At 40.7% G+C, this 144,179-nt stretch overlaps 1 protein-coding gene across 2 annotated transcripts; it reads left to right on the top strand.

The window, feature by feature from the left end:
• Positions 1-38,294: 38,294 nt before the first annotated feature.
• epha4b (eph receptor A4b) lies at positions 38,295-117,758 on the top strand. Of its 2 annotated transcripts, none has more exons than XM_063462900.1 (19): positions 38,295-38,463; positions 52,345-52,409; positions 57,736-57,936; positions 59,103-59,210; positions 59,326-59,677; positions 77,784-77,939; positions 80,498-80,833; positions 81,625-81,737; positions 82,935-83,097; positions 85,533-85,641; positions 98,337-98,404; positions 99,127-99,252; positions 99,393-99,578; positions 107,373-107,434; positions 110,047-110,256; positions 111,705-111,854; positions 112,046-112,239; positions 113,157-113,294; positions 113,475-117,758. In XM_063462900.1, the coding sequence occupies exons 1-19, from the start codon at positions 38,349-38,351 to the stop codon at positions 113,572-113,574; spliced, it is 2,952 nt and encodes a 983-aa protein (XP_063318970.1). In that variant the 5' UTR covers positions 38,295-38,348; the 3' UTR covers positions 113,575-117,758. The 2 variants fall into 2 exon arrangements, with proteins under 2 accessions (XP_063318970.1, XP_063318969.1); XM_063462899.1 differs by having other exon boundaries at positions 113,154-113,294.
• Positions 117,759-144,179: the final 26,421 nt, after the last annotated feature.

The raw sequence follows: 144,179 nt of genomic DNA, 5'->3' as shown, positions 1-144,179 counted from the left end.
GGCCCATCTGACTAATATGACACAAAGTACTAACCACTGCACCACTGTGTGGCCTGAACATATTAAACATATAACCATATCACTAACAAGAATATTGTGAGGTATTTTTAATGAAATGAATAAATGCAATGGTCTCAGTCTTAAGATAAGATAAGATAAGATAAGATAAGATAAGATAAGATAAGATAAGATAACCTTTATTAGTCCCACACGTGGGAAATTTGTTTTGTCACAGCAGGAAGTGGACAGTGCAAAAGTTATGAAGAAAAATTAGAATAAAATAAGAATAAATACAGTACACAACTGTACAGAATAGAATAAAATAAAATACTATATACAGTAGAATAAAATAGAATAAAATATACAATAAGATAAAAATAGAATACAAATGCTATATACAACTGAGTAAAAATACAGCGATGCCAGAAAAGATTATTGCACATTAGTCTTATTGCACATGTGTGGATGTGTGTGTTTGATCAGTCTTGAGTTATCCTCTACAGACATAGCTGTATAAATGGTTTAAAATGCTAAAAGATATTTCCCCATTTAACTTTAACATTTAAAGTGAAATATTATGAGATCTCAAACAGCACAAAATGCGCAGCTTGTCGTCCCTCTTTTACCAACATCTATGAACGGGTAAGGAAGCGCTCTCTTCATTTACTGAGATTAGTAGCAGACTTTTGAGATTAAGAGTTACTAAATATGTGAAAGGTTTTTGGCTCTGTAACATGCTTTACAGCACAATGACATCAATTCACAGTAATGTCAGCTGATGGGGTACTGCTGGATCTGGTCATTTTTAATAATGATAAAAATACTTGTCAAAGGAAAGCAGAAATGATAACTCATAATGAGGAAGGAAGCATGACCATAAGAAACTGCACACTTTCTTTGTGATTTGAAAAAGAGAGAATTTATCCAACACCACAGTTCCCAATCTAACAATGAAATCCACTATTTCATTATAGGTGTCATTGCATGTGATAAATCAGGAATCCAGCCAGACTGCTATGTGCTGTACCATATCTTTACAGGCTCCAACTTTTGTTGGAGCTTAAAACTTTTGTTTTAGGTTAATCATAAGGAAGCAGCCCTTGAGTGGAGTTGAGTCACCACTGACATTTCCAGAGATTTAAAAGAAACAGGAAGGACCACGGTGCACTGGCAACTTCACAACCACACAGTCCTTGAGATGCACTTGCCACAGCTGCTGAAAAATGCACAGAGAACCCTGACTTCCAGAGATTACTGTGTGGACAATGTTACAAAGACACTGTAAGGCAGCACTCCGCAACTTTTTTTGCGCCACGGACCGGTGTATGTCTGACAATATTTTCATGGAGCGGCCTTTAAGGTGTCGCGGATAAATACAACATGTGCCTTACAGCAGCGATTGGGGACCGCTGCTGTAAGGCACATAAAATTGGGGGCAGCTACACAATTATTCAAAATCTGCTTTATCAGTCCCGAAACTAACAGCACCACGTGGCACCTCATCCCACATGTGTTTCACAAGTATCTGTCGGTGAATTTACCAGCAGCATTGTAGACGGGTGGCATGACTCCCCACTCCTTGCATAGAGTGGACTGATATTATGGCAGGAAATGTCACAAATGTGTGTTTAGCCAAAAAACAAAAAGTACTTCGATAATAATTCTCATGTAAGATCAAATACACTGTGTTCAACTTCGGGGATTTCAGTTTGTCCTAAATAATAAACCACATTCTGGAATGGTGGCCACAGACCATTACTCTCTCCTTATCCCTCCTGAGTGACGTTGTGCTTGATGCTAGTGTCCCTCTCACTACTGGTAGTATGAGATGGCATCGGCAACAGCACAAGCAAACCAGCTCCTTCAGGATGGCCTGTCCATATGTGCCATTTACAGAGGTGGCAAAAGTACAATCTTTCTTTACTTAAGTACAAGGTCAGACACCTGTGTTTAGAAAAGCTCCAGTAAAAGTTGAAGTACTGAAGCAATTCTTTACTCAAGTAAAAGTGAAAAAGTACAGGCTCTGAAATGTACTCAAAGTAAGAAAGTAAAAATGAGCTCCTTGAAGGACAATTCTACTAATCATTTTTGCAAAAAGGTAACTGAACCTTGTGCTATATAATATACAACATAACATTTATAACATAATATAAAACAATATTAGTACAGGAGAATGCAAATATTATTCAAATCTAAATTTGAATTCTCGCGAAAGCTTCAATCTGTTATGTAGGTTAGTGTAGGTGCTGTAATCAGCTAACCTGCTGCTATATGTGGATATACACAGCTGATTTCAACAAGATCTCAGCAGATTCACAGCTATTATGGCCGATGTCCATTCCCTACACTGCCACTATACTGTTTATACTATCTTTATACTAGACAGTATACACTTGGTATAAAGTTGGAATTCAGTGACTGAACCTTAGCATCATCAGCTTAAATGCAAATTCATCCCTGCTTGATGCTTGATGTAACCTAAATCTGACCACAGTTTATTCTGGACAAAACTACTCCGTATTTTCATGTAACATTTGAATAACACAAAGTTAGTATTAGTGTTAGCTTAGTTTTGATTTGCAGGACCTTTCACAAAATGAAAATACATAACTTAAAACCCATCGTATATAAATACAATATGTGATTATAATTATGACATCACATGTAACCTTTAAATCTGCAGTTTATCACTGAGTAGCCCTTACCTTTAAATCTAATCTCTCTTCTTCCTCTCCTGTCCTGCCTGTCTTCCTACATCTTCCTCCACCTCTGAGTGACGTTATCTCAGTCTTTTCTCTCCCTGTGAAATATAGCCAGCAACACACTGTACGACAAACTGCACGCAAACAGTTTGTGTGTTTGCTGATTTGAAAATACCTGCCACCTAAAAATAAAAAAAAACCTCACTTCCTTAATGCTTCCTCCTCTTCTGTAGCGCTAGCTGGAGTCTGAAGTACCACAAACACAGCATACGGACACACCTGCTGTACTTCCGGTTTAAATCCCCCCCCACCCGTATAAATGCTTTGGAAGATCCTGAAGTAGCGAGTCTGTTTTGAAAATGCAAGGAGGAGAAAAGATATTACAGACATTGGTTTAAAAATGTTGGGAGTAAAAGTAACACTATTTGTATTTGGTTACGTCCCATCTCTGGCTACTTAGTCAGCAATGCACACAGGTGTCAGCTTCAGAAATCAAAGTTCATGTAAGCTTTGTTGCCCCATTTTGGTTATTTCTCTCTACTAGTGCATCTATAACATATATTTCAACAGCAGTCAAAATATAGCTAACAATGTGAAGAACATGAGTCACTGACATTCTATTTGTTTCCCCCAGCCATCTGTGTCTATTTTTATAGACATTAACAAATACTTGCGGTGGCAGAATGTAAGAGGTGAGAGTAATGTGTGCTAGCACAGCTGCAGTAATCTCACTGACACAGAATCAAACAGAAAGCAATTTGTCACTAAACGCACAACTACAATGATTCTAAAATGCACTTTAATGTAGGTTCTTCATGAGGGATCTCTTACATATTATTAAATGGTTGTTTGTTTTAATGTAATATATGCCATATATGCCATCACAAGAAGGTTTGCTCTGTCTTACAGCAGAGTCTCAAGTGTATGGAGCTGATCCCAGGATATGTGCCACTACACAGGGAGAACTGAACAGGACTAAAGGAGACCACCAACACAGCAGGCGTACCTGTATCTGCTCCTTTTTGCAAGACAGAACAGAAGCTGCCAAACTGTCCAAAACAAACTATATGAGCTTGGTGTGAAGTTCCAGTGATGTTTAGTGCCTACTTGCCATGCAGCTTGATTGGCAGAGAATGACATAAATGGCAGTTCTGCCAATGAGGCTATTCCCCCGACCCCAAGTGGTTGGACTATTTCAGTCATCCAACCCCAATTATAAATTAGGGTTATAATAATAATAATAGCTAGAACTTAAGGAGAAAACGTCTGATTGAAAATGTCAAGAAAAACATTGATTCCTTAAAACAAACCTAGTAAAGCAAGTGTTCTAAGATCCTTGAGGTGTGAATATTTTAACTACTACAACAGCAGAAAAATTACCTCCAGCCACCGGTGATGAGTAATGCAGGGATTGGATTTAGTTAATACTGTAAATTTCTCAGAGTGCTAGTGGGGAAAGTATGCAAGCAGTGTAGGTGTATGCTTTCAGTGTTGCTGGTTTTTAAAAGGCTTGTACTTAAGACTACAATTCTGATAGGCAATGCTAATTCTTGTCTTCGTCTCACTTGTGCTTCGTAGCCTTGAATGCAGTTCTCAAAGTAAGGTTAATCTGAATATTTGCATGCATGAGGAACTAGCTTGTTCGTGTTCATGTCGACTCTGTTGATTATAAGTTTGATTTCAGATTATAGTAATGATGAATACAACATTACAGTCTTGTGTCTCTACTTTAAGGTGTGTCAAGTTGTTGTGAAAAAACCTCAAATATCCAAATCCATCAAGTATCCATGGTTCTTTTTGTGTTATACCAATTAAACAAATACCTATGTGTTCTTTAAAGTATAATAAGTAAAACACACATGGCTAAATTATAAAAAAATATATATTATGAAACACATATGTACCACTAAATTGTTAGAAATGAAAAAAAATGTTTTTGCCTGTAACTCTTTAAAGCCTGACTCATGAAATAACTACCAGAAATCCAAAAATTTTGAAACAGGTGAGGGAGGGAACAGGTGTACAGAACTGTTTAATGAGGGAGACCTGTCTTATGTCTTTGGCAGTGAGAAGGAGCACTCACTGGGAGTGACGGAGTGGCTGCATCCGAGGCTGGTGCCGGAAACCGCAGGAGGAAAAGAGTGTATTTTTCAATAAAGCACAGTTACAAGCACAACCCAGACCTGTGTGTATGTCGGTCCTGTGTCACAGTATCAAATATGATACATGAGGCATTAAGGGGTTAAACATTATGAACAACTGTTAAATAATTGCTTTATGATCTGTCACTGCAATAGGTAATATTTAGGAGTGGGAATCAGAGAGTACATACAGTAGGAGATACATCATAATACAATGCTATCATGAGATGTACACAAATGATAAAGATCTCTACCATAATACACTGTTTTGGCAATGTACAATATACTGCAGGACAATAATCTAACACATCAGTGAGTTTATATATTCACACTATCCATTCACACACACATTCACACACTGGTGATGGCAAGCTACATTGTAGCCACAGCCGCCCTGACAGGGCGCACTGACAGAGGCGAGGCTGCCGGACACTGGTGCCACCGGGCCCTCTGACCACCAGCAGTAGGCAACGGGTGAAGTGTCTTGCCCAAGGACACAACGACCAAAACTGTTCAAGCCGGGGCTCAAACCGGCAACCTTCCGATTACAAGGCGAACTCCCAACTCTTGAGCCACGATCGCTTCCTAATATAAATTAGGAAGCAGCTGTTTCAAGCAGAGCCTTGCATATTTCTGGCCCTTTGTAATGCTTTTTAATACAACAGAATGAATGAAGTTAAAGTGAAAGTAGGGCGTGAACAGTTCCTCAGTATGCCAAAGCATTCCTGTTTCAACTTTTCTTTCACTTCTACACAGATTTGAGTTTGTGTGTGTGTGTGTCTTTAGTCAACAGTGTACACAAGTGTCTCAGATTCACAAATTAAAGTTCATGTAATCTACTTTGCCTCATTTTGGTTATTTCTCTATACTGTTGCATCTTCAACACATCATAACATCTGTCAAAATATTGCAAACCATCTTTGATGGTCTAAAGTTTAGACCATCTAAAATGGCTAGATTGTTGCTAAGCTTAGTCCAAAGTGTAACAACATACCATTTAGTTGCCATTTTGAAATTCTGCAGAAAATTAGTCACTGGCACCCTGTTTGTTGCCCTGAGCTGGCTGTATGTCAGTGGTTTCCTATCTACATTAATAAATCCCTGCGGTATTTCATGTGTGCTAGCACAGCTGCACTGACCTCACTGACACAGAATCAGACAGAAACCCTTTTCACCAAACTCAGACCCAAAAAGGCTCTAAAATGCTAATTAGTACATGTATTTAATGTAGTTTCTTCATGAGTGATGTATCCTGTGATGTGAGAACGAAAGCTTTGATTTCAATTTTCTTCAATAAAAATGTAACATTTTTGCTTTTTTATAAATGATTTGATTTTTGGAAGGTTTTCTTGTAGAGTAACGCCCTCTTAACATTGCACAGGTAATCGCCAACCAACACCGGACATTTGTTAAATGTTCTTTAGGTCGGCGGGCCCCAAACTTTTTTGCGCCACGGACCGGTTTATGTCCGACAATATTTTCACAGACCGGCCTTTAAGGTGTCGCGGATAAATACAGCGGTCGGGGACCGCTGCTTTAGGTTACAAAGAGGTGTACAAGTTCGAGTTCATATTACATTGCTTACATTGCCACACTAACAGCACCACCATCTTTCTGACCTAGGGTAGACTGAAGCATCAAATGGTCACTGGAGCATGTTAAGTAGGGACCAATGTGCCAGAAAAGCAAAAAAAAAAAAAAATTTGTGCAACTTTGTTTATCAGCAAAGAATACAAAATCCAGCTAAAATTCATTTTCCAGTTGCACATTAAATTATATATCTTTCTATTTCATTCTTATTTAACATAAACTATGTTTAAATTAGAAAACACAGCTATGGTTCAACAGGCCATCAGTGTGTAAGCTAACAGCAGCATAAAAAACATTTACAATTTATCTATTCAAATCACAACATTTTACATTTGGATGCAAACATTTAGATCTCTTTATATGTCGTAAATGTCAGTCAGACATTTTGGGTACCTTGCATCTTGACCTCTGCTGGTTTTCTTTCCTTCTCCTCACAGATATCTTCAAGTGCCAACGCCCTCCCGTGGATAGCTTGGAAAAATGCAACAATTCCTTATATTCCTTAACCACTCTGTATGATTGGTAGGTCTAACCCTTGTAAATATACAAGGGTCTCCATACATTCATGAGGATGTTAACTCTTTAGTTTAGTGTTAGTATCACCTTAATTAAAAAAGTCTTTCTCTTTTTGTGAAAGAATGACTGCTCTCATGTCTCCCTGATGCCAGGTGTGGGATTTTGTGACCTGCTGTAGTGATGTTACCACTTCATAACATTTATTCATATCTTCTCCAACCATGACTGCCGAACTGCACAACAGCCATGACACAACAGAGCTAAATATAACTCCTCCTATGCTCTTCCAGAAGAATAGATGACCTTAAACCATATAGGTTAAAGTGGGATGATGTAACATTTCCAGCATCACTGCATGAGTGTGGATTTAAGTATAACCTCACATATACTCTTAAATGCCATGACACCGACACAGGGAAATGTATTTCTGCAGTGTGGTTGCAGAAATGAGTACATCGGCACTGAGCGCACAGAGAGACGCTCACCTCAAAAACCTAACAGTAGAAAGCTTCCGTGCTAGAAAGCGAGAGGAATTCACCATAACATATGCAGTTACATTAAAGTCCTTATTTCCACATCATTTTCCAGATTCTTTTGCGTTTAACAAAGTACTTATATATTTCACCAGCTTCTTTGTCACTTGATGATGGAAATATAACTATGTGGAGGAGTCAACAAATCACTTTTTTAATTAAAAATGAAAGAAACAAAGAGGAATCGCATCATATCCACTTGCCATAGTTGTTAAGATGGTGTTCTAAGATCTTCATGTTGTAGCTACAGGTATTTTCCATATAATTTTCATTATGAGAATAAATTATAATGATCGTTACAGACCACATTCAACTGCAGTGGAAAATGCCTTAACACCCTCAGACCACCGTTGATGAGAGTGGAGAAACAAAGTGCAACACTGGTGAGCTGTTGTGGGAGGAAATTGTTCTACTACTTTCCAGCCGTGTGCGTATCTGTGGGTGCCTCACACCTTGCTGCAAGCGGAATAACTGAATGCTGAATGTGTCGGTGGTCTTTAAAAGGGCTTGCAGAGCAGTGCAAAAGTCAAATCTGTTTCAGCTACGGCCACACGATGAAGGGACTTACAATTATCTCGCTTTTGCTTGTAGCTATCATGGTATCTACAGCCGCTGCTCAAGGTAATGCATGGACCCTTCTATGGATGAATATTGAGTTTGTTTTTGCACGATTTCATGTTAGATTTGGATCATGCCGATGATAACACTGGAATCTTTTATCTTTATTTCAAGGTGGGATTTCAAGTTGTTGTCAGAGAACCTCAAACACCCAAATCCATCGAGACCTGCTGAAGAGATACTACATCCAGCAGCCGCCGTCGTGTTCTATACCTGCAGTGGTGTAAGTCAGAAAAATGATCCAATATTAAAGTATCCAAGTTTTTTTAAATGTTGAGCCCAAATTGTTCATGTATATTCTTCCCTTGCTGACTGTTAATTTTCTCTCTTTGTGATTTTTAACAGATTCACCACAATTAGTGGCAGGAGAATCTGCTCGGACAGTTCGAAAACATGGACGCAGACCAGCATGGCCTATCTTGATGGAAAGAACTGGCAAAAACAAAATATCACGGCAAAGAAATAGTGACACAAAATCTACGTTCACCCAAAATTGACATTACTATTTAAACTACAGATTTTGCCACGGACCTTGGATATTTGCTTATTTTTCTACCTTATCTAACTTTCGTGATGTTAATATGATATTGAATGTCTTCATTGGATTTCTGCATGTAAATATGTAAATATATTGTTATTGTATATTTCCATATATTGGACATGATATGGATTGAGATTGGGTAATAAAAGCTGTCAAACTGTAATGGCTATATTGTGTTGACTGTATTTTTTTTTTTAAGATTGCTATTGCGTCTAGGTGCGTCCAGCGAGAAAAGCTTATATCTTGAGCATTTCTTCACCTCTTTATCTGATGTTTCTAAATGTCTCATCTTCATGAGAATATGACAAAACCAAAACGTTCCTTTAGTAAGATGGCTAAGTTGATGAGGAATGTCACCCTCCGCACTGATGTTAGAAAGTTTTAAAACGGAGAAGCGATCCAAAAAAAAATCCCACATCTAAAAGATCTGCCAGGTCTAAAACATTTATAATTCAAGGCCTTTACTAAAATAGAGACAGAAACCAGGCTAGAAGGTTTCTAGCAAGTAAGCATGATGTCCAATGGCTTAGTAGGCTTTATTATACATTTACTAAATAGATTGTCAATGATGGAATAATGGATGATAAGCATTTTACTGTTAATATGGGTGGGGAAGTTTTAAATAAATTCTAACGGAAGGATGCTTTGCGAAGTTGAGTCTTTGCAAACCACAAGACTGAATCTTCAACACAAGACCAAAGTGAAGATGTTCGGCCACGATGTGCAACGGGATGTTTGGCAAAAACCAAACTCAGCGCATGAACACAAACACCTCATACCATCTGTCAAGTACAGGGGAGGAGGGGGGATGGTTTGGGCTTGCTTTGCAGCCACAGCACCTGGGCACCTTGCAGTCACTGAGTCAACCATGAACTCCTGTGTAAACCAAAGTATTCTCAAGTCAAATGTGAGACCATCTGTCCGACAGCTAAAGTTTGGCTGAAATTTGGTCAGGTATCAGTACAACGATCCCAAGCACAGGCGCAAATGTACAAGGAATGGCTAAAAAAAGAAAGGAATCAAAGTGTTGCAGTGGCCTAGTGAAGGTCCGGACCTCAACCTGACCAAAATACTGTGGTGGGATAACTGTGCATAACTAAATACCCACAAACCTCACTGAACTGTAAAGAAGAGTGGTCCAGAATTCCTCCATGATGATGTGACAGACTGGAAGTACAGAAAATGATCACTTAGTTATTGCTGTTAAGGGTGGCTCTGCAAGCCATAATAATGCAATGCACTTTGTGTTGTCCAAGTTTCTGTTAAACAAATAAGGACACAGTGTAAAATGTCATGTGTTGTTGTTTGTCTGAGGCTGTATTTACCTAAAGTTAAGGCCTGCTTAGGACTAGACCACTTTTTAAATGTTCTGATACAGAAAACTTTAGAACTGATCACTGCGGTGCTTTCTATTTTACGACGACTGTACACAGACTGAAACATAATTCACACAACCAAGCACGGACAGGCCCAAATACTCCTTGTCCATCCTCAAGTCTGCACTGTTTAGGGAGTGCAGACAGGAAGGATTCAGAGTAAAGACTTAGTAAATGTATTAAATGAGTGTCTCTTTTGGAAGAATTCAAATAAATAAAAATGAAGGTTTTCAGTGTGTTTCTCAATATGAAAGCAAGAGTGGGCATTGTCCAGCCAATGGTTTTCAGTTTAGACATATCGACCAACAAACTGACCAGATGACCTGCCAACTAGTGTAGTAGTGAGCTAATGTTTCCAATATTTTAACTATCCTATTACCTGCAGTCATAGATAACTGGTGTAATATGTAATTTTCAAAATGACGGGGATTTAAACACATAAAAATAGACATAAGTACATGTTGTCTCTAAAGCCACTTTCATAAATCCTAATTAAAACCGCAAACAAAACATCAAAACAGACATATTTTGCTTGATCAAAAGTCTGAATCTTCTCACGATCTAGGCTGAGTCATTTGCATTGACAGCTTAATCATTTTTACTTCTTTAGTGGTCACCTTGTTCCATGTCCCTTACTAAGACGTGGTGGGCTTCAGGCAGACCAGGTGGAAGTTTTAGGGGCTTTACTTTGCATGTTTCCTCCATTCCGGTGTTCTAACACAATGATGTGTGATAAAAAATAAAAAAAAAAGCTATTAAAAACCACGTTTACTATGTGTGGGTAGAAAGAGAAAGTACAGCTCTGTCTCAGTGTGCTAGAGCTGGGGGAGGTCTGAGGGGCTGAGAGTGGAGAGCGTTTGAGGTCGATGAGACATTTTACTCGCGCTAAAGAGTAATGGGTTTTTCCCAGCCCTGAACCCACCTTAGTGGTCCGCCATTGTTGCTATTTGCATGACTGAGCTGTTAAACATTTAAGCAAAAACCCTAAACTACAAATTAAGCCGTAGTTAAACAAAAGTGTGAAGTAAACATTGCAAGAAAAAACCACTGGCGCTAAGGCTTTTCTTTCAGTTGTCACATTCATGTGCCGTCAAGTCAAAAAGTACTGCGCACGGTTCAGTTTACAGTACGTTTCAGAAGAATCTCTGTGAAGTTTTATTTACTTTATACTGTATTGCATTATTTTTCACACTTTTTCATAAAAACTGTGAATGCTTGTGTGGGTGTATTCATGTGCAGTAGGAAGGTGACAATGAATAACTTCCTATGCCTCAGTGACTAAATTATACTCACGTTGCATGAACTACGTGAGGTCGCACTTTCCTCTTTGCGGGTCTACCACAAAATGCACATGTAGTGCAGAATGCTAGAGGATATGTAGCAATATGTACTTATGCAGGCAAAAAGACGAAAGATTATATGAAGAAAATAGTCCTACCTTTTACCTCGGTCTACTTATTTTATCAGTTTTAATAAAAAATGCAGGTCAAAAGTTAATTTTTGCATCGACATGGTTCCTGAGTCGCCTTTTGACCCCAACTCTATGAACAACTTCCTGAAATGCTTTTTAGCCTACATTAGGTGTTAAAGTCTTAGGCCAGATCAATGCTGCTTTAAATGTGAAATCAATTTAGGATTCATTCCCCCAAAGATTTCACCTTTTATCAATGGAATTGATTCAATCCTTTTTAATGTCTCATTACATGCTTTGTGGAGGTAGATGACAAATGCAGGAATGACTCAAAACCGCAGGCTGTAGGACCAAAACAGTGAGTTAAAAGATGCTGAAATCTCTCATTTATTTATATCCACATTCATCTCTCATCTGTCACCTAGCACACAGTATTTTCTTTCTATTGTTAATGCAAAAGTATGACAAAGTATTCAAGTATTCCTATAAATACACCTTGTACATATTTGTCTGTGTCAGCTATTTCATATTGCACGGACTACTGAAACGTGCCTAATGTTCTTAGAAGAGAGGAAATAGCCCCTATATTAGCCTTCTGCTAAATTAGACCCCGCAAGCGTAGACTCACACGGATCCCACCTGCTCAAGTGTACTCAGGATGTGGTGGTTAGCGTGGTATCACAGGCCCCCAGTTTCAGAGAAAACCAAACTCGACCCTGAAACATAAATGCAAAAATATTGCAGGAATATGACCTATATTTAAAAAAAAAATTGCCCCAGCACGATTAAACTTTTAAAATCTTTATGCTCATGCTGAAAGCAACAACACCTACTCTGAATTTTCTATCTCATTTTGCTCTTACTCATGGAAAAAACTAGTCTTCCATTAACAAACAGTCATTAGGGGAAAAAGTTACATGTCAACATATAATATACAACTAATACAATGCATATTTACATCTTATAATATGTACTTGTATTTTGGGTTTCTGTGCACCAATGCTTGTGATTTTTAAAGGTGTTTTTGTGGCATTTTATGTGCGTCACAAGTTCAGGCTGAAAAGAAAAAAACCCATACAGATTGTGAAATTGATAATTCTCAAATGAAATTACTAGCTATAACATTAGCTTATCTAGAATTTTCGGATGTACGTGAGTAGCAAATGTCACCAGTTATCATGGTGATCAGTCAGAGATGTGTCTGTTCTTCTGCACACCCATAACAAGTAGACTGTTTGCATGAACCTGACTTGTGCATTAAAATAGAAAGAAAAAACACTGCAGGTTTTACACCCTGATACTAACACGGTACGTGAGGCTCTCTGCTATTTTAGGCGTAAGTCAGCTTTATATCAGAACAAGCTGTTAAGCCAGACCATGTGATGTCCAATTTTCTTTAAAATTACTATGCAATCTCCATAATGGAAATATATAACGTCATTGCATATTAATTTTAGAACTACAGTGAAAGGATAGCAACAACTTCACCTACTTCCAAAGTGCATGGAGAGGATGAGAAATTAACAATGCACGAACTCCAGCAACACTTCAAGGTTGCTGAAGGAACAACTTTATTAACTGACCAGTGCGTTTTGGCTTGTGGCCTTCATCAGGGTATTCCTCACCATCCTGACCCATCATGACCCTGATGAAGGCCACAAGCTGAAACGCGTTGGTCAGTCAATAAAAATGTTCCTCTTTACCTATAACTACAGTAAAAGAAATGTCAGTTACAATTTTAGGTTTTACACTGCACTTTGGCAGTTATGCAGGTGAGGCAACTGAGTTAGCTTAAGTGATTAGGACAGTGATTAGCAGCATAGATTTGAGTGGTACTACTATAAGCATGTTGTTGTTTGATTGGTTGAGCAGCATGTTGGAGGGTACAGAGACGTACTAGCTGGTTTAACATCTGGTTAGTTGGTTGTTAATTGTTAGCACACTGCACTGTTAGGTGATGTTATTGTCTGGCAAAATTATAGCAACAAGTGAAAAGAAAAGTGAAGAGACTCCTTAGTAGAGCTGTGTTGAGGGTATTGGCGAAGGCAAAGTGATAAAGATCAAAACCACACATACCACCTTCCCTTAACCCCTAGACTGGCATTGAAACTATCACTCAACTTTTAGTACAGGTTATTGGTGCATGGTTTATTTGTCAGCTGGTGTAAGTCTGTTTACCATGCCCTAATGATGTAAATGATGCACATCTCCAGATTGTTATCAGTGTTTAGCTGTATTTCTATATTGGCTTCCGTCCTGCACATTGGTTATTTCCATTTTTGTACAAAAACAGTGAGACTTAGTAAGAACAAGAGTTCCCAGGAACATTCCTCACCCACTGGTGATGCAGATTACATTTTTCATATTTTACAACAAACACAACATTTGCTTAAAAGTAACTTTAATTGATTGTGGGAAAGCTTCAAATATTTTAAAACAAACATATTTATGACAATGAAACATGACAAACTGACATTTATATATATTTATATATTATATTATACTATGTAGCTATAGTATTCCTTTTTTTTTTTTACTTTAATGATGAAATATAGCAAGAGTGATAAAGCTAAGTAGAGTGGCATTTCCTGATTTTAGTAAGCTTTAATTTGGGGGGGATTTCTCGGACACATTTTCACTGCTCCTTGTTCCTCCATCCTGCGTGTCCTCTCCCAAAGTGCCATTCTTTTGAGGGATCTTTTCTGATGTTGGGGGTGCAGTGGATGTTGCTGGTGTGGATGTTGCTGGAGTGGATTCTGTTGTTATCATGCCACTTGTGAATCCATTTTGCGAATTCTCCCTGTCTACCTTCTCAATTGCTTTTCTTGTCCAGTCAGCGTCTGGTTTGGCACAGATTGTCTTTCCAAGCACGGTCCGTAACCTGCAATTGTTGGTTGGCTATTAATGGCATTGTAATACATTTCTAACATTATTTGTATATACTGGTAGGTGCAAACAGATTTAGAGGCCTCACAGCAAGCCTGCATGTTCTCACATATTGTAGGTCCTGGGTCTAGATAGGTGGTCTGCACCTATCTAGACCCAGGACACTCTTACAAAAGAGATTCTTGATTCTCAAATGCTTCACTTCTTGCTTTTAAAAGTTAATAAAAAAATATTTTCACCTCTATTACATCTAGTGGCATGCAGTTAGCTTGTATTGAACATCTACATTCTCAATACACAGTAAATTTGCTTATCAAATATTTTTCCCTGCAGCATCTCTTTACAGAGTGGTTTCTGAAACTCGAAGGCCTTCCTGTGAACATGTTTTCAAAGAATTTCCTCCAGTACAAAGAGGTTTTAGTGAGAACTGCTGACAGGTTTTTTAATTCTTAGGAATGACATGACTACTAAAGTCCCAAATGGCCAATTTAATTGGTATAGTGGTGAAAATCAAAGACAGACACTGTATTTGAATAGTCAAACATGTAGAACCAAACCTCTCTGAATGACTGGATATCACCACAGGAAAATGTGTTTTTATATTATAGGTCATTTATTTGTCATTTTATTGTTATTTTAAAATATTTGGATGGAGTGTTTAAACTTTATTAAATTATATCTATTCCTTTTTTTAAGCGGTGAAGACAGTGAGGTTAAAGTCTGTCCCAGCTGACTGAACAGAAAGCACAGTGTCAGATGTCAGCTGATCATCCCAGAGTTAACACAGAAAGAGACGGCCATCCATTCCCTCTCACATCTGCACTTACTGTAAGTTTATAGTCATTTTTAACTGAGCAAGTATGGTTTTGGAAGCAATGTGGAATATAAAAAAAAATCAACACAGTGCCAGCCAGCAGTTTACAACCAAAAACCTTGTTGTGCCCACCTCTGTGTCACTGTGCTGCCCGTTATCTATGTATTTTTAAATACAGTGTGAAGATAATAATGAAGCATCTCTTTGGAAAGGGGAAGCAAACACCTAGAAAGACCCCAGCTGGCCAACAGCTTTGAAGCCAGAACCTTCATGCTACATGTGTTTATATTCATAATATACAAGTTAAAATACAGTGTGAGGTTTTTTATTGAACACTTACTGTACTGCTTTGATGCGACAAGTATCTTCAGACTGAATGACGTAATTCACAATTCGGTCAAGTGGGACTCTGGTTTTGGACCACACGACACAACAACTGCGTATGCTTATAGGGGCTGAAAATGTCACACACAGAAAAAGTCACATTAATTTTATCCGTTAAAAACAGTCAGACCATAAAGTAAATGAAAAATTATTTCTTCCTTGCAGTACTCACTTGCACGGACTGAGCTCATCCAGGTAGTGAAACAGAGAAAAGCGGCTAAAACCAGGCTGGGCTGCATCTTTAGTATTCCGCTTTAGGTTTGTTCTTCAGAAGCTGAGCCCCAAATCTGTCTGCACAAACCTTCACAGCCTGTTAAATAATCTCTGTGCCTCCCTGAGCTTTTATCAGAGTATCGAATCAAATGAGTCTTGCTCACATGGCAGACGCAGTGCATGCGTTCATGGTATTTCCTAGTGTGGTCTTTCTGAGCAATCAGGTTTTGATGTTGATTCTAATAAAAAAAGACCCCCTTTCCGCTCGTTCTCATTTTACCAACACAATGGGGTAAAAAACCACTGAGTTCATCATTTATAATTAAACTGTTAACAATGCAACAACTACAACGGCATCAGAAATACAAACTCATAAATAATCGTAACTATGTGCATGCACAGAAACAGATTAATCCACTTCCTTTATATTCAATCTGAAAACCACAGGTGACCTGCATTTTAGGTGGCATGTGAAGTGGTAATTTAAACCGTGGAAAGTTTTCACAGTGAGAAAGTGAGTTAAGATCAGTGAGTGACTGAATTTGAAAAGCATCAGTCTGAGAAGTTTTAGCAGACTGATACTAATGATTACATCACTAGGCAAACTGATGATGTAATCGAGTCAGTTTTTAAAATGAGAGAGATTAGGTAACTTCAGTTTATCACAGTAAATAAAGAGTGAGTAGGTTCAGACTGAGGCAGAAAGCAGAGTTTCCTCATTTGACAAACATTAGAGGTTAGTGTGCAGTTAAAGGTACGAGCAACGACAGCGATCAGAGTTTGAATAATTCTAATTAAATCCTGTTTTAACTGATTATGACAAAAACACAATATTTGCTGGAAAGTGCTTTATTGGCAGTTAAAAGTGGCAGTTAAAAACTTTAAAATACATTTTTTGTACATTTTTTTATAAAAACAATATGAAAACAAAGAATGGGAATATATGGTAATATATAGAGAGATTAATGTTACTTTTATCAGGTACTGTTGATAGAATAAAGCAGGAAGAGTACAATAAAAGAGAGCAACATTTGCCGACTATGATAAGTTTGAAATGTTTTGTGATTACTCGGCACATTGTTTCTTGTTCCCTCTCCTGGCCCTTTTCCTCTGTCCTTTCCCTCTTCTGCACTTTGTCAGAGAGATATTTTTTGATTTCGTGGATGTTGTTGTTGTTGTGGATGTTGTTGTTGTTGTGGATGTTGTTGTTGTGGATGTTGTTGTTGTGGATGTTGTTGTTGTGGATGTTGTTGGTGCGGATGCTGTTGGTGTGGATGTTGTTGGTGTGGATGTTGTTGGTGTGGATGTTGTTGTTGTAGATGTTTTTGTTGTGGATGTTGTTGTTGTGGATGTTGTTTTCGTGGATGTTGTTTTTGTGGATGTTGTTGTTGTGGATGTTGTTGGTGCGGATGATGTTGGTGCGAATGCTATTGGTGTGGATGTTGTTGGTGCGGATGCTGTTGGTGTGGATGCTGTTGGTGTGGATGATGTTGGTGCGGATGATGTTGTTTTGGATGTTGTTGGTGCGGATGATGTTGGTGCGAATGCTGTTGGTGTGGATGTTGTTGGTGCGGATGCTGTTGGTGTGGATGATGTTGGTGTGGATGATGTTGTTTTGGATGTTGTTGTTGTGGATGTTGTTGTTGTGGATGTTGTTGTTGTGGATGTTGTTTTTGTGGATGTTCTTGTTGTGGATGTTGTTGGCGTGGATGTTGTTGTTGTGGATGTTGTTGTTGTGGATGTTGTTGATGTGGATGTTGTTGGTGCGGATGTTGTTGGTGTGGATGTTGATAGTGAGGATGCTTCTGGTGTGGATGCTGGTTTGGATGTTGCTGGTGTGGATGTTGTTGGTGTGGATGTTGCTGGTGTGGATGTTGTTGGTGTGGATGTTGTTGGTGTGGATGTTGCTGGTGCGGATGTTGTTGGTGTGGATGTTGTTGGTGTGGTTGTTGTTGGTGCGAATGTTGTTGGTGTGGATGTCGTTGTTGTGGATGTAGTTGGTGCAGATGTTGCTAGTGCTTTCTTTTCTTTCTTCTTGTCCACCCACTCCATTGCTTTTATTGTCCAGTCATCTTTGGGATTGGCGCAAATTGTCTTTCCAAGCACGGTCCGTAACCTGTAATTGTTAGTCAGTCATTAATTGCACTGAAATACAGTTTTGACATTATTTCTAAATATATTCTGGCATATTTGGAACATGTTAAGTTTAAAGAAAGAGAGGCTGGTTGGCTCTGTTGCCTCACTGTGTGATGGCCCTGGGTTCAAATCTGGGCACGGTCTGTGTAGAATTTGCATGTTCTCTCTGTGCTCTGGTTTCTCCTGACTTTCAATAATATTACCGGTAATAGTTGCTTTTCTAGGCCAATGACATTCCCACAAAGAGTTTTTTGTCTAAAAAGTTTCACTTCCCCTATAAAATAAAAGTTAATATTTATAGCAAAATTGTTCCCTCTCAGTTACACCTAGTGTTACGTTGTCGGAGTCCGTTCTCGGTCATCTAGGTCATGGTAGTCATAAGAACTTGAAAAGAGGGCGACTGTGCTGCAGTTAAATGAAGAAGTTTCGCTTCTCATCTAAAAGGATTTTTTTCTAACAGTTCAATATGCACTCAGTTTTTAAGAAACTTTTTCTGGACCATCTCTTTGCTTAGAGGGTTAAATTCTTTATTTGTTATTTAATTTATGAAGACAATTTAAAAACATTCAGGTTATTTGATTTTTATTATTTTATACCCATCCATACATTTCAGGTTTGGGAAAAGTGCTCTTGCCCAAAGTCAGACTAAGGCGAGAGGCAAAGTGGACTCTGGACAGGTCGTCGGTCCGTCACAGGACCACATACAGTCATTCACATGTACATTTACACCTGATGTCAATTTAGAATGACTAGTTACTCAGGCCTGTCTTTGGACTGGTGAAACAAACATCTAGAAAAGACCCCAGCTGGCCAACAGCTTTGAACCCAGAATCTTCATGCCGCAAGTGTTTTATTTTTACTAAAAATTTTTTACTAAAATACAAGTTAAAATACAGTGTGAGGTTTTATGAACACTTACCGTACTGCTTTGATGCGACAAGTATCTTCAGACTGAATGGCATAATTCACAATTCGGTCAAGTGGGACTCTGGTTTTGGACCACGAGACACAACAGCTTTCTGCAGGTCCTGAAAAAGTCACACAGACAAAGTCACATAAATTTTTACCCTGAAGAAAGACCACACAGTGAATGAAAGGCCTTTTTTTTTTTCTTTCCTTGCAATACTCACTGGCAAAGGCCAAGCTCATCCAGGTGGTGAAGCAGAGAAGAGTGGCTACAACCAGGCTGGACTTCATCTTCAGTATTGCGCTTTGGGTTTGCTCTTCAGAAGTTGAGTCTTGATTCTGTCAGTGCAAACCTTTACAGCCTGCTAAGTAATCTTACTCGTTTCTGATCAGATAACGGAGTTTCGCATCAAAGCAGTGTTGCTCACGCAGCAGGCGTGGGGTATATGACGTTTCCAGCTTGTGAAGTTCTCTAAGTCGTTCTGAGCATTAAATTTTTGATCTCGCCTCTTATAAAACATAAGCCCCTCCGCTTCTCCCCCACCCCACCCAGACCTTTCATCATGGGGCGATAGTCACTATGGCCACATAATGGGGAAAGGAAATATTGACTTCATCTGTTATAAGCTAAAAATGACAAACCGTCCTTTCACCACAGACCTGCCCACAATGCAACACAAACAGCAGCGTATAGAAATACAAACACACATAAACATGGTTACTTGTACACACACAGAGATACTCATCACTTCCCTTTGTGCTCACTCTGAAAGCCACAATTGCCTCCACTGTCACTACGAGTTTGAAAAGTTTGCTAGCTTAAAGAAACATTGAATTTGAGCGTGAATTAATACTGAATGTTAATTAGGACAGTGGGGATTTCACACAGTCAATCAGTGAATTGAATTCAATGAGTGTTTGAATTTGATTAATCCTTATCTAAAACATCTATGAGAGAATTAAGTCACCTCTTTCATCCTGCTGTCAACCACAGAATCATACATGAAAGGGTGGTTCTCAGCTAAGCCTTCGTCAGTAGCCCTTTACACCCATGCTATACCCACACAAGAGGTTACATTTATTTTTGGCCCTTTCTCGCAATTGCATGCGTGTGTAGTGACTAACATCGCAGGACTGTTAAACTTAATTTCCTTCTTTTAAATAAACAATTAAACCGTGAAATCAGCTGTTTTAGCATGTGGAATCCTGGGAAACTGACTTTAAACATCAACCACATCCTCACAGTCATGAGCAGAACAGGATTTGTAATTCAACACTGGAAATGCAGAGGATTTAAGGGGACGATGATATTGTCCCCTTTGTAAACTACTATGAACTATAATCATGTCAACATATTGTTAGAACATCTGAAGATGTGTCACAGCTTGGAGTTACATTAGAATAAATTCCAACAAATAAACAAAGCACAGTTTCTGGGTATATTTCTGGGTTTCTTTTATTTTCAGAATAAGTACAAACATGAGTGGCGTCCCTCACAGCTGCTCGTGAGAGAGACTGCAGGCAGTTTTATTTCATACCAAAGTAGAACAAACCAGAAGAAAGGGTAAAAGCTGTATTGGAGAGCAGGAAGGAAGGAAGTAGTATACAGGAAAGAGTAGGCATCAATAGTGTGTGCAGGAGGCAGCGCATGCCAGTCCCAGAGCATAAAAGCAGCATTTCACAACCAGTCATGGAGACCAATAATGTAGTTGTCTCATTTTAAGATTTAAAATGACAAAGAAATAGATGATGGGCAAATTTAAAAAAAGGAAATAAGTGAGTGACTACTGTGCTGTATATAGTAGAAGAGGTCCGGGCAAAGACCACAGAAAACAATGTTTACAAGACACAAAAGAGAAGCACGAATAAGAAGACAGCGTAGAATTAAAACCTGTATTTATACACATACCATGATGGGTTTAACTAAACAGAGCAACATTTGCTGATTTTGGCAACTTTGAAGTCTTTTCATGTCTTTGCCCTTTTTCCCTCTCTTGGTTTTTTCCCTGTGTTCTTTCCCCAATCTGCCAGTCTTTAAGTGTGTGTGTTTTTAACGCTGCTGGTGTAATGTCATTTACTGTTGCTGCTGCTTAGCTAGTTAGTGGGACACAACATGTTCTTATTCCATGGAACTACACAGCAGTGTATTTGACAAAACATAATCAGGCTCTGCCCTGTCTCCTTGTCCTTCTGCGGGATGTTTCCTGATGTTGGGGATGCAACGGATGTTGGTGGTGTCATTCCACATGCACATCCCTCGATTTTGACATTATTTCTAATCAAACACAGATATGTTCAGTTAAGTTTGAAGACACAGACATTGGTTACCTCTGTTGGGATGGGAATCAAGAACCAGTTCTTGTAGTTCTGCCTGCCTATTGATCCCGCTTATCCGCTCTTGCACTCTCCCTACAATTGGTGATTTGATCTTTATGCCTAAATTTTTTAACATTATTTGTATATACTGGTAGGTACAATCAGATTTAGATATGTCCTCGTTAGGACTTTAGGGATTTGATTTGGTGTGTTGGTTTATATCGCTGTTTGGTAATCATGAGACAGTGTTCTGTTCATTTTACAGAGCAACATGAAAGCAACATAATGACTAGTATAATGTATGTCTTTCGCTTGGGGCAATAATGTAACACACTGCATTACTTTAAAGAAAAGTGTTCTGTGTAATATGTACAATAATTACTTTTTTTGTTGAATTACCTCAAAACTGATCACAAAAAAGAGGTGAAATACCTCCAACATGCACAAACATTTGACCATGCAGCTTATTTTGGATGAATGGAATTTCTTTGATATGCTGCTTAGAGCGAACCAGAAACCCCTACAAATGATCTGCTGGAATTTCTGTGAACGGTTTTCATAGAATTTGCTTTATTAAAATGGTGGAATGAAATACAGAGGTTTAAACCTGTATTTTTGCTTGCACTGAAAATTTGGTAAAAATTATATAGTCGCTTATGACCCACATCTGTTTGGACAGTACCTCACATTTTGTGTTTGTCAGTTATTTGTGATTATAGGTACATCAAAAGTCATTTTGATTTTTGCAGGTTAGAATAACTGCTTTTTGAAATTTCACATGATATTATCATGGAAGGCACTAGTTTGTGCTTGAGTTTTGTATTGCTGTATTTGCTCTTTTTTTGAGGTCTGCATTGAGCAGGTGGCCTTACCTTTGAGTGGAGCATCTATCTTATGCTCCTCAGTCCTAAATCTGTTGCTTATTCATTCCCAGTTCCATTTTTGAGATATACAAGGAACTCATTCTGTACAATAAAACCTTGTGAGCTCTTTAATTTGTTTCTATTGGGTCTATTGGGTCATGCTATGAGTTTTCTTTTTACTAAATGGGTTTTTTTTAACATTGTGTAAAAGATCTGTAAATTCATAGCTTTCTGCAGAATTTGTTACTAGTGTTGGATATCAACAGGAAAATATTTTCACCAGTAAATGATGGGGAGGCATTATTATCAAGTAACATTAAAATGTGTGCAGTAGAGGGATACATTAATACCATCTGACGCGATATGAACACTTACAAGCATTCAGGTTCACATCTAACCCTGCTGTCAATTTAGAGTAATTAGTTAATCTATCAAGCATGTCTTCGGACTGGAGTAGGAAACTCTGCCCACAACAGCTGGCCAACACCTTTGAATGAAGAGCAAGTATATATTTTTCAATACAGTGTGAAGCTGTCTATAAACTTACTGTATTGCTTTGAGGCGACAAGTATCTTCAGACTGAATGGCGTAATTCACAATTCGGTCAAGTGGGACTCTGGTTTTGGACCACGAGACACAACAAGTGCGTATGGTAGGTCTATAGTTGCTATAGCTGAAAATGTCACACAAACAGAAAGTCAAATTAATTTTACCCTGAAAAACACTCAGACCATAAAGTAAATGAAATACTATTTTTCTTCCTTGCAGTACTCACCTGCATGGACTGGGCTCATCCAGGTGGTGAAACAGAGAAGAGCGGCTACAACCAAACTTGACAGCATCTTCAGTACTCCACTTTTGGCTTGTTCTTCAGAAGTCGAGCGTCGATTCTGTCAATGCAAATGGTCTGCACAGCCTAAAATTAAACAGAAAAGATAGGAACTGTTCTGTTCACCGCATGCCAACCCATAATACAACATATAGGGCTCAGAGGTAAAACCACATATGCATGATCATAACTACTTGTACATATCCTGCACATAGACACAGAGATACTTATCACTAAAGCTACAAGGTGATACAAGCCACAAACTTTAACAGATTTCATTAGGACTGTACACTTTTCTCACAGTCAGTTAGTGAATTAATATCAGTGACTGACTGAATTTGAATTGGTTATCAACAACACAACTACACTTTGGTTAATGGCCCTGCATTGGCAACCCCACAACAGAAGGTTGAATTTTTTTTTTGGCTATTGGAGTATTGGAAGCCACGTCAAAACATACAGTTACATCAGAATTATTTCCAGCATGAACACAACAACAAAGCATTTGAATCACTTTATGGGTGCCGTGCATGTTCCTGTCACTTTCACACTAAGTCAAAACACAAAGAGGGTTGCAGCTATTGATGAGAGATATTGTAGGCAGTTTTATTTTAAACTAGAATAACTAAGAAGAAAGGATAAATGCTGCATCGGGGAGAAGGAAGCAAGTGGTATGGAAAAGAGTAGGCATCTGAAATGTGTGCAGCAGGATATTTAGAGATTTAAAGCAGCATTTCATCCACAGAGACTTATAGTATAATCAACTCGGTTTAAAACTCAAACTAACAAAAAACAGGAAGAGGGATGAAATTTAAAAGGACAAAAAGGGAATGTGGTAGAAAAGGTTTGGACAGTGGATGTAGTCCACTAAAACAAATGCTATGTTTTTTAAAAGAGTTTCTCCTATTGAAACTAGTTTGAAAAGAAAAAAGACAACAAAAAAGTAAAACCTTCACTATACCTGGACCTTGATGCATCTCAGGAAGGACAACATTATTACTTAGCTCCACAATTATAGCAAAAATATACACCTGATTGGCCCTCCAGCTGCTGTCAGGGTAGAAATACCGGCTCCATGCCCTTGATGACTTCACTCAACAACAGCAAATCCCAAGACACACAAATGTCTGACATCCCAAACATCTCGCCATTAAAATCAGTGAAGACTTGGCTGGTGCAAGCATTCATGGAGCACAAACATCTTACAAATACACACACTGAAGAACACATCCATCTAACAAAAGTGCACAGGCACACATGCAAACAAATGCAACCTGGCTGCTGATGCACACTAATACACGTACACATTTCCCCACAGCCAATATCCCAGACTCATCATTATCGTCCCCGTAGCAACCTGTTTGTCAGAGGAGAAATGCCTCGCTGGATTATTCACTCCTCTCTTATTCATTAGCTGTTGTCCTGGGCAGCAGCCAAGGCTGTTGGTTGGCCGACAGCGTAGCTGATAGGAATTAGTCTCCTGATAAAGCAAGAGAGTGGAACGTAGCATTGCAGGAAATTGCAATCAATACCGACTCTCATATCCTCATCCAATATCGACTGCAAATGGGAATGAGAAGCACACTGTCATGCCCCTATACGTGGACATGAGGGCCTACTTAAGAACGTATTCACACGTGAAGCACAGTGAAGCTGCATTAATTGCAGTGGTTGTTTCAGAAGCCATACAAATAAAAGACGAAGGAAGCCAAAAACCCGTGCCTCAAACCGCTGCTTTCTCATCGTACTGTGTAGACCTAATTCACACCTCGTCATGAGTCATGTACAGTCGTGCCCTCTTTGTACTTTTCTGCGCCAGCTTCTTAAAGTGTGTGTGGGATCAGACCGGGGTGAAAAATAGCGTTTTCCCACATGACACAGATCAGTGGTTAGAGCACAGTTCAGAGCACCTACAGGCAAAGACACAGTTTGAGTGGCATAATGGAAATGACACCAGTAATTAAAGAAGTGTCTCATCAGATGCGTGTTTTTGGCTGTGTCTCCTCTCTTTGTTTGATGAAGAATCGACTCCAGATAGATCAAGGTTTAATTTTAATCTCCCCCACCCAACACTGAGGACTTATATTAATCAGTTTGGGAAAGATTTTAATTTTTGCGGAATTATTGTGATCAAACAGACATCTTTCCATTTATCTCAAGCACAAATAAGAAAATACTGCCGGGGAACTCCTATAAAGGCCACGAATGTGGTAACAAAGAACTATAGGTCTGGGTTTGGAGCCTAAAAGATGATGTTGCCTCAGCTTCACAAGCAGAATGGCTGTCTGGGGACGGACGGTTGTAAAGAGCAGTGCACTTCTAGTCAGTGTTAGGAAGAGCAAAGATGTTTTTGATATGTAACAGTGGAGCCATACGCACCGATCAATACGCCGACCTTTCTCAGACTGATTGCACGATGCTCTGCTTTGGCCCCAACGCCAGCGCCCACCAGAGGTCCATCAACCATCAACCATTGTTATTGTCTGGTCCAGATATATGTAAGACCAGTTCTCCTGTTGACTTTTACCTTGGGACTCGCAGTACTCTATATGTTCTTATGCTCTTTTCATTTTTCTCCCCCTCTGTCTTCTTCTTAAACACACACACATACACACGTACACAAAAACAGAAACTATTTGACAAAACTTATTAAAAAGGATATAAATGTCTGAATTAAAACTAGCGACAGATTGATCCTCAGCAAATGAGGGTCTCTGACCTCTTCCCCGGGGCCTTTATACATGGATATTGTATATTTCTGTTCAGTGCCAGGGGACGAACAGAAATCCCACTTGGAATTGAGAAATGTCATTTACTTTCCAATTAATACTCCAATTAACAAAGCAATTCGCAATTCATTTCCTGAAACCGGTGAGGTTGAAATGAAACTGACCCCATGCCCGGTATCAATCTCCTTGCTATTGACCCGTTCACATAAAGCTTCAATTGTGGATCAACCGTCCATTTAGAAAAAGCATCAATAATCGACTTAAACTGGGGGCTATATTACCATAGACATTAGCATAGACATTGCCCCTGTGGCTCTGGGGTGATTTGAATGTCTGTGAGAGTGACCGACCCGCCCCGTGCCTCTGGCTCACGGTCCAGGGGACGCAGGAGCGCAAAGTCTAATCAATAAGCGCTTTAATTATAGGAGCCCTCGGCTCGCAGTTCTTCACGGTTGGGAGACGCGCAATGCCACAGCTGATCCAGCATGATCATTTCAGATGGAGTGGGGTTTCATCGCCTGAGTAACCTGTCTCTTTTGGTCTGTGCTATTATAGACAGCAAATTGTCCACTCCTCTTCATAGATTTGGTAAAATGGGCCCATTAGTCCAGAGGGGGAGGTGCACTTTTTTTCCCAGAGTGTTTTGTGGTGTTAATCAGGAGTGGGTGAATACTGTTTTTCAAGTCTAAGAATATTTATTTCTTTGTTGATGTAATTGTAAAGTAATATATGAACATCCAGAGAGGACAATATCAGCATTTGCATTCATTCTTCATTTCATTTTGTGTATCTTCCAGGAGATCCCAGTGTGAAGTTGTGGAAAATAAAAATAATGTGGCATTTAAATCATCTTGGCTGTTCCCCAAGATGAGAAAAACCCAAGATTAGACCAGATAACACACATTTTTATTAAGTTTGAGGTACACCATTAAAATAGTGTGGGACTTTTGGAAGTTACAAAAGATTTAAAATATATTTGCACCCTAAATTCTTCACATCCTACCTTGTTGTCATCTCCAAAGGATAAATAATTGCCTTTGCAGTACTCCATCTAATTTTCAACTTTTCCCAAATATGAGTAAATAAAACGTGCTATGAGCCATCATCGACACAGCTTTTCTTCTCAGCTGCAACTGAACTTAAATGAGTCAGCACAGATCTTACTCTACAGTCATCTTTTTCTTACTCCAGTAAAGTGTCACTTCTTCTCCATAGATGACACACACTGATGTACTGCTCTAATGCGTGATCTGCTTTTCAACCTGTGAGCTTTCATACTGGTGCACTAGATGGCGTGCTTTCTCTTCAGTGAGTAAATGAAAGTGAGCACTTGACAGGCTCTGAGAGAGTCATCCAAATTTAGCCCAGTAGACTAGAGTGGCAAAAAATACAGCCACTGCAACCCCTAGGCTATAGCTGACATTATTCTCCTCTTCCGTATAGCGTGAGGCCAAAAAATGTCAGCGGGCCCAGAATAATTTAGACTTCCCATTCTAAACATCACAAATAAAGTCGAGCGGTTTGTTGTGCTTTAAAAAGTGATGCAGCGAGCAGACAGCTGATGAATCGACTGATTGATTTTTTTGTATCTGGTCGTCAGACATTTGTCTCCCTTTGCCAGTGGCATTTCAGATGAGGTTGTGTCTGAGAAACATTATTAGAGGCAGATCAAAGAGCACAAGTCGCTTTTAGACCACCAAAGCTCATTCATAACTCACTGCATCAAGGTCTCCCCCGTCTCTACATCCTCTCTTTATTTGTCTGCTTTGATCATACAGTCCATTCAGTCCATATCACCCTCTTGCTTCTTCTGAAGTCTGTTAGGGAACATGCGTTAGATATCTGTCTGTCGAGCACATGCCCCTTGATTGCCATAATCCCCTTCACCGCCATATTTTGTCTTTCTGCCCACGTAGACCCCCCACCCTTCAGAACTTTCTTCCCTCAGCCCCCCTCTTCCCCTGTGACACCCCGCCATTTGTTCCGCTGTTGGGTTAAGCAGGGTCGTATCAAAGCTTTAATCCCTAAATGTGTGTGTGTGTGTGTGTGTGTGTGTGTGTGTGTGTGTGTGTGTGTGTGTGTGTGTGTGTGTGTGTGTGTGTGTGTGTGTGTGTGTGCGCGTCTGTAAGTCTGCGCGTGCACAAGGGAAGCCTGGTCCCTCCTGCTTGAGCTAGATTATTTCAAGTTCCTGACCTCTGGGTGGTGAGAGGGGCTGATGTTTGGAAACACAGGCACTTGTCTTTGTCTCTTGAACCCAGCGGGAGAGCTCAGCTAGGGGCCTTTCTTGTCAGGCGAGTCCACGGATGCGCTCGGCCTGTTCTGGAGCTGCCGGTCTGTCCTCTGATCCTCGCCTCTGCCATCTTAATATTAATATGCCATGAATAAGCAGACAGCTGGTTGAGCAGGCAAACACTCCCTCGACACACGCTCCAGCACACACATGCACACACAAAACAACCGGACGAGTTTGGCTTCCGAGCAAAAACATTGATCCTGAGTCCCCTCACTGTGAGTCAATCTGGCCCCAATAGCCATTCAAGTGTATCAGCTTGATCTGATGTTTCCCGATAAAAGAAATTCCTCCCAGGGTATGAGTACGTGTGCGAGTGTGTGTGTGTAAGGGATATTGATTGTTGAGCGACATGGCAGTATAGATCCCAAGCAGCTGCTAAGAGTTTAAATGAGGCCTGCAGCATATCATTAAATCACTATGATAATGTCTAAGGAGACACCAGCAAAGCATTTCTCTTTTTTAGCCTCTAAACAAGAGCCAATTTGTGTGAGTATTGCACTTCTGGTTGCATTATCACCTTTGACTCGCACTTCAAATACGTCCATACAAGGGGTTAGACGTTGTTAGGCCAGAGCTGTGGAACCTCTGCTGATTAGGATACAATAGCTTTAACCTTATAGGTGCAGAGGTTCAGCATACTCTGACCTCCATGTCAGTTTCACTCCTGAATTTACCCAAAGATTAATGCACACAAACAAAAAAAACTACTTTCAGAATCTTTCCTCAGAGTCTTCACCGCTCTGTGGTGGTTCGGGGAATCTTTTTTCCTTCACAGGATCCATATAGATTCTTTGCTTTCTTTTGATGTTTTCCCTCTTAGCTGTTCTTCTTAAAGGGCTGCTTTTCCAGATATGTAAATGAAGCTCACTCTCTGCACCTTACAAGGACTGCTATTTAGCCGGTGAGAACTATTGAATGAAGCTAGAAAACTCTGAGAAAACAGCGCCGGTGAACGAGGATACCTTGAAGAATATTTTACAAAGATGTTGTGCTGTAATCATTACAGCTTTGCCATCGTTATCACAGTTTTCAACCTTGTCATTTTGTTGAAGCTGGGTTTGCTGTTAAACCTGCTTTATATTACGTAAATATATTATATGTACCAAGTTTTGTTGACAATTTACCCAGTAGTAGACCCATTTCTGGCAAATTTTTTGAAAGGACAAAATTATCCGATCAACATTCCCATCTCCGTGTCCAATAAATGCAGGTTATAAATATGTTTACTATGTGATACACTGCTCAGTATGTATTCCACCTCTTATACCATACGAAGGGAGTGTTTTAATGCCTTAATTAGAAATAGAAACAGTGAAAAGAGAGAGAGTGAGGATGACATGTGACAAATGTACTCAGTCAGATTCAATTTTCCGTGAGGTCTAGCTGATATCTCCATAGTGCTGCAGAACGTTAACACTGAAAAGCAATGACCTTCCACTTAATACAACTTTATATGTGACTGTAGTAATTCCAGTGAAAAGATTCAAGGCCACTACAGCACTTCCATCAATGAGAGCAAAGTCTTTGTGCTTCGCTTTCCATTAACTTTGACCATTCAGGGCACATTTTTACACAAGCTTGCATTGAGGAGTTTCCACACACGCATGCACACTTCCGGATGGCAGAGGTGCTGTGGTTATAAGCCGTGTTACCACAGGTAATGCGATCACGGCGCAGGCAGAATGATGTGTTTATATCATCAAGGGTGAAACAAGATGGAGGGAGGATGATGAAGAGTAGCAAAAAGGAGGGAGGAGGCGAGGACAGGCACGACACTGAAAAGCAGCGCGACGATTGAACGATTGAACGTGTAACGGGCAGGAAGAGGTGAGAACTTGTGAAAGGAACGGAGGAACGTATTCAGGAGGAAGGGTGGAAAAATGAGAAAATGGGCGATAAATGGTGAAAAAGACAGAAGACGGAGAAGGCGAGGGTGTCTCCCTGTCAATCAGATTAACAGAGAATTGCTTTGACCTGAAACCTGGAGGATCACGTTTGCTCACACATATACACATTCGCAAATGCACTCAGAATGGTTTCCACACAGCTGTATGGAGATAAATGTGTCTCACTCGCATCCAGTCTGGTGTTAAGTGCATGTATTAGGGCGTATCAGCATTCATGTATGTGGGTGTGTGTGGGGGTGTGTGCATGCGTGTGTGTGTGTATGTGCGCGCTTGTTTCTCAGTGTAAGTAAGTGAATGAGTAATGAGTGAGTGATGGATGGACGATAATGCACATTTGCCCTCTCTCACGAGGGCTCGAAGTGCTTAGATGTCTAGCCTGGCTCACACATACACTCGCACAAAATGGTGTTAGATAAGACTTCTTTCCCACTTATTCAGCGTATAGAATACATGAATCACTTCCCCACACTCCTTCCCTTTTATGCTTACCTTTCACTACATTTATTTCCTTGCATGTCCCTTATCTTAAACCTCTGTCTCTCTCTCTCCCCCTACGTGTCTGTCTCACCCTTCTCTGCTTCTTAGTAATGGAGCTAATTTGTTTAGCACACAAAGAGTGTCTGTCCATTAGTGTAGGCCTAGGGAGATGGTGACAAATCACACCAGCATGTGCCTCTGCTCTGTGTTCATTATTGTGAATGGGGAAAATGTGAAACACCTCATACTTCATTAGAAAACATGTATTTACCTTTAGTTACTTTGAAATAAATATCATTCTTTTTTGAAAGGGTGTCAGCCAGTTGGAGCTCTTTGTTTTGCCGTGCACGAGTCAAACAGAGAGACTTTCTGTACGTCTGCACTTCACGTTATCGAATTAAGTCAGCGCAGCAGGAAGGTTTCTGTGCTACCTGTAATACAATAATATTATGTACCCTGCTACTGTTGCTGCTTACTGCCATTAAATGGACAAAATGATTAATGTGGCTTTAACACCTGAGAGACACCAGGCTGCCGAGCATATTTACTCTTCACTTGTAGAAGTTTCTCCCTGCTTCATTTATTTGATTCAAGCACCATTCAGTTTGTCATGCAGTCCGAAATATTTAAATTGTATGAATGGATAAATGTAATAATATATAAAAAGGAACACTTTGAAAACACATCAGATCTCACTGGAAAAAGAAATCATGTTTGATATCTATACTGATATGTACTGGGTAATGTGTTAGGAACCAAAGGATGTCATATCATTTAATGGAAATGAAAATGATCAACCTACAGAGGGCTGAATTCAAAGACACTCTGAAAATGAGAGTGAAAAACTGAAGTAGCTGCCTCGTCTATTTTGCGGAAATTTCATTGCAACAACTCAAAATGGTACTCGGTATTTTGTATGATCCCCAAGTTGTTGTTTTGAGGAATGCTCCTGATGAGACGATGGATGGGGTCCTTGGGGCTCTCCCCCCAGACCTGGACCAGGGCATCACTGAGCTCCTGGATACTCTCTGGTGCAACGTGGCAGCGCCGTGTGGAGTGACACATAATGTCCAGAGGTGTTCTTTTGGATTTAGGTCAGACGAGCGTGGGGTGGGGTTAAGTCAGTGGTATCAGTTCATTCATCCTCCAGCCAATGCCTGCATGCTCTCACCACATGAGGCCGGGCATTGTGGTGCACAAAGAGGATCCTAGGATACACTGCACCAGCGTAGGGTCTGACAGTGTTCAAGGATTTTGTTCTAAACCTAACAGTAACGGTGCCTTTGCCTGTGTGTCCTACCATAGATATGCCTCCTCCAGACTATCACTGACCTACCACTAAACCGGTTATGGTGAACAATGTTACAGGCATAACACTCTCCATGGCTTCTCCAGACTCTTTTCACATTATGTCCTCTGGGTGAACCTGCTCTCATCAATGAAAAGCGCAGGGCACTAGTGGCAGACTTGCCAATTCTGGTAGTCTATGGCAAATACTAATCGGGCTTCATGGTACTGGGCAGTGAGCACAGGGTCCACTAGAGGATATTGGACCCTCGGGCCACCCTCATGAAGTCTGTTTCAGATTTTTGGAGTTAGACTACCTATGCAACCTCTGTAGGGTCCAGGTAATGCCTCATGCTACTATTCACTAGCTGGACCCACATCCTCATTTTAGGTTTGGTGGCGGTTTTTAGTAGATAAAGGTGAATGGCTTAACCAAGAATTGAGCTGCGGTTTGGGGAAGGCCTCGATGGGGACTGGCAGCAGCTCCCAGGCCTGGCAGATGTACTAATGAGAAGTAAAGAAAGAATTGAAAAAAGGGTAGGGAGAGAGGGGCATGAAAACGAGAATGAACAGATTGTAGAACGGGGGGGGGGTCCATATATAGATAAGACCCAGAAGGGGCGTGTTTGGAGGCGTGATCCCACTCCTGAAATTCAAATAATTTATCTCCAAGTAGCGACTCCAGCCAAATGCAACACTAGTGAAAAAAGCTGTCAGAGACGACGATGAGTGTAAAATGTCAGTGGTCTCCGCCTCTAAAACCATTCTTGTTTTGGAGGCTGTCTCACTGTTGCCCTTCGAATGCACGTGCTGGTAATTTCAGCAGAAACTGATCAACATCACTTCTCCTACTCAACTGATCAAATGAATATTGCAGAAGTTTAACTGACTTGACCTTATATTCTGATTAAAAAGTCCAGTGTATAATTGCCAATGCCAATCATGTGAAGCTACTTTCAAGAACAAAAATACGGAATGAGGAATAAGCACAATAAGTAAATTTAAACGCTTCAAAGACCAGTTACAACCTACAACAACACCTATAAACAAATGATTTCATAATTCATAATCAAAAGTGATGACACCTGCAAAAAGTCTTTGTCACAGCAGAAATTTTTCATGCCCTGTGTTCCTCCTCAAACATGGAGTGGAACAGACTCGGGTGGGTGAAATTAAATCATTTCAGTTCACTTGACGACAGCTTGGTATCTTATCACAAGTAAAAGCCTCCCCGTGTACGTCAAAGCTGACATAGTGAAAGTGAGGGGGCAAGAAGGGAAGATGGAAAACATAGTCAGTAATCAGTTGTTTTTAATCGTGTTACATTAATTTACCCTTTTCAGTTTGTTAGGTCCAAATAAATCACTATGTTTACTTGTATTTTACTTTATTTAGTTTTTGTGATAATGAAATAATAATGTTTGTTAACACACAAACTAACAAATTTCTCCAACATTCCTGTCACACATTGCTCTGCCAAGGACAGTTTCTGACTGTAGAACTTCTTAATATGATTACAAGCATAGAAATGCTAACAAACAAAACAATGACTCTTCATTTACATGTTTTGGTTTATTTGCAAAAAGACCATGGAAACTTGGGCACGAAGGTTCAAGTAATTCTACTTCATATGATGGTTAAAAACATAATCAAAAGAGCTTGTTGCAAAAACATGATAGTAAGTACACACAGTGTCTCCATACACACAAACAACTGTGTCATAACTGTCCAAGTGGTGGCCACAAAGAAAAATATCCCAACCCAAGAAAAGAAAAGTGTAGCAAAACATGAGAGTGAAATACATCTGCTGTTTATGACTCCAGAATCTTTATGGTCAAGGAAATAAAATCTTACCATCAGAGGCAGCTCTGCCCATGTCTTCACTGGTTTAAACAATAGTGTGTGAAATTGTAACTCATCGAGGGATCAGCCCCTATAAAAGTCACAGCATAGAAATCAATTGCCAGCTTTTATGACTGATATATAATGTCTGTATCACATTGAAGTCTAAATTTCTTCATATTCAGCTTGATATCAACCACTACACTGATATCTGGCACTAAGCAAGCAAGAGGAGCTCCGAATTGGGCATCTCTACCTCTTCTCTTGCCAAGACACTGTCACTGTTTGGGGACGCTCCAATGCATCATGCTGACTCCATTCTACCTTTTATCCATTCATTTCCCTTTCCATTAGCACTATTAAAATGATGTGACATTGGCTGAAGCCGGTAACATAAACACTCTGGCTCATTCCCTTTTGTTTTTTGTCGTATTCAAGATAATGTAGGCGACATGAAGACAGATTTTCCTTTATTCAGTGAGAAAATGTTTTGGAGGAAACATTATTTTGATCCCAAATGTTATTTCAATTTTTGCTCACGTCTGCTGGCAAATCTGCATGTTTTCTCATCGCTGGCTAATAGGTCAGCACCAGTGGGAATGTGATACAGGGAGGCAAGGTCAGTTTTCATTGATTGTTTAATCAGTCCTTTGTTTGAGAAGGACGCGATTAAGATGGGAAGACATGGACTGCTTTTCCCCAGCAGGCTTACAGTACATATACTTTCTAAGCTATATGCCAAACAGTATTCACTTTGCCTACGACTGAACACGACTCTATGTGTGTTCGTCGGTGTGTGTGTGTCTGTATCCCAAACAGTTTGGTTGCGAGCAACTCGAATAAATCAGGTACAAATAAAGCCCAGATGATGAGACATTTGGAAGAGTGTGAACAGTATCCTCCTCGCTCTGCCCTTCTATTTGTTTGTCTGTCTGCTTGTTTGCCTCTCTGTCTGCAAAGCTGGCGTCAGTCTCAAGGAGATCCTCCTTCTCTTTACTGCTCCCTTTTCCTGGGCAGAGCTGATGGACACAGCAGATTTTTCTCCCTGAATAGCTGTTTTTATCTCTTTCTCTCTCCCTCTGTCCCACTGTCTTCCCCTCCCTCAATCTCTCTCGCTGAATGGCTGTCTGGCCCGGGTTAAAGGATTTTTTTTTTCTAGATGTTGCTGAAACCTGATATTGAGATATTTTGGCACACTATCTATGAACATATATATTTAGGCTTAGTGGCCAGAATAGAAATCCCTCCTGGCTGTGTTAGTGTTAATGCCTCAACTAGGGGATACCACAGCAGAAGCAAGCTTGAGATATGGAAGTGTATATATCCTGGTTTAGGGAGATTGGATGTGTTTTTGCAGATAGGGGCCTCATGTGCTACAGGGTGGGGGATGCTGAAGGGGCTCTCAGCTTCGCGTATGCAACCGAGACAGGGCGACAGACAGGGGCAGGGAGGGCTTTGTGCACCAGCCCTTTCCCACACTCCCTTTCACCTTTTGTTGTATGGCAACACCAGGGCTCTCTGACATGACGAATCGCTTTGCCTTCTTCACTGAGTTGGTGGCAGTATCAGAAAGTAAGAATGTAGTGAGATGAATTGATGTGTGCGTGCAGATATATAGGTGTGTGTGTGTGTGTGCGTGTGGGTGGGTTGGAGGGGTGTCCTTTAATCTCAGTACCTGAAGCTGCCAAGATTTCCCATCCCTTGTCCCCCAAATCCCCCTCAGTTTGTCACCGGGGTGAGGCAGAAAACTCAATGCTTCAAGCTCTGCATGGGCAGATTCCTCAGTGCATGAGCCAGACGCAGCCACACATGCACATGCTCATATGCGCACACATGCCTCTGCCCAAATGCCAGCACCAAGCTGTTGCCCAAAAAGCGTTCAGGCTGTCACAATAGAGACATTACCACATGAGTGAGTGGCTTTGAATAGGGCTAAGGGTGTGTTTATACAGAGAGTGTGGAGGGTGAGCGGGGGAGTTCCTGGCAAGGCAGACGACCCTGCCATCACCTCTGCCCCCTTGTCAAACAAGCAATCGCCGCCAATGACACATGCATGCAGCACGCACTCCTGCTTCATTTCCTTTTGTGCTAGTCCGAGTCTGTAACTTCTCTCGGTTTTATTTTTTTTATTTTTATTTTTATTTTTATTTTTTTACTTGCTAGATACGGGACAGGGGAAAAGAAAAGGGTTTTATTAAAAAGGGAGCGCTCCAACAATGTGTTTATTTGTTTGTAAGGAAACGGCACAGAAATAAGTTGGCTGGTTAGTGGACCACTGCAGTGAATAGCTGACCCAGTCAGGCTAATCAGGGTGAAGGGTTAGAATCTAGAGGTCAAAAGAGAAAGGAAAATGAATGAAAGAAGAATCCCTCTGCAAATAAATTACAGATTGCGAAGAAATCCATACTTCCTTGTGGAAATGCATGTGAAGTTAGGAGGGTGAAAAGGTGTCAGAAGATGGAGACGGATGCAGATAGAGACATGAGCATAAAGGCATAAAGAAACACATGACAACATTTCAAACATTTGTTAGACTAGTGTCAGCTCTGTCAGTGGATTGTCACCGCATGTGTTAGCGTGTGTCTATGTGCGTGTGTGTGTGTCCTCGGCGTGTCGTTATGCAAAACCAGAGTCTTCCACAAAGCATGGAAAATGGGTGTGTGTTTGGGTGCATGCATGTGTGCATGTCTGTGGTGGAGGGGGGTGACACGGGTTTGAGGGGCTGTGTCACTCCATCGCTGCGGGAAGGCATGACAGCACTGTTTTGTCAGCGCATGGATGGCTGCAGCATCATGGCAGCAGAAGAAGCAGGAGAAGTGGAAGAAAAGCACAGGGATGGAGTGAGTAGAAGGAAGGGAAGATTTTTTTCTTCTTCTTCTTCTTCTTCCCACACTCAATAAGGAAATTAGGTCATCCAAGTAAAACCATTGCAAGGAACAAATCATCATCATAATTGAAGCCTTAACAAATGTGTGGAGGTGGTGGATTCACGCACACACACACACACGAACGAGAAAAAAACACAAAAAGCCAAAACACAATTGCAAAGCCGCACACATGGCTGGGAGGAGGTAAAACAGAATTTCAGCATAAATCAGGGTATGTTTGACAGTTTTATAGCTCTTTCAGGAGCCTCATTTGGGATAGAAGCGTGATAGAAGAACGTTACCCGTGGCAAATATAATTGTGGTCATGATCCTTCAATAAATCAGGGGATGGTTACATCACATTTGCCTGGAGGCTCCACAGGGGAGGAAAAAGTCCCAGCGCATCAGGTGACCTACAAGTCACCTGAGATTGCTTTAGTTTTTCTCACTGGGAATTCACAGAGGGAAACGTGCCAAGAATATGTACACAGATACGCTATTTAAGGAATAGTTAGTCTGTTTTGGGGGAAGTGTGGTAATCTGCTTTCTTCATAAAAGGGTTACATGAGAATACCGATGCCACTCTCCTTTCTGAAATGTAACCAACAGCACTAGTTCAGCACAAAGCCCAAATGTAAGGAAAAACTCTAGCCTTTCTCTGTCTGACTCGAATCCATAATTATTAGGAAGTTTTATATTCTGAAAGCTCACATAACAAAGTTAGGTTGATATAATTGAGAGTGCCATCATTCTTATACCTCTTAGCAATAAAGTAAATAAGCATTTTTCTTGGGATACTGCATTTAGTAGTTCCAATTAAGCCCTATTGCTAATAATATGAATTGAATGGCTCAGAATAATCACAGGTCTCATTTAACTGTTAGTAACTTTAGCTTTATATGTGCCATATTCTCGTGAAATGTCTGGTTTTCAGGGAAATAATTTAAAAACCATGATTCAAATTCTGTATATGAATACAAACATAAATGGACACTCTCAGGAGGTGAAGTGTCACAGAAAAATTGCCATTTTTTTTTTACCTCAGGGGCACGTCCCACCAGCTCTGACAGTGGGACGTGCTAAAAAGTGGAAGATAGAAAGGTCGACCTTGCACACTCTCAGCTCTTCCTCAGGTTTCATATGACAGGCCAAACACATTATTTATTCATGTTTAAGGACAGCTTGCTCAAGACTTACCAACACATATACCCAGCCCACACATACATGTAATATGGGCTGAATAAATCTCCATAAGGAGATCTGTTGTGCATGCCAATGCTGTCTACTGCTGGTTGCTTCCAAAGCAACAATACCAGGAACTGGGCAAAGACACATGGAGAGAAAGAGGCCGAGCTGATACCTGTACGGTAATCACTGTGAGACCACGACTCTTAACAAAATAGCTGACAGCATTTCCTACAGTGTTACCCAAACAGTAATGAGATGACTGGCTTTGTAATAGTTTGCTCTGCCAAGGACTATTGTTCTGGCATTTTCCATAAGAGAATGACTAACTCACCTGGATAATCTGGCATCATTTTTAATAGGCATAATTCACCCCTTAAACGAGGCCTCTTTGGGGTTTGCCAATTTGCTTCTATTTTTCAGTGCTTACAGTTCTCATTATCAACATAACCGGTGACAAATGTCAAATTATACATTGCTATTAATATAAATGAGCTAAACAGTGAGCTAGATAAAAGTGTCTTTGCTATAAATACATAATCTTTGAAATGTTCAAGATCTACGAAGTTGGATTTACAGAAATGAATGACGTTTGGTTTTGCTGTGACATTTCAGCCAATAATTATTCTTCAAGCGCAACTATGAAGGCTACTGCGCTCAGTTAGCTTTGAAATTTTACTCTGTCACTCGGCCGCTTGTAATGTTTTTTCATAAAAGTCAACATGAAGCCAAATCACATTATCATATGTTGATTTTTTGCAGTGTAATACAGAGTCTCCACGGGCCTTTTACATCACCCAAAAAGCCAGGCGGCTGATTGACAGAACTTGGCTGACTGTGGACCCTCCTTCCCAGCGTCTCCTCCTCTCTCTCTCTGCTCTCCCGTCCTCCCCTCTGCTCTCTCTCCCTGCCTCAATTGCGAGGCTGCGCTCACCGACTCGACACGGCGAACAGGGATGCAGCGAGGGCGCAGCGCAGCCTGAAAAATGGCATCACCACGCGTACTGTGGATCTATCCGTCCCTTTCCCTCCTGTCCTCTCTGCTTCTTTTCCACGCTTTTCCGCCATGCCGAGCATTACGGAATTACCCGGAGAATGAAGGTGGGTTTTTGCCCCCGACGTGTTTCGTGGAGCTTTAAAGTCGAGTGAGTTTAGATGACTTGGTCGTGCGCTGAGTTGTTGGATGGAGAGCCCCATCCCGCGGCGCTCCACTCGCCGGAGAAGGAGCGGAGCGCAGCGGCGGAGACTCCCGTTAAGTGCTGCTTATAAATCATGCATAAAGGAAAGCGGAGAGAGGGAGTAAGAGAGACAAAAATAGTGTTCGTCACGTTTTTTTCTTTTCCGAGCATGCTGACATGAAATTTTTATGACATATACGCGCAGGCAAACCTGCCGTGTATCATCCAGAGAATGCTGAGGTCGACTTGTCACTTTCTGACATTTTATTAATCAGTGGACTATTTTTCCCTGCGTCAAAGAATACTAACTTATAATGATTATGCCAAAGCAGCATTGGCATCTCTGTCAAAATTCCTCTTAATTATAGATATCTTCATTATTATTACAGACTGATAAATGTTTTCTTCTCTGCCGTGGACTGTTGCCACTGCCTCAGTCTGCAAATGAGGAGCAGCAATTACATTAAATTTGTCACACGCTGCTGCTGAGCCTCTCTCGGTTATTGTATTAACATCGATGCTCAGCCTGAAATTAGCCAATGTATTTACTTACTAACTACTCCTGACTGCTTGCTGGGTTGAAACATGGGGGCTGGCTTGTTTAAAGGGAAGTTGAACTTGCACTAAATGGAGAAAACAGAAGATCAATGTGCTAAAGTCATAGCCAGAAAAACAAAAAACAAAACAATTATTAGTTTATGAAGCAGGTTATTTGGATTAAATTGGAAGTCTGTGGTGTTGTTTTGCTTGTTGGCTGTCAGACAGTCTGGCTGGAGATGATACAGCTGTGACTTGTCATCCTGTGAATCATTTTTGTTCAGTGTTCCCCCAAAAGCTCCACTGAGTCTTGTTTTGAAGCTCAACAAAGCTTTTCTGTCACTATGATTTGCCTTTCATTGATATTATTTTTCTCTGTATTTTCTCAATCACTATCACACACATACACAGATACGGAGAGACCTCAACTCCAGGCTTACATAGATTAAACAGTGAGCTCTGGGACACTCATACAATGACAGGCCCCACTGAGGTTAAATGGGATCTCCTATCTCTGGCTGACTTAACAGTATAAGCTGCGTGTACATACATTGCTGCTAAATGTATGTCACAGCCCGGAGGAGTTCACGCAGAACAAAGGCTCTGAAGGACAGAAAGGCAGCGGACGAGAGGGAGAGTAGAGATGGAGTGGAGGAGCAGGAGGGTTTTTTAACTGCAGGAGACAATGCATGTGAGGGAGACACTAACACACTGCTGAAATATTCAGTGGAAAGAGCACGAATGATGAAACCATCTGGAAGCGAAAGGAAACTCCTGTTGATTTCAATAAATAAACACAGAAGCATGTGAGCCGCTGTGAATGTTTGCAGGCACATGTGGATCATGTTCATGTGGGGTGACTGATGGGTCAGAGGGTTTTCATTACTTATAAATGCACTTTTTAAATAATGTGCTACAAGTTAGTCATCCTCCAGCCAGTTCCTGCTGTTTCAGACTATTGGCCTAATTGGCACCTTTAAGCCCACTGCTCCATGTGCCGGTATCTGTGTGTGTGGTGTCTGGTCTGTGTGTGTGTATACGTTCACCAGTGGGACAGTAATCCAACGAAGCCACTTTTGTCAGCTACTCTGTGGCTCGCTTTTACCTTTTGGCCTGCCAGTTTTCCTGCTGTGACCGCACGTGCTTAGCTAAGGGATTGTGCTTCTTTGTGCCAGTGTGTGTGTCTATGTGTGTGTGCGTGCGTGCGTGTGTGTACCCTGTGTTTGCCTATAAGTGTGCATACTCTCCACCCACGCCTCTCGGTAGTCGTGTTATTCCAGGAAATCTTCCCTCTGAGTCTGTCTCGTACTAGAAGCGAGGCTGTCATAAAAGGAGAGATACAGCTCTCAGGGCTCAATTAAGAACACAATCCCTTTGATAGAGATGATAGCGTTAGCAGGAAAAATAGTGTTAAGCTGTCACAAGGCTTAGTTTACCACCAGAGCTATTGATCCGCTCCAAAATTGGTTGGCATTTACAAGAAACTCGGTTGTCGTAACAGAGGGCTTTGGTAAAATTGAAAGAACCGCTTGAAATTGTTGCTGTAATTGCATCTCCATGGGGCCCATAAGACTCTGCAGAAATGGGTTCATTCATAAATTGTGAGATAAAGAGTGAGAAAACTGGTCTGAAGGTCTTTGTTATCACCGGTGAACGGAGGCAAAGGACTTTGTGAGTTATTGCGCACCAGCAGAGGGAGCCCTCCATTCCCTCTGTCTGGACCCCGAGGGCATACTGATGTAACAGCAGGGTGGATGCTCACAGGTTTCCCCCCTTGGTTGCCGTACCATCTCCCACCCTTCTTTGCTCTCAGTCTGTATCCTCTCTTATGCAGAGGTACAACATGTCTTGTTTCTTTTCTCTGTTGCTTTGCACCTAGTTCTCCCTGCGATTTTTTTTCTCTCTCTCATCCTTCTTGTGCCGAATCGTGCTGGGGAAAGGAGCAGACTATCACACCTTTCTATTTTTGTGTCTTTCCTCTCTGCCTCTAAATTTACCTCCTCATTCCTAGAAAATAAGGAACCCCGTGCTTCTTTCCATTCCAACTCTGGATGTTGATTTAATTTCATATTAAAGCGTAAATCCCTGTGCAAGTGGACGTACAGATGAATTAACCGAGGGGTTTTTTTTTAGTCTTGAGGTTTACTGTAATCTGTAATTGCTCATGGGAACGCACTTGAATCTTTTTTTAAAAATTGAATTGACCTTAGGGTGCTGCGGGAGATTGCTGTATTGCTTCTTAAGGTTAACACGGGGGTGAGCAGTTAGTGCAGAGGCAAGCATATGTAAAGCATGCCCTCTGCTTCGACACACACACACATCCACATTATGATTCACACAAGATCCTGACTGTGGTATAATGTTGGGTCAAAGGTCTCATCTGGTTTAATTGCTTTAATCTATAATGGCTGCTTGTAGTTATCGGCAGAACCATACCTCACGATGTGCGGCCGCGCGCGTGTGTGTGTGCATGTGTGAGTCCATGAGATTGCTCTGCTCCCATGTAACAGCCATGACCTTGGACAGAAGAGGATATAGATCTCCTTTCTCATCAGAGAGCAGCAGAGGAAAGCAGCAAGTGCGAGCACCCTCCTGTTTTTCTTTTCTGCCTCCACTCCGAGCTCGCTCTAATCCCGGTCTTTTATATCTGCCCTTCTCTCTTTTCTATCAGCCTCCCTCGTGGCCTCCATCTCTTTGTCCCTGATTGTTTTTATCTTTTGTTTTCTTCTCCTCTTCCTTCTCTATTTCTCTGACCTCCAGTGTAACGGTAAGGTGGGAGCTCCCGTACGCTTTCTGTAATCAGGTGGAGCTCCTACAACTGCTTAACAAAGGCTCACACGCGAGCACGAATGGATGTGTGCGCACTTATGCACACACACGCGTGCACACACTCTCCCACACTTATCCTATCTTAATGCATGGCTGGGGGGCAGTTTGGTGGTCTCGGTCCAGAGAATAGTGGCACATATTCCGGGGGCTGGCTGATAGATGGGGTTATAAATACAACTCAGTGACAGAGAATGATTCTGCTGTGCGCGCTTCACCTCATGGACTCATTGTGTGTGAGGCTGTGTGTGTTTAACTGTGTGTGTTTAAGTGTGTACGTGAGAGAAAGGCTGAGAGACTGGGATTTTAAAAAAGTGTGAGACAAAGCAAAATGCATAAGGAGAACAAGAAGAAAGACAGACGAGGGAATGCAGTTAAAAAAAACAGCTGAAGAGCTCAACCATATTTCTGAGCTCTACTGAGCAGAGCATCCATAACAGCACCCACAAGAGCCTTTGTGTTGTGTTATACTTAGTCATATACTTAGTCATCGGTGGCTAAGAGGGTTTGTATTACACTTAACCTAGTAGTTTTTTTTTAAATATTATCGTGGTGTTTCAAAGGTGGAGGGGTTAAGCATTCTTATTTGCCTTTTTGATGAGAGTCTGACGAGAAGACTGAAATCAGTGTCATGTCTCTGTGCCAGACATGAAGCTCAAGCCAGAAGCTAGCCAGCTTAGCTTAACTCCACTCCGGTCTGACCCCCTAAACTCCCCAAATTAATGCATTATGTCTGTCTGTATTTATTTTGTTTATTTTGTCTGTGTGTAAAGTCTAAAAATGGCTGCATGGTACAGTAGTGTCGCTGATGGTCTCGGTCTCTTAGTTAGGTCACTGCCAACATGTAGTCCACCATCATTTTTATTTACTGGGATTTATGTGTGTTGTACAGATGTGAATGTGGCAGATGTTCTTCAATCTATTCCTTTAAAGATAGAAAAACAATATTAAGTATTCATTAAGTTTCCATTCATGTTACAATTCAGAACAATATCACTCCCCCAAAAACAGCCATACCTTCTTTTAGCACTAGGGTTAATTCATGTATGAGAAACAAGATATAGATCTTTCAAGCAGCTCTTAAAAAAAAAAAAAAAGACAAGATAAGGATCTAAATTATGAATGCCATATGCATATTTCCTGTGTATCCATATGTTTATTTTCACTTTTGGAAACGATATGGGCTGTTTTTGTATTTTATATTCAGAAGTGTTGTGAGACAGGAGTTTATTTTTATCTCAGTTCCCACCACGGGGATGAATATGTGCAAGTCTCAACCAGCTGAGGCTTGAACATGAACAGTTTTTAGGCTTGAATGATTCCCTTCGGATGTCGAGTTCATTAATGTCAAAGGAAACCTTCCTCGGCTTGCGATGTGTGATGGCTGTAGTGAAGTTTGGCTATGTGGCCCCTCCCCCATTTTCTGCCACCACATCTGCTGACCCCTTCCCCCTCTCTGATATGAACAAGCCCTTAACTGCTGGTCAAATTACTGATCTACCCACCACCCTCAAGCTCTCCTTCTTTTCCCTCTAACTGTCCTTCCTCACTCACACACACAGCGCACCCCTGGCGTCCTTCGTCCCGGATATGTTTGTTTTTGTTTATTTATTTATTTATTTATTTTTGGCTAAATTGAATTAGGTTGTTTCCGTGTCTCCTTACTCCTTTCTCTCTCTCATATTCTGTCTTTTTTGTGGTTGTTGCTGCGGCTGTGAAAGGCTACATTAACCAGCTTTGCAAGCAAACATCTTAGCATTTGGTTCAGTCGTTGATGTAACATCTTTACTGGCCAGTGCTTCAGACTTTTTTCCTTTTTTTTCTTTTTTGTGCAGAGGAGCGGCTGAGAGCAAAACACCTGGAATGCTTCCAGAAAATACTGACAGCTACCCTTGAATTTGAAATTGATCAAATGTAGTTACAGTGTCTTTCCCTGTTTTAAACGTCAAACGACATTTGCTGAAGCATTTTAACTTCAGTCGTTTTTTAGCTCCATCTGATTTTTCTGTTTGTCACATGAAGGTGCTGTAACAGATACGCAATCTGCTAGGCATCTACTGTGCGTGTGGTAAAGACAAACAGTGATGTGTGTGCATGTGTTGATAGTTGGCCGGGTGCAACATCAGTAGAAAACCTGGGTAAGCACACTTTAATCTGACATGTGATTTCCTCTGTCTCGACTGCTGAGGATCACCCCAGAGATTCTGGGCCAATTTGCCCTCCTGTGACCAACCACTGTGTGACAGCTGCCTGTCTCTGTGTGTGTGAATGTGTGTGTTTGTGCTCTTGTCTGATCAACAGGAATGTCTTTAAGAACTAACAGGGCACACGCACACACACACACACACACACACACACACACACACACACACACACACACAAAAACGATCAACAAGAAGCAGAAAAGCAAAAAAAAGGAGAGAAATAAGCATGTAAGTGTTTGCAGATGTTGTATTTTATCAACAACAAAACAGAAGAAAAAAAAGCATTTTTAAATCAGCGCCACAGTGTCAGTGTGTGTGAGACACATGTGGAGGCATACAGCATGTTTCTGTGGTTGTTTCTACTGCAGGTTATTTCTGAATTTTCAGGGTCTTTGGTTTACGTTTGTTTGTGTGTGCACATCACTGTGTGTGTGTCTGTGTGTTTGCCGTTCCTTGCCCTTGATGAGTTGTTGGCATACTGGTGGAAGAAGCTTATTAAAGAAAACAAGTGTCTGGATCTGACTCGGTGTCACACTTCAACCCCGTAAGCATTCGACGAGCATGCACAGACGAAGCCGTGCCCGCACGCACACACGTACTCCCTCACGCTCACACTCCAGAGCCTCTTCAAGCGACAAACTAGGGCAGTGCTCCTGTCATAGTCTGTCAGAATATCATTGTTTCTGTCCTGCTACTGTTTCCAGTTTGTGAAATAGCAGAGTAGGCTAATCTGCCCTCTGCTACAATGTAATTCCAAAAGTGCAAGCTGAACGAGCCGAAGTTTATCACATACTTGAATATTTTAATATTTTGGGGGGATTTTGCACGATATGCCTTTTAGGTTGCTGGAGCTTTTTTCCCATTCAAATCTCCCCTTTTTAAAAATAAATAAAAAAAACTTCACAAAAGTCATTGCATTGAATTAGGTTTTCTAAAACATTGTTTGACCTTATTCCTGACCTCATAAAATGTATCTCATGGCTGCCATCTCAACCTGCTGGCTCACTTATGTTTCCCAGAATTTTTCAAAAGTAGAACAGGAGCAGAGCCTTCAGGTTTCAGGCCCGTCGTGTGGAACCAGCTCCTAGTTTGGATTCAGGAGACAGACACCTTCTCTACTTTTAAGATTAGGCTTACAACTTTCCTTTTCATAAAGCGTATAGTTAGTGCTAAATCGGGTGACCCTGAACCCTCCTTTGGTTATGTTGCAATAGGCTTAGGCTGCTAGGGGCTTCCCATGATGCACTAAGTGTTTCTTCTTCACTCTTTTCTTTTCATTCCTTGTGTATTTATACACTACTACTATATTTATAATTAACAGTTAGTAAAATTTGGCTCTTCCTCCCATAGTTTGCTTTTTGTCCCGTCTCTCTGCTCTTTTCTCCCTCCCATTACTCCCAGCAGGTCGTGGCAGATGGTTGCCCCTTCCTGAGCCTGGTTCTGCTGGACGTTTCTTAGTGTTAAAAGAGAGTTTTGCCTTCTTACTGTCGCCAAGTGCTTGCTGATCGGAGGGTCATGTGATTGTTGGATTTTCTGTCTAATATTGTAGAGTCTTTACTTTGCAATATAAAGCACCTTGAGGCAACTGTTGTTGTGAATTGAAGCTATATAAATAAAATTACATTTAACTGAATACATTTTTACTTGGCAAAAGGTGATTCTGTGTTATGAAAAGTTCTCCCTACAAATGATGTAGGTTTTCTGTCCTTTGTCAGGTTTGTTTTTCTGCAGATGGCTTGATTTGAATGCACCAAGCCTCTTTGTTTGATTTTGCTGAATCACTTTAATAGAGAAATTGTTGCAGCTTCACGATAAAGACAGAGCGAATGAGCGCTTTTGACGAGATGGCTTTGATTAAAGCTGACTTAATTTTGCGCCTGTTGAAGTGTAGTAAACCAACATAAGTTATTTGAACAGATGCATAGTGGGAAAGCAGCAAGAAACAGAACTGACTTAATGAAGGATCGGGATTAGAATTTAAATCAAATCAGCTGAATTATTCATAGATCCATTCGGTTTGCAGACAGTTATCACATATAAAGAAAATATAACATTCTTCTTCTTAGGATTCTTTCATAAAAGAAATAATTAAACGCTACATCCATAAAGGGCACATAATATTGCCTGAAATGTAGTAAAAACTTTTCCATATGTGACATAATGATGTTCATGTGTCTGAGTTATAAAAGGAAAACTGCTTTTAGCTCATAAGGTTAAAACAGACCATCGAAGCTATGAGGTAATCCATTAAAAATTTATAGTGAACGTCGAGTGACTTAATGTCTTGTCATTGCTGATTATATAATAGAGATATTTTGAACGGCATCCACCACAACAGAGTGCTGCCTTCACAGCTGCAACTTTTATCTTAACATGCTCTGCATCCAGGGTGCTCATTACAAATAAAGCTATAAATACTTGACTCTATTCACCGTTGCCTCCGTGTGGCATTCAATGGAAACATAAAAACAGGGGAAAGGGATGTTGTGTATAACAAAATGCCGGGAAGTCACTGGAGATAAGGATACAAAGGACATACTGTATCACTCAGTTTTAATAAAATGGCATGAGCACAAGGATGAGAGAGCAGATGGAGAGAGAAAAGCACAGGGCTGATTGAGAACCTCTAGTGGTTTGTGAATGACTAGAGAGAGGGCTGATGAAAAGACAGCAAGGGTAGCAGTCTTGGTGTGACGCCAGTGTATTCCTAAAGTTCAGGGCTCAAGTCTTCCCACTCCTTCATCCTGCTCTCCATCAGCTCATTTGTTGCCCTGACAACGCTCTTACTCGTTGAACTGCACTCTCAGTGGAGTGGAGCGTGGATAAAGGTGTGTGTGTGTTTTGTGTGCATGCTCTTTTTTTTTGGGCTGTTTTATGTGTTGTGAAATTTGTCCTGCATTCTTAAAGCCTATTGACATTTTGTTGAACTCAAAGGAATGGTCCTACAATCTTGGCTAGCTGTTTCCACAATTTTTGTTGAGCTAAGGTAACAGTTATTACCCCTTTATAATATAGCTACACGACAACTGATTATGGAAGTTTTCTACCTGAGAAAACACTATCATTCAGTCATGTGGGAAATATCTAAGGCATACTATATATAAAAGATGGAATTAGTCAGTGTACTATTGGTGCTAGGACCATACTGTTTGTTTGATTGCTTGGTTTTTAAGCCTGTGATGATCATATTGGAACTGACTGATTTTATGCAAAATTCTAAAAACTTCATTCAAGTGCAGCCGCTGCTTGCTTAAGCTTCGCAGCATCTCATTTATCTCCCTTTCGATTTTTTCTGAATTTGCAATTGAATTTATCAGGTATGTTTGAATTTGCAAGTTGTGATTAACATTTTTATTATAACACAAAACAGAAGCATAACAGCCTGGGTTTTATATTTATAGGAGAAGACAGTGAGATATCAGCATATTTAATGTAGTGTCAGCAGGACTCTTCGGGATCCACTAAGCCTACTCGTTTCAGTTTAATATGATGTGTTCTGAGATGAAAAGGATCTTATAAACTCATTATGTAGTCACATATTGTCCTCTAGATTGAGTCTGTTTGGTGGTCTTATTGTGCAGTCTCTCTCTTTGTGGCACTGGCACAGTCTTAAGGTGTGTGTGTGTAAGCATCCTGGTCTCTTTGTGCACCAGTCTGGCTGTTGGCAGTGCTGTTTGATTCTTGGCAGGTGGATCACAGCTTCTTGCAGCCCAGCTGAAGCGGTGGATACCATCCAGTGAGCGAGCGGTCGAGAGACCTAAAAAGACAGCGAATAAGAAAGAGAGAGGAAGACAGAGAGAGACAGACACCACAGAGGGAGGAAGCGGGAGTGTGAAGGAAAAATAGACAGACACAGAAGGAGATGAAGAGACAAAGAAACTGAAAAAAAACGTTTTGCACATTCTCCGCATTGTTCTATAAGTAGTTGCAGTTTCAGTGTTTTACTGCTTTTGTACAGGAATTTCTAATTCACAAATTCACACCCTCCACCCCCACCCCCACCCCCACCTCCTCCTCATCTTTCACTCTCAGAATGTAAACCTCACAGTCTGGTGTTGAAAATCAATATGACAGCTTGTTTCTCTGTAACAAAACAACTCTCACAGTAATCGGGTCACATGTGCACGACTACGGATCTGTGCACTTGTGTCCTCTGACAAAGGCCTCAGGCAATTAAAGTAATGTTTGGGTGTCCGTGAGCGAAATTGTTGGGTCCCCTGGAAGGTGTATTGTTAGCCAGAAAGGTTGGGAAAAACCTTCTTAGTAGATGTTTCTTTGCTTTCACATGGTCTCTCCACACTTGGAAGATGTTCAGCTGTCATGCTTAGCTGCTCACGACCTGGAGATTGCCTGTGCATGTTTGTGTGTGTGTATGTGTGTGTGTGTGTGAGAGAGACCAGTCATTAGATCAAATATGAACCTGGTCTGAGTGACTGAGTGATGAGCTTTGAGTTTTTATTCTGGGCCAAGGCAGGTCTTGACCAGGCTTAGATTTCACACTCACACACAATTCAGGCAATTTCCCCTGAGAAGGGGAAGAAGAGATAAAATGAGACATGATGAAAGTGTTTAGATAGACTGAGGTGTGGCTTTGTGTTTGTTTGGGGAAGACTGGAATGTATTTACATAATTTCTCTGCATCTTTGTCTTTGACACACGTCACGTACAGATACACAGCCATGCATACAGTATAGTCTGTGCATGCTGGCTGTGTCAGCAGCCAGGAAACTATACCTAATACATTATTGATGTGTCCAGTCAATGATTACAAGTGATAAGAGGTATTGACAGGAGGTGTTGGGAGAAAAGAAAAAGTGTTGATCTGTAGGTTTATGTGGTTGTGTTTTCCCAGTGGGCTGCAAAATGACTTTAAAGTAGGTCTATGTATTGACCTAGTAATGCTTTAGCTGACTAGACAACAATAAGACATATTTTGCTATAATGAGAAAAAAAACAGCAACTACAAAAAACAAACAATATTTTTTTTTCACGTTAGCCGAAATCTAAATTGGACATAAAAAAGGGTTAGTTACTGCTGATATTTAGAAACACAGAACATTTCATGAAGTTGGATTTAATGATGTTTGCTACCTGCAATTTAATGCTAACTGCTAATACCAAAAAAGGCATATCATTTTTTGTGCTTGAAATAAACAGACTGTGTTTGGAAAATAGTGCAACTTTTGTAAGTTGCCTGTAAAATGAACCAACACTATGAGCACTGTTTGGATATTGTGCTTATATAAATCTGGCCCCTAAGACGTTAACTGGTCAGTTTTAGCCGTTAGCTGTTTGATAGGCTAGGCTAATTCCATACACTAGAATAATAAAAGTGTCTTAAACCTGCTGTCTTTTTCAAGGTCACCAGGTTATGGAAGTTTGCTTCAACCTTTAAAACTATTATTCAATGGTCATTATCTCACAATTTCAAACTACATATCTCAAAATCTTGACTTAATAATGCTAACTTTTAAGAAAAAAACTCAAAATTTGGATAATGACATGAACTTTAACTTGTCTGTGGCAGAATCAAGTTTTAGACTAGGGGGCTTTTACAGGAGAGTTTGGCTGTCAAATTCCACAAATTTCAGGTATATATTCCACAAAATATTATCAACGTTTTTTATTCAGACAGTTCCTTTGGTCGAAAGCAGTTGTGAAAGAAAATTAATACGAAGTGACCTGTATTTTATCCAGACAAAGTAACTTATTTATAGACAGACACGGTGATTCAGAATTTCAGCTGAGTTAATTTAAAGTTTTAATCTTCCAATCATCTGCACTGTGTTGTGGAGATGAATGGTCTTTTTTGTAATTTGGGTGAATTGACCCTTTATAACTGTCAAAGCAACTCAGTTATACTCTCTGTGAAATACATGAAACGGTACTAAAAGAAGTGAATCACAGAGAATATCACATAATTCATAATTGCCTGTATTTGAAACAGGCAATTTTGCTAAATTCCTTGTTGATAGGACGCTTTTATCTTCGCGCAGAGATATGAGAGTGTGGGGGAAAATAACGTGTGCGCCCGTGTGTGTGTGTGCGTGGATGTGTGCCTCTTTGTTGGATTCTGAAATCATATATTATTATACTATTATGTCCCATTTCTCTGTGCCACTCCAAAGCCCATGAACTGAGCAAAGCAGTCTAAATGGTCTTTAGTTCCTCTAAATACACCATGGGCTGGAGGCTCCGTCTGACCTTTCGCTGCGCAGCACCTCTCCACCACTGTTTCTGTCTCATCCCTCTCATTTAATCTATCTCTCTCTCACCCCGGCTCCGCTGTGCAGCGCCTCTCTCTGCTTCATTATACCATGCGCGCTGCTTTCTTTGTGGCTGTTTTCTCACTCGCATACCGCTTTGTGCAAGTGCAAGCAGACACACGCAGATATGTGTGCTATGACACGCGCACAGTGCACATATATATACACGCATTATTACAGCATGACACGCCTCCCTGCTGTCACACAGTGTGCTGAGCGGAGGGGAACGGCTGGGTTTCAGTTAGAGCTGATGAGCAGCATGAGCGCAAGAAGAAGAGAAGAGAAGGAAAAGAGGAGGCTGGACCAATTTTACAGTCCCTTTGTTATACCTACTAGCAGTATGGATACACAGAGGGCCTTGTAAACAGACACGTTCAGCCCTTTTCAATTGAGCGATTAGCCTCATTTGCATTCAGGAGAGCAAACTTTACAGTAGCGGTAAATAGTTTTTCCAGGTCACTGCTCCTACCTTATAAAAATTGGAGTGAATATGAAAGTGCGCTGCTTAAAAGGGATGCTGCTTGTTTAAATTGTGTCACATCAGCAACTCACACAGCTGATCTTGGATCTGTGGATTGAAAGCATACATTCAAACCTTTTCACAGAGGAAGGATAACCTGTGAAGCACACACAATATGAGAGAGAGAGAAGAAAGAGCAAAGCAGAAGTCTCTGCAGATGGATACTGATTAAATATTGATGGTCAGCAGTGTTGAAGGCTTGATTAGGACCTGAGTGAGCCAAGAATGAACAGTGCCACACATCTATAAATGCACTAGCAAGTACCACGAACATATATCTGTGGTATTAGCAATTTGGCGATACATTGGTATCAGCCAGTATCAGCATTTATAACAACTGATAAATGAAAATTAGAAACATAAAGAAGAGACACCCTTCAACCATGTTAAGAGCGTTGCTGTTGCATACTTTGCCTGCAAGAGGGCATGCTGCAGCTTCTCTGCAAGTCTGGAAGAGTTTGGCACTGCATAAAAGAGCAATCCGTGAATTGTTGTGGCATATTTTCTTAATAGGAACTCCTAAACAGCTGCACATTACAAATGTCAGGGAAATCTGCAGGAACGTGTCTAGAAGAAACAAAAATATGATAAAAATGTATCAGACTTTGAAATAATTAAATATCAGTATGAGCCTTAAAAATATTATATCGCTCAGGCTCTACTAACAAGTGATAAACACACACACACACACAGGTGCAGAACCGTGCTGTGCAATCTAAACAGGTTTTCATTGTGCCTCCCATAGGTCAGCCTGCCACAGCGTCTTCTCACTTTTCACTCTCACCTTCCTGCATCCCTCCTCTACTTCCTCTTGTTATGCAGAGACCACACACTGGAAACAGCACGTTGAATTCAGAGGAAACCATATATGCACACGTCTTCAAATAACAACTAATGTACTTAAAATAAAGCATCAAAAGGCAAGCAGGTTATTATTGTACTATTCCTGCACTTAACAGCACAATAATCTCCTTCTAGCCACCGACTGAACTTTAAAAGTGAGCCTTAAGAAATATATATATAACATGTAACCAGCATTTTCGTCTGAGTACTCACTATATTGTCTGAAGCCAATTTCAACTGTAAATACAGTCTTTCTTACAGCTTCATTGAATGACTTTGTGTCCCCTTGAACTGGAACAGCTGCAGTGCAACCACAGTAATCTTGGAGTTAAAATTATAGGTTCACCAGTGCTTCTGATTCCATTGCTGGTGTACTCCAACACAACAAAAGATGCCCTTGTGGAACACATTTTGAAAGTGTCTTTGTGGAAAACTTACAATGCGACATAATGTTATGTTATACATTCAAGAGAGAAACATGCCGCACCATGTCTGGAAAACATCAGTCGTTCTTTAAGGAGGCAGGGATCAACAAATGCCACAAAAATGTCCTGTATGTGTCTGTTAACATGTTTCTCTTTTTTTTTATCTTCCTTGTGTTGTCACAGTTACTTTGCTGGACTCAATGTCAGCTTTGGCCGACCTGGGCTGGGAGGCTTATCCTAATGAGGGGGTGAGTACCTGCAGTGTGCAACACACACACATATATATATGATCTGGCACAAAATAAGATCTGATGGCATGTTATGTTGGCTTGCATTATTTCAGGGGAAGAGGCAAGGACTCAAAGCTAGCAGGAGGACTGGAGTGTGTGTTTTAGAGAGCACTGGGTTCATAAGCAGTCCTTGCTAAATCGGGAGTTTTCAGTGGGAATTTACAAATTATTTCTGCTACGCTGAAAACGCTGTGGTGCTGGAGCCTGCATTTATTACAGGCTGCGATTTTTGGGATGGAGTGAAGGGACACGATGGGGGGAGTAAATATTCCTACATAAGAGGAGATGGCATATGCATCCTAGTGTTTCTGCATTGTGTACAAGTGCCTACAGGGTGGGTGTGTTGCATAACTAGACTTTCTTGGTCATGGGGGACCACGGGAGTTTGGAGTGCAGCTATCATGAATCAGAGCAGTGAGAAGAGGAAGAGCATATAGAGGAAGAATGAAGAAGTGCATTCAATAGAGCGGATTCTGTATGTCACTGTAGTGCAGGGGCTGTTGAATGGCACTGAATTAATTCTATTTCCTCTTGAGTCACACTTCTCTCTCGCTCGTCTTCCCTCTCCACTATTCAGCATCAGTGTGTTAAATTGCAGGATGCCACACGCGGTTTCATGGTTGTGTGAAGTGGAGAGGCAGCTGATGTGTGCAGAGCCAGGCAAAGTTGTTTTCTCAGGCAATCAAGGGTATCGAGTTCGCTTAATTGAAATGCTCTTATTGTGCGGTCATATTGTAGATGTTTGTGGATGTTTTTATTTTTTCTGCGGTCCCTGCAGAAAAAGCAGAATGTGTTCCATCTGTGGCTAAACTAAGCAGGTCAATCTAATTTAAGTTACTTTTATTGAATATGTAGTTCAGGTTGGGGTGAACACGTGTTGTTAGTTTACCCTCAAAGAAACGTGTTGGCTGGAAAATGAAGCGTACCCCATCCTGAATATCTTTTTTTCATGGACTGTCAGATGGGGAGACGCTGGTCTCCACACAATACCTCTGTGAAATAAATATAGCCTCCTTTTATCCACCCGAGACTTTGCAAAAATAAAAGTGTTTAGAGTCTTTACTTTTTATCAGCTTCTTTAATCAGATCACGGAAATTAGTTTGTAAAATCTTTTGCTTTCATTGCCCCTCTCATGCGGTCGTTTGATACACGGAGCCGACGTTATCTCCCACCTGGATCGCTCTTTTTCATCTGGTAATTTAAGAAAATATACAAGTTTCTACAGTGAGCTATGATGTTGCCACAAAAATAAAAAATCTATTCTTTATTGACTTTTGAGGGTAATCAGGTACAGAGCAAATAAAAGGGAGTGCAACTGAAGGTGTCACAAAGGACTCCTCAAAAATTAAAAAACGAGAGACTTGCAAAGTGTAACCACTATAAATCACCTGAAACTCAACAGTTTAATTGTGGCAAACTTTTATAATTGATAAAAGTAATTTTATTTGAAGCCTCTGCCTCACATCACTTTTCATCCCACTTTGTACTTATCCACTTACGCACTAAGCAAATGAGCTTGAAACATAACTCATGTCAGCTCTTTATTGTTATGTTTTTTGTTACTTGTTTTAATCGGTTTTCTGTGTTTTCTAAATGTGTTTGGTTGAGAAAAACTTTTAAGGCAGGCTATGGGCCAAATTACTACTTTAAACCTTTTAGCCCAAAGTTTTACAGTTGCTGAATCTTTACTTTTCTATTTCATTGTGATGGTCCTTGGAGTAAAAAATGCATTTACCTTGCCACCTATCCTCAGGGAAACCACCACGTCAGCACTGTTTAAGTCTTCACAGCAGCTCCTGGCACAGTTTGGCCTTCTACTGGAAGTTTATTCTTACAAGATCCAATAAAGCTAAAAATTTCTTGCCACAAGATGTTACTGCTTGCAATTTCTGCACAATTCAAGTCACGGACTGTATCTCTATTTGTAAAGCTGCAAACTAGCTATTTAATTTTCAGCTGGTGGCATTCAACATTAAAAAAACAGTATAGAGACCAACAAGGGCTGCCAATCGTGCTGGCAAAAGTGCTGTTTGTTTATGATGATTCTGCATATGTCTAAAAATGAATGTCGTAAAGATTTACTAACTTGTGTAGAAGAGAAGTAATAGAGAGCGATAAGAGACTCAGAGAGGAGAGAAAATGTGCAAGGGTGGTGAGAATGCCTTGTGTTTTATATCAGGGGGATTATCTAGTTGACCTTTGAGCTTTAAACCTGAGGATTATTCTCAGTGAGAGGCAATTCCCACCAATATCAGGCCAACGTCTACCTGAATTAGTCCAAAATCACACTTGACCCTCACGGGTCACGCTTAATCCGAGCCGTGCAGAGCCGGATGTGGCTGAGACTGAGTGGAGCGACCCATTTCTGTCACCACAAAGCAGTGAGGGACACAAAACAGATATGTCTTAATGATGTTTGAAAATGGGAGGCCCAACTGCCTCTCGGCTTCCCCAGAGGCTCCCCAGCCCTCACTGGTCCCCTGCCATTTTTTCTCAACTTTTTATCCCCTACTCTGTCATTTGTCTTTCTTTTTTTTTCTCCCCCTCGCTAAGCCAGAGCTTGTTCCAGAGTTTGGGGGCCAATTATGTCCTCATAGGTGTACCCATCAGATGATTGCAGAAGGAGGGATATTATGTTAAGCCGGTGAATGGTTGAACCTAAACGCTGAGCCGACGTCTCTGCTTCACTTCAAAGCAATCAAGCTGGCTCTGCGCTGATTGGCCGAGGTGATTAAGAGTTCAGGGAGGAGGGTTTCAATTTGAGCCAACAAAGCCCTGGCAATAGTTATAACTTGTGTGTGCATGTGTGTTTGTGTTTGTGCACTTGCGTCTTAAACAAGAAAGCTGAAACCCTTGAGCCTATCTCAACGTTTCCTCAGTTGTATTTTTAGGAGACTTTCTCTCAGTTGTGTGACGTATCATTAGCAAATTAGCAAAACCCGGTTGTTCTCAACTTCCTAAGCACACCTGCGTCTCACACCCGGCAAAAGTGACAACGAGCAGACTTTGCAAGCAGGGAAATAAGTTGCTCAACAGGAAGTGGCAGCAATCCAGCCACTCCAATCTCTGCCTACAAAGAAATAAACAAAGACATTATAAAGCCCTTTTTATCCCTCAATGACTATTCCCATAAATGCTTTAATCACCCCTCCCCGGGGACTCAGCTTTGTGTGTTTGTGTGGGTGGGTATGTGTGACCGTCCTGTGATGTCCGACTGGTCTCCGCTCTGCGCAGATGGATCTATTTAGCTGCCAGCCGTGCCTGTTATTTACCAACATTCATTCCTCTCTCTCTCTTTCTCTCGCCATCTTTCTTCATTTTTTTCCTCCCTCAGTCTTGCGTTTTTGTTCTTTCAGTTGAATCGAGTGCAGCTGATCACAGCGAGTCTCAGCCGCTGCATTCGTAAAATCGTCGAGCACGGGCCCAGTAATACGTCCTTTATGCTGTGTATAATCTCCAAACTCTTAACTGCCTGTCAGGGACATTTGTGTCAGCTGACTGTAGCAGCTTAAACAGTCCTCTGCCTCTTCTTCTTCTTTTTCTTCTTATTCTCTTGTTTTCTTCTTCTTCTTTGAATTTCTCTGTCTGCTGAAGTACTGTTAAGGTCAGGTTCAAGAAAGAGCTGGTTTTTTTCAAGCTCCAATTCATACACAGTAGAAGAGGCTGTGGAGATTAAAAACATCTGAGCGCACAGGAGAGCTGGCGAGTGAGCGCAAATGTGTGTGAGAATGTGTGTTTTTATGTGGCTCTGTTTTAGTGCTCAGGACTTCGAGGTGAAATGCGTCAGGCTTTTGCCGGGTTGTTGGGCTGTCACATCAGATTAACCTCAAGAATTCAACCTCAGCTTGGACTTCGCTTGTCTGAAAGTTTCTCTTTGCATTTTTGCTGCTTACTCGGCTCTTTCCTTGCCCGTCGCTTCTTTATTTCTCTGGACTTTTGGGACATGTCAGAGATAATTGGTGTTTACCTTGGTGGGTTGTGGTCTGGGTCCACTGTTGTTTGATTTTGCACAGGTTAGCGTATTTGTGTATACTGTAGTACGGTGTAACATGGCTGGGTAACGAGAACATGTAAGTAACTCTGTGCTCGTCACTCTGGAGCTTAAAGGCTTCAGCTTAAGATGATGACAGGAGCTCAGAACAAAGATGGTGGTCTCTTCATTCCTAGCCACAAACTAGAGCCTATCCAGTTTGTGTGTGTGTGTGTGTGTGTGTGTGTGTGTGTGTGTGTGTGTGTGTGTGTGTGTGTGTGTGTGTGTGTGTGTGTGTGTGTGTGTGTGTGTGTGTGTGTCAAAGAAAATTGAGTTAGCTTTCTCTTGAATGGATCAGATATCTTGAGACACTGAAACCACATTGGTTTATTTTCCTTTTCTTTAAGGAATAAAAATGTTCTTTTTCTTTGTGTGTCTGTCTGAGAGTGGTATACGCATGTGGGTGCTTGTCTATGTGTGAGTAGATAGAAATGTTTTCCTGCTCATGCGAGAAGTGTTCTCAATTACAGCCTTAGTCAGAAGTGGAAACAGATGGTAGTAGATGATGGGAGACAAAGTAGCTCTGTCCTACCTACTCCTTCTCTTTCTCCTTCTCTGTCTTTCTCTCTCTCTCTCTCTCTGCACGTCTCACACACACGTCTACCTCTTAAGCGTTAAATCGCCCGTTCACTTCAGGAAAAACATACCCACTTTGCGAACACGTGCAGCATAGACAAAGACAGTCCTTCAGTGATCTTGACACAGATCATCACTCATAGTCACCCATACATGAACACAGAACTTGCAGAGCAGTGTTGCTTTGCACTAAACCACAGTTCATTGAACTTAGACCCAGTTTCCCTGTAACCAGTCTTTAAACTGAGATCCTCTTTGTCCACGTGCTAACGATGAAAGGGAGTGGTGCTGTTGTCAGCCTGGGCCCAGTGCTGCTGAGCGTCACCCTGACTCAGTTTCACATTCCCTTGCTCTTTGATTTGAAATTTATGTTTTAGTTAAAGAGATTTCCCCTTTAACACAAATACTTCTCAGCAGCCCTCATCACTTCTCTTTTCCTTCCTCCATCCCCTCATCACTCATCCACTTACTCCCCCTTTTACTCTCTCTTCCTTTTTTCTTCCCTCCCTCTTCTCTGGAGCTTCATGCAATCTTTCTCCTTTTACCCTAATTCTTCTTTGCTAAATAATGGAATTATTTTAATATGCAATGTCCCAAATATGCTTGAAAAAGCTAAACTAGCAAATAAAAACGTCATTATAAATCATCTCTATTTACCTCCTGTTTTTTATTCTCAGTGGGAGGAGATCAGTGTCATGGATGAGAGGAATACCCCGATGAGGACCTACCAGGTGTGTAACGTCATGGAAGCCAACCAAAACAACTGGCTGAGAACGCGCCACATCAGCCGGGAAGAAGCGCAGCGCGTCCACATTGAGATCAAATTCACCCTAAGAGACTGTAACAGTCTACCCGGGGTCCCTGGTACCTGCAAAGAGGTTTGCATCACACAAGCATAATACACAAGCAAGCTTCATAAACACATGATCAGCATGTGGGCTTTTCGGTTAGATAACAAATGCCGATGCAGCTGGTGTGTGTGTTTGTGTTTAAGGCCTCCTGTTGCATTTATGCTGCTCGTTTGCCCACTCGTCCTGAGCAAAACATTGAGTGTTGATAGGCTCCATGGCTTCTGCTGTGTAGCTGTCTGCTCTTTGAAATATTTTTGGTGTGAAGTAAGAAGGAAAAAGAATACATTTCCTTAGTGTTTTTTTTTTTTTTTGATCAATAGCACACGGGTAAGTTGTATTTCAAGTTGAGTGGTTTTTTGTTTGCAGTTGTTTGCACTCCCGCAGAATATTCTCTGACTATCCACTGTGCTCGGCAGCATTTGCAGCATCTTCTTTAACTCCTCAAATGTGTGACTTAGTAGATACATCTTAATTAGACCACTAAGTAGATCATTTACAAATTAGACACATTAATTGCAGTTTATTTATTGCTGTGCTGTGAACTGTATGAATGGAAGTACATTTAAGGCATATTTAAGACCATCGCTTTTCCTGTTCTTATATGAAGGTTGTTAACATGTGTATTATCAACAGGTCTGTCAAAAGGAGGTGTGTGTAATCTAGTTACTGTAATGTAGTTAAAAAATACAAAATAACTTATTTTTTATCCGTTTCCAGTCAGAATACTAAACACAAACAGAGAAACACAGAAAAATAACACGAAGCAATAGCTGGAGAATAAATCAAAGTTTATTCTACAGGCTTTTTTCGTTCTTTTTATTAATCTTTTTCCCGCCCTCCATTCTCTTATAACACTGCTCTGTTCTGTATACATTTCAATTCGTCTGTCCCTTATATGCCTTTCAGTCTTACTACATCTCCAGAATAAATAATGGGCTTAATGTGACAGTTTAGAGCTGCGCTCTCATGAAGCTGCAGACAGCGTTGCTGACTTTCAATCCAGACAGATGCACTGAGATATGGAGACAAGCTGCTGAAGAGCTGCAGAACAGTGGATGCCTTGTTAAAATTTCACATTGGATGGACCCGCTCATACTTTTTATCTGTCTCGGTTAACTGTACGTCGTTCTGTCTTGTGTGATAACTTTGATTTTTACTGCCTGAAAACTGATGGATGCTGTTTGTTTTTGCAGACATTCAACATGTACTACTATGAGTCCAACAATGCAAACCTGTGGTTTATTAAGGAAAGTCAGTACATCAAAATTGACACTATTGCTGCAGATGAGAGCTTTACACAGGTAAGGATACTCACACAGAGAGAGCATAAGAACACTTTCAATTGCTTTCAGTTTGCTAAAGATTGCATTATCCCATTCACCAAACTCACATGTAAAATATATCTGTTGTTTACAGGTGGACGTTGGCGACCGTGTCATGAAGCTAAACACGGAAGTGCGGACCATCAACAACTTGAGTAAAAAGGGTTTCTACTTGGCCTTCCAGGACCTGGGCGCCTGCATTGCTCTGGTCTCAGTGAGGGTCTTCTACAAGAAATGTCCACTCACTGTACTAAATTTGGCCCAGTTTCCTGACACAATAACGGGTGGAGAAACGGCACTGGTTGAGGTGCATGGTGTGTGTGTGAACGCCTCTGAGGAGTTTGAGCCTCCCAAGATGTACTGCAGTGCAGACGGCGGATGGCTGGTTCCCATCGGGAGGTGTGTGTGCAAACCAGGCTTCGAGGAGAACAAGGACATGTGCCAACGTGAGTGGGGTTGGGGTCCTCAGGCATGTAGGGGACAGAATGTAAGCGTGCAAGTGTTTGTGCATTTGTGTGGGAGAGACAGACAGAGACAGGACAAATGAGGAAAAAGTGTGGTGCTGACATGTTTTGGTGATTAATTCAATTAAATTCAATTCAAGTAGTTTTTATTTATATAGCAGCAAATCACGACAAAGTTTCCTTAAGGTGCTTTATATTGTAAGGTAAAGACCATACAATAATACAAAGAACACCCCGACAATCAGATGACCTCTATGAGCAAGCGCTTTGGCGACAGAGGGAATGAAAAACTCCCTTTTAGCAGAAAGACACTTCCAGCTGAACCAGCCTCATGGAGGGACACCTCTGCCATTGGCTGTGAGTGGAGGAAGACAGGACAAAGACACACTGTGGAAGACAGACAGAGATTAATAATAACTAATGATTAAATGCAGAGAGATGTGTCTGTCTCCCGAATCCAAACTGGGAGCTGTTCCACAGAAGAGGAGCCTGAAAGCCGAAGGCTCTGCCTCCCGTTCTACTTTTAAATACTCTAGGAATAACAAGTAAGCCTGCAGTCTATGAGTGAAGTGCTCTAATGGGGGTGATACGATACTATGAGGTCTTTAAGATAAGATGGGGCCTGATTATTCAAAACCTTGTAAACAATGAGAATTCTGAATTTAAAAGAGGGCCAATGAAGAAAAGTCAGTTTGGTAGAAATATGCTCTCTCTCTTTCTAGTCCCTGTCTGTACTCTCGCTGCACCATTTTGCTGCTACTTTCAGTCCCAACTTTTTTGAGACACACTGCTGCCATCAAATTCAAAATAAGCTCATATTTTTCCCAAAACACTGAAGTATCTCACTTTCAAAGGTTGATGGTTTCTATGCTGTACTGTGAGTAGTTTTAAAAGATTTACAGTTTATTTTGTTCTGTTTTTATTCACATTTTGCACAGTGTCCCCACTTTTTTGGAAGTGGTGTTGTGTATAAAAGTGTGTACATATCTATGTGGCTGCCTCTGCATGCAGATGCACTGTAGTGAATTTTGCAGTGAAACAGAGGATGGAATGACAATGACTCTATGTATTTAGGTTAGGGACACACTTTGTGTGAATGTGTTTTTTTTTTAACTGTATGTGTGTGTGTGTGTGTGTGTGTGTGTGTGTCTGTGTGTGTGTGTGTGTGTGTGTGTGTGTGTGTGTGTGTGTGTGTGTGTGTGTGTGTGTGTGTGTGTGTGTGTGTGTGTGTGTGTGTGTGTCATCCCTCCCAATACAGCGAAAACAGCTTTTGTAGAGGAAAGAGTAGAAGTTGCTTTAAGGCATCTCCTCTTTTGTATGTGTGTGTGAGTGTGTGTGTCTGACAGAGCTGAACGTCTCATTTTCCCTTCTCAAGTAGAGGCGAGCAGTATGAGTGTGTGTGAGAAACTGCTTATTGATGTGTGTTGTGTTGCAGGAGGGGAGGAAAAGGTATGCCTTAGGAAGCAGATTATTGAGTTGTAAAACTCCCCAGATGGTGTGTGCAGTATGTGTGAGTTTGTGTGTACATACTGTGCATGCATGCGTTTGAGTGAGCAAGCTGTATTAAGCTCATGCTGTCACCTGTCCCTACGGGCTCACTTCCTCGCCGAAAAGAAAATGGAATCGTAGATATTCATCACTGCAGACTTGAAATCGGTGCGCATAATGCAATTTCAGTTGTTTGGGAGAAGCAGCAGCCAAGACGCCCAGAAAACTTGGCAGTTGGGCCTTAGAGACAAGTGAATAAGAACAAGCTGTACTCTGCAGTTTGCAGACTGGTAATGTGCGCAGATTGTGGCAGAACTTGAGTTGCATCTCAATCATGAAACGCAGACTGTTGAGCTACATGCCTGTCTTGTAAATGTACACACTGTAGTTCTTTGACAGGTGAGCTGGCTGTCAGATGATTACACTATGCAGGTCTTTGTCACAGTACTAAAAACTATTTGAAGTTAGTCTGACACAGCAGGGTGCTTGACCTCAGTGATCTCCGTGACCTCGTCGGCCAGATTCTTGACTCTTCTCACTCCAGAGAGAATAAATAGAGTAATAAAGGAGCATTTAACAAGCTGGCGTAAACTCTAAAGTCTAAACAGTCTAGCTTTTGTGTGCACACGTATGTGTGTGTGCTGCAATTGTGTGCAAAGGTAATGATGGAGTCTTATTGACAGTCTGAGGTCACATGCCAGGAAATATATACGGCCCATGTCTAATAGGTTAGGGTCACCAGAGATGCAGGGAAAACAGGTGTCCACTGCATTCAACATGGGAAGGAAAGCCAGGTTTCTGTATTCATATGTAGCAATTATTCTGGGAACAAAAAAGAAATAAATAAATAAAAATTTTCAATAGATTTTAATTCCTTTGTGGTGAATTGGAGCTTCTCTCCCGCAGGGATGTCTGCGCCACCTACTCGGTATTAGGAAAAACATTTTTTTGTAGGATCATGGGAAGGATTTGCATAGCAATGAAATTTCCTCATACAGCAGGAGAATTCGCTGTCCCACGAGTGTCAGCCAAACATATCAACCAAACATAATAATGCCAAAAATTCACTCCCTGGAAACCAGCTTTCTTTTGTTTTAAATAACTTTGTGCCTGTGCTGCGTTTGCATGAACATGCTTCTATTTTCATACTATCACCTTACCTTGTCAGAATTCACTTAGCCAGCTAATGCGGCTGCATCCGTAATCAGCCTCATTTTAGCAAGCGGATTCACAAAAGACATGAGAGGACACACAACAAAAAAAAGTACATCAACTCAGTACGTTGCACTTTAATGTGTTCCTGAGAGAACAACAGCCAGGCTTTTAAAGGGTCCTCTCAGCGCTCTGCATCAGCTCCAAACAATAGGTTCCTGGCCTGAAACAGTCTGGAGGTCTGGAGGTCTTCCATAGGGAAAACACACTCTGCTAATGCATTTAAATCATCCGCTCTCGTTTGCTGTCACACAAAGAGATGAAGAGGTGAGGTTCGGGGAGAGAGCTTCAGGAGGGCATTTTGTAATTGTCATTGTAGCACAAGTGAGCGAGCCATTTAATGGATGTCTTCAATTCTCTCCTTCCTTCTTGTTCCTTTTGCGTGTGCTTGTTTTTTTCTTTTCTACCATTTAGCACCTTTAACATTCACCGCTATATCGTCTTGTGTTCTCTGTGATTCTTTTTCTTGTCTTTGGCTTCTCTTTTTCTCTCTCTGTCATTCTTTCCCTCTGCCTTCCTTTCTCTCTGTTTTTCTGTCCTTTTCTTTCTCACGGTGCAAAGCGCTAATGGAATCATTACTAGCCCCTCTGTGTTAGACAAACACCAGGCACCTCCAATTACAGCTTTTTTTTCACAATTTCTGTCTCTTTCCCCTCCCCTTGTCTATTTTCTAACCTTTTTTGTGATGTCTCCTTCTATTATGGGACTGTTCTCCACCTCTTGTTTTCGACAAGCCACCCATTTTGCTCCCCACCCGCCTCCTCTGCCATTGTCTTCTTTTTTTTCCACCTCACCATTTTTCTTTCTGTCTCACTTCTCCTCCTAGCAGCCCTTATCTCCTCTGTCTGCACTTGTTAAACATTTATAGATCATGGGTTCATCTTTCTCTTCTTCCTTTTTCCAACCCAATGCTTCCCGTTCCCCGGAGAGAGTGTGAAGCTAAGTGTGTTTAAATGTATGGATATGTGTGTTTTGATCTTGTTAATCGAGCGCACTGTAATAGATTAAATCCGGCGGATTGTTTCATGACATATAAGGGGAAATATATCGTTCAGGATAAACAGCACACATATCAACAGACTGTGGAATGGGATACAGCGGTATTCATGGGAAATGTGGTCTTAATTTTGAATAACATAAGCAAAAACAAACCACGAGGTTGAGATGTAAACAGTCCTCTGTCATCTTGATATATTTTTACTGAGTTATCATAATTAATGCGACAGTGATGATATATGACTCCATGTTCTTCTTATTGCCTGGAAATCTCATTAAAGGACCAAAACAAATTAACGGTAATGCTTTTTGGCTTTTGCTAACTTGCCTGTGGCACTCACTCTTATCCAGTCCTATTAAAGACAGTCATTAAAATCAGGGACAAAGATTTATTTGCTTTACTTTTACAGGTCGAATAATTTCTTCTGAGATTTCCTGGAAGTAAACTGTGTAATTCGGTACCTTCACCTTCTGTTTCTGAGAAAGACCCAAGAAACAATACTTTTAGAGGTATCAACTTTTCAAAGGAATTTCTTTCAAAAGTTCCTGGAACATTTTTTTTTTCATAGACTAAAATATTCTATGTTGTGATAACCAATACAATGAATGAAAGTTTATTCATGATTGTTCATTCTTGAAGATGCTGTCTTATACCCCCTCTATTTTTTAAAAAAAAAATAATAAACCTATGGGGCTTTTAATATAAAGTTTAAAAACAGAAGGGACCATCTACCAAGAAGGAACTGACTAACCTTTAGTACTGACCTAGATCACCTTCATTAAAAATTTTGATTCAGGTTACTGGCTATGGCAGTGAATCCACTCTGCTAATGCCATTAGTTGTGTTTTCAGCCATGCACTAAAAACAGTGTTGCTGCAATGGCCTTTAACTCCTTTGCTCAGTCTCAAGAAATCATACTCATCTGCTTTGTCACTACTGAAATTGCATAATCGCCCTCTCTCTCCTTCTCTCCCTCTGTGTAGCTTTTGCACTACCTTGTCAGTTCAACTCCGTCTCTCTCCACCCCATGCACAAGCCTCTGTCTGCGTAGCCAAAGCCCCGCTCCTCCACTCCCTCCTCTTTCCTTCTCCTGCTTTCTTTATTCTATGTGCCTTTGTCTCTTGTGCATTCTGGTCCTGCTCGCCCTCTCTGTTTCTGTCTGCCACTGTTTTCTTCTATCCCCTCTATTTTCACTGCATACTCCCTTGCCCTCTCCTGTTGTCTCTGTCTTTCATAGCTAGTAGGGGATGTAGTGAATACTCCTCTCAAACCTCTCCTGCTTTAAGCCCTAGGGGTACATGCTGAAGGGCAGGAGTGTGTGTGGGTGTGTATGTATGTAGCTGTGTCACCTACGTGTGTGCTTGTGTGTTCTGTCCTTCTCTGTGGGTCTGACAGCACCAATTACTGCCTCAGATGTGGAGAGATGGAGGAGACGAATTGAAGGAGGGCAGACACATGTCACCTCAACACAAGTTTTCCTCCCTTCCTCTTCTCTCCTTCTTTCTGAGCTGAAAATAATATGGGTCAGCATCACACGTCTGTCCGTCCACTTGTCTGATAGTCTTTTTTTCCCCCCTTTTCTTATTCATTTGCTTTTTTGATGCTGCCATGAAGTAGTTTACAAGAGGAACTTTTCAAAGTAACACCACACTCCTCATACTGATTCCACTCAGCTCTCCTGCTGTTCTTTTCACTTCTCCAATTGGATCGAAACCAAAGCGCGAAATACTGAGGAACGAGACCAATGTGCATCTGATTTGGTGTGAATTATCTGATCACTTATCACTACAGAGACACTGGGTTGCTACACAGAATATTTTAATAGTTAGACTCATTAATAAAAGAGTATAAACTATTTAACTTAGCATAAAGACTGAAAATTAATCAAAGATAATAAAATCCCCTACATGAGCTTCTCAAACTCAACAAATAATTTGTTATATCTCTTGATACACCACTTCAAAGTCTAGTCAAAGTAAGGTGAAAGCCTATCCCAGGTGTCCTGGGGGTTACAGTGGATGGATGGATGGATGGATGGATGGATGGATGGATGGATGGATGGATGGATGGATGGATGGATTTCTTACAATCAATGCATAAATAAAATAGTGAAACATACAGAGTGTTATGTAGGTGGTTATATGCAAAGCTGTTTGTTGTTTGGGCATTTTTGAATGGAGGTAACCATGTTTGGTATCACTGACGATGCAAAGAGATCAAAACCGAAATCAACGACTGAATCCTACAAACAAAAGCTTTTTTGAAGTGCTTGTAATAAAGACAAATTGTTGTTGATCCAATGACAAATTTGTCCTTTCATACATAGTGTACAAAAGTCAGTCAACGTAGAAATAAAAATCCCCCCGACTCAGGCGTTCAGTGAATCAGATGTTTAGGGAAAGGGCTCCATGGAGATATTCCAAGACTTTTGGACATGCATAAGTATCAGGAAAATGCATAATGCTCAGAAGCATATGTACAATAGAATTTTACACTTTATATCTCATAAGAGGATTTCAGTCCTCCCTTCATAATGAAAGGTCTAAAGAGGGAGCAGACACAGGGAAAGGCTAATCTTCACACCTGTGAAAGAGACTGAGCTTTTGTGTGTGTGTGTGTGTGCGCATGTGTGTGCGCATGTGTATGCTGAAAGCTCAGTAGGAAACCTACCTGTTTTTTTATTCCCTCTACCCTCAACAGCAGAAGAGTGGGTGTGTGTGCATGTGTGAATGGCTAATGTGGACAGTTGAAGCAGTGGGTAAAGCAAGCATTTTATTTTGATCAGATACAGACTTTTGAAGGTCAAGAGCTCCCTACTGTATGTTATGTCTCACACACATGTGCACACACAAACACACACACCTCTTATTTCGTTGCTGTTCTCATGCTGGCAGCTCAGGGAGCTTGAGAGCATGTAGGTGTGGATAGGAAGGTAGTGGGCGGCTAACAGAAGGATTTAGACAGCTAGTCAGAAGATTTTTGTGTGCATACAGTATATGAAGTGTACGTGTGCACGCTGCTGCAGGCACGGGGGCAGCAAGCTACTGAAGTATTAGGAAGCAGGGTGTTATTACGATCCAGATGTTCTTAAAGGACAAACGGATACATGTGCCAAGTGGAGGCCAGTTTTCTGTCCTTCTACCTGTCTGTGCGAGTGCGTGCCTTTCTGCTGCACTGGCTGTCTGACTTCCCTGTTCATTTATTTGGTTAATGACAGCCACATTTTCCTTCATTACTCCTTTATTCTCCTTTATCTCCTCTCTCTCACATGTCCCTCCTTAACTCCATCCCTTTTCCCCTCTCCCTCTTTCTCATCTCCTCTCTTTTGTGTTTGAATAAATGACATGAAATCACAAAGGCTTAGGCTCTCGCTATATCCTCCATACACACGTAGTCCCCATCTACATACCCACACAACACTGACCCAGATAATGTCTATTCATGCACAGTCGCAAAGCTCTTCTTCTGCGATGGCTGATCACTCGCCACACATAAGACGAGCTGCCAAACGCCACCTTAACACCAAGGTGGCGTTTGTGCCTTTTGAAGCAACAAAACCAGAGGACATAAAGGTGGCTTTGAAGTGACGGGACATTGTATGGCTGAGTCTGGTGCAGTGGGTTGAACCGTGTGAACAAACCCTAAGAGGAAAAGAGAAAAAGCAGGCCAAGGACTGAGAAACTGTTAACGCATGTTTCAACTCTTCACGTCCTTATTTAGCACTATTCCCCACAGACAGAAGCAGTGAGAGAGAGAGGAGAGGTATAGAGGGGAGAGTGTGTTTCCTTTGGGTACAGTTCCCATTAATTGGCATCTTCCATATGCCGTTGAGTTCCAGTTAGGGATAAACATGTGCGCACTCATGGGAAAGCTCATAATTTTCACATTTCTATGGTCTTGAATCAGTCTCCAGTTTTCTCAGTTTAAAATCAAAGGCGCCTGCATGTAGCCAGTGGGTTTGTTGAACAGGAAGCACAGGAACAGGAAGGCGGCCATTGACCCTTTCCCCTCATCCCTCCCTCTTTCTCTTTCTAGTTTATGGATTACTTCCAGATGTACGATCAGCCTGTCAGGTTGCTAGGTCTGGCACTGCGCAGGCATGGTTGTTCAGCTCCAGTGTACAGATATAGTTCAATTCACTGCTGCTTTTCTATTTATTACAGCTGTACTATTGTTTCACAGCCAGAAGGTAGCATTCACAAAATTCCAAATGACTTTTCAGCTGCAGCGTTAGACGGAACAAAGAGCAAGAACAAGGCGCATAGTTACATCATTAATTTTCTCTTTGTTATAAATATTGCTTTCCAGACCAGCTGCTGTAGTGGTATAGGTAGAAATTTTCAGAGATGCCTGTAGGCTTGAAGGACACCTTGTCTAGGTAGTAAAAACTGTTTGCTGGAAATGGTTTGCCTTTTTCTGGGAAGAGATGCGAGGCAAAGAATTTGCAGAGAGAGGTGAATGTCAGTGGTCTGAAAAGGAGAACTCAGTATTTTTTGCCTGCTTGTCAACATTATGAAAAAAAATACTTTTTCATGGAGTCTTGGCAAAACTGGATACAAAGACATTACTGTCTTATACCATTTCCTAGAGTTTCTAAAAGTCTAATAAGTAGTAGAGCCTTCAGCTAACACGCCACCCTCCTGAAAGAGACACTTTACTTTTAAGATTAGGCATAAAACTATATACAGTAAAACATTCCTTATCGTTATAGTTAGGGCTGGATCCGGTGACCTGAACATCCCTTTGTTATTTTGCAAAAGGTTTAGGCTGCACTAGAGGTGTGTGTTTATTACTGTGTTTAAACACTCCTTCCCATAGTGTGTCTATTATCCTGTCTCCTTCTGGTCACACCCAACTGGCCATCACAGCAAATGGGTGTCCATCCCTGAGTCTGGTCCTTCCAGAATCTTTTTTCTGTTAAAAGGGAGTTTTTCCTTCCCTCTGTCGCCATGCACTTGCTCGTAGGGGGTCATGTGATCATTGGAGTTTCTTTCTAATATTGTAGGATCTTTACCTAACAAATTAAAGTGCGTTGAGGGGACTGTTGTTGTAAAGTGGTGCTACATATTGTAAATGAAGCTGAATTGAACTTAATTTTCCGTGTGACTAAATGAGAACGCTACGTGATAGATCCTCCATAAACCTCTAAAACTTACCTAATAATCACACCTAAATGTTTTTGTCGATATTATAGCTGATCAAGTTTCGAAAAACTTCAGTATATCGTGCGCACATAGCAAGCTTGCTATGCTAAACTTCTAATGGTGTCTGTTTGTCTATTTTATTTTCCAAGAGCAAAATGGACAACCCAAGGACACTGTTTCGTTGTACTCGTGAATGTATTATAGGTTATAAAGAATTATTGTTGAAGAACAAGAGAGTAACATCTCCAAACAAACAAACTGCAAACATACAATTTGAGTCTAAATCATTTAAATTAGCCTGAAAATAGCAGTATGAATCACAGAGTCCTCTCCTTGTGGCTTCTTGCCACCCGGCTGCATTCCCATGCTAAAAGGACATCATTTAGGTCTACGAGTGTCATTAGCTTTCAAGGCTGCTTCATTTGTAGATCTGGCCGAAGATCTAATTGTTTTGTCGATATTTATTCAGATAAAAAGCTTCTGCAGGACTAAATTGAGCATTTTTTTAATGTAAAACATGCATTGGTATTTTTCCCGTGGCTTGTATCTTCTGTGCGTGACAACCTTGACTTGCTTTACCTTGAGTAACGGGCATACATATAGTAAGGGGATGTATTTATGGAACACTTTACTCTTAACCAGGTAACTCTATATCTCTCAGATATAGATTGAAACACAGACACACACACACAGAGAAATAGAAGTATCATAAATAAACACACACTTAGAAACTAACTCTAAATACTTTTTTGATCCAGTGTGACCTTGAGGAAGGCAGGAAGCTTAAACATTGTTTTTCTGCTGCTTTAGTGTTAGCTCTTTCTAAATCCTGACCATGTTGCGGTCTTCAACTTTGAAAGAGATTGAAAAATACAAGTGCAAATTTTCCTGCTATCTCAATTCAATTTGCTGCGAGTTTGGCTGACAAAGTCATCCACTGCCCACACACAGATTAAAGGCAGTGAAAATATGGCGTCCCACATGACAGGTACATCTGGCAGAGTGTGTTTATGACTGACACAGAGAAACAGCCACAGGGCTCTCCTTTCCTTGCCTGCCTCAGAAAATGAATTATTGAGAGTGATGAACTGAAAATAACGTGGATGAGTAAAGGAGGCTCACTGCCCCTCCTACACACACTCTTCTGGTCACGGGGCCGGCCGATGTGGGCACGTTTACTGCCGTGTGTGTGTGTGTAATGTTTTAATGAAGATATTTAAGCTGCACGTGGCTACTGAGGCAAAAAGTTACATTAATAGTAAAAGTTTGTTCTTTGTGTGTGTTTTTGTGTCGGTCTGGTGGGCTTTGTTCAAAAGGAGATGCTGTGTTCCTACAGCCTTTTATCTTGATGGCAAAACAGACAGAAGAATAAGTTATTCAGACTGTGAGTCAAACTCCCAGCAGACTTCTATTGGCCTGTCATGCTTTCTCCCTCTCTTTCTTTCCATCCCTCGCCCATGACCCCGCTCACACAGAAACACACATGCACCTGGGATCTATTTTATCTGTTTTTAGACGGCAAGATAATCACCCAGGCTCAAAATTAGCGTGCCATCATCTTGGGTTACCACTAGAAAAGTGCGTTTCTGTGTAGATGTGGTTTGCTTTAATTGTACTGAAATTGAGCTCTCTCTTTTTCGCTCTCTTTCCCTGATTTTTTTTTCTTTTTTCTTTTTTTTTTGGAGCGGTTTGTGTATGTGTGTGTGCCTGTCAGCGAGAGAGTAAATATTTGTGCAAGAGCTCTGGAGAAGGTCAGGGTCAAAGTATGACAGACAGCCCACTGGGAAATAAAGACACACATACATACGCAGTCTTTCTTTTGCTCTCTCACACTGTCTCTCTGACACACACACACACACATAATGAGAATCAAATAGAGATGGTGAGAATGGAAGTAAAACATAAGTAGACAGACAGTAGGGGACACAGAAAGTTAGAGAAAAACAGAAACAAAGAAAGGACCAAAAAGACAGATATGGAGAGAATAAGGAAGAGAGAGAGGGCTTCATCCTGTAGTTCCCCTTGGCCGCTCTCAGTAATTGGCTGATGTCCAAGGGACAGAGAGTAGATCAGAAATCAGCCTGGGTGTACTCATGTGCTTCATGTACTGGACATCACAAACCATTTCATATCCACTGTGGTCTTGTGCCTTTATGCGCGCGCGTGTCAGAGATGTTGTAAGACGCCATAAATAGAGTAAGGGTCTGTCCAGAGGCATCAATCATAGAGGTCTATGGCTTCCATGTGGTCACGGATCATGGCCGCTCTGCAAACATGTGATCCCAACTTGCTAGAGTCAGTTAAAAGCAACTGCTGCTATACATCATGTGCTTTCAAAGAAAACATCAGAGTTTTAAGAATAACCCCACTGTGAGCTTCACTCACATGTGTTGAGCAGTAGCAGCTGAACTGGGTGTCAGTAATGTAAACTCACTGTACACTAAAACCTCAAGGCCCGTGTCTTTAACAGCAGAGCATTTCCAGAAATGCCACTCACAGAAAACAGATATGCTTCTGATTAATTATGAGGTGTTTTTCTATAAGCTATATCCCTCGTATTTCCGCACAGTCCTACATTTGTAAATAAATAGATTCTATCATAAACATCTTGGCAGCGTATTTTAACACCTTTTCTATGGTGGGATGGACTGTCTATACACATAGATTTTCATCTCATATGGCATTTCTTCATTTATTGTAATTATGCAGCTAAATGCATGTACAGCAAATATCCCTTGATACTGGCAACGTCTGTTCTGTTTGTTTCCTATTTGCAATATATTGTTTTTTTCAGTAGCCTTTCCTGCTAGAACAAGTAAATCTCTCTGATGTTAAAAAATCAGAGTCTACAAATATTCGAATGAGTCATTAAAATGTATTTTTTAGCGCACTGAATCCCAGTATGCTAGTGAACAAACATTCACATTAGCATTGCTGTCAGCTTTAGTGTGTTTGCAAATAAGCCTACGCACTCTGCAATGCAACTTGTGCTTGCAGGTGACAGTTTTGCCAATAATTTCATATAGATTTGTGTCAAACTTGACTTTAAAATAAGGCACATACCTTCTTTCTTTGGGCTATTTCTTAACCCAGAATGCTTGCACAGGAATTGTGTGTTTGTGTGAGCTTGCATGTGTGGGGCAGGATTAGTAGTAATGGGGAATATTATGGTGTTAAATGTTGTTATGAACTCCGATTAAGGATTAGAGGATCTCAGCAGGGGGCTGGACTCTGGATGCTGACATCTCTATCTCACACAGATCTCCTCATTACTACACACACACATACACAGAGCTCCACACACACTTTACTTTGGTCTCTATAAACAGAACCCTACACCGCACACAACACCTCATACGCTACTTCCACTTATTAACGTTTGAAATCATTTACGTCACCGGCACATTTTCAGTTAATAAAGTCACATGGGTTATGCTCCTCTGCCGCTGTTAAAAGGTACACACTCTTTGCTGTGCTCCAGTTAATCAATTAATCAAAATGATGTGTTTATATAGTGAAGCACCATTAAGCGTGTAATGGAACTGTGTATTTTATTCTGTGTATCACATGTTTGGTGTAAACCTGGCTCGATGGCCGCCATTTTTATTCATTTCTTTTTTTGCACATAATTTTTTTCACGTATGCTATTTTTGACCATCTTTCTGAGGTTTGTTTTGTGTGACAACAATGTCAGTTCGACTGAAAACACGTTTCACAGGCATGTACGCATGAACACAAACAAACGCACCTACAGATGTTACCCCGGTGGCCATAAAGGACGTCACTTTCAATCTTGTCAGATTTCTCCACTGACGCTTGATGTATCAATTTTTAAGTAGCTGGCTTCAACTCGGGGATGTGTATATATACACACGCACTTACACACAGACACACACTCTCACTCGAACACAGACTGCTCTGTGCTCCGGGAGCTGTGGCACTTGAGGGGTACTCGAAGGGTTCCATCTTGAAAGGCTGTTGCCATGGTGACAATTATGGAGCTCATCTCCCATGGGCCAGCAAGCTTTACACAACTTTCCTCCCAGCTGAACACGGCCTTTCACATACACAGTGTACCCCCCACCTATGCACAAACACACGCACAATTTTCTCCTCTTTTCTGCCCTTTATGGTAAATCCGGCCGAGAGCCAATATTTGACTTGAACCGAGCGCGACAGAAAGCAAAAGAACGGAGCAATTAGCACTTAAACTTTTGTAAGGGAAGTGAAGAGGAGGAGAGCGCTCACCGTCATCCAGAGGAAGTGTTTGTGTCAGAAGAATGCAGCGGAGGTGATTTTGCATACGTTCAGAAGCTGGTTGAATGTAATTAGCGTGTAATGATTCTGACGGTGAGATATTGGGCTCACGTTCCTGTGCATACACTTGCATCTAAATCTGTAAAGGCCCTATTGAACATTAATGGAACACATTTCCTGAACTATTGCAGTCAGCAGCTTCTGTTTTTCGTGTAAGCATTTAATCACTGCTGAAGCATAGCGGTTCATAGAGAAACACAGCTAACGTGTTAGAATGTATCCTGAACTGGCTCGAGGGGTCATCAAAGCTGCCAGGAATCATTAATCACGGCATAGGTCAGAGCTTTGCCCACAGACAAAGTCAGCCAGCTCCATACATACGTGACCCTTGAACAGGATAATTTAAATTGACTGTAAAGGCTACGTGTGCAGAAGTGTAGGATGAGATTGTAATATATTCATCCTCGAGGGAAGGAATAAAAAGGCTGTGAACCACTGTTCTAACACAGCACATTCGTTTTATGCCTGCTAAAAGGAGGAAAGTGACTGGGAATAAACGCGCATGTAATTTGTCAGTAAAGAGGACGTTAACTGCTATTTTGGTGACAATTTGAGTCATTTGTCAAGAAAATAAATGGTCACAAACTGTCACAGCTTCTGGCATGTGAACATTGGCAGTTTTCCTTTTTTCTTATGAGATTCAAGGAGCGTTTGCTCAGGTTTATTCATTAAACCTGGAAAATCTGTATGAAAAGAGTCTTATTTGCTGAATGCAAACACGAGAAAAAATAATTCAAGAATCTGATCACCTGATGAACTGTTGTAGCCGAACATTTGCGTTTCTTTTCCCTCCAGCGATTCCTGAGGCAGATGTTTGCTATTTCATCTGCTAAATGCTTTACTGGGTTTTTTAGCTGCTAACTGTCTGTCATTTGGTGTTGAGCAATGGGTTTATAAAACCCCATTATTATACACTACCTCGCACTACCTTTTAACTGAAAACAACTGTCTCCTTGGGCTGAAAGTAAGGCTGATGGGTGCTGGGAGTGAACCAGAACTGTCAGACTGTGAGGAAAATAAACCAAAACCATGAGTTAATAGATACTAAAAAACTCAGAGGATGAAAATTCTTTGTTGATGAATATATATTTTGCTGAGTGCCTATAAACACTATACAGATGATGGACCTGTTTGTTTATTGACTCCTGCATTTCAAGTCTGAAGTTTTGAGCTTCGGCTATAGTTTGTGAAGCTGTAAGTTAAGAGAAGAAGTGGCTCTGACTGAGAAACTGATGACACCAAAATCTCAGATGACAACGGCTTATCGATTGCAAGGTTGCCATCCCATAAAACACACCCTGTTTAATCACCTATTTCATTCTTGGGCACTTGAGGGGTACTCGAAGGGTTCCATCACTGTGTATATACAAAATGAACACTGTGTATATTCCATAAGATTTGAAACTGGGTACTGGGACCACAAAAAAAACTATAAAAGTATTTACTGAGGCATTAAATCTGAAGACGTAAAGTCATTTTGTCATAGACTTCTCTACAACTGGAAGGGAGTCACTTCCTGTGCATAATTGCAGGTTTAAGGCACTTCAGCAGTGCCAACTCTTTTCAGACCTGGCAGCTAAGAATAGCTTTTCTATGGTGTTTGTGTACACACAGGACTTCAAAGGGCCCTGGGAAACTGCAATATGTTTATTTTATTTTTTTCTGGCATTTTATAATAGATTTATAGAACTAATCAGTTTTTGTGGTTCTATAAAACAATAAGATGTGGAGTGGAACAGAACTCAATCATCTCTTGTGTACAGTGTTTTTCCCAAAGGAAGAAGTTGTGCTGTTCCCATCTCAATCAGTGCATGGTGACTGAGGGTGTGTCTTGAGTAGCAGTACTATATCATATCTAAGAGCTATCGATTGGCATAAATACACCGACTCTCTCTAGTGACCACATGAATAATTAATAGGACACTGGATCTGAGGCCACTCTTTATCATACACAGAAATGCATACACAGATCTGAAAAACACGCGCACACACACACACACACAACACTGTCAGCTGAGGAAAATGTTAATTTGGAGTTAGCTCATAGTTCTACGACATAGTTTTTGTGTCTAAACTTTTGCTCTTGTGTGTGTCTGCTTTGTGTGTATGTTTATGCGATCACTGTCTTACTGCTTCAGGCTTCTTGTCCCTTTTTTTTTTATATCTGTGGTAAATCATTAATCATAAGGGAACCAACCCAAGTAACATATTTCCCATGGGGCAGACACTGGGAGTAGCTTGAGAAAAGTAGCGAGAGAAGCAGAGAGAGAGAGGAAGGAGAGAGAGAGAAGGAAAAGGGTTACTAAGAAAGTAAAAGAGGTGGAAAAGGGGAGTAGAAAGCAGCACATGAGGATAAGGAAGCTCTACTCAGACTGGCCAAGTCACCATTCTTGAACAAAGTTTTTGATCAGGTGGTTGTATGTGTGCCAAGGCTGGCATAGGGTGCCCTGTCTGTCCTTTACCGCTGAGGCCCTTTGTGCCTCTGTGGCTGGCTAGCGCCTGTAGCCAGGACTCTCCGGATGCAACGTCCCCCCAGGAGAAAAGACGCTTTTCCACCGTGCTCCTACGGCCCAGCCAACAGGAACACACACAGTCACCAGCACAGCACATAGGCACCCATTACCTTAAAGGCTGACAGGAAGGAGGAAAGAGAGCAGAAACCCTTTGAGAATTACCACTCCCTTTATTTTCATTTCATTTCTTTCTCGTTTTCTTTCTCTCATTTTTACACCTACACACCCACATCCCCTTTTTTTTTCTCAGTGTTCTCTCAGGTCTTTTGGGGATTGTGCCAGTGGACTTTGCTCCCCTATGATGAATGATTTACCTAAAAATACTGTCTGTATGTGAGCACACAGCATCCAGGTGGAGGAACTTACCTTCACAGTGAGAAATCAAACTACTTTTAGGCCACTTTTCTGTTCCACTGTCTGCAGGTTAACCGCGGCATTGAATATGCGTGCTTGTGTGTGTTAGCGTGGTAATATACAGCCTTTCTGGGACAAGTGACGCGTAGCTTGATTAAATCCATGACCTTCACCAGCAGCACAAGCAATCAGCAGGCGAACACATGCGTTCGCACACACACACGCTGCATACTTAACACCTTCTCACACAGGAGCGCTTGGCACACAAACGTGCAATCAGCACCTGGTGGAATCGGTCGCATCATTGATCCAACCTGTTCATAGCTGCATGTATACATATCCACACAAACGTGCACATACACACGCCAGGCACCTATCAAATTGCATTTGAGACACCCTCATTTTCCTTACATAGAGTTTTGTACACTGTAATACTATTTACCACCGTGGCAGAAAAAGCCTCGCAATAATGGGAATACCAGGACTATGAATGTATAAATAAATACATCCGTAATCTATATTCAGATTACCAAAGGGAAAGTCAGGAATTCTATTTTCCTGCCTAGGATGCAAAAGGGAAATCATTCACGTCCCCAGTCTATTACAGTAGGTTGCTCCCGTTGAGCGGTATCACAGTTTTCCCTCCCCAGTTTTATGACTCCACATAATGACTAATGTGCAGCTACTGTAACAGCTCTACCAGTAGTCATATTATATTATTGTAACTATTGCTGTGACTGCGGCTGTATATATTTTTGAGCCCTTGGTTGCCCGAAGATCTAATGCTTATATAACAGGAATGACAGTTGATCTGCTGTTGAACTGTGTTATTGTATCGTACAACTCTGTTGTTACACCAGTCTTTTAGCCTCATGTGAAAGGCGCTCACGTAGACCTATTGTCACAACATATTAAATCAGACTTTGTTTTCCTGTTCTTTGCCACGAGCGCTGCATGGCACATTCTGTGACCCACCTGTATCTGTAGTATCTATCTTTTACAAAAAAAAAAAAGAAGAAAAGAAAAATGTTTTACTGCATTGTTTGTATTTTTTTAGTACGTGTTATAGAATTGTAACCATCTTATCTGAACAAGCAATCATATTGATCTTTAAATGAGATATAAGACTATTTCTACTGCAAAAGGCCAAAAAAGTATGTATTAAGAAGTCTCAAAGAGATTGTTTTTAAGCTCCAATCGTACCATTTGCTTTCATTTTCACATGTTTTTGCACTGACACTGAAACTGTTTGGTTACATTTAGGCAAAGCAATTACTTGGTTGAGAGGAAAAAAATGTGGTTTTTGTTCATTTGGTGTTGTTTACAAAGTCTATGTTAGGAAGCAAACTAGGTTAATAATGTAGTTTTAGTTAAGAGTGGCAACACCAGCACTCATGTTACGTTGCAGTTACACACTTGATCATCCTTATCTTTAAAACATAACTAAGAGTCAAAATAAGAACTTAGACAAAAAATAACCGTTTTTGGAGAAGGGTAGGACGCTTGTAAGTTTTTCTCTGACTTCTCTTTATTATGTGCAGGCTTCAAGTATAATTCTGTATACTTTCTGTATTATTTATGTATTTAAATTATGATAGCAATATTAACTTAAAAGTAAGATTTGGGGACTTGATGACAAAACTTCATGATGAGAGACGCATCCAGACATAAATTCAGATTGTTTGGATTTTTTGATCGAGAGATAAAAACAAAAGTAGTCATCTGATTGTGTGTATTTCTTGTCTCTCTAGCAACACTGCTTTGTTCTAAGAGCTCAGCAATTTCTTTGGCCTGTACAATGTCACAGTAACTGACAGTATTATGTCCAAATCAGCCAAATTCAGACAATCACATTGTAGCAAGGCAGGGATTTCTGCTACAATTGCAACTACTAGCTTTTATCATCACATTACAAACAACAATATAGTAAATTGTTGTTTAAGTGTTCAAAGCAAAGTGTTTTGCAACACTTTTCTTTATGGTTAATAAATGCTGACTGTGTATTGTGTTTGTTGCAATGGCACAACTTCTTATTCCATATTCATCTTCTTTCCTCGCTCCAGCGTGCAGACCTGCCACCTACAAAGCTTCAGCTACAGATGCCTACTGCACCAAATGCCCCCCTCACAGCTCCTCCCCACAGGAACAGGCCACAGAGTGCATTTGTGAGAAAGGTTTCTACCGTGCTGAGAACGACCCTCGCTCAATGGCTTGCACACGTGAGTGATTCAAACACTGCCAGAAAGTTCAAGCCATCACAATCATAATATTCACTAGAATTCACTATAGTGAAATTATTGTTTGGCTATAAAATTATTTAGTCACTTTTCATTTAATCAGTTTGCAGTGGATACAATTACTGTAAGAACAGCACACAGATACGTGGTTCAAATGCTCTCTCTTTCGGTTTCCATTCTCTCTTACACGTAGACACACACACACACACACATACAGCCAGAGAGTTTGGGCTACATAGTCATGGAAAGACACAGAGAGGACGCAAAAAGATGGGGGATGATTGAGTGTGCAGGAGAAACAGAAACAGATAGATTAAGATAGACGGAGGGAAGTGGAGGCGGGAAAGGACATTGTCATGGCAGAGGAGAGAGACGGAACTTGAGAAATATGGAGGAACGCGTGCACACACACACATACACACACACACACACACATGCACACTCATACTCAAACCCATTATCAGGTTATGGTAGATTACACTCATTAATCGTTGTAGCAGGTGAGATGTGACAGGTGTTATCAGCTGGAAATGAGTAACGGTTTGTTCAAATATGTATGGGCAGACACGCGCACGCCATCTCTCTTGAATGGTGAAGAGCACTATGGAGGATTGAGGAAGGAAAATGAGAAAATAAGGAGAAAAGGTGAGAGAGTTAGTCATGGAAAGATGGAGAGTGACACTCGAGACATAAGAAAAGAATAGAACAGTGGGGGAAATCGTTGAGTATCAGAGGCATATAATCTAAGTGTCATAAAAGGCCGATCAGTACCAACGGTGATGATGGACAGTTAAGTGCGGCCAAGGGAAGTGAGGATGGAGAAAAGAAAAAAAAGACAGAATTAGAATAAGTCAGCACACTCTTTTAGAAGATTTATAACCAACGGCCTCAATTATACGTAGTAGGGGCTCCGTCGCATGCTGCCGGGTCTCAGCACTGGGAGGGCCAGTCAAGAAAGTCTCAAGCTCTGCTGGTCCCCCCCTGGGGCTCACGGCTCAGCCAGGACCCTGATGAGATGTCAGCATGAATAGGAATGTACTGCCAAATTCCATATGGTTAAAATACTGGCACCTTGCTGTGCTGTGAGTAACCACAGTTGGGGATTTCTATATGAGTGGTTCTCATGCTACAGGAATAGCTTACCTTGATGATTTGTTTGTGTTTCAAGGATTCTTCAGATTCAGAACTGACCTTTCCACTGATAAGGTATCCATGGTCTTAAAAGAGTTTAATGGAATCTAAAATATATTTTCCTAAATTTGGTGTTCTGAATGTTAAACACATATGTAAATATCTTAAACACATATATAAACAAGTGTTGGTAAGTGCTTTTGTTTCCTTTTTTCTGGATTTTTTTTTCTTTTTTCATATACAAAATACAGCCCATATAAAAGTGTACATATTAAAGTGACAAAGTCCAGTTTGTGAACTCGGGTACATTCACAGACAAAACGGTCCTGTCCTTGTAAGAAATTCATCATGTTACTTCAAATGCAACAAAAACCATTTAAGATATTATTCAAATGTATTAACTCTGGATATTATATTAAACTGTCTTTCAAGAAGAATGCGCTCCATCTAAAGGTATAATGGAGAGCATTTGCGTGTAACTTTCTTTGGTTCCTTGAGAATGATTACTGACATACTCTTTGGACTCTGACAGAGTGATAAACTAATCATTTCAGCTGAAGCTCAGAGTGATATTAACCACCTAAATCATAAAATGCAACCGACTTGTAAGAATTACTCTGGGCACTTTCCATAGATCATTGTCCTCTTACTATTTATTATCTGCAGTGCACTCTCAGGGTGTGAGTTAATTTCACATGGTAAAAAATCTTTGTGCAGTCAAGTATCGGCTATTTAATATTATACAAATTCTCTTTAAAGGTTTAAGATTGAAATTGGAAAGTGCAATATGATACATTATTCTTCAATGTGACAATCTGCCAAACTCTTTCAATCACTGTCGATTTCAAAGCTAATTAACAGACTGGAAAAATATGCACCTCGTGGTTGAAGTCAGTTATTAAATTTGTAATTTAATCAGCGTGATGTCTGTTCTTTATAGAAATCGCAATTCATTTGGTAATGAGCATGAAGACGATGCACATTGAAAGACTGGATATTTCAGAAAATAATATTTGTCTGTATTTCAAGGAGGGGCTCTGATAAAGACAGTTTTATGCCATGCTTCTCACCAATTAAATGCTAGAATAGCTTGGATTAATTAGCAGGGTGCCACATGTATTGTAATACTATTTTATAGATGACTATATATTTGGAAGTGCATTATTAAATCCAGTTGTAACCTGTGAGATTTGGGGCGTTTGTAGTCCTTTTTAAGCAACATTTGAAGGCAGTGACAATGATGGTTAACCAATGTGGTGTACAGTTTCACCAAGGTTTCCATTTAGAAACCTTTACACTAGATTTAGTGTTGTTAAAGCAGTTTAAAAGGAACTTTAAAAAAATGTAATAAATAAATAATGAATAGTAAAAAGATACAGAAACTGATCAGAGCCTTTGTATTCTCTCAGGTCCTCCATCTGCTCCTGAGAATCCCATCTCAACTGTGAATGAAACCTGCGTCACCTTGGAGTGGGCACCACCCAGAGACACCGGAGGCAGAGGAGACATCATCTACAACCTCAATTGCACAAAGTGCTCTGGTGATGGCAAGAAGTGCACAAAATGCGGTAGCAACGTCCATTTTGTTCCCAGGAACTTTGGTCTCTCATCAACAACCGTGTTGGTTACCGACTTGGAGCCAGACTCCAACTACAGCTTCACAATTGAGAGTGAGAATGGAGTGTCAGCCTTAAGTCCAACACCCAAGGGAAAAGTCGTGATAAATGTCACAACATCGCAGACAGGTGAGAACATGTGCAAGTCTTAAACAAAGACATCCCAATTTGCATATGAATGTATTTGTTGATGCCGGGAAGCTCTTTCACAGTATTATTTATTATGTTTCAAGACATTTGGGGATTTAATATGCAGTAAATACTTATAAAAAATATATAAATATAAAAAAATATATATATAAAAAGCAACATATTATTTGGCCTGAACATCTTCTGTTTATAAATAGCATCAAGCTTATGTGAGAACTATAAACATTGATGTGAAGCATCTCTAACACTCTGACTCTAAATGACATCTTTGCACCCTTGCCTGCATGTGCAATCATATTTGCATATGTCACATGGTGGGACTGCGTAACAGAAGTGTAGCAAGGTGACGATCTCTTTCAGGTCTCATACTACTGTGTATGAGAGGTGGGAGGAAGGTGAAAGGGGTGTGGGAGGTTGTTAACCTCATTAAAATCCCCACATGCCTTGATTGTCGCTCTCAACTATGCACACACATACACACACACACACTCGCATGCACAAGCAAACACACTTTCAAACCACACAAGCATCTGCTCCGATGTGTGAATGGATCGGAAGTCGTAGGGTTTGGGGTTTGCACTGATCACATGAGCAGATGACATACACGTGAGTGTCACACATCTTGTAAGCTGTTTCATTAACACAATAAAATGTCTGACATATTGCAGTATGGGTCTTCTCATGTCATGGTCCTGCACCAGCCTGTCTTGTAGAGCTCTACTTTCTCTTTTATTCACGCTTTCTCCCTTTGTTTTTTCTATTTTTTGTAGTCAGCGTAGTGTTGAAGGAAAGGCGGAGCAAGGACAGTGTGACTTTGGCCTGGCAGGGCCCAGAGAGACCCAATGGGGTGATCGTGGAATATGAGGTTATCTACTATGAGAAGGTGAGAAAGACCTACACATACACTAAAATGCACATGTGGGGTAAACTGTCTTACCTAAATAAGTATGTCTCCCAAAAAGTCATTATGCGCAGCTGAAAATATCTCGAGTACCCCGTAACACTACATATTTTCTAATTTTCTTGTTGTCTGTACTGCAGCCTTAGGGTATGTCACTAATGACTTGTTCATCACAAACATCTACAATGCCTTTTTTCAGTTTCTCCCTTTCTATGTTTTCACTGCCTTATCACTAACATCTCCTTTACTGTTCATGCCAAGCTAATTAACCAAACATCTGTTGAACAAACCTCGTAAAACCTGGATGAGGTGATGAAATTGAGTCTCTGTATGTGTGGGGGTTTTGAGCTTGTTTTTATATTCCGATGGGGAGTTAAGCCTAAATACTTACCAACATATGGGGACTTGTGCCACAGTAAGGACAAGCATTCAAACAAGTCCCCATAGGTGCTTTTTTTAGGGTTAAAACTTTATTTTAGAAAAAAGGTTGAGAAATAGATTGGGATTAGGACAAAGCATTGAAATTTGATGTTCTAAGTCAGGGTAAGTGGCTTGGGATTGCATTAGATTAATGAGTGTCCTCGTGTGGACGATGGAACAAGATTGTGTGTCTGTGTGCGTGCACGCTATCTGATCATGTGTGTGTGTGGGCTGGCAGGCATTACCAGTAAAACAGTGTTAATCCGTGTTGTAAAGTGTCTTCCATTAGGTAGAGTATCAGCCTCTCTGCAGGGAATCAGCTTACTGACAGACACACTTATTCTTTATTCATCCTCCTGCACACATGTATATAAGTGCACGCACACTCACAAGGTAGTTGAGGAAGGAAGTGAAGCGGGACTAGTAACCGCATAATGCTTTGGAGTGTGGAGAGGAAAAGATTTGAGAGTTGACAGATGCTCATGTATAAATGCCACCAAATGGTCCAGTGATGAACAAATGAAAACTTAGTGAGGTGTATTTGGACCCTGGAGACATTTAAATTCAACAATTTGAGGTTTTTATTATTTCCAGACTATTTTTGTTAGAATATTGCTCTGTACAAACCTCTTTAGAGGTTTTGTATATTCAACCATTTTTTTAAATCCAGACTCATTTAATTTCTTGGCCACTTAATATCATCTATTTTAATTTTCTCTCCTTTTTCACTCATTGTTTCACTTTGTTTTTCTGCTCCAGAACCAACGAGAACAGAACTATACAGTTCTGAAGACTCGCTCCAACATGATGACAGTGGAAGGGCTCAAACCTGGGACCACCTATGTGTTCAGGGTCCGGGCTCGGACTGATGGGGGGTATGGGAGCTACGGTGGAGAGATTGAGCTGGAAACAAGTCACGAAGGTACAGTAAAACAAGGAATAATAGATTTTTTTTTTTTTACTTATAGGGAATCGGATATTTCAGTTTTCCTCACAGCTGTTTTGTTCCACTTTGTGCAGTTGATTTGTTTCTTTTTCATCTGTTTTCCTCCTACTAAATTTCCATGTGTTCAGCTGAAAATTAGAATAGCAGCCAGTCCATGTTTAATACACGCCTGTTCTTCAAATGCAGTATGCATTCTTAATATTAGAGACCTAAAAGTGCTGGTAAAAAAAACAAATGTACTTCCATATTATATCAAGTGTACTAAGATTTGAAGTCATCCCTGCTGTTTAAATCAATCGACTGTATGGTTATAAAATATCTTACTTTCATCCGAACAGCTTCTTCAGTTCTGCTGTCAGACAGAGACACCTTGGCAGTCTCATAGGTTGTCATCTATGTATCTGAACCAGTGGCTCGAAAGTTTTGTGGAATACTTATCAGGTAAAAGGGAGACAAGCCAGTTTCACAAGGAAGGATGTGCCATTGGATTGAAAATCTTGATTCACACAGAACACTGGATGTATATATATATATATATATATATATATATATATATATATACACATATACATATATATATGTATATGTATATATATATATATATATATATATATATATATATATATATATATATATATATATATATATATATATATATATATAGTCATAATTAAAGGCAAAAATTAAATTGAAGGAATGACAAATAGGTGCCATTTTGTAGCAGTTCAGATGAAAACTTGATTTGATAGCTTAATACATGGATTATTCCAAGTAAAATGTTGCCTTATACTTAGATTTTAATAGACTAGGAATTTATACAAAAGGCAAATCCATGCCTGGTTAAGTTCAGCGGGGTTGTTCAGGCCTCATAAACAGCTTTGTGTTGCTTCTCTGTCATGTTGTTTTCAAATTCCCCGTGTTCATCCATTCTTTTTATTGTTGTTGTTGATGTTAAGGTTGGGGTCATTCATTTTCATTATCACTTTATTGTGGGTGCTAGGATTTTCTACTTTAGAGGTTGCGTAATGTGTTCTTCAACGTGATCAATGATTCCAAGACAAAGTGGAGGAAAGTAGAGGGGGATACATGTGTAAATGGTTGGCACTGCACCATACACTGTCTGGAAGGCATACAAATAGCATACATACGGATGACAGTTCATGTCATTCAGTAATCAATTAAAGTAATTAAAAACTTGGTCCTGCAACAAATGCCTATTGATGTGAAAGATGATTTCTGTCCTTTAAATTGCTCCTAGTAATGCAACATATACATCTCAATATTTAGAGCATTTATATAAAACGTGAAAAATGAGAACAATTATGCAAGTTGTGCAAATTATGCATTCTTTATGGGTGACAGTAGAGGGCAAAAAGAAATTAGAGTTTATACAAGTATACGGGAAAATATACCTACAGTTAAATTAATTTGTAACCTCTTTAAATTTGTGTGCTATTGAGTTTATGGTTTCAATTCCTAGTATCAAATTTTAATTAATACAACAAGGTGTATATTTTCTTTTCTTGGCTGTCACCAAAATACTCAGTACTTTATAGAATGTCAGCTGATGAACCCGCGGAGAATTCTGATCTCACTCCTTCTATGCTCAAAGGTATATAGAGCTGTTACTGTGCCTTCAAATAAAGGTTCACAGTCAAGTTCAGTGTTCTAAAATACAGGATCTGCCTTATGCAGCTGATCCAATATCTCAGTAATCTAATTAGATCAATTCTATTGATTGTTAAAGAAGGGGTGAGTACGTGTGCACCACAAAATATAACAGGAGATCAATGCTTATCTGTACTTACCTTGGAGCTTTAATTTGCCTCTTCAACACATGCACAAGCACACACATATATACAGTGCATACACACTCAGACGCACATGTCTGCCCATGCTTAGCTAAACCAGATAAATGAGGTATTTGTTTTGAGTAATGGCTCGATTGGTGTGGCGTAAAAATCGATGCATCTTTGCAGAAAGTTCTCGGTGGTAGCCTTGTTATGTGCAATGTTAACATATCCATTTGGACAGCACAGAAGAATGGGAATAGCTTTCACGTCTACTCTCATACCCTCGCAGGGAATGTAGAGAGGGAGAGCGCTTTTCATCAAGGACCTTACTTACTATTCCATCCACCTCCCTTTCTCTCCTTTACTCGTTTGCGGCCCTCTCTTTTTTCAGTCTCCCTCAGCCTCTGTCTTTTACCTCTTTTTCTATTGCTATCATATTTCATTCTATCTCTATCCTCCTCCGCCACTTTCTCGCTCTCACTTGCTATCTTTTTAACTCCCAGCCTTCCTTACTTTTTTCTTCTGTCAATTTCCCCCTGTAGAAAACATTGCTGACTTTTTTTCCCAATCTCATTTATGCTTGCTTAAATAACAGCCTTCACTTTTTCTCTTTTGTAGATGTTTTGGCCATAGGGGACCCTAATCAGTCTACCATTCTGGCTGTGTCGATCGCAGGAGGAATTGTTCTCCTCATCTTCCTGGTGACTTGCTTCGTTGTCAGCGGAAGGTAGGGCCAGCAGTAAGAAGGGGTTGGCAATTACCTTCCCTGTTAATATTATGTCATTTTGTCACCATTCTTAAATGTAATGGAAATAATCCCTGTAGCCAAAGCCTGGTACATCTTAAATCTCTCTGGGCCACAGACCTTTATTGTTGTCCAACAACTGTTAAAAAGCACAGTTATGAGCTACACTGTTGCTGTGGGTGACACATTCTTTTGATGCACTGAATGTGGCGACTTTATTTGGAGTCAGTTTCACACAGTGCTGCTCAAAGGCGTACTTAAACGCAGCTGAAAATGGGCCACAATTTCAAGTTCTTTTCACAATATTTACTCCTTTGGAGTAACAATTGTTTAAAAAAAATCAGCCAGTTGTAAGAAATGCACTGTTATTTAAAAAAAAAATTATATTATATTTCTGAATAAACAGTTCCCCTGTTCAGTATGAACCAGTGGGCTTGCCTGAGGAAAGATATAAAAAGAACATAAAATATCAGAAATGTTACCCTTTAAATTGATGGGATACAGTTTTTTGGCCACTCTAACACAGCGAATGAGCTAAACTCCAGACAGCTATATTCTCAGTAGTTGTACTTTATTGGGTCACCAACAAAAAAGATTTAGGCTGAAATTGACTGAACTTAAATTCAGTGAGCCCTATGAACATGTGCATTCATGCACACACAAGCTAAGCTCTCTTCATATCTCTCTGTCTGTCTCTGAGGGATTACGCATGGGTGTGCCAAAGCAGGGCCTCCAACTTTGACATTTACACAGGCGCCAAAGTCCAACTAAAGGCCGTGTTATTCTGTATGTGAAGAGCATGGACTTTCAATGATCACTCTCTTTGAAGGTTAGACTGCTGGTAATGCTCTGGCTCACAGAAGGCCATAGAAGAGAAGGACGTGAAAGAAGAAGAAGAAAGGAAAATAAAAGAATGCAGATTGGTTGAGAGGCTAGAAGATGAAAGGATGTAAGTTAGAAGAAGGCTCTTTAGAGAGGACGAAATGGATGGGGGGAGAAAAGTAGGGATGACAGGCATTCGTGACTGACTGTACCTGTAATTAAATGTTTATCCTGTATGAGTTCAAATTACAGGAGATTAGGCACATTTTAAGAACTCCGCTACTATGCATCCATGCAAACATGCACATGCTCTCGCTAAAAAGATTAGTATTGATTCAGGTGATTGCTTATCAAGCTGAGTGCTCTATTCACTATTGAGTAAGAGGAAGGTAATCAGCAAAGAAACACAGACGCACACTGCACTCAAGGCACGTGAACGGGATCGCATCAACATTTTTTTAATCAGAAGCCTGTAATGGGATTGTCCGTCTGCAAAGAAAAACAACCTGTGCAACATTTTGTGCTTTGAACGCGACGCGATGACACAAACGCACACTCCCGCTTGCCTAATCGGGTTTCACAGGCTGGCGAGGTGTTAACTAGGTTTTACAGAGGGGTCGATGCACTGCCATCAATTTAAGGTCTCCCTCTCTTCCTCTGTTATTCTCTCTCTCTGTATCTGTCTTTCTTCCATTTACTCACAGAGGTGTGGATGCCGGGGAGAAGGCAGTGTTGATTACTGCTTTCTATTAAACAACATCTGTACACCTGTCAAGAGTGTGTGTGTGTGTTTGTGTGCATGCGTGCATAGGTGGAGTGCATTTGTAACTGGGGAAGGAAGCGAGGATCAAAGCTGCATCACTAGAGAGACAAGAGCGGGAGAGAGAGAGCTCAGGGGGGAGAGAGATGGACAGAAGCTAGGTAAAGGAGAGACACAAGTGGAGAATAAACATATTAGATAGGCAGCGAGAATGACAGGCTGCAGCAAAGGGGGGGAGAAGTACATTTGAAGTATGTTTGAGCCACAAGAGAGCTACATTTTCAGATGGTGTGAGAGATAGAGAGAAAGAGGAGGTGGGCTTTAAAGAGGAGGAGAGAAAAGTAGATGGAAGGAGAAGGAGAGCCAGGGGAAGAAGGCAGAGGTGCAAGGGGTAAAAGATGAAAAGGCAGATTACAAGCGAGTTTGAAAGAGTAGAGAGACGTGGAGTAAGACTAGGAGAGCTGATGGGTGGGCGATTGCACTTCTGTGTGCAATAAGAGTGTCGTCCTTGAGGTTTCTGAGGAATTGGGAGAATATTTTTATTTTTTTAAATGTCTCTTCGTGTTGTCCATTCTTCTCTCTTTTCACCCGTTCCATCGTATCTGTCAATCAGTCAGATTCTCCCTTCTCTAATTTCACTCTCTCTGCTTCTGCTTTTCTCATTATTTTAAACGTCTTTTGGCTCCTCAGTTTTCATTTCCTGTTCTGTTCTTGATTGATTTTCCACGAGATGTGTGTGGTGCGTTTTTCTCCATAACTCCCCAACCTTTACTCGCTGTGTAAATAATTTCCCCCAGTAATCACTAAATTGAATGGAAGTGCAGTCAGATCGCAAGTGGGCGGCGCTAAGAACAAATGTAAGCAACCACAGAAATGCATTTTGATCCAACTTCTTAACATGGTATGAATGCTAATGTGTCCATATGTGGTGGCTGTTTTTCATCTTATCCTGCACCCTGACAAATGGCAGTCTCAGATGCTGAAATAAATCACACCTTTCTTCTCAAAACATTGTGTTGTCTTTTATAGCGCTTGCTAAACAAGCCTGAAACTTGGCTGGCAATAGACAGCAAATGAAGGGATGCACAGGGGCTCTTTGACATACACAGTAAAGAAGTCCTTGGACCATGATGACACAGGTGCAAACGGCACTATTTCCTAACTGTCAACTTCTAAACTTATTGCTAGAAATACATTTTAAAACCATGTGTAAAAAGGGCCTTACTAAGTCCAGAATGCTGACAACATTTTGAACCATGTGATCGGCGCTTCCTATCGCTCAACTATAATATAACTTTCACAGTCACAGAAGCACATACAGGCTTCCTGTAGCCTTTCCTGGCTGCGCGCTGAACAGCTCAGCCTCATAAACGGTTTGATTTGCGGCTATTCTATTCTGTCCTGCTCTCGTTTATTAAAGTGCCGTTATGTTATTGTTACCGCAGGAGGGAAAACATGGAAAAACATCGAAAGCTCCTCAGACACAGCACTGCGCTGACAAATCACACCCGCCATTGCTGTGTGCGGGCCATTATTGCGAGGCGAGTACACGCGTTACAGTGTGTGTTTGTGTGCGAAAGTGTGCAAAATGCGAAGGTGCTTTTGTTCTCCTGAGGGTGCTTTGGCGTGCTGGCAGGTGCGAACGATGGGGAGCTAGAAAGCGACTGGCATAGTCATGGATTCAGCAGATGGCCTTTCACTCAGAAAACGCTCTCTCCGCTGCTCCTCACTTTCTCTCGTTCCTTGTTAAACATGTTACAGCTTCTGCCTCTCAGCATCGGTGTGCGTATGTGTGTGTGTTTGTGCTTCTGCTTTGTTTGCAGTCTAATGATCCTTCGGCCTCACAACCGTCTCCTTTTCTGAACAGCCGCAGGTTCTGGTTATATGCCAGGTTCCTGCGTGCCTTTTTTTTCTTTCTTTCTGTTTTCATGTTTTTAAAGTGGGAGTTTTGGCGAGAAGTTTGCGTGAAGTTGTTCCATCTATGTCATGCCTGTTTTTTTAAGTTGGTTCGTCTGTAGTCTGTCCCTGCGTGGAGCACATCTGTTGTCAGAGCTGTAGATATCCGGCAGGGAGTCAAGGGTCACAATCTGTTAAAGAAAACGTCAAAAGAAATATGAAAAAAGGAACCAACTCGAATCTTACTTCAAAATAAGACGTACTATTATTTACCAAAGCTGTGTTTTTTGTTATTTTTCCACTGAATTGGGATCTAACAGAAATCTGCTGATCGCCATCTTGCAGTGTTTCGAATCTTATCATCTTCATTGTTATATATTATTCTTATTTCTGAGAAAGGAAACTTTTTTTTTAAAGCGGAGTACAGAATAACAAATGGTGAAAGGCGGCGAGAAAGAAACACAAAGGAAAGTAAGCTGTCGTAGTAGGAGAAAGACTTTTCAGTCTCACTAATAGAGAGCGGTAACAGCTCTACCTCGCAAACACAATAGCATATCCTGTTGATGTGCAATCGTGTCTGTGCGTGTAAGCTCTTTTACCACCACAGCATCTGTTGTGGAGCCCAGGGTTATTCTTAAACTTAATGACACAAAAGAGGAGAGGAAGGATGAAAAAAGCGTGAGGCATGTGCTAATGAAAACACGCTGCTGAGAGAGGAGAGAGCAGAGTGAAGACGCATTGAGAGAAGGAGGCTGAAGATCTACAACGCTAATTGAGTGTAAAACAGCTCAAAAATGTATAAGCGTGTTGGGGTGGGGGCTGTTTTTGTATTTCAAAGATGCCGTGAGAAAAAGATATTCAGTTTGTATTTCGAAAAAATGAAAAAAATTAGAACCCCCCACCCTAGGAAATAGAAAAAAAACAAAGGCATAAGCAACACACCTGCTATTTCCAAACGGTGAATTTGGTTGAGGTTAAAATCAGCCAATGCTGCTTCCCCTGTGGGTGCTGTTGGTCTGTTTGCTCAATAATAACATTAATAATGGTTTGTTAGCCAGAAGGTTCTGTGTAAAAAATCTAAAACAGGCCAGGTTTGGCGACACGCGTGTAGACATATGCAAGGGTGTCATTTGTATGTATTGCTTGGATGGCGGCGCTTTCAGCGAATGCAGCTAAGCTGTAGGGTGTAGCCAAATACAGCTTTGTCTGCAGAATGCCTAGAAAGTAGCGTGCAAACAGTGCAATAACAGCAGCTAGTTGCCGCAGGTGCAAGAATGTATCAGGCAGGATCTATGCAAATGAGCAGATGTTGCAGTGGGACAGATCAAATGCCCTATAAACATTTGAAAATCCTCAAAAACTGTTTTCATCCAGGGTTTTATGGTGCATTTAAAAGCATTTATCCACTACACACACACACATATATGAGCGCACATATTACGAACATGACCTAATCAAGTTGCGTCGGTGTAGTAACATCATTAGGGAAATTAGTTTCACACGGATCTCTCTGCAAATACAAAATGCACTTCACTTAATGATACAGATGACATGCTTCTCCCTCTCTTTTTGCATCCTGTACAATTTGACCTTTCACCGTGCTGTTAAAGATTCTGCTACATTACACCCATTACCAAAGCGCGGCTTCAGACCTCACTGCTAGGATTCCCTCACGTCCTACCTTTTCTTTCCCCTACCTTCTTTTTCCTTTCCTTCTTCGACTCCACTCTCTTTAATGAGAGACACCGGAATGAAATGTTTCCAAACAGGGTGTTAATGAAACATAGACAGATTTATTAGTCATAACTCTTCAGCTAATCATTTCCCCTTCCTAATAATTAGCCCGAGCTGAGTAAATCTTTTTACACTGTGGTCAGAGAGTGCTGAGCTGGTGCCAGACGCAGCCAAGATGGAGAGTGAAAGAGCCAGAAGAAGAAATCTTACTCGCTCGTTCTGTTCATCGACGCTCAGTAACTTTTAAAAATCAGTCTGTCTTTGTTTGTTTGTTTGTTTTTTTGATTCCATGCTGCTTTGACTCAATTAATTATCCACAATCACCTCAGTGTTTGTCGGCGCTCAAGCTTTCAGGTTTGCGAACGGGGCTCGGTTTTGCTGCGAAAATAATGAGAGTGAATTTAATCCATTGATTTCATTCCCAGTAATTATTTTTTATTTAATAGCTTGATATTAAATGGAATCACCATTATCATGAGTAATGACGAGAGCAGATGCCCACAGCAGGGTGTTTTTTATTTATGTGTGTGGATAGATGTGTCATTTCATTGTGTCATGCTGGAGGGGTGACTAATGATTTACTGATTTCATTTTTCTAGTCATTCTGATTAGCGGTGGGAAAATAATGTGGAGAGACAGGAAATGAAAGAGGAGAGGAGATGAGAGGTGACGAGAGGGAAGAGAGGAGGTGACAGGCGAGGAGATGAGGAGGAGAAGGGAGGAAAGGAAATGAATGCAGTTTTTACATGAATGATCCTCTTTGGACTCTTCCGTACCTTCGAGTGTATCCATTTTTTAGTCGACAGCCGACTTCTAACTTCTTATAAAAGATGGCTGGTCATTATCTCCCCGAACATTCAAGTTCAAGTTAAAACTAGTCCAAGGTTACAGCTTTGGCTTTTTCACTTTGCTCACATTGCTACTTTGTTTATGTCTTTGGACCTTCTCTTTATACTTTTTCAAAGAGTGGCCTCTGTCCTGCTCAGTTTCAAGGTTATTCCACCATCTGTATTTGCATCGCTCTCATCCCTTCAAACTTTCTCTGCCTTTTGTGAAAAATCTATCTCCTCATACTGTCCGGCCAAAGTTTCCTTTCGTTTGATCAGCCTGTTTGCGTCCCTGTCTGGTTCTTTCTCAAGTGGCACTGTTCTCCACTTTTTCTTTCAACCGTCTTAGCCTTGAATCTTTAACTTTGTCTCCAAACTGCTCAACCTGAACTGTGCCTATGATATACTCCTTTCTAATCCTGTCCCTCCTGGTCACTTCAGATGAAAATCTTAGCATCATCGGCTCTGCCACCTCCAACTCCGCCTCCTGTCTTTTTGTTAGTGCCACCGTTTCCAGACCATACATCATAGCTCACTACCAGCTTGTAAACCTTCCCTTTCACTCTTCCCGCTATTCTGTCACAAATCACCCCTGACACTCATCTCCACCCACTCCACCCTGCCTGCATTTTCACTCTTTCGCCATTACTCGTCTCTCTCATATTTCTGCTGCTCCATACGCTTCCACCTCCAAGCTTTCTTTTTCTTCTCTCTATGCTACACTCAATGTTTAGATAATTTCTTTGACAAAATAGCTTTTTACGAGCTGCAGGCTATTGCATCCTCTGAAACAACATATTACAGAACAGAGGACACAATCAATATCTGACAGTGGTCATTGTCCTAATTCCACACTGCACTGATGAGCTTTAGCAGCCCAGTCCAGCCCCGGTCTAATAAAATGACAGCCGAATCACTGACTACTTAATTCAATTATCAGAGGAAGCACAAATCAGCACAGCTCTTTGCTGTCGATGGTGTTGTCTCCCTCTCGCTTTCTCTCAATAGTTTGGAGTCAGACTGAGGGGAAAATGGGAAGCAGCAATGGAACCCGAGGCTAATAGACCAAAAAATGAAGACTTGGCATAACACTGACAATATCAGAGAAAGACGGGGGTTTGCTTTTTCACACTTCCTGCACTCATACACATGTGGCATCTATATTTGGGCTACTGTGAAATACTGATGAAGATTAAAAATAGTTTTTGATTTACTTTATTTATGAACAAAACAGGACAACGACTGAAAAAAGACATATCCAGGACGAGGACAAAATGACTTACAAACACACAGGAAAACAATCATTGGAACAGGGCGCTGCAGAGGTTAGTGTAGTGTGTGTAATGTGTTAGAAACCTCTGTGTAATAACTTTTAACCATATTTTCGCAGTGATCAAGTGACGGCTAAAACAAAATAAGTGCTGAGATTTTTTTTATTTTATTGTAATTAAATAGCTAACTATATACAAAAATTTAATTGGTTAAAGTATAAATTAGAATGAGAAAAAATTAAATGTGCATATGTCCCACATGCAAAGCAAAATCCATTGTGTGAGGTCAGATGATTTTACAGGTTTTACAATCCTGACCTCCTGAGGAGAGACGTATCACTTAGACTTTAATAGTAAAGACGGATACATACATCGGAAGGTCTGATATTTTAGCCCACATTAATGTTAACGGCACAGTCTGATATCGAGCATTCACCTCGTGTCCATGTGAGTTAACCTCTGTGTGCTCTGTTACCTTCCCAGAGTCAAGTGGGCTGACTACCCCAAAGTGTCTGTTTGAGTACATTTCAGTGTGGATATATCTTCTGCTTGTCTTGTAATGAACTGAAAACCTGGCCAGGTTTTTTGGTGTGTTCTTGCCATCATACACTGCAGTAATCTGCAATGATAACAATATGAAATGATCTGGCTTTCTTTCATTTAGAGCAGGAATATGTGGATGAATAAAAACTGAGTGAATATGATGTATTTTATAAGATGAAGTAAACACAGCTGTTATTTGTCCAGTCGACTCCTTAATTTCTCCAGTTCTTCTCATCTTCTTTTTTCCTATTAGCCAAGACACATAGATGCTGTTCTTTCTTTCTCAGGACATGTCCTGCAGCCAAACTGGTGCCTGACACTCTTCTTTTTGTCATCTGCTCTCAATCTGTCTATCAAGTCTTTTATTCTTTCTCTCTTTCTTCTCTTTCCTTAAGGGGTGAACATCAGTTTGCTGATCCCATTCTTCTTGTCTCCTTGTATCCCCAGTTCATACAGCCTACACTGGATTGTTTCCATTCTTCATTGTTTTGCTCATAAAGATTTTACTTCTCCTTGCTGCTTTATCTGTTTAACTTTTCCCCCTTTCGTTTGCCATCTCTTCTTTCTCTTCTGCTTTACCTTCAGCTCAGATTGCTGCAGCACAAACGCTGCCCCTGCTCTCCCGCTCTCTGTCCACATCACTTATGTTAACCTTGGAGTTTCTATTCCTACGGCTGCCTTCCTGTCTCGCCTTACTCTTCCCCTCCATCTGATTGCTTGTTAGTTGGTATGCAGGCTTGGACCCCTATTGTGCATTCTTGCCTGTCAGCACTCTCGTTCTCAATCTCCCTTTCCTTCTCCCTATATCTTTCTTTATCCCCCTTCCAGCTCCTAGTGGTGAATCTTGCTCTCTGACAAAGAAAGCAGCACAAGTCAGGGCCTGTTCAGAGAAGATGAATGGATTGCAACAAAGAGAAGAAAGAGAGGACATGTTGGCAATCGGACACTTAAAGGCAGAATTAGGGAAGAATTTAACACCTCAGAGAGATAAAGTGCAGCGGGGGAAAGGAAGAGGGAAGAAAACGGGGAGGGGCCACGATGAAAATAATATATGGATGGAGTTCTGCGAGGGTAGAAGCTTGCTCGCCGAATGACAAATGGGTCTCGAGTGACAGAGTATTATATTAAAAAGCAAATTGATATGCAAATGTGGAGTGTGTGGCTTTGGAGGACAGGGATAGCCTGTTGTCCTCACTGAAGTGGAACAGTGAGGCAGAGAGAAAGGTGAGAGCCCGGCTTTGATACTGATACAGAAGTCCATTAATGTGTGTTTTTGCGTGATTAGTGGGTGTACTTTAAATCAGACGCAGCAAAGTATAGCGCAGGAGCGTTCACGTCACAGTGCAGTACAGCATGATCGAGGATCCGCTAGTGGAAATCCAGGAGGACTTCCTCATTATAAAGTCTGTTCCTGCACCAGACTCTATGAGTGTTCATAACGTATGGTAAATCCATGCGGCAAGAAACTAATAATTGAACAAGGGTACGTCACGGGCAACACAGTGTTTTAAGCAGTTGCACTCAGTCGATTTTTGGTCAGTGTATATATAATTATAAAACATAACACAACTATATCATCTCCTTGACTCCTGTATCACTTGTAAAGAGAAAGAAAGGTATCTTAACCTACAGCACACAGTATCTGAGACTGATATTCTAAGATTTGCTTAATTAATCCCGAGTGAATGACAAGAAAAGAAGATGGATTCCAAAATGGAAATGAATAATTTAAGCCAGAAAGGTGGGTGGATGCAGTGTGTGGATAAATCATTGAAACTGTGTACCACTGTGTTGATGCCTGGAAGGAGAAACAAAATTAACTTAAGTTGTGAAGCCACTAAAGCACCCCAAGCTGTGCTATTCTGTGATGTCCTTCACTGCTCTGCTTATTAGCTCTTGAACTGGGACGCCAAACCCAACACGCTGAGAGCAAACAGACGGGGGGAAGGTTGTCACTCTGTTAAAACAGATACTGTTTGGTTAAGATTTTGTGTAAATCTTCTCGACTTTAACCACACCGCATCAGATGCTAGGATTGAATACTAGCTGTGATCAATGGATGGAACAGATTAGACTGTATGGGGAAAAAATGACCTTCGACTGGAGGAGCAGATGAACTGTTTAAACTGTTTAAACTGTTTAAACGTGGCAAAGTATCGACAGTGCAATGCTTGTTTTCAGCTGTGCAATTTTTCTACTACTATTCTTAAATTTTCGTTTAAAGTGAAACGTGAAAAATGACTAAAATTAGCAAGTAAAAAAATGGAAAGGTCTTATTCCAGCGTCTTTAGTCGAGCAATCACAGGTCAGCTGCATTTAATTGAAGATATTAAATATCTGTTTTAGACACACACACATAGATACAGCTGTCAGGGGAAAACAAAAGCCACAGCCATGTCAGGTTTTGCACCGTGTTTAAAACTGCAGCGCTAATGATTCATGACACTTCTAACTGGAGAGGAGAAATGAGTTGCTCTGTAATTACTATGGAAATGTGTTCATTTCCCATCAGACACACACACACACTCACAGATATGCAGCATGCACCCATGGTTACAAACTAAAAGAGTGATCCAGAGGTGTTTCAACCGTTGCTTTTGGTGTTTTGCTGATCATATACACACGTATGTGTTTGTGTGTGTGTGTGTATGTGTGTGTGTACGCATCCCCACGAGATTATCCCAGCTAGAGTCGAGGTGTGACCCATGTACCCGTTCCCCATATGTTTTAAACGCATGCCCCAAAGCTCTCTGTGTGTGGGAGTGTGAGTCAAGGGGGTAATGACAGTCCCTTGGTGCTCAGCTAGCTTGAGCTCAGCTGATAACCAGGTGGGCCCCACCTCCCATTTCATAAGAACATTATGCCCCCCTCCTCTTTATCCTCAAATACCAGTAACCAGTCTCTGTCGTTAAGTGTGTATGTGTTTGTGTGTATTCCCAAGACAGCCTATTGATGTCTGGGTTATGCCATGCATTCAGCTGTGTAAAATCAACACAAGGATTAAACACCAAATGACTGAGATTTTCTGAGCCTAGTGGAACCCCACCTTTCTGCATTTCTGTTGCCATGTGCTTCATTCTTAGTCAGAGCACATCACTATTTCTTCTTCCCTCAGTAGTCCTCTCTTTTATTATTTTTGTCTTTATCTCATTTCTCCTCTCCTTTGCTTTATCAAATCTTGGCTCGCTGTTTCTTTCGGTCTCCGTTTCTCTTTCGTCCTCCTCTCCACTGCTTTCTTAAATCGTGTGCTGTCTATGCTTCAGATTTCTTACTCCTGGCCCTGAGCCCAAATCAATTTGTCTTCATGATGGACAGACATACTGGCTAAGTCCTCCTTTACCTGTACAAGACTCAAGGAGAATGTGATAAAAGGGAGGAAAGGAGGGGAGACCTATGACCTTTAGCAGTCCTCTTAGATTATAGTAATAAACTAAAGAATACAAAGCAAAGAAAAACAAATAAATAAACATCCACAAATTCACTTATTGTAAATTACCTTGAAATCAAAGAGGAGGAGAGAAAAATAGAAACCATGTGGTATTTATGTTGTGGTTAGTGAACCATTATATGATACTGCTTTTACATTTTATGTTTTTGTCCTGAAGTTTTGATCTAAATTTAAAGGTGCCGTAAATCTCAGAGACAGTGTTATGGTTGATTATAGCTCTTAAACACTGTTTGAGGCAAACGACCAACAAAGTAGAGAGAAAATACACTGTTCTGTCAGGAACACACAAACACACACAGAAACACAAATCCTCCCCCGCGAGGTCTGTAAGACAGAAAAAGTTAACACTTCCTCACAGCTGCTGTGCAAGATTGAGCTGATCAATTTGTCAATATTTTGTCTTGATCATTGGGCTGACCCTTGCTGCAGGGTGCCCAGAGGGGGCTGGGGAAAGGGCATAAATGTGGGTGTGTGTGCGGCCACGGTTAAAAGCGGTGCTTGATGGCCAGAAGGGTCCATAGGAAGGTAAAGAGGAGTGCATTAGTGCATTGATCTCTGCCATATACATATGCAAACACATTAATTCTCTAACCTCGGGCATAAGAGCTTAGAGAGGAGGACTGCAATGAACGCTGGAAGCAGAGAAATATAAAAAGGGTTGTTTTTATTTTTTCCTCCAGCCTTCTTTTATTCAGAGGAAAGAGGTGTGTGGAGACAAAAGGAAAACTGTCAATGATGCACAGTTTGAGATTTCCCTGAAAATAACGTTGATTTAAAATAGCAAACAGATATGTGCAAATTACATACATACTCCACAGTCCACTTTAGTAGGTACACCTTACCAGTACTGGATTGGACCCACTTTTGCCTTCAAAACTGCCTGAAAAACTAGGTGGGCTCTGACATCTGTGGCACCTCCACATATTTTTTCCATGTGTTGTGCATTCAGAGATGCTCTTCTGCATGGCTTGGTTGTAGTGAGTGAATATTTGAGTTACTGTTGCTTTCCAGTTAACTCAAAGCAGACCATTGTCCTCTAACCAGTGGCATTATAAAGACATTTTCACCATGAGTAGTCAGTCCATTCCTGCTCAGTTCATAGTTACCTTTCTTCCCTATTTTGATGCTACATTTAAAGTACCCCGGGTCATCGTGATGTTCCAAAAATGCACTGAGTTGCTTCCATGTGATTATCTTATTGCATGTTTGCATTAACAAGAAGCTGAAAAGGTGTACCTAACAAAGTGGCCAGTGAGTGTGCATGTCCTTCGTTGGTGTAGAAGATGGTGGCGTTACTGTGGTGGAAGAATAGTCACTACTGTGAGCTTAGAGTTATTTATTGTACAGCATTAGAACACAAATGATCTCTTTTTCAGGCACTGTGGATATATCAAAGCCAAGCAAGACCCCGATGAAGAAAAGATGCAGTTCCAACATGGGCGAGGTAAAGACACGAGCATGTGCAGATCCAGATAATATTATATTAGATAAATATTATCTGCAAGTCATTTGTCTTAAAACCAGACTTCCCACCCACATGTTATGAATCATATCACTGCGTGTATTTATGGCTGTAAACAACAAACAGATGGTGGAATATTTTTCAGTAAATGAACAAAGGCAAGCACTAATGTGACAACGTCCTCAGAATTAACCCCTTATTTTTTCACATACATGTAAAGCAATCGTGCTTTGTTTGCAAATGAAATGTACAATAAGAACTTTAACAGTTGGAGCCAGAACATAAATCTGTAATTTTTTCACATCCTAACCGAATAAACCACATTGTTTCACAGTTTCTTGCATAAATGTTTGCTGGCAGAGCGAAGCGCCTTATGGGTTCCTGTTAAAGTTCTGAGTCATTTTCACACCACTGCTAACAAAGTAGATATGTGTTTATTATTATGTAATCATTTGTAATGTCACTCAGACAAAGCGCTCACACTCAAGCTCCCGTCTCAACACGAATTTACGCTGTACAAATATCTGCTTAGACACTAAGTCAGTGTTGAGGAAAGTGTTTCCAAACTACCATAAAAATTCCATGAACTTTCCTAATATTCCATACCATATCTCCAACATGGCCTGATTTTCTTACAGTACATGTTTTTAAGCTGTAAGCAAATTAAATTCTGTGCCCATTTCCTCACTTTTCCACTTGTGCAGTCAAGCTTCCAGGCAGCAGGACTTACATCCATCCTCACACCTACGAAGACCCCAACCAGGCTGTCAGAGACTTTGCCAAAGAGATAGATGCTTCCAATATTCGCATAGAGAGAGTCATCGGAGCTGGTGAGTTGGCATAAAAAACCCAGCAGTAGACTACTTTAATAAAGGAAAAAGGGATTCAATGATTTCTTAATTTTAAGGATTAAAAGGAGTCAATAAAAGACCATGTTAAACTCAATGTGTGTGTCTGTGCACACGTGTAGGAGAGTTTGGCGAGGTGTGCAGTGGCCGGCTGCGTATGCAGGGGAAAAGAGAGATCTACGTTGCCATCAAGAGTTTGAAAGCAGGATACTCTGACAAACAGAGGCGGGACTTCCTGTCTGAGGCCTCCATTATGGGACAGTTTGACCACGCGAACATCATCAGGCTGGAGGGCGTCGTCACGAGATGTAAGTGAAGGCAACAGTGTGACGAAGCCTTTACAATATTCTGTTTGTGGCTGGTTCGATGATGTTTTTAAGGAGTCCTTCACTCCCCTCTCCCTTCTCTTGTGTCGATCTCTGTGTGTCACACACCTGTTTGAGACTTAGCAGTGCTGTCAGTGATGTAAATCGAAGCTGACCCTGGATCAGATAAAAGCTCCATTACCATGGTAACACAGCGGTGACGCATGGCAGTGTGCATGTGATGTAACCATCCTCCTCTTAAATGACCATTTGTTTACTTCACATGATTGTTTTTAGGCAAATTAGAATGAGTGCGTGTGTTCGTGTTAGATAAGGCAGCGCTGGTACAACAAGATAGTTGATTGGTTATCACTGAGCCACGCTCTCTCGATCATTCACTCCATCTTTCTCAAAATCTATTTGGCTCTTGTCTCAGACCCCTATCTCGCGCTGCTGCTTTCTCTCTCAGTCAGTGTCCATCCCCCTCTTTCAGTGGCTCCCCTGGTTCGCTCTATTCCATTCTCGCTGTCTGTCTCATTCACTTAATCCCAGTCTCATCTCCTCACCCTCTAGCACTCTCTTTCTCTCACTCTCTTTGTCATTCTCACTCCATGTCTGACAACGTAAATGCTACATTTACCCAGATAAATGTGAAAATACTACACGGACACCTCCAGCTGACTATCTCTATCGACGTAATGCCTTGGAGCCCAAAGATTGAAAGAAGGATTCATCACAGCAATTCGAAGGAAATCCTGATTCTTGCTATGTCTGGATATATCTGCCCTTATGACAGGTTCACAACCAAAATCATAAAGGAAAATGTCAAATATACATGTGACTAGGAGCAGACAGCCAACAGATAATTATTGATTTTATTGATTATATGTCATAATTTTTAATTTTAGAAAAAAAAAGGATCTTTTCTGTTTTTTTGTACTATGGTTTCAATCGCTCAGGCTTAGAGACCTGGTGGTTAAATCCCTGGAAACCACAGGCTTTGGAAAAATGCATATTCCCTAACCAGTTGGTAAGTAGTTGCTGGAGGTTTCTGGCTTTCACTATGAAATCTGTTGCACAGCCCTGTCATGCAGGCATTGCGATCAATCAGCGACCCCCTGGCAACCACAGGTTGCTAGGGAAAAATACATATTCTCTAACTGTTGGAAGTGGTTACAGTAGGTTGCTGGCAGTCACTGTGGGTAACTGGTTGCACTGGTTGGTATATGGAGCTGCACTGGACTGACAGATCAATCTCTAGACCTGTGTAACTGGGCTTTAGCCACCGATTTTCCAGAAGCTACTTGCCAACCAGTTGGGAAATGTACATTTTTCCTTGTCTCTAGCTCTTTGAGACTGTAGCCTAAGTAATCTACAATATTTTGTTTGCGTCACTGGTCCCATCATAATTTCAACTTTTGGATTTCTGTAAAACTATTTTACAATAAGTATCATACACGCTTGTTAGTGGCTGGAGGTATTAAAGTTAAGAAGATTTTTCATTTCTCAACAATTGCACATTTATAGCTGATTCAACATATTTGGATGTTAACAAACAATGAACTAATTCTTATTCATCGTAATCAGATTAGTTAATAATTAGTTTGTAAATCATCTATAATGAATCAGATATTATTGTAAAACTGCAACTAATCTTTAAAGCACCTTGGAAATTGTTAATAAATACAGTGTAATGCATCTATAAACAGTATTTGGATAGCTAAAGTTAAAAATAATTATACAGCTTATTCCCTGCTTGTTTCTTTCACTTACAAAATAGACCCATTCACAAACATGACCCTGTGGGATGAGAAATGACACTTAGGTTACCAGTGTGTTAAAATGTGATTTTAAGAGCCCAGGCATCATTATATAAATGAAGATCAATGATGACTGACACCCATCTCACTATTCTCATCACATTGTCCATCTCTCTCGGATGCTGCTTGCTTGTGGCCTATTGACCCCCCCATGGGAATAAAACAAGTCCACATTAACTTTTTACAACAAAATGATAATAATGACAATTAACAAAAACACTAAAGATGTCATCAGCACACACATATGATTGCTATGATTGCTACTTAACATATAGTACAACATAAAGTTTTTAAAATAAATGATTTTTAATTACACGACAAAGTAACATGAATTGCTTACGTTTAATTAACAATATCGATTATTAAATATTTATTTATTTAAATTTAATTAACTGTTAATTTACAAATTAAGAGTTGTCATTACAGAAATATTTCTCTTGGCTGTGCCATACAGCACTGGATAGCAGTTACGTTATAATGGTTAAGATGCCCAATTACAAATACTGAAAATGTGCCAACCCTAACAATTAGCTCGCCTGCATTACAGCACAGTATAGGTTCAATCTGAATGCTTCTTCTGATCTGACAGATATTTGAGGGAGGTCTATAGACAAGCAAATAAGAGAGAGAATCATCATATTTATAAAGATACAGGCACCAAAATAAGCCTCGGCTTTTCCCCTAATCGGACTCCCTCCTCTTCCTGCTTAGTGACACAAACAAAGATCTTCAGTCCATCACACCAAGCTGTTCAGTGCAACTCAGGCCAACAAAGAGCAAGTGCATATACACGGCCTTTTATTGCAATTATTAATAATTCATAAAGTTAATTGGATGTGTTTTTGGCCCCATGAATATTCAACAGCATGCATATTACAAATGAGACTTCACTGCATTTCTTATTAATTTCTTCTTGTGCTGTCACTCTCTTTGTCTCTCTCTCGCTCTGTCTGTGTCTATCTCTCTTGCTCTTTCAGACATGAGAGACATGTAACATGTAAACGTGTAATTATAGCACTCTTTTTTTCCAGTAACTGCCACTATTCTGTTTTAAAATACCAGAATTAATTGAAGAATTACTGCCAAATCCTTGACGTTTTGGGTCAGAGGACATTAGCGGGGTTGACACAGGAGTCGGTTAAAGAGCTGAGCATCGACTTGACAAGTGATTTGCTTTAACATAATCAAGTACTCATTACTTCGTAGTGTTCTTTGAATGTAAAAATACGTTTATGCGCTTTGGCGTGCTTTTAGCAGGTGTATTTAATTAGCGCTCGCCTTCTTCTACACGTATTACTTTGTGTCTGCCTCTTCACCTGTCTTCACGGCACATTGAGAAGCTGATAGAGCCCCTCAGAAACAAATCTCACGAGCAAAGCAGTAATTTCACAGGTCACAGCCCCGGGTGTGCATGTGCGAGTGAGGGGGTGAGAGTTGAGATGGGTCAATAATTCCTTCAGGCCCTTTTCTGCAGCCCCAGCTGGTCCTTTTACACCACCCTCAGTCTAATCAGACAGGCTGACCCCAGCTGATCTAGACTCAGGTGTGTTGGTGTAAACAGTAGCAGACTTACAAGTAGAAGGTGGAGTATTGGTTTGAGTAGGAGTAGGTAGGTAGGTGTAATTACGGAGAAGCTCAACCTTGAAGGGAGTCGTGTTGTACTGCACAATACTTTCTTATAAAAATGACAGAATGTACTGCAACAGAACTCCTGATAATAAGTATTTCCATTTTCAAGGCTAAAATCATATTTTTTAGCTGGGTTTTTTTCTTGCCAGTAGTCCAGAATTCAAACACTATTAGTTTTCTATGATGTAATATTTTTCTTGAGAAGTCACTAAATTATGTTAATAACTGCAGCATAATTTTCTTTTGATCCTTAATTGGATAATGGATTACTTGTTTCAACAGTGCAGACAGGAGTAATGTTAACCGTTGGCGGCATTGGGGCTCTTGATCTTGTTGTTACATGAAGTACAATAGTAGCCTTTGTTGTACTAATTATCTAAATGGCTGTGGTATGCCAATAGTAAAAGTACTATAAGTATCTTTAGTAAAAGTGTGGCTGATTCAACCAAAGTTGTGGTAGTAGTAACAAATCTGGCACAGTTCTGGCACAATATTCTGTCTATCAGTGTGAGTGTATGTGTGTCTGTGCACACTCACAAGTGTGTTCACTGCTTAAAACCTCATAAGCCTTCATCCGCTCCTATGTGCCACACTAATAACCTGCTCTGCTGTCTATCACCTGATTGCTGCTATTGTCATGCTAATTAGAGGGCCACATGCAGAAAAGGAGGGGGAAAAATGCTCTTTTTTTCTTTTTTTCTGTCTGTCTCACTGCACATCAGAAAAGTGCAGCAATCTACCCCCATCTCATCATCCCCTCCTCCCTGCCCCTCTCCATCTCCTTATCTCCTTTTTATCTCCACCGTCCCTCATTTTATCCATCCATCCTCTATGCGTTTTACAATCGCTGCAACAATTGGCCCATTTGGAAAACCCTCAATTACCGAAGTCCTTCTCATCTGACACACACACACACACGCACACACACACGCAAACATTAAAAAGGCTGCTCTACAAAGGTGCTGTTAAACCCTGCAAAACCACATTTTCCTCTCGTCTTCTGTTTGAAGAAACTAGTGATTAGTTTTAACTGTGTGCTTTTGTGCGCTGAACAATAGGTGTTTCAATATTTCCTGTCAGACTCTTTGAAAGTATTCTGAATATGCATGTAGCTTTGTAGATTGGACTGCACAGACAACGACACGGGGAAGCAGGAGGGGGACCGAAGAGAAAAGGTGACAACGGGATGTAGGGAAGCAGGGGGCATGGATGGATGAGAGAGGATACAAGAGGGAGGAAATGAAAGAGGATGGGGCTTGGGAATAAATGAGGGTGATGGGGGGGAAGATGTGCAAAGAGATTTGAGGAAAGGAGGGAGCAGATAGAGGAGAGGAGAGATGGAGAGGAGACAAACGTGAGGAAATGAGAGGAGATGAGAAAGCAAAGAGGGAGGAGGAGAGGTGAAGAGAGGAGATAAGGTTATTGAGTTTCTGTCTTTCTGTTGCTCCGCTCCCCCACAACCTCGCGTGGCTCTTCCCAGAACAGAGATCTGTCCTGTGTTAAAAGCATTGTATAATTTAGTTCAGACCCTTAACATTAATCAATACAGCAGTTATTTCATTTTCTCGTTTGTACCTTGGGCCGCCTCATTCAATAATGCGGTAATGCGGCCCACTGGCGCACACACAGAGTCTATCACTTTCGTTTACGCTCGCACCAACACGCACAGAAACAGCCTCTCATAATGTAATTTGCCAGATAGAGTGTATATATGTTGTCTCTATCACTTTCATATATACACGGCAATTCACAGATTCACACAAACACACACATCTACACACACACACACATGCGTGCAACGCCTAAATGATCCCACCTTTATCCCGGAGAGAGAAGAGACAACACTTTCTTCTTTCACTTAATAAAGTGATGTAAAATAAGAGCAAACTCCTTTCTGATCCATTTCATAACACACTAAAGCACACAAAACATCAATACCCAATCTGCAGTCTGCACTAAAATACACATACACGTACGTGCATACAGTGGGAGGCGCTTTCGGCTCTGCAAACGGATGTGTTATTTCTGAAGCCAATGAAAGGCAATAAATTCGAATGAATATGAATGTGATTAGTTAATTATGTGCTTTCAGGAGGAAATTGAGGAGCGCCTGCGAAAATTTGGCAGAGAGAGCTCCATGACGAGCTGAAGTGAAGTGTGAATGGCATGTGATGAAGTTGCTGCAAGAAGTAAAAGGGATTCATTGTACCGTTGAGTGTGTGTATGTGTGTGTATGTGCGCACGTGTGTGTTTGCATGAGCACCTGACAAAAAATAGACGAAATGAGCTAATATATAACATGAGTGTGTGTGTGCGTGTGGCCGTTTCATTGGTAACCTCTGTTATCTTTTAGAGTTGGAGGGGTAATTCTGTATGGCAGGTGTACAGATGATGGCTAGTGATAGCTGTGTGTGTGTGTGTGTGTGTGTGTGTGTGTGTGTGTGTGTGTGTGTGTGTGTGTGTGTGTGTGTGTGTGTGTGTGTGTGTGTGTGAGTACATGCCAGGCTAACACGGCCCACAAGGCAGAGACAAAAGGATGAATGTGTTTCATTGTGCTTCACTCTTGACCGCTTCCAACACTGCAAACCTGAGGGCAGTCTTCACTTGTAACATACATACATGCTGCTGACACCCATGTAACGCACACACAGACACACACTCAAACACATAATTGGTTTTTAGGGTTAGTTTTTTACAGCTCTTTTCTATTTCATGGCTGTCTGCTTTGTAAAATACCATATGCACAGATGCTTGTCACAGAATTACATACATGCATTCACATTTATGGAGTCCACAAAGTGCAATTAAGCATGCGCATAAACTGAAACAAACACACTCTCGTGCAGGTAAACAAAAATGGTATGAAGAGTCAGCGCTTCTTTCAGTCATCATTCAGGATCAGATTATTGCCAGTGCGGCGTTTACATGCGCAGAAGCATGCGCACGCTCTCCACCTATGATCTGAGCTGAAATCAGACAGTCATCATTGAGTTGTCTCACCCCTGAGTTCAGTTCTCCTTTTCTCTGTCTCTCTCTCTCTCACACACACACACACACGCGCACACACACACAAGCACAGCGATAGGCCACACACAACACAGGCCCCGTGTGGAGATAAATGTGACCAGCAGTCCTCACCCCCAGCAGAAGAAAATCCAATTCTCTTTCACTTTTATCCCTGAGACTAATGTTACTGTCAAAGAAGACACCACCACCAGAGACCGGCCGACTCTGTTTGTGTGTGTGTTTGCTGTGGTGAGATACTGAATTCATTTAAGGTGATGTATTGCTGTCTTTACCTACAATCTTACTGTAGGCCTCGGTGGTGTTGTTCCTGCCTTTTCACAACATGCTTTTGACCCATCCTCCCACCATCCCTCCGCCTCTCCTCTCGTCTCTTCTCCCCTGCTCTCCCGTTCTTCTTCTTTATCTTTCTCTTCTCTCGCTCATCCATACTTTCCTCCTTTTTCCGCCTGTCTCCTCATTGCTTTCAGATCCCACCCTTCCATCATTCCCCATCTTCTCTGATCCAATGGTTTTTGTCTTTCTTGAGCTTACTTGAGCTAAGTACTTCGATGCATACAAGAAAGAAAGAAAGAAAGACTCTTTTTAAAATACTTTTTCCCTCGTTTATCTTTCCCTTAGGTTTTTTTCCCAGCATCTCTGAGGCCTGATTTGGGAAATGTGACCTATTCATCATGTTTACAAGCTACTCACACACCCACCTACATACACACACGCGCAGTCATTTGTAACTGCACATTGTATGTTTGTTTGTGATTGGCAAAGCTCGGCTGTAGAGGGTGGTACCAAGGGAGAACCCCCTTAAAGCACGGACAACTGCAGTTTTTGGTATTCGTGTGTGCGTGCATGGGTGTGTATGTGATTGCAGGTACTTTGTTAATCATTTGTAAGCCGCACCAGATGCCATGCAGGGGACCATAGTGCACAGGGCCTGTCAGTCAACCCACGCCTTCATCACACATACACACTCATGCAGGTGCAGGTGCACAGCGATCCAACCACAACCCCCTTCCCTTGAGGCTGATTAGTATTCATGAGATCTCAGGAGGCCCCCTTAAACTCACTCACACACACACACACGTATTCTGGTGGATTGGTCTATTCTAATTATCTCCTGGCGTTTATGGAGAGGGCTGATTAGAAGCTGTCAGTGTGACTGATGACGACATGCCATGCTATCCCCTAGAGAGAGACGGAGACGGAGGGAACGGCTGGTCACAGCTGTGGACTCTGCCTCCTCTCTGTCCTCGGCTCTTTATAGTTTGTGTATTTCTTCCTTGTAACTCAGCCTTACTAACAGCTGTCTTGTAATGTTCCTCTGTAGGTAAGCCAGTGATGATCATAACGGAGTTCATGGAAAATGGATCTCTGGACACTTTCCTCAAGGTGAGTCACGGCTCAGCTGGAAGGAATACATCTTTTCTTCCAAGGTCAGGGCCACGAGTCTTTACAGATGCCACAAAGAAAATGATGTCCCAGCTGAAAAGACATTGAAATTTTAAGTTGTTGTTCATCTCTTAAAGCTGAAGAATTCATTCCACCAACACTTTGGTGGAATTATTTTAAGTAGTTTTCAACAAAATATCTGTAAAGGCTTTTGTTGTACAGAATCTAAAATTATTATGTTCTTTATTATCGGGTAAAAGGTGGGAAACACCTGACATTTTTTTTAATAAAAAAAGACACATTTTCACTTAATGGTACAGTTAAAGGAGGATAATATCACTGTCGTCATGGGTACAATATATAGAGAATTTAAGAAAGGTTTGTAGTCATGTTATGAGCACGAACACAAAAACTGTGGGGGGAAAAAGCAAAGCAAACAGAAACATTTAGATGGGTAATGTTTTCCTCACACAGTTTTTGATAATCGGTCAATGAAATGCACTTAGTGTCCATATTCCAGAGGGGAATACTGCATCCGAATGCTGACTGGTAGGCAATAAAACAAAGAAAGTATATTGCTTTTTGTGCATTTTGCTCTGTCAGGATATATATTAAAAACAACAATGAAACTGTAGTGGTGGCTTCTGTTTTAACTTTAAGTAACAGATTTCTATGTGAATAGTTTTATTTTATCGATTGAATACTTTAATGAACTACTCAGATGGCAAAGATAGCATTATGAAAATGTTAAAATGTATCGGTTAAATCATGATATCTACAAATGCAAAATAGGAATATAGTAGAAGTAGTAAAGATTGTGTACTAAATTAGCTGAATCACGGTTTCCATACACCCAGCTGAACAGATTTAGATTCAGTGTTGTTTGTCAGGCAGTAAATTCACTGCAGTGCTCAGAGCCATTAAGGCTGTGATGATAGGCCCATTGCTTAATAGACACCAATCCTGGCAGCAACACTGAAGCAAAACACAGTAAAAGCAAAAAAAATGGCTCAGGCACAGTGTGAGTGCCACATACAGCCACACATATTTGTGTGAGAGCATGTACTGTAGCAAGGGTCCTAAACGTGTCCACAGGGAGCAGTATAAACATGGAGTCATCTTTATAGTTGGTTATAGTTTATGATCCATTAAGTTCCTAATTTTTTTGTTTTGTTTTTTGAGGTAACAAAAAAAATATTATTATTATAAAATAACATGCCTAAATTAGCCTAATATTCCCGCTTCTTGCTTCTCTCATCTCTTTCATTCATCTCATTGTCAGCCTCTCTGGCCTGCATTTGTCTCATCTCTCTTTCCCTGTCCTCTCCACTCTTCCTCCTCTTTACTGGCAATGCAATGTGGTGGGCAGATTGATAGAGGAAGTCTGTAGGTTTGTTAGACAGTCCAATCAATCAGCATCTCACAAAACCACCAGCTAATTAACTTAGTCCACAGCTGCCGAGGGAGGGAGCGCGAGAGAGAGAGAGAGAGAGAGAGAAAAGAAACGATAGAGGAAGAGGGTGCAGGGGAGGCACAGATGCAGAAAGATGAAGGAAGATGGATGGAGAGATCGAGACTGAATCAAAGTATTACAGAGTTTCTCCCTCTCTGAGACACAGTCTTGAGGAGAGACAAAGATGGATAGAGAGAACAAAGAGACAGAGGAAGGAGAGTTGATATAAAGGAGAGAGGGTGACTGATAACATGAATGGTTTTTTAACGGGGACCATTGGCCCAGGGCAGAAATAATTGGCACAGGAAGGTGAGCTGGACCATCATCGATCAACGGCCTCCACTCTCTGCCAAAGACAGCTCAAATCTGAAATCCAGTGAGCTCTGCATGAGCACGCGGTCAGCGTTTGAGAGGAAAGTTTTGTCTCCTCTGTCAGGTCCAATCCTCTGCAAGTTGGATTTCTATGTGATCCTCCATTGATCCCTGGAAGGGATCCATCTTTTGCTTGCCATGCTCCAAAGGGAGGTCAAACTGTGGGGTTAGCTGGATCTAAAAGAGATTCACAGCCTTACACCAGGACATTTGCTAAGTGTGTATTGCTGACACTGCAGAAGCTTAAATCCTGGGACTTACTGGTCATTTGGTGACCACAGAATAACATTTTACTCATATATTCTGACAGCAGACGTTTTCCACTTCAGTTGACATTTAAGCCTGTGTGGGGCTGTCATGTTTTACAATGAGCAGGTAAGCAATGGAATTTACTGAACACATTGCTCGTATTATGAATACGATGTATTATTTGAACATGAAGGGATGGATATTAAAAAGTTGCCATTTGTCAGAGTTTGACAAATTGTGTTAAATTTTACTTTTGGGAATATTATCCAAGTATTATGGATCTACCAGTTTTCTGCTGCCCCAAAACAAATGTTTCAGCAAAGCCTACCAATCAGAAGAAAGTGGGCTTTTAAAGGCATTAAGAGCTAAAACAGTGGATAAACTGATGGCTGCATAAATGGCCAGTAAAAGAAAAACAAGGATGAATAAAAATACGTTGAACTGCGACTTGTGTAAAGATTCTCTAGTGGAGTCCCAGGACAGAAATACTGGAACTGGGCACAATTCAATCAACCTTTCTCTTTGGTCTTCCTTCCAGAAACATGACGGCCAGTTCACGGTGATCCAACTCGTCGGCATGCTCCGTGGTATTGCTTCAGGTATGAAGTACCTGTCAGACATGAGCTACGTGCACAGAGACCTGGCAGCTCGAAACATCCTGGTGAACAGCAACCTGGTGTGTAAGGTGTCCGACTTTGGCCTGAGCCGAGTTCTGGAGGACGACCCAGAGGCCGCCTACACTACAAGGGTAAGACACACTCTCACAGTGTACTGCTGTCATAACCGCAGCTGGAGCCAGCTAAGGCAAAACACTGTAGACGAAAAGCTTTCATGCACTCGTCACTATTGAGATTTCCTCTTTCAGGAAGTTCAAATTAGTTTTACTGCACGGTGTGCAACCGGAATACAGTCTTAGATGCAAAGTGGGCACTCTGCCTCTCCACATTCCCAGTATTCTCAGCAGTGACCTCACTGGCCCTTTTCTTTGCCAAATTCAGACTTCAAGGATGCAAGCTCAAGCTTTAATAAGTAAGACAAAAGACAATGTCTTGAATGTACAGTTTCACACTATACTGCACTGGGCAAGTGTGTTTTGAACATTGTTCTACAAAGGCTTTACTCACAGCCAATAACATAAACCCATGCTGTCAAGTCAAATCACAGCAGTCTTTGGCAACAAGAGCATCCTCTCACTGAGCTCGGAGAGAATGGAGAAACTTAAATGTCAGTAAGTTAAACCACTGCGGAGTAACTCATCTAAAATGTCCACAAGGAGATGGCATTATTCATATTCATAGGAAGGGTTGGATGTTATTTTTAATATGGCATTAGCATTGCCCTGGGAGGAGTGTATCAGCCGCTGACTGCTCTATTGCAATCACACACAAACTCCTACTGATGTCAGGAGACGTAGATGGAGAGCTGCAGGCACTGAGGGGTGCAGGGGGGAGTAGGTGGGGGTTGTAGAGCCCGAAAACGAAGACGATCCAGGAAGAGAACAGAGAGCGAGAGAAAGGGGGGAAGGTGGCAGAAGGATGGAGTAAGCGTAGTTAGGAGGGGGGAGATAAAGGGGTGCGGTAGGTGTGTATAGAGGTGGAGGAAACAAAAGTACAGTGCAGAGTGACTTGGAAGCTTTGCCTTTTATTTGACTTTGACCGAGCAGAGATGGGGGATGCTAGGTGGTGCAGAGGCAGCTGCCGCATGTTAAAAAGCTGAACGGAGCCTATAGAGGTACAATGTGTCTGTGTGTGTGTGTCAGAGTGAAAGAGAGCGAGAGCTGTTGCTGCCTATTGTGTGTATACAGTGGGCTATATGAATCCTTTTGATCTGAGGATCGACAACAAAGGCAGGGGCGGCGGTGCAGGGAAAAAAAGATAACAGAAGAAAGACAAGTATAAGAACAAACACTGGAGCAAACATTAACCCCTGTTGTCGTATTAAAGCAGAGCGCTGCTTAGTGTATAACCTCTCCTGCTCTGTTCCTAAAAACAGCACTGCACCAGGCTTCTTTGCAGCAACCATTTTATAATTTGTTTTCTCACCTCTACAGTACTCTGCTGTATCTTGATTTATTACAGCGCTAATACAACAGCCTTGAAGTATTCACTCTATTATTGGCAGCACGATGCAGTGGGCCCAGAGTGGCTGATATTCAGCATGTGAATAAATGCTGACTGCCTCTGGGACCATTTACAGGGAGGGAAGATCCCCATCAGATGGACAGCTCCAGAGGCAATAGCCTACAGGAAGTTTACCTCAGCAAGTGATGTGTGGAGTTACGGCATTGTCATGTGGGAGGTGATTTCATACGGAGAGAGACCCTACTGGGAGATGTCCAACCAGGATGTGAGTCACACATAAACACATGGTCTCAGGTTCGGTGTTAATCAAATTAGTGCACTTACACAGTGCTGCCAGCGATAAAGAGCTACTTTTTCAGTCTTCAGTAAAATTCCTATCTATAACAACAAGTTTGCACATTTTACATTTTTCCTGTATAGTACTGATCATAGAACTCGATACCTCTCTCCATGCAGGTGATCAAAGCAATAGACGAAGGCTACCGTCTTCCTGCTCCTATGGATTGTCCTGTGGTGTTGCACCAGCTCATGCTGGATTGCTGGGAGAAGGGGCGAAGCGACAGGCCAAAGTTTGCACAGATTGTCACAATCCTGGACAAGCTCATCAGAAACCCAGCCAGTCTCAGAGAGCTGGCAAACAGCTCAGTATGGTCAGTGAGAGAAAGATATGAATTATGACTACAAATTTCACTGATAAATCTTGGCATACCTGGATTAAATTGTAGGAGAGTAGAGGTGCAAAGTGCAAAGCAGTAAATGAGGTGACATGAAAGAACATTATTATCTTTTATAAACAAAGCGGTATTTATGAAATGGAAATTTATTGATACAGACTCGCGTGCTTGTTTCACGTTCAGTGTAGATGCCCCTAATCCCCAGTTATATTGCACTCATCCACTGAATATAATTATTTGTGCATTTGCATTTTGTAACTTCAGGCATTTAGCTAACCCTCAGAATGAAAACAGCATGCAGATGTTCCAATCCCTTTCCACTCCGACATACTCAACAGAAAAAAACAAATCCAGGCACCTCTAAAAAAGGCAGAACACAGCAGACTCAGAGAACTGTGTAACAAGACGAAAAGACATACACAGGCTTACACAAAAGCATATACTGCACTATGTAAGTGAATATTGTAAGTTCTTTTAGCAAAAAAGATTGTGTTACCTTTGAGTGTGCAATGACAAATCGATCATTTCTAACAATTTATAAGAAAAAAAAGCAAGCAAACAAGTCAAGGGTTTTACAAGTAATACCACATAAACTTGCTCTGGGGTGAGGGCAGCAGATGATAAACCATTAATCATACTTACCCGCTAATGGTTGGGTTTAAAGTTTATGTTTTTCTTTTCAGCGGGGATTTGAGGCTGTCATGCTGCGGTCATTGCAGAATTATAATGATTCTGTCGGCAGAACCAAGACTGATTCGAATAGTTTTTATCTTTACGAATCTGTGTCCAAGCACAAATTATTGACTTCGGCAGTAACAACAAACTGTTTTTCTAGCCATAAACCGGCCAAAGCTTCATTGAATTTGTATTTGTGTTTTTTTTAATCCCAGCAGGGAGGACCCGTCCACGCCAGAGTTCAGTGTTAGTACAGTGGATGAGTGGTTAGATGCTATCAAGATGGGCCACTACAAGGAGAACTTTTCCAGTGCTGGATATGTCAGCTTGGACTCTATCCTTTACATCAGTGTCAGGTGCAGACTTACAGGATTTTCAGCATGAGTAATAATACAATCTACTTTGGTGTTGTTTGAATGTGAAGACACTGAATTGGACATGAAACTTGGTGTTTTAAATATAAAACAGATGCATTTTCTTCGTAACAAAATAGCTTTGTAATACTTTGCCTGTATTTTTTTGTGTTTTCCATCTAGTGAACTGGCTAAGATGGGAGTGTCCCTGGCTGGCCACCAGAAGAAGATTTTGTCCAGTGTGCAGAGCCTGCAGACCCAGGGGACGCACGTCCAAGTATAACACTTTCAACATTAGAGAAACACGAGGAGACAAAGTCAAACTGGATGCTCCTGTTAAGAGTTTCCCCACAGCAACAGAGTTGTGATGTAAGCTCTGTGCTTGGGCCTTCTTGGATTTTGAGACACATTAAGATGGAGACGACATGGACGCTTGCCTCCTTCACCTTCTCGCAGTTTCCCCATTTGTACCATCCTTGGTGGGCACTTCTGACTTTAGCTCTCAGAGTCCCAGCAATACAGTCACCATTATGGAGCATCAAAGAGACACATTTCCAACTGCAAGGCTGCACCTGAAGCATCCCTGATCATTTCACACCGTGTCAACTCAACAAAACAGGAGGGAAAAAGACTTTAAACAAAAGAAATGACAAAAAAACAAATTAGAATATAATATCACTGTCTGTTAGGTGTACAGTTGTTTTTTCTGTCATTTTGTTGGCTTTGAGTTTTCACCTTGAAGAGTTTAAAAAGGGTCAGACGGTATGTACATGTGTAGATATATGTTTATATGGGCTGTGTGTCTCACAACCATAGAGATGGACCTAAAGTTTGTATTGTTGGTGAGGTTTATAGGCTCAACCTTAACAGACGTAATTACTTAGTACGTGTGTGGCCCCTTGCATTGCTCTCTGTACACAGAAAGCCAGTGAATGAGTCAAGATTTTGAATGAAATGAATGTTTGGGTTTGGGGAGAGGGGAACTGAAAAACTGGACCTTTAGAGATAGAGAGGGATATAGATTTGCTAGCTCACATAGGATGGAACTATGATTCGTTTTTAAATAGTGTATTGGACCAAGACCAGGGCTTCCTTAGTGACTGCTCCCAGACACACTTCCATAAAAACTACACCCAGTGCATGTTTGCAAGTACTCTTGCATTTACAGTACAACATAACTAACAGCAGAGAATACAGCAGAAACAGTTACGGTGCAGTTAGCACAGAGAAAATGTTACTCTTCCGCCGTCTTTTCCAAACAGCAGTCTATCACAGGTGTTATAGTATGGTGTTGTTGCAAACACTTCAGCCCAGAAGTTTGCCTTCCAGTATTTCAGGTATGTTAAGAAGTTTATAGTGTTTTGTGAAGAGCAAAGTTGATGCAGACAGATGTCAGGACACATGTCGTGACAGACTTGACACTGTTAAGGACGTATAACTTGTTTTTCCAGTGTTGTGCCATGTACAGTAACTTTGAAATGTTCATCTAAATAACAACCCATCATTCCAACTGTATGGTTTTCTTTCATCAGTTCCCGTGGCTGGATGGTTACACAAGGCCAGTTAGAATAATTACAGTGGTTTGTGTTTTCCAAATAGTCTGCTTGATGAAAAGAAGCATTGGACCCTTTTTCAGCAAAATGAAATAGAAGCAGTGTTGACTTTCAGCTGTGCCACCACAAGAGGGTAAATTTGACTTTAAAAAAAAAAAGAAAGATGATTTGTGCGTGTTGTACTCTATCACTTCCCTGGTATCTGTCATTTTGAACACCCTTATTTAAAAAAAAAATACCCATAATGTAAAGAAGCATTTTTTTCTGTATTAGAAGGAAACTGCTGCTTATCACAATAACTGTCACAATAATTATACAGTAATATATGAAGGGACCCTCTTTGTGTACACTGTAATAATGGCACTGAACCCGCTTTTAGTGTATTTCTGCACCCAGTTTTAATATTTGTGGTACTCCATAGGACCAACAGTGGCATAAAGTACAGAATATATGATTGTATCATAGTGTAAAATATGTACAGTGTTGATTTCCAATGTTAGAATGTTTGTAATGATAACAATGATGATGACTATGATGTACTTTTATTGTGAAAAAGAGATTTCTGAAGTTCTCATTCAGGGGTGGGTCATACAGAGGTGAAGGTGATACGTTGGTCTGAACAAAGGAATGTAGCATGGTGCAAAGCTTCAGCTTTTATTGACAGGTGAGAGTGACTGCAGTTTCTACTATAGCGTTAGGATGAGTAGAATGGACTTTCTTTATTGATACACTGGCTTCATTTGCATATCCACCTTAAAGAGTCGTTACATGCACTTTTTTGACCTTGGACTGCATACAACACAATTTTAAAAAGATACTTGTTCAGGAGAGGGAAGGACGAAAAGTCTAACACGAAAATTCCTCAATTTAAATTTGGATCTGATATCACAGATTGAACATTTGCTCTCTCCTTACCCTAGAAATGATAGCTGAGCTTAGCAGACTTGTCAAGCGTTGCATTTCTATACATGCTGCAGTAGTTTGCATGGTATAAGAGTATTTTTAGAGGGTGAAGAGTATGAAGGGTGATGCTGCTTCCCTAAAGTCAAGAGCAAAAGAGTAAAAGTGTAAGAAATGGTTTCTGCAGCATGTTTGTCGGAACTAATGTAAGTGAGCTGTGACTGTTAGCTTATCTATTAGCTTTGTAATAAGACTTTACTTCAAAGGCTAAGAAGTACATCTTTTACTTACTAAATTGCTTTATTTTCTGGAGTTACAGGGTATTTTAAATCCAGTACATGTATATGTCCAATCAGTACATGTGGCTTGGGAAGTCACCTGGAAACTCAGTTAGCCAAGAGAGACCTTAGCTAAGGCGATAGACGGTATAAAAGATGGACGTAGCCAATGTGCTCTCACATACTTTTGTGCATGAAGTTCTGCTTTAAAGCCCCAAGGTGTGTGTTTACCTCATCATCATCTTGGCATTTTTAAACTGGATTTAATGAGGGGAAAACCACACTCTCATTTGCTAATGGCTTGTCAAGCACATGTCATTAGCCAGTGATCATATTCTGGATAATAATAATGAATTATACTATTCATTGTATTCAGTATGCCTTCAAATGAGTCACCGTTCCTCATACTGAGGAAACTGTCCCCTGAGGTTAGAGCAGAGTGACATTTTTCTATCAACTCCTACTGGACTGGAAGTATTTTTGCAACCACCAGTATCAACCCCAGTGGCTAATAAATAGAATGCAGATTTAAAGTCCTTTTCGGACCCAGAAGCTATCTTCATTTTTTGTACCGCCTCTGACTAAACCTGTAAATTTAATTGATTAGTTATCTACAACAGATAAAATGTGCCCCTGGTGGCTGTAATTTAGCATATTGTTATTCTGAAGTAGAAGCCTGTTTGTCTAACATTTCAAAAATACAATTAGTAACATGCACCATGCTAGAATGGAAATCCAGACAGGCCTGATAGTTATAAAATCTGAGCCACTCTGCTGCCAGTGAAAAAGTTGCTTTTTTAATTGTGTTGTTCGGCCCCAATGTTTTAGAACTAGTAAAATAGAGGTGTGACAAACTGTTCTGCTTTTTTCAGCATAAGCCGCAGACAAAATGCAAATTCAGAGTTTGAAACTGTTCATTCTACTCTTGCTAACTCTATGATTTCACTCTAGCGGACTACCCGTGACCGCTGGCCTTTTAGATGCCTTATTTTCTGAGCTATTTTTCTGTTTTGTTGCCCTATACAGGGGATATTGAGAGTAAAGTGTATTTATCTGTGTTCTTAAGGTGACCTGACATTAACACCCTGGTTTTATAACATCCCAGAGGCCCCCTCAAACTGTACCATCATAACTTCCATACCTTTAAGTAGATACTATTAGAACCGTCATACCTGAAGACCTGTAAAAGTGGACGGGGAAAATCACAGTGTTGTTATTTATTTGCAAATTATGAATATGATTGGCTTTCAGTTCTTTTCTTTATAAGTGCCAAATTCCTCTTGCATTTTTAACATTATGTTTCTGCCTGCAAAATAATGGTGAATTGTTGACATTGTCCTCTTTTTGACCCACTTTTTCATCAACACTCTCACTTTAGAAGGTTATGCCATACAAACCATTTTGGTTTCTACTCTGAACTCCCTGGTTTTTATCACTTTTCACCATGTCAAGGTTAGCTACGTGGGCTGGTTTGCTTGAACTTAAATACAGTGTTTGTATCCATTCTCCACAAAGTCTGTATCGTAAATGTTAATGAGTGATTCTCATCTGAGACTTTTAGCACTCTCTCTATCTCCCTCTTTGTCCTCCTCTCTCTCTTTGTTTGGCCATCATACAAGGCTTATTTGTCCCCATGCCAATTTCCTCTGCGTTGCTTGTTGTAAAGGGTGTAGGCATTTTAATGTCTTTCATGTCGCTGTAATAAATATGCTAATATTTCTAATTTCTCACCTGAAGCCTGCAGTGTCTTTTTCTTCAACACATTTCCTGCTTGTCTTTCTCCCTCAGAGAGAAGATCCCAGAGAAGATTGAAACACACTTACAAATATTATATATACACACACAAAAAAAAAATGCAGTCCCAGCATCCATCTAACGTTTTATTTTACTTATTGAACTCAGCTACTAGGTGCTTTTGGGCAGGTGTAGATGATGGCTTTCTGTTCATTTATAGTTGTCATGTATTGCATAAAAAACATCTCATTGGGTCAGCTGGCATCCCATTAATTCCATATTCTCAGCCTTGGCCTTGTATGTGTTGACAGTAATGACAGTAATGTTGCTACCACTACACTATCGAGCCTGATATATATACTGATAGTGAGTCTCATTACAGTAGATGCTTGCTGATGTGAACACTGCTCTACACACCATCCCCACTGTCGGTAACACTGAAACCAATGAGCTCATATATATTGCCACAGTAATCCTAGCAGCACTTGGATATAATATAAAGCATGCATTCATGCAAGTTCACCATGGAGAAGAAGGCTGGAAGCCACTATTAAGGAAGAAGATAGGCACATGAGAGACAGGTCTTGGATGAAAAGGAAGTACAATAAAATATCTACAACAGTGATGGCAAACAACACCAGCGCCAAGTGGCTGGTGGACCTAAGATCCAATCACAGCACCTTCCATGAGTCGGAGTGACATTAAAAAGGCAGACGTCCAACAATGAGTCCCCGTAATGAAGGTCTGGACAGCACCGGGACCTAACATGATTCATGTCTACTGGCTAAAGTAGTTAACAGAAGTCAGTGGTCACCTAGCACCACAAATAAGGAAACTACTAACAGCAGCTATTCATCCAGATTGGTTAACACAGGGCAAAACAATCTTGATCACGGCAGCCGATTACCTCCCTCACAACAACATAGAAGCTCCTCTCAGATATTGGAAATAACACCAAGCCAGATCCTGGTTGATAAAGCAGTACAACAGGGCTCTAAGATCAATTGAACCAACTTGACCCCCGCCTAGATTGATTACACAAAAGTATATGACAGACAGTATGTCTGTGAAGGGTCTCAGTCATCCAGGTCATGGTAGTCTAAGGAGCCTTGAGAGAAAAGTATTTGGACTTCTTTAAGTTGCTTCTTTAAGTTGCTTGAATCAAGTCCAGACGCTTTTCTCTCCAAGCTCCTTAGACTATATGACAGACATGGATATTGGCGTGCTTGGCATTATACAAGGCTAATAGTGCACTAATAGCATTCATCAGAAACCCAATTGGACTGCTAAAGACTGGACGCCAATTCCAAGGCAACTGCGCAAATCATCAAGAAATGAAGATTATACCAAGGTGATGCACTGTCCCCACTATTACATAAACAGATTCAGGAGTGATGCGACCATCAGCCACCTTCTATACATGAATGACATCGAACTGTATGCTGGGAGTGAACAAGATATTGACTCGCTGATTCACCTCACCAGGATCTACAGCAAGGTCATCGGGATGTCATTTGGACTCATAGGTGTGGACAAATGTTTGGAAAGATAGGGAAGGTGATCTGGACTGAAAGGGTGGAATTACCAGAAGGTAGAATAGCAAACATATAAGACAACGTCAAGTACTTAGGCTTCCCACAACAGGTACCATGATAAAGATGCACAAATCTTATCCATAGCCAAATACTTCCAGAAGGGGCTGAGAAACCAGTTGAATGGTAAAAATAAGAGCCACAATCCAGGATGAAACACTGAGCATCCCCAAACACATCATTAAGATGGCCCCCTGATATGAGCTGTTTCAAGAAAGCCTCAAACAGCTGAAGACTGACGGTGAGCAACAGGAGGAGGAACTATCATGGATGACCAAGCCCCTGCATGGGATGTAGCATTGAAAGACAGAAGAAGTGGCTGATGTCAAGAAATCCTACAAGTAGCTAGAAAAAGCCAATGTAAAGGATAGTACAGAGGCTCTGATCATGGCAGCATAAGATTAGGCCTTAAACATCAGACCCATAGAGGCAGGTACCAAGAAAAAACTCACCACATAGTAGCAACATGTAAGAAGCTAGTTGGGAAAGCATACACTGAGAGGCACAACCAAGCGGGTGGCATAGTATACAGGAACATTGGTGCCACATACAGACTAGAAGTCCCCAAACACCCCTGGTGAGTGCCAGACAGACAAGCAACTGCTGGTCAACCAACCAGAAACAGTGTTGGGCAATAAGGAGCAGAAAACTGCATTTGTGATAGACGTGGGAATGGCAACCACAAAAGCCAGAAAAATTGTCAAAACTATAAGAGTGGCTCCAACAGACAATCAGAGGTTTCTGTCCAAAAGCGTGCAATCATAGGAAGAGCTAAGATACTGCACAGAATCCTCAAACTCCGAGGCCTCAGGTAGAGGACCTAAGCTTGAAGAACAAACATATATAACCACAGGGGGCACGAGAGAGAGATTTTTATACAAAAGGCATTCTGTGAGAACAACCAAAGCAAGCAGTGCTTGTTAGTAAAATTTCAAAACAAACATCAATTAAAAACAAACTTAAAACAATATTTCTACTGGTATCTCAATCAGTTTTCTTAGTAAGATTCATAAAACATTAAGTCATGTTTTATGAATCATACTAATACAAGTATGATTTATAATAATAAGTGTATTGTTTGGATAAACTAACATGGCAAACTATGTTTTCCATATATCCATTTTAATTAAATTCTCAATTAGTAGTAAATGGTAAATGCACTGCACTTATATCACGTTTTTACGATAACAGCCTGAGTGCTCTACAGTGTTTTTGCCCATTCTCTTTCTCACTCTCTCTCAAACACACACACACACACACACACACGCAGCGAGAGCGAGAGCGAGAGCAATGGCAGCTTCAAGGCAAGGTGCTTGCCTGCCACTGGGAGACACTTTGGGTTCAGTGGTTTCACTGTCTGGCCAAAAGATTTGGCTCAGGGATTAAACCTCCAGTACTGATTAGTGGACAACTCACTCTACCACCTGAGCCAAAGCCACAGTGATGAGGTGAAGTTTTTATATGTTATATTCAGATGTAACCTACAAGTCATTATCTCATTATTGTTCATTTTGAATATTTTATTATTGGTTTCTAACACATGATTACTGATGTTGTTGTCTTGGGGGACTTATATACATTACCTGCAGATGTTTTTTTTTAACAATCTTTGCCTAAATCACATTTAATATAAGAGTTTAAAATCATATATAAGGAAACTAACTTAAAGTAACATCCAGGTATATTATTATATTAGAAGAAATGCTGAGGATTTAGTCTGTGACTTGTCTGCCACATACTACTTACAGGTTTCAGATAAAAGAAATTCAGTCAGCTTTATTAATATTTTTTTTTCCATATAAGACTTCAGTGGAACAAGAAAAAATACAAATGATCTGTAGATGAAAGTATTGTGAAGGGTTATTTTTCTGTATGTGTACCAAAGGGTGCAGGTACAAAATTTTGCTTTGGTGAGTATCTCACCAGCCTATCATAAAATCCATGCATGGCTGGCAAATCCAAAGGTGTGTTTTGTTTTGTTTGGTTTTTTTTGGGCGGGGGGGGGGGGGGGGGGGGTTGTCCCTAGCTCTGCTCTAATGGTGATAGCGCTGGTGAAATTCCCATCATAACATTCTTGAATGGCAAAATACAGCAGCCCAGCAACCACATCTTCATTATCAATGTGTGTGTGCTGTGTGTGTGTTCCTTACTGAGAGATAATTCTGTCTCAGGGGAAAGGGAAGGTCAGTGACTTCTGGCCTTGGTTAACCCCTTAATGCACTGGCCCAGTTGCTGTCACTCTATGTTACCACCATTACACCTCATTTAGCCCATCATATTGGGCTCCATATTCCCCTATCGCTCGCTCACTCCGTCTCCCTCTTTCAACCATCGCTACACACACAGACACACACACACACACACAAGGCGTGACATGCAAAAAATGCAGGCCCTGTTCGCCATTTCCTCAGTATCTATCTCCTCCCACTGCCCTCTTCTTAATCTTCCTGCTGCCCTTGTGCATCCCCATTTTTTCCTCCCCCTTCCAATCCATCCTGTGCAGACAGACGGAAAGGTTGTGGCCAGTTCTCTGACCTCGACTACCCCATTATCTTCCTCTCCTTGCTTTTTCCTCTTCTCATAGCTTTTTAATTCCCCTCACCTCCATCCATCTATACAACCACCCATCCATCCAAAACTTTTCTCCACATGGAGCCCTCTCTTTGAGGTTCATTGCCTCTTTCTGTCTTACTGCTATCACCATGGGTTTCCTCTCACCATTGAAGGCAGATCCATAACTTTGGGCTTTAGTCTCCAGGTGTCTCTGCAGGCGGAATGTCATCTCACATATTTACTCTGGATAACAGAGGCTACCAGGAGCCAAAGGTTTACAGGATTGATTCATCATGCAGCTGCTATTGGCATCATGTGAAAAGGTCAGATGTCCCTATGGAGAACACTTTAAAAGGCCATTGGTGACTGATGAGCCTGTCATATTTGTATCACATACATGCACAAGCACTCTATCTCTCATCTCCAGTCTTTGCCTTTGTTTCTGTCCCTCTCCCTCTCTGTCTTTTTTTTTGTGATCCACAGACACACATGAACACATGGAAACACATTCCCCTGTGAATGGTAATTGGGCTCCTCTGTCATAATGTCAGGTGTGGGTTAGAGTGTCCCCTCATGCGCAACAGCAGACATTAATATAACACAGAGGAGCAAACATCGATAGATCCACCACCTCAGCCAAGGGTCAGGCAAAGAGATCAATTTTATATAGAATACTATCAGTTATAAGACTTAGTTTTCTTTTACTTCACCAACGGGACTAAGTCATTCTTTAACAATGCATTGCGAGATTTTCTTTTCCAAAGAGCAAATTTTCATTCTGCACATGTCAAATTCTGTGCTAACACGATTCTCATCAACCCACTAACCCACTGAAGTCATGGTGTCACAGCTCTGCTATAATGTGAAGTGAAATAAAGCACAAATTGAGCAACTGAGATTCAACCATAATGGCACAAAAGCAGAACGCGTCATTATTGCAGCATGAGCATAATATTTGTCAACGTCCTTAATTTGCTCCTGCAAACCCAGAACTTCCCCAATACGCCCACTCAGGATGCTACAAAAAAGGGCAAGTGCAGATTTTAGCAGACATGTGGCAGAAATAAGTGGAAAAATGCTATTCTGTTCCACAAAATGGGTCAAAAAAATTTTTTTTATCATTTAAAAAGGTGGTTAGATTAACTCAAACAGTAAAAAATCTCACAGGAACTAAAAATATTCAGTAAAGTTATTAGACTTTTTACAGAATTTCATTTAACATTATTTATTTACTTTGAGTATTTGAGTTTGTGCAGGCAAAATGAGAGAAGTAGATAAAATCTGATCCACGAGAAAGATTTCATCAGTCATTGGCAAAAATCACAGAAGTTCCTGCTTTGCAGCTCTTGATTGCATTGCGTGTGTTCGCTCTAATCAAATATGGCCAAGTTCAGACAGGCTCAGTATTCCCCGGGTCTGAACACACATGCACACATCAGTGCTCTTCTGTCTCATGAGGTTTTAGTTTGCTATCAAAGCGATTTCCTGTCTCAAATTTTCATCAGTAATCAAAGTTCCTGATTGAATTTGAAAAGTGAGCCCAGCTCTATAAATCTCATTACATGCCTCACTCCCATCATGCCTGCTCTCATCAGCCACAGGAATGAGACGCCACCCCGGGTGTATGTCTGCGTCATGGTCTGAGTGTGTGTACAAGTTCTTGTGAATGCAGTAGAACAAGAAAATGGATGCTGACAGGGCTGTGATTTCAGCTTTTTTTCCTTCATATTAGAGCTGCACAGCAAATAGTAGAGTTTCACTGATAAAGCAATGAAAATCATTTAACAGAGAAACACTGAGATAAAAACTACACGGAGGCAAAGGTTCTGCAGTGACAGGAAGACTTGTCGTGGCCACTCTCAGCCTTCTCCCCCTCTTTCTGTCTCCTGTCTCTGTGAATTTAGGTGTGAACAATCAATCTCTTGTAGTAGTGGGTGTGGTCTCAGGAAACCCCTGCCAGGTTCACCTGTTTTCCATCATCAGTCGATGCAGTATTTAAACCCAGTCTCCACCAATCCACCACAGATTGTTATCCTGCTCATGTGGCAGTGTAGCTCAAGCCTTTTACTTTGCTTACCTGTTTGATCAGTGTTCATCAGCCTTGTTCTTACCTGTTTGTGTCCTTTTACTACCCAGAGAACCTCCTAGAAAAGCCTGCATCACACTTAGCTGCAACCTGCCTGACAAACTAACTCCCACTTCCTAGATACTCACCTGCTCCAAGAAACGTAAATATTGCAATACTGTAATATAGCAAGATCTAAATGAATAAAAAGGCAAAAAGGCATAACAATGGTGACAACTAGGCACTACCCCCCTAAGAAGAGAGACCGTGCCCTGAAGTTGACCGCCTTGTAATCTATCCATGATTATCACAAATAAAACAAAAAACTGAAGAATTTTCTAATGCTGTTTATTTTGACTCAAGCCAAACAGGTAACAAGAAACACAAAATCAGCACGAATTCTGCCTTATTGAACCCCTTTCTCCAAATCAGTAACAGATTTCGAAATGGAGCAGAGGCAGATATAAATAAATAACATTTGAGTTTGGGAAAAGAAAAAAGGTGAAGAAAAACTTGGAGGGGTTTGGAAGGACTGAGATAATATTGACCACAAAATCCTTTACAGATGTGGAAATCACTGTTTAATGCATGGCAGACCTGACATGCTGAACTGCTGTTGGCTGACTCAAACAGCAGTCGAACCAAAGGCGAGCTTGATCTCGCTCAGACCGTGCTCTCTATCGACACAGAAAAATGATGAAAATCTCAATTTAATCCTAGTGTAGCAAGATGACATGTTCTGATCTATGAAATATAAACACACACGAGCCATAGAGTGATCCAGTGACTCATGCGGGGTGATGGTGTTTCTAGAGGCCTTATTTATTTAAACATAAACATACGTCTAACATCTTCCTACTCAGAAATGCACAAGCCTGCTTCTGCCTTCCTGCAAAATCATTTCGTAAACTGTGTGTGTGTGTGTCTGACGGCTGATTGCAGTACATTGCATGATTTCCTACGTCTGATGCCTGCGTGTGTACATGTGTTTGTGGGGTGCAGAGACATCAGAGTTCTTTTGTACACACCACGTATTTATGTGTTTCTCCTATCCCGTATAATCAAACACAGCTCTTCAAGTGCCATCAATCAAGCTTTGGTGTTACAGGGAGGAGCAACCCCCTCCTTGTGCTGGGGCTGGGCCAGGGGAAGCAGTTTTACTGCTGGAGCATCCAAAGGTATTGTTTTCTAAATTAAATGGATTTGCAGAACCTGTGGGGCCAACAAATGACTATTTGCATTTCTGTAGCCCATTAAACAAGGTTATCTGCGGCCCTCTGTAATGTCTTAACTGCAAAATAGGCATTAAAACGATATGGTTGTGTTCTGTGCATTAGCCTGGATATACACGCTGCTTTTATTTTATTGTTTCATCTTCATCAACTGCTACAATCATTTTTTTTCCCAATCTGGAATGATTATGGAGTAACGGTGTTGCAGAAGCAGCTGTTGCAGCGTTACTGTTTTGCTTTCGATTGTGTCATAGCACACCAGAATCCCAATTAAATAAACTAAGTATCAGAGCCAACATAAAGTACTTCTTTGTAACAGTTGTGATCCTTTGATCCTTTGAAGAAAGTTGGGTAGCTACCACAATATGATATTCCAGACATATGAAGTGGTCTGTCAAATTTTCCAAAGTTTTAAATGGAACGCTCTCAACATTTTACTGTCAGTTTGGAAACATTTGAAGCTGAGAGTCTCACGAAAACATCATTAGGCTGGGAAAGCTGCCTTTGTTACCCAATTGTCTCCATGCTGTGGTATTATTCTTACCCTGTCAGGAGCTATGATTGATTACATGAAGGATTTGGTGAAGTTAAGGGGATACATCCCATTCTTTATATAAATCACTACCTTGATTTGGTTGCTTTCCTCTTTCATATCTCCTCTTCTTCCTACTCCCTACAGTTTGTCATCAACATAACGGCCATCACTGACAGGTGGGCATGTCTACTTTTTGATTGATTGGTGATGGCGCTGGGAATTTGCGAAGTGCCTTAAAAGGAAAGCATGGCTGAGAGGTGCTGCTAATCAGAGCTCATCAAAATGGTGTTGGAAATGTAAATTTTGAGTATAAAAAGTACCTAAACTGACTTCCCTGCAAAAAAAAAATACATAAATAAAGGAATTTTTATTTAAAAGTTTCACTGAACAGAAGTTTTATTCATTTATTGTTTATATTATAACTTTTTTTAAATGTCACTTGTCACAAAGTAGCTATTGCAAGCATTAAACCTAAGTAGAATTTAAATCTTCAGATTCTTGCATATAAAATGATTACAGGTTGGATGAAGAAGGAAACTGTTAAAACAACATAACATCTACACACTGGCATCTTGCTGGTTTTGGGTTTTCATGTCTCAGGTGAGAATCCTAATTTTTAGCTGCTCTGGTTCTGACTGTGGCATTCCCTGACTTTCCCATCTGGTGCCACAGTCAGGTCAAAATTTTGAATACTTTGGTAAATACCTGCTAACCTTTATTGGAAACGACCAGAATAGACAGGATTAGAAGTCAGTATATCAAAGGGACAGCTCGGGTTGGTTGATTTAGAGACAAAGTTAGAGAGACAAGGCTGAGACGGTTTGGATATGAGAGCGGAGGAGGGATAGTGAACATAAAGGACAAAGGGTGTTGAAGATGGAGCTGCCAGGCAGGAGGTAAAGAGGAAGACCACAGAGAAGATTTATAGATGTAATGAAGGAGGACATGTAGAGAAATGGTGTGACAGAAAAAGATGCAAGGGATAGGGTGAGATGGAGGTAGATGATCCTGTGGTGACTCTTAATAGGAGCAATCAACAGAAGAAGAAGACATTCTAACCTTTTGTTTAGGGCTAATTATTAACATGGCAAACTAGTGATTAATATTACAAACATTATACCTGGTAAAAACCAGCATTCGTGAACATGTTCCAACCTTAATGTTAAAATCAGTAAGATATACTAATGAATTTACCTGTACACACAGGTGGCATAATGATTTCCTGTATCCAAAAATTCATTTTAAAATGCACATTTTACCCTGACTATGTATTGCTCTCTGACATCCTACAACTCAGTGCTGCACCCGAAAGCTGTCTGTGTACTGCAGCTATGGCAACATGATGTTAACAGCCTTCTGGTTAAGTTTTTTTTTTTAATAGATAGTGACTAACAATGTTTAAGTAATAAACCAATGTAGCTTTCAGACAACCTATTCAGTTAAATCATCCCATTCATTTCATAGCAGTACGCACACAATCACAGAGCAGCTTGAGTAGAATTGAAAAAAATGAGGTATAAAGAAAAAAAACAGCAGGACAGTCAAATTATAAGTTTGAGAGAGGAATAACTCTCGGTGGGTTTTTGAAGTGTAAAACCACAAGCATGGGGTTTGTAAAATGTCATGGAAAACTAACAGCGACTTTGGAGGCCCACCAACATATGCGCGCGCGCACACACACCATCCATAACCACATGGACTGAGCTCACACGCTGGGATAGTTGATGTTTGACCACACAAGATGGGTTCCTAAAACATTGTGCAACTGCTGACTCCAACTCCTCTTGTGGTCTGCTCACCAAAAACAAAAAAACATTTAAACTGTTCTCCCCGTCTGTTTCTTGCTGTTGAACTGTGTGTGACATGAATGAATGTTCATTGTTTATATCATTACAACAGTGCATTTTTTTGTGCATGCATGTGTGTGTGTGCAGTAACATGGTTATACACACATGCAGCTCAAATTTTCAGCTAAGGGTAGGCAGTTGAGGCTCTAAATCTGCCACGTGCTTACTAACAGAGGTTTGACCCAAATAACAGCGTAATTTATGAAGGCTTTTAGGCTCCCAGGCAGCCATGGAAATAGAACAGAGAATAATGTGAGTCTGACCGTGGCTACATCACTTCAGTTTATGTCCTAGTCTTTTACTAGGACACACGTCTGTGGTCCTTAATGATACAGAGACAGTAAATGCAATGTTAATGGACACTGAGGTTTACAAAGATGTGTTCAGCTGCAAATGGGAGGCTGTGCATGTAATTACAGACCTGCTCACAAACAAGAATATTGAACAGGTGCGGGCAGTGACGGGCAGTGTTATAAACAAATGCTATGAAAAGCAAAAACTGTACAGTAACTGAGAGATAGTATAGTATGAGGGGTAAATATGATAGATAAATAGTAATAAAGGCAGTGAGAAATAGAGGGAGTAAAACGTAGACATAAAGAAGGCATCATTAGTACTCCATTCAAAGGTGTTGGCCCCAGGCAGGGTTAGAGGCTGAAATGGACTGCTTAGCAACTGCCGGCTGGAGGAGATGACATCTCGGGGCAGACCCCAAGGACGAGTTAAGACCTCGCAAGCCCTCTTATAGTTTTATGCGCAAGTGTGCCTGCATGTGCTTGCATGCATATAATCCTCTGTCCTACCCTCCTGCCCCGTAGCGGGTCATTTGCCTCAGCACTTGAAGTGGAGATGCAGCTCTGAGGATCAGGGTCCTGTCACTGCTCCACAGATCAGAGTGCAGAGCGACAAGCTGCCACGAGAGAGGAGGAGAGCGCAAAGACGGATAAATGAGTGCTTTCATACATGAGGGGCTCTTTTGCTTTCTTTTTCATGTCTGCAATGTATCTTAAAAACAGTTTAGATCTCATGTGTCCTCACATTTAAAAAAAAAATGTTCTAGTCACCTCGATCTGCACTGAAAACTGATGATGAAAAGGTTAAGTAAACATAAACACGAGTAACAACAGCTAAACTCTTCCCCTGTCAGGATGCCCGACCACAGTGTTTATCCCAACTGAAATCTGTGTGAATCTTAATGTTAACTGGTTAAGCCTCCATTGTGTCCTTTGTTATTGTTGCTACAACTACAGCCAAACTCTGATTTGGTTCTGCTGTGCGGTTTTGTTCTTGGAATACTGAACAAACATTAAAATCATGTCGTAATCCCACTTGGAGCAGCTGCATTGCATTCTCAACGTGACTTCCAGAACTGATTTCATGCACCCAAACCAATGTTTTGGGGGTTGTTTTCTTTTTTTAATTCCACCAGAAGAGGCTCTTTTCTTCACGTTGTTAAAAATATGTGCTAAGCCTACTTGTGAAGAAAGGTACTGAGCAAATGAGGAGAGCAGGAAGGTATACACAGGAATGGTTTAGGGACCCTGTACAAACTAAATGCTCTGCAGGTGTGTAAAATCTCATTAGAGATGCAACATTCAGCATATTCCCAGGCCTGCAACTGCTAGTTTTTAACCTTGTGCAGTTGCAGATAGACATAAGCTAAATTGCTGTTAGAAAACAAAATCTTAATGCATGCAACAATAACAGCTGAATTTGATCAGTGATACTGGCATTTGCGATGACTAATCAGAGAAAGGCTGCCAGTGACATGAGCAGAATTGCTGCACAGCATCCGAAAAACTCAATTTTCTTCTCATTCGCATTAAACTCAAGAGCAGTACTTTAAAAGTCAGTATACCCTACACATACACACAGAGAGACGAACCAGTCCAAAGGATTCTCTCTTTTTCTTCTCCTCTACAGAGACTCCATTGATAGAGAGCCATGAGAATCACGGAAGCAAACAGCATGTCAGTAATGACATTATGCTCTTCTTTTTTTTCTTTTGATACATAGTCAGATGATTTACATAATACCGTCCTCATACTCAGGATGGACAGAGAGCGGAGGAAGAAAGGAGAGGAAAAGAGGAAAAACCAGGAGGGGAGAAGAGAGAGAGGGGACAGCCAATTTGTGCGTTCAGATATTTTTCTCAGACTTATCATCACACAAATTAGGTCCTGCTTTCTGCTGATAAGGTCAGCTGTCAGTCGAGATGTATTTAAAGGAGTCGATATTCACAAGCAGACACATACGCAGCTATACGCACAAACTGTTTTTTTAAACCGATGTTGCGTCATTAGGACACTTACAGCACATACCCACACACACAGACACAAAGTGCATGTTATACAGTGTTTTTACTGAATTTACCAATAAAGCAAATAATGACAGCATCCTCTCACTCTCTTCTCTCTCTCCCTTAGTCAGTGTTTTGTCCTGACTCCCTTTGCGCTTTTTTTTTTCTCTTCTATTTCTTCTTTTCTCTTTCCCCAACCAGTCGAAGCAGATGGCTGCCCCTCCCTGAGCCTGCTTCTGCTGGATTCTTCCTGTTAAAAGGGAGTTTTTCCTTTCCACTGTCGCAAAGTGCTTGCTCACGAGGGATCGTTTGATAGTTGGGGTTTTATCCAGAATATTACTTGGTTTTTACCTTACAATATAACTTAACTGTTGTTGGGATTGGGTGCTAAAGAACTGAATTGAATTGAACGCCCTGCAGACACAAAAAAAACTATTTGGATTTACTGCATAGTAATTCATTATAAAAAAGCAAAACTATTCTAATGTAATATACTGTTCATATGCTCATAAGTCATAAACTGTAAATGAAATTGCATGTTGCTTGCATGAATTGTGCAATGCAATAATGAAACCAACAGTCAAGTGTCGTTCTGTGAAGAAATGCTCCCATATGCAGGTGCCAGGAACTGTCATTTTGACATATTCATTCTAACTGTGGCAGGGAGGGTGCATAAAAGGTATTGCCAAAAGCTGAGCGTTTGTTAAATGAAGATGAATGGGATGGTTTGCATTGAAGGTGATATTTTATTTAGGATCAGACGCTCTCTGTTTGGTAATGCAACAGCCACTCTCGCAACAACATGACAGCCCGGGGAAATGGATATTGATTAGAAAAGGTTGCTGCTCCCCCCCCCCACTCCTCAATTTTTTTCCTCCACCCACCCCTCCACACACATACATTCCCTTGCTGTTTCGCTCCTTTTAATCCTCTCCCTCCCACCATAGCTATTTCAGAATTTCCCTGCCTCTCTTCGGTGCTCCCAGATTGTTATAATGTGTGATGTGCTGTAAAGCGTGATGGATGGTAAGAGCCGATTTTAAGGCCACACAGTTGAAGCTGGAGAGGACACCTGATCAAATTTAGGGAATGCATGTTATTTGTATGCATGATTGTTGGACGGAATGGGAATAAAGCATCAAGACAATGAATTGTGTGGAAAGATTACAGATTTGGAACAAGAAAAGTTATTTAGAATAAGCTGACTCTGCTGAAAACCCATCTAACAGCCCAACCTGCAGTAAAAAAGCATCAACGTTCTGTTTCACAAAGCAGGTAATTTAATAAATTTTGAGCATATAAGCTATGTTTCATTTGATGACAGCAAAAAAAAAAAGAAAACAGAAAGAGAGGTTTTGGTCAGTGTGTCGTATTGATCCATAACAGCAAACAGCAGCTGCAAACAAATCAATGCGTTGTGTGTGCATGTTTCCTCTGACTTTTTATTGTAAATGTGTGTGGCAGCAATGTACCCTTCCCACCGCCCTCGCATCGCTGATGTTATAGACTCGCACAGTCAACACTCAGCAAAACTCTATGCACTAAGGCTTTACCCCTACATCATACGCTAAGGCTTTATACTATATTGCATACTGCAATCTAATGATTCCACTCACCCATGATTGAGTAGTTTAGCCAGAAATTAAAAGTCCTTGTGATAAGGTGATCTTCATTATTTTCTGGTTTCTCGATATAACATAACTTATGGATGGGAGGGGTTAACCCAAACTGTGCAGCTGGAGTAACAGATTTGTCTCCAAGAAGGCAAAACTTTTTGCGTGAAATGCAAAGACTAACCCAGCAATTCTTCAATTGACACAAGGTTGTTTTGGCACATGGTACATTTTTATTGGCTCTTAATCATTCCCTGGAGTCTGACTTATCCCAATAACACCCATTAATACCAAAACTCATCACTCATGACCTGAAATAAATATTAACTCTAACCTTACCCTTAAATCTGCAAAGCAGTGAATTCAGAGAGGAAATAATAATACCGCCTTGAGTCCTCGTATGTAAGTCTACGTAAGTCACCTCAATTTGTGCAGTTTATCTTCTCCAGATTCATTAGATTGCATTATCATCTGTGAAGTGCCATGTTCATGTTTTTCTACTGATGCTGACGACAGTCCTGAAGCCATTTCAGCACAGTGTTGGCATTATGCTTCAGTGAAATCACACAGAAAGGTACGCTGCTGACCCAGTCTTGGGTTAATGAGATCTGCAGACCTTTTTCTCCATGTATTTCTCTGCATTCAACCGCCACTCTTTTTGACCAGTTTTGCTGTTCCTGCTGCTCAGAAGTCCCTCCAGAGCAAAGTTTTCGTCTTCCCCAGACAAGAGAATGTTTTTTCTCGTGATCTCGGAATTCTTTAATCAACTGAGCAGGCTGCCAGGTACCTTGAAGTCAAAAGAGACTTATGCATGGGCACTGTACCATAAAGTCCTGATTGATGTCTGCTGCTGAGACGGTTGTCCTTCAAGCAGGTTCTTCAGCCTATGCACACAATCTCTGTCTTATTAATCACTAGATTCTTGGCCACCTAAAGCCCTTGCTGTTCATTCATTAAGTTTGTCCAACTCTAGAACTCATGGACTCTTGGTAATTGAAGGTACAAAATCTGTCTATTTCCAATTAATGAGTTGACTTTACAAAAGACAAAAAAAGTTTTGCAAACTCTTTGGTGCACCATGGAAAGCTCCCTGGAATTTGCACCCAGTCATTTCAGTTTATCACACTCCAATCAGGCTCTAGATGTAGCTCAAGGATAAGTAAAACAAATTATGTATCTGGCCATGAACATGTAAAACATTTATTTTCAGTGTCTTCACTTAAATATTGTGGGTTGCTGATGAGCAAAAATGGGAATTTCCTGTGTACTAAAATGCACAGAAAATTAATCCACTTTTTTAGGCTTTTGTAAGCTTGAATTGATAGCAAGCAGTTACCTATTTACACATCTGGCAGATATAAATTACTTCTTAAGCGTATGTTTCTTTTCAGTTAGTGAATGTCAACTTAATAGGGTATGTTTTAGCCTCCAGCAACTCTTGAGATAAATTTACAGGTTTTTAGCAACTAAATCCTTCACTATGTTCAGCAGGTAGTTGTAACTACACTATTTAGCATTTGGAGCCAGACAGCATGTGTACAGTTCCTTTATCAGTGCCTTTTCACTGCAAACAGCTGGCCGATGCTCCCAGTCACATGAATAACAGCATTACACATTAATCAGTATAAAATAGCAGGAGCTCTGTGTTTTAATCACCACGAGCTGTTTCACATATTTGACACGTAGCTGTGTATAGCTATGTTGATTAGACCAAAGAAAATGTTGTATTTTTTGTGGAGGAGCGTTTTGCCCCCAAAATAAGCGCTAACAATCATTAATGTGACAATGTGAACAGATTTGTGTTTCCATAATGGGATTAAAACAAATACATAAACACACCCAAAGAGGGGGAGGAAAAAGGAAAACATGAAGGGAATGTATTGTGCTTGTGAACAATAGTGTACTCCGCAGTAGGTGGTGTCATCATTTAAATTCCAAACACACACACACACACAGCCTCCAGTGTACCTCTGCAACACGCGTGCACCCACAAAGACAACAAAACAGTCTCTTTTTCTCATACATACGTGTCTCTGGGTTTATCTCTCCTGCCCATGCAGCCTCATTACCATTCAGTTCTGATCCCTGGCGATAACCTCTCCTGGGATGCAGATGCAGGCTCACGGTGACCAAATTATGGCTTTTGACGAGTCCAATTAATACAGTCCTAACAACAGTGTTCAGTAGCATTGGTCAAACATGACAGGGCAATTCATAATTGCCTAAAGCTAAAGGTTAAATGACTTATACACAATCTTAATATAGAGTTAAACACTCGCTCTTCCTTTATGTTCACTTCAATGGATAATTGACCCTGAACACACCACCTGCAATTACTGGATTCTTTCTTTTGATGTTTTAAGTGTAGGGCTCAAAGTTCTAGCACATTCATCAATGGCTACTGATGGCATGATTTGGTTGGTGCTGTCACAGATAACACACAATACAGACTACACAGGCTAAAAACATACAGTAATACAAAGACTGTAAAAAGAAGTGGTACTGATTAGTTATCGTCATCTGAATGAGATCAATATATTCCTTAGTGTTAAGGTCCTTGACCTCATTATTTTCCTTCTTTTTTAACTCATTCAAAATTCTGATTGAGGATTTTTTTGTGTTTGTGTGTTTCTGTTTTATTTTTTAGTATTTCCTATTAAACAAAGCCCAGTGTTGGTGGAGGCAGTTACATTGTGTAAGGACGACTAAGTAAAGTCATGCAGCATGCAGAGTGCCTGATTGTCTGATTTAACTCTCATTTAAGTCCAGTAATATTTCTGATTTTAGTTCGTGCACTTTGTGCTTCTTAACAGATTTTGAACTGTTGTGATCATATTTTGGCTAACCATACTGATAGCCTACAGTGCTGCGAAAAAGTATCTGCCCCCTTCCTGAGTTAACACACAGACATGTTTCAGATCATCAAATTTTAATATTAAAGAAAGACAACCTGAAAAAATAAAAAAATGTGGTTTTTAAATGACTTATTAAGGGGAAAAAAGATATCCTACCTGGTCCTGTGTGAAAAAGTAATTGCCCTCTACACCTAATAACTGGTTGTGCCACCCTTAACAGCAAGAACTGCAATCAAGTGTTTGTGATAACTGGCAATAAATCTTTCACATCATTGTGAAGGCAATTTGGCCCACTTTTCTTTGCAGAATTGTTTTAATTCAGCAACATTGGAGGGTTTTCGAGCATCTCAATTAGACTTTGACTAGGCCACTCCAAAACCTTCATTTTGGGTTTTTTGTGGGCCATTAAGAGGTGGACTTGCTGGTGTGTTTCGTATCACTGTTCTGCTGCATAACCTGAGCACTCTTGAGCTTTATAAAATTCTCTTTCAGGATTTTTTGAGTCAAGAGCAGAATTCATGGTTACAGCAAGTCATCCAGCTTCTGTAGCAGCAAAGCAGCCCCAGACCGTCACAATACCAGCACCATGTTTCACTGGTGGCATAATGTTCTTTTTATTAAATGCTGCGTTAGTTTTATGTCAGATGCAATGAGACTCAAACCTTCCAAAAAGTTCGGTTTTTCTCCTGAGCACTCTTTTGCCAAACACTACTTTATGTGTTTGGCAAATGTGAGACGAGCCTTTGTGTTCTCTTTAGCCAACAGCGATTTTCACCTTTAAAATCTCCCGTGGATGTTTTTGCCCAGTCTCGTTCTTATTGTTGGATCATGAACTCTGACTTTAACTGAGATCTTTAGATGTTGTTCTAGATTCCTTTGTTAGCAGTGCATGACTCGTTGATGCACTGTTGGAGTAATTTCAGCAGGTCGACCAATCCTGGGAAGGTTCACCACTGTTCCATGTTTTCTCCATTTGTGGATAATGGCTCTCAGATGGCTCTCAGCCTTAGAAATAGCTTTGTAACCCTTCTTGAGTTTCTTTACAATAGATTGTAGCATAATGTGTTATTTTTTGAGATATTTTAACCTACTTCACTTTGTCAGACAGATTCTATTTAAGTGATTTCTTAAATCAACAGGCCTGTGGCTGGTGAAATTAAACTCAGCTTTCCGAAAAATGCGTTTAATCAAAGTTAATTCATGATTCAACAAAGGTGAAGAATTGCTTTTTCACACAGGGCCAATTAGCTTTTTTCCCCTCTTAATGAATGAAACAATGAAATAACTGTGTTTTTTCAGGTTGTCTTTGTTTATTTGTTTGATGATCTGAATCATGGAAGTTTAAAAAATATCCAAAAAACCTAGAAATCAGAAGGAGAGCAAATACTTTTTCATGCAATGTAGGCTGCATTTTATCAGTGTGTGACTCTTTGCATGCACTGTGATCAATCTCCAGCAGTTAATTTAGAACCTGTAGGAAAATCTAGCAGGATTTTCCCAGAGCAAATGGACCGACATTTACGTCAGATTGTTGTGTGTTGTGTCGACTCTGTAACTCTCAGCCATGCCACTATTTCGTATCTGTGATGGCTTTGTGAAAACATCAGCTAATTCCAGACAGGCATATTTTGGAAGGGCACTGAACTGTTGCATAGGGGATCAGTGCAACAAGAAAAATATAGATTTGTCACAGCAAAAAGGTTTAGTAAACATGTGCCAAACACCATGTCTTTATCTTTCAGCACCACGGTGCTGTTAAGACAAGCTATTGTTTCAACAACTCTCACATTCTTCCAGCTTTCTGCCTACATACCTACAACGCTTTAACTACTGATCTCTAAATCCTCTCATCAGATGAACTACACTCTACTGCTGCACAGCGGGGTTTCCCCCACAGCTCTCTTGTCTTATATACTCTCCTCTGAGGAGCAGCTTCTCTACAGAGATGAACAACATGGAAGGCAAGAGCCAGACTGCTGTAAGGGCATGCTGGCGAGCAGCCAGGCTTGGTCAGCTCGGAGTCAAACAACTCCCTTTAGCAACCAGCGGGGGTCAAAGCTGCCTTACACTCCTCCTTCAGCCCAATTATTTTGAGCAGCAAAAAACTACTTCAGTACAACAATGCTACAAAAAAGAAATTTAAACGTATCTAAATTTTAAAAAACTGATTCACATGAGGCATTATAATGCAATAACTTCACAAAAATGAAAAGCCCTGTTGAGGTATGGATTTATGGATTTATATACACTATCTAGATAACTGCTTTGTAGAGTTACCACTTTATGAAAATACACAATCAGAGCTAAAAATATATATAGTTTTATTTACAGTTTTGAGTTTTCGGGGCTCACCACAAGAATAGCTCTCTGCACATGAAGATCAGAGCACAGGATCTATTACTTCCTGCTGATGCGGTTGTGGGAGTTTTTCCCCTTGTTGTCACTGCCAGTCTAACATCAGCAATGTCGTTTTCATTTACTGTTATCAGACTGTGGGCGTTCTCGCAAAGCTCTTGGAGCCTGTAAGCATAGCAAAGGGCTACACAAATAAGAAGGCATAATATAGGCAGGAAAGGCTTATCCAACAACAAAACATACATTCTATTCATTTTTCTTTCTAAACCGACTAACAGAAAACGTGTTTTATCATTTTAGTTTTGATGTGTCTTATTAATCTTATTAATCATGCTGAATTACTAATTTTTTTATGTGTTATTATAAAAATATGATTTATGTCAACAGTAAAATACTTAATTGGATTTAGTTACGCTGAAATAGGCTCAGGCTGCTGAGGGACTTCCCATTTCTCCTCCACTCATGTTGTTCCCTTGTTTTCACTCACCTCCTACAGTTTGTGTTTTGTCCTTGTCTCTCCTTTCTTCACTTTTCTTTTGCCTCACCGCTCAGCTGGTCACAGCAGATGGCCTGAACCTGCTTCTGCTGCTGCTTCTTCTTCTTAAAAAGGAGTTCTTCTTTCCCACTGTTGCCAAGTGCTTGCTCATAGTCAGACTTTTCTCTTTACTAATGTAGGATTTTTACCTTAAACCAGTGAATCCTGAAGGGCCACAGTAATAAGAGAAATTCAGTTTGAAATTAAACGCAAGTATGTATAGCTACATATTTGTATCAATTCTTTTATTTATATAAAAGGTAAATTAAAAATAGTAAAAAGACATGTTTAGTTTTTGTTATTACACAGTGCTCTTACCCACATTTACCTCTCTGTTTGTGTTCCAGTGGTAGGTGGTTCGCACATTGGCCTTAACACTTTGCACATGAGTATTTATTTGAATTTAACTGAAGTGTTTACATTTCTTGAGTCTTCCATGGCAATAAAATGTTTTTACAACAGGCTATACTGTAAACTGTTACAGGAAGGATACAACAGTCCTACTGAAAGCATCACAATCACATGGCACATCAATACCATGGTGCTAATAGCCAGCTACAATAAGAAGCAGTATTTAGGTTTGTCTTCAGTCAGATCTTTTTGCGGTCATAACACTTTCCATGTCACTTCAATGATCAACTAGAGCGCTAAGATCATCAGGTCAATTACTCTTGGTGCAACCTAAGTCTCAGCTGAGGACCAGAGGCAATCGTGCTTTTGTCTCAGGTGCGCCTAACCTCTGGAACAGCCTTCCTGCTACTATTCGTGCCTCGAACTCTATCCAATATTTCAAATCACGGTTGAAAACTTACCTATTTAATCTGGCATTTCTGACTAGCCAGTGCTCTCATCTCATCTATTTTAATCCTATTATTGGATCTTTGTTTAGCCTCCTAGTTGATATTTTATGTGTATGAATTGACCCTATCTCCGAATTGAGGTCTGATACCTACTTTATTTAGCCCACACTTCTGGTCTAATTAGTGCTTCCCATCTGCTAGTGTTAGTGCTAGTGTTTGTTTTGTATTTTGTTAATGCCTTTTATATCAATTTATTTTTGATCTATTGTATTATTGTGAAGCACTTTGGTGTACCTTTGGTTTTAAATGTGCTCTATAAATAAAGTTGTATTGTATTGTATAGTATACAGCAAATTTAAAAGTGTTAAACATTTTGGTGTTAGTAGACTCTGTGGAAAAGTAGAGTTAATTTTACTCTAAGTAGGGCCACATTCTTTTCATGTAACTCTGAGGTGTAAAATAATATTATTTAAAATCGTGTGTTAAAAACGAGCGATTCTATATCATATCTGGAGGTGTTACAATGGAAATATTAACTCCTGACCTCTTAACTCTGAACTCCTACAGGGGCTACAACACTAGCAGAGTAAACTCACAGACGCCACCCCCAGTATCACAGGTTCTGACTGAAGCTAAAGCAAGAAGAACGTGTTACTCTCCATATTTCTGAGTTGTTTGTCACGCTTGGTAAGTTGTTTTTTTCTGAGATTGTTTTAATCATTATTATCAGCTTTTACTTCTGTGGCTTTTTTTTGAGCTGAAGTAAAGCTGTGTGAAAGGCATTAGCCATGTTGCTCGGTGATAGCATAATAATCTGTTTTAGCTTGCTGAAATGCATTGTATGCAGGCAAATACTTCAAATACTTGCATATGAATATTCCGTCAAACTCAAACTCAAAGCTAAAACAATGTTTAAATCATGAAATGTTGGCATAATGTTTATTTCAGCATTAACTGTTGTCTGTGTTCTTCAGTTGTTTCAGAGAGCACCATTTTAACAAATGTGTTCTGGGTATAATGTTGCCTTTAAATATGGGCAATGAAATCTGGAATCTAGAATTATCTTTTAGGAAAATACTTTACACAAGTTAAGGCTCAAAATGATTCTTTTTTTACTGTGCTGCAGTTGTTTACCAGATTATTTGTGCAATTAACTACTGCACAACAAATTTTTATTGAATCTCCACACAGTATATGCTTGCAAAGGTGGAATATGGCGGAGTGCAGAAGTATGTTAAAGTTCCACAAAGTGATTAATGGAGGACATGCATATCGTATTGAAGAAAAGAGTAATGAGCATGTTGTTATTTGCATTAACCAATCTCACCTACGTCAGACCCTTTGATAAATTCAATTCAATTTTATTTATATAGAGCCAAATCAGAACAACAGTCGTCTCAAGGCGCTTTATAAGGTAGACACTACAATAATACACAATATTCTAATGAAAGCAAGAGCATGTACATTGTTCCATATTGTTACATGTTTTTAGAAAATGTTTTGAAATTGTGGTGCACAGTTCAAAATAAATGTTTTTCAGAAAACCGTTAGCTCTTTTTGATAAATGTTTATATCCCAAGGAATTTCTAAAAGTTGAGAACAGTCAATTTTACACCTTTTAGAATTAATTAGAAGATAACTCGTATGTAGTTAAGATAAAATACTCTATGAGAGTCAATATATAAACTCTAGTTAGTGTTAATAAGTGTTAAATTATCAACTCCAGACAAATTTGGTATTTAACACTAAATCAGAGCTAATATACCAACTTTCCAAAAGAGTTAAATCAGGGGTGTCCAAACTTTTTTCGCTGAGGGCCACATACATAAAAATATCGGAGGGGCTGGGCCACTTACTAGAAATTAGGTATATAACCTTAACTTTAGTGTATTAAAGTTAGAAAAATCACTTAAAAGTGGTCAAATGTGTTATACTGTTGAATATAATCAAAGACAAAACTGCCTTCATCACAGTTTTCCATAAATGGATCTTTATTGATTTATTCAGAAAAAGCTTTGGTAGCTCATTCTCAGAACAGCAGCCTCAGATTTCTTCTTAGACAGAAGATTTACAGCACAGAGAAAAAAAACAATAAAGGGGGAAATGGGACGGGTAAATTTCAAGTTTGTTATTTAAGTTATTAGGCTTAGCAAAACATCTATTAACGTTCGTTTGAAACTGTTATCAACATTAACAGACTGAACTGGACTTAATAACAGGAGTGCATATAATTTTAGTAAATTATTCTGGTGAGTATCAGCTGCGCTGGGTATGTAAATCGGGCCATCCAGCTGCGGTGCTGATCGCCACTCGTGCCAAAAATCCAGACAAATGTCACTTGACCAAGGACCAGATCCTGCATCAGATGAGATCAGCTGACTCTGCGTGTGCGTGCGCTGTGCACAGCGGTGTGTACTCTGTGTGTTAACAAGAAAAACGCATATAAGAAAGCGGTGCGAAAAAGCAGGGTAGTGACAGAATTGATGCGCATTATTGATATTTGAAGCACGTGTACCTGCACATTAACACACGGGTACTGTGGAATACATTTTTTTACTCACCTAAAGCGCTCGTGCTCTCGTCCACTCCCCGCAAAGAAATTAGCAGCTGTGCGGTGTCTGTGGCATCGGTGCTCTCATCACATGCGATGGAGTAAAAATCAAAAGCACAGCTTTATCAGCCATTTGCAGTTTAATGTTGGCTGGCAAGTCTTCAGTGCGTCGCACAACTGTATTTCTGGACATGCTGACGTTGTTGAAGTCCTGCACTTTTTCCGGGCACATTATTTCGGTGACTTTAACGAGGCCGTGTTTTATGAGGTCTCCATCTGAAAAAGGCTTGCCATGTCTTGCGATGAGTTGGGCGACCTCATAGCTGCTATTGGAGCCTTTTCCTGGACAATTTGAGCACGAAAAAAATACTGTTGCTGACCTCGCAGGAGAGCTACCATTTGCTTTAATTTCTGCTCTCGCTCAGCACCAGTGTAGGATGCATAGGCCTGATGTTTGGTTTCATAATGACGTCGTACATTATACTCTTTCACAACTGCCACAGTTTCAGTGCAGATCAAACAGATACACGTCCCCTTGAATTCTTTGAAGAAATATTCACTCTCCCACCTTGTCTGAAATTTTCTGCATTCACTTTCTATCTTTCGCTTCTTTGGTTCTGCCATGTTTAATAACTTCGGGGTAAATTTCTTCTGTGATTGTCCTTTTTGGTGGAGCAACTGCCTTGATCAACAGCAGCTCCCCCTGGTGTTAAAACTAAGAAGTGCAATACACTCAAGCAAAAGTTGAAGTGTGGGCCATATTCTATTCTATTTATAAAATTACTTGCGGGCCAATTAAAACTGGGCCAATTGCGGGCCGGACTTTGGACACGCCTGAGTTAAATTAACACTCTTTGGTGTGGACCCATATAGACACGACAGTAGTGTTTAAATCAAATCTGACAGTGTTAATTTGGCCATGCTGAATTTGTTGTGTAGGTAGGTTGTGTCAAAGCGATTCTCTGTCGGAGTGTGAAGTAGATTTACCACAGGCACAATGCGCTACATTGGTGTCATCTAGTATGGTAATGTGTGTGTATCTGTGTATTTTTTCAACGTACTTTTGCCCATGTGCAAAAGTACGTGTGTGTGTGTGTGTGTGTGTGTGTGTGTGTGTGTGTGTGTGTGTGTGTGTGTGTGTGTGTGTGTGTGTGTGTGTATACCATGTTCATCAGGATTCCTTGTCAGAGAAAGGGCATGGAGGGTCCCAGAGGTGTCAAAGTGGACAGCAGGAAGCAGACAGAGGTGACACAGGGAGAGGGCTCTGGTGACATTTGCACAGTGGGAACTGACCGCCACAGCATAATGACGATCGAGGTCCGCTTTTACTAATGAGAAAAACAAGGAAGAAAGCGGGCAGAGAGATGGCCTTACATCTGTATGTTCGCACACAGAGAAACGAGCACATGTGTAACTAAACACCCTTTTTTGTCCATAAAAACAGTGTCTTTGCTTGTTTGACTCAGATGTGACTAATAAAATGTTTCTTGAGTACCAGGAGTGCATGCTGACACACCTGTGCTTACGCACACATACACCTAGCAAAATCCAAAAAGCCTCGGGTCAAACAGAGCTCTAATGTAGCATATTCGGAGTATCGATGCACACATGACCAGAGGCTACTGTGAAGCAGTGGAGCACAGCCTCAGTTTAAACTAACCATTGGCAGTCTCTCTGCATCTCAATAACAGACGTCCCAGGGCTGTCGATGACTCACACTAGCTGGTCAGGAATTAATGAAAAATGTGTGTTCTTCTGTACTGCAAATTTAAGTCTTTTATTAAATGACATCTGTCTTCTTTAATTATGTTTTTGTCTCATCCTTGCTGTATATTTTATTTTTATTTTTTTTAGCAGGCAACTGGCTGGCTAGCACTGCTTTTTTTTCTAAGTTCACCATATCTACAAATATCTGTATCAACATATTAAGCTAACTCTTTTTGGCCGTTACAGGATGAATCTAAAAATCTGATCTGATAATGGCGCTCAATGCAAAAAGTTATATGACAAGCCAGCTATTAGATTTCATCCTGGGGGTGGCATTAAATGTGTGTACAAAATTTCATGGCAAATCCAACTGCTGTCAGGACTATAAAACTACCAAAATGCTTCTAAAGGTTTCCAAGTCCTACCCGATACCAGATGTCAAAACAGCAATTATATAAAGCCTTTTTCTTTCTTGAATTGGGTACAGACTGGAATCCCAAATGTGCACTGCCATTGTTATACCAAGCTGCCATAGAGAAGAGCAGAACTGGCATGTATTTAAATGGAATCGAAATATGGCAAATCGTTGCTTGGCAGTCATTCGAAAGATGGTTACTTTGTTGGGAAATGGATAAACAAGCAGTAAATGAGCAAAGGTGGTGTAGATGTTGAGGGAACCAGGGAATGCAAAGATAAAGAGACTGTTTGAGTGGGTTTCAAGTGCTGTGAGAGACAAACAGACAGACAGTGGCATACAAAGGAGCCACTGGCTACAGGCTTTACAGGACTCAGACCAGAGAGATGAGCCGGGTATTGATCTGCAGAGTTTGAGTTTCTTTGTGAAACAGGATCTGAGGACACAAGCGAGAGCCTTATTTAAAAGTCTCCCTATTCACATCCATATCTATTGATCCATGCACACTTTCATCCAGCTTTAAGTAACTCTCTGGTTGCTGTTTTCCCTTTTCTCTGCATCTCTTCTTTTTTCCCCCTCATTCTGTTTGGCTGTCCAGGCTCAAAAAGTATCCCGTATTTTCTCTTGCGCGCTCATATTTCTTTCTTTTTTCCATCTCCCTTGCCCCCTCTTTAGGACTTAGGTGAACTTTTAAGAGCATACTGCATTTCCCGATCATGTTTCCATTCAATTTATCTCTGAGTGATTGAAACCGGCTCTTTTATGGGTGTTTATTTTTCTAATGTGTTTCCCATAAAAGTCTCCTTATCCTCAGAATCCCTTATCTCTGACAGCAATAAATTGAGCGGATCAACTCAGTGTGGCACAATCACATTTAGCAATGACAAGCAGTTTTCAACACCCAAACACATGCATGCATGCGTGCTCACACACACACACGCGCACGCACACATACACCCATCAGTGATAACAACTTTGGTTTTGTGGTAGTTTTGATTGGCCACGGATGCTGTTGTCAGACAGCAGGAGTAAAATACGGCTGCCGTTATTGTATGCTGTCATAACTTGGCTTGTAAATCTCTCCCTGAGTGGAAGCAGAGAGGAGGGAGGAGTGAATTGATTCTCTTGTTGTACTTCATCTTTAGCCCCTCTGCTCTTGGTGCGGAGCCAAAGGCCTTGGAAGCCATCTTCATTATGTGTGCCTCTACAGAAGGAGACAGTATTAGTGGCCCCGCCGTCTGATGTCATTTTAATTACTCTGCACTCATATCTAACATGCCACAGCTCTCCTTCATTTTCCATTTCATACCTGCCTTCACCCTTTTTCTTTTTTTTCCCCCACTTCTACCCATTTGCTTTGTGCCTACATCTTCTCCGTCGCCTCCCAGCCTCACTGTCTTCTGCCATTTGACTCCTACCCAGCAGCAGTACTGAGCAGACCTCCACCGTTAAGCGCAGTACAACTGATA

This window comes from Pelmatolapia mariae, linkage group LG18, assembly GCF_036321145.2.
Source record: "Pelmatolapia mariae isolate MD_Pm_ZW linkage group LG18, Pm_UMD_F_2, whole genome shotgun sequence".
In the NCBI taxonomy this organism is placed as follows: Eukaryota; Metazoa; Chordata; class Actinopteri; order Cichliformes; family Cichlidae; genus Pelmatolapia; species Pelmatolapia mariae.
Note: the sequence above shows the minus strand (reverse complement) of the source record. Positions and strands in the feature narration are given on the sequence as shown.

Coding starts and splice junctions, on each gene's coding strand:
- epha4b (XM_063462899.1), top strand. CDS start 38,349: ATGGCATCACCACGCGTACTGTGGATCTATCCGTCCCTTTCCCTCCTG. Junction 85,642..98,336: donor TGCTTCGTTGTCAGCGGAAG/GTAGGGCCAGCA, acceptor TCTCTTTTTCAG/GCACTGTGGATATATCAAAG. Junction 112,240..113,153: donor CTGGCAAACAGCTCAGTATG/GTCAGTGAGAGA, acceptor TTTTAATCCCAG/CAGGGAGGACCCGTCCACGC.